A 121,896-nucleotide genomic window follows, 5' to 3' on the forward strand; every position below is an offset into this window, starting at 1 on the left:
TCTGCTTCCTGATTATCTGGGGCTTTCAAGTTGGTTTCTGCAGGCGCATGTCTGGCACCTGGGCTGGGATGGCTGGTGGATCAGCCAGAACATCTGTCTACACGTGGCCTCTCCATGTGGGTTAGGTTTCTCACAATGTGGTGGGAAGAGGCTTCCCAAGAGGGGGTCTCTGGAGAGAGAGCATTGTGAGAGGACCAGGTGGAAGACTCATGGGCTTTTCCAGCCCTCCCATCATATTCTATTGGCCAAGGTGGTCACAATCTGTCCAGAATCAACAGGAAGGGACACAGACCCCACCCCTTGATAGGAAGAGTGCCAAAGAAGTTTGGAGCCATGTTTTACAATCACCACACTGACCACATGAGCATGACTGCTCCCAAGCTTAGAGATAATACACAGAGCCACAAGTGGGTCAGACATGGGGTGGTCTCTCACCTGATGGGAGAAGAGGGGGGAGTGGGCCCAGCAAACCCCTCAAGGTTGTCTTGCCAGAATCTTGAGTCCACCCTGCCCCAAGACAGGCATCCCGGAGGAGTCTCACCTGCCAACAGTGCTTCACAAATGAAAATATCCCTCTGTCATCATCCTAACCCACCACCCCACCCTGATTGCCATTCTTCCTACACATCCTTAAACCTCCAAATAACCCTCCAGCAAAAAACCTGCTCCCATAAAGTGTGTTCTGCATGCTGGTGTGTCTCATTGGTCTTCTATTAATACACATCATTCACAAACACTACATTCCTTAAAAGATACCCTCAGCTGTCACTTACATAAGAGAACTTGGCAAAACAGATGGAGCACTCCAGTGGTGTCTTTGCCTGAGGCAGTATATATGCTAATATCTTGGCACAGACACCTTGAACTGCTTTGATTCCCAACTAAGTTCCATCAGCTGGGAAGTTCGAAGAGGTGAGCAAGATCTTAGAAGAGTGAATGAAGGAAGCTTTTCTCTCTCCCCAAGAAAATAGAACCACCTTCTCATTTGTCAAACAGCTGAAGAAGTCTACAGAGCTACTCCCCAAAATCAGCAGGAAGGGAGGAAGCTTGATGCTATCTAAAGAAAGGTCCTACACATAGAAAGAAGAGACATGGTACCTAGGACTTAGGCAAAAAGGGCATTTCAGAGAGAAAGAATGGCATGCACAAAGATGCAGAGGCAGGATTGTGCCAGGCTTCTTCCCAGAGCAACAAGATCGATGGCCTACCTGGAGAGGAGGGTTTGGGTTTGGGAGCTGGAGAGAACATGTATTATTTTGTCTGCCCAAAGCAGGACTCCCCCACCTTCTTGTTTTGTTTTTTTTGTTTTGTTTTTTGCGGTACGCGGGCCTCTCACTGCTGTGGTCTCTCCCGTTGCAGAGCGCAGGCTCCGGACGCACAGGCTCAGTGGCCATGGCTCACGGGCCCAGCTGCTCCGCGGCACGCGGGATCTTCCCGGACCGGGGCACGAACCCGTGTTCCCTGCATCGGCAGGCGGACTCTCAACCACTGCGCCACCAGGGAAGCCCTCCCCCACCTTCTCTGGGCAACAGCTCCTTCCCCATTTGGATCTCTGTAGCCCTGGAATGGGCATGTGACTCAGGCTGGACTAATTCTCGTAACTGGTCCTTTTGACATCAGTGATTGGCCCAGGGATAGGCAAATGACCCAGCAAGGCCAATCAGAGCCCAAGCCCAGGACTGTTTCCCCCTGGAGTTCGTGGGAAGAGCTCACCTTTTTCTCTGCTCTCGAGAGGAGAGAGAAGAGAGTATACAGACTTGAAGAGCCCAAGCTCTTCAGTAGGAATGACTCCAAATCCCAGGCCCACCTCTTTCCTGGCTCTGTGAGCTTGTGCAGGTCTTTCACCAAAGCTCAATTTCCTCATCTGTAAAATGGGGGTAACCACACCCACCTCATAGGGTTGTGCTGAGGATTAAATGAGAATGTATGTCACGTGCTTAGAATAGTGCCTGGACTTACTAAGAGCTCCATAGATGGTTGTTATTATGTTAAAGACAATATCTCCAAAGCTGCCTACACCAGCTTTAGGGGTAAATCAGTCCTTGAAGGAGGCAGGAATGAGCAACCTGTCCTCCCTGCAGCTTGTTTATAGGAATCAAGAAATTCTCTTTTTATTTAAGCTGATTTGATTTTGATTTCTGTCACTGGCACCCAAAAAGTGGCTGAGTGGTTAAAAAAAAAATTTAAGGGCAAAAATACTTAGAAATACATCCTTAATATGTTCCCCTAATTACACAATTCATTGAATTAATGCTAGTTTGGTTACTATTTCTTTTTTGTGGTTCCTTTCCCCTAAGGTTACTTGCTAAGCTCCTGAAATACGAGTCAAGCTGGAGGAAGTTCTAAAAAGAAGTTGGGAGGGGGACAGGGATACGTGTTGGAGACGTGGAGAAGATTAAGTGGTCCATCAGCCTTTTGGATTCCAAGCCCTGAGAAACTTCGGAGCCCCTAACACCTCTGACTCCCAACCAGGGAGAGCCCAGAGCGCTAGGTCAGAACTCAGGTTCAGTATCCCAGATCATAAATGGGAATCGGAGAGGCAGAATCCTCATGAGAAACCAAATAGAAAAGCCAAGCAAACAGGAGAAGAACGCCCGCTCTCACCACTATAACGTAACAGTGCTATGAGAGTCATAAACATAAATAAGAAAAATTATCATTATTTGCACCTACTTTGAATCTACACCTGGAATACCAAAGAGAATCAAGTAAAAAAACAACAACAAAGAAAGAACTATTAAAATCAATAGGAAAGGGGGCTTCCCTGGTGGCACAGTGGTTGAGAATCTGCCTGCCAATGCAGAGGACACGGGTTTGAGCCCTGGGCTGGGAGGATCCCACACGCCGCGGAGCAACTAGGCCCGTGAGCCACAACTGCTGAGCCTGCGCGTCTGGAGCCTGTGCTCCGCAACAAGAGAGGCCGCGATAGTGAGAGGCCCGCGCACTGCGATGAAGAGTGGCCCCCGCTTGCCACAACTAGAGAAAGCCCTCGCACAGAGACGAAGACCCAACACAGCAAAAAAATAAATTAATTAATAAACTCCTACCCCCAACATCTTCTTTTAAAAAAAAAAATAGGAAAATTCAATAAGGTGGCTAGCTATAAAAATTTATATGTGAAAATATAGCTTGTTATATACACATAACTAATTGAAAATATAATGAAAGAAAAAATCCCATTTTAAAAGGAGCCATCAAAAAAAGTCAAAACAGGGGCTTCCCTGGAGGCACAGTGGTTGAGAGTCCGCCTGCCGATGAAAGGGATGCGGGTTCGTGCCCCGGTCCGGGAAGATCCCACATGCCACAGAGCGACTGGGCCGGTGAGCCATGGCCGCTGAGCCTGCGCATCCGGAGCCTGTGCTCCGCAACGGGAGAGGCCACAGCAGTGAGAGGCCCGCGTTCCGCAAAAAAAAAAAAAAAAAAAAAAAAAAAAGTCAAAACAAAACTAAGGATAAACCTAATAAGGAATGTGCAGAACCTATATGAAAAATAACTTTAAAATGCTAATGAGGGCCTTCCATAAATTTTTTAAAGCTGGGTAGATGATTAGGTAGAGCGGGAGAATACACATATGGCACCAGAGAACAGAGATCAGAGAAACCAGATAAAAGAGAAAACAGAAGCAGAGGTGGGAAGGGAGAACCTGAAATTCTTCTCGGGCCAATGAGAGTGTGGTTACAGGTGGTTTCTGGGGATGCCCATGGCTCTGGGCATGCCTCGGGAGGAGCTGCCCATCATCCAGCTCTGAGTCACCACTCCCTCGCTGGGGACAGGTTGCATTCTAAGCCCCCAAGATTTAGGGGCAGGCCTGGGGGCTGACCAAGCCAGCAAAGGCGGACACTGGGCAGCAGAGGCATTGCTGCTAACAGAAGTGGCATCCCATTCCAGCTAAATGAAAATCAGACCCTCTGGTTTTTGTTTTTGTTTTGTTTTTGGCCTCACCGTTCAGCATGCAGGATCTTAGTTTCCCGACCAGGGATCGAACCCCCTGCATTGGGAGCACAGTCTTAATCACTGGACTGCCAGGGAGGTCCCTAGACCCTCCATTTCTAAATATATATTTTAGTATTATTTAAGTATGGTACAGCCAACAGACCAGGCGATGACTTCCACTGAAAATGATAGTTTGTGTTTTTTCAATAAATAGTGCCGGAACAATTGGGCATTCACAGGTAAAAAAAAAAATCTAGACACAGACCTTATACCCTTCACAAAAATTAGGTCAAAATGGATCACAGATCCAAATGTAAAACACAAAACTATAAAACTCCTAGAAGATAACATAGGAGAAAACCCAGATGACCTTGGGTATGATGATAACTTTTTAGATAAAACACCAAAAGCATGATCCATGAAAATAATAATTGATAAGCTGGACTTCATTAGAATTTAAAATGTCTGCTCTGCAAAAGACAATGTCAAGAAAATGAGAAGACAAGCCACAGACTGGGAGAAATTATTTGCAAAGGACACATCTGATAAAGGACTGTTATCCAAAATATACAAAGAACTGAAAACTCAACAATAAGAAAACAAACAACCTAATTTAAAAATGGGTCAAAGATCTCAACAGACACCCCACCAAAGAAGATATACTGATAGCAAATAGGCATATGAAAAGATGCTCCACATCATATGTTATCAGGGAAATGTAAATAAAAACAAAAAGATACTACTATCCACCTATTAGAAAGGCCAAAATCCAGAACACTGACAACACCAAATGCTGGAGAGTATGTGGAACAACTGGAACTCTCATTGGGAATGCAAAAGGTACAGCCAATGTGGAAGACACTTTAGTGGTTTCTCACAAAGCTAAACATACTCTTACCATATGATCCAGCAATTACAATCCTTGGTATTTACTCAAAGGAGTTGAAAACTTACATCCACACAAAAACCTGCACATGGATTTTTATAGCAGCTTTACTCATAATTGCCCAAACTTGGAAGCAACAAAAATATCTTTCAGTGGGTGAATGGATAAATAAACTGTCGTACATCGGAATGTCATTCAATGCTAAAAGAAATGAGTTATTAAGCCATGAAAAGACATGGAGGAACGCTAAATGAATGAAACCAATCTGAAAAGGCTCCATACTGTGAGATTCCAACTATATGACATTCTGGAAAAGGAAGAACTACAGAGACAATAAAAAGATCAGTGGTTACAAAGGGTTGGTGGTGGATGAATAGATTAAGCAACAAAGAAATTTTAGGGCAGTGAAAATGTGTGGTATCGTAATAGTGGATACTTATCATTATACATCTGTCCAAGCCTACAGAATGCACAACACTCGGAGTGAACACTAATGTAAACCATGGGCTTTGGGTCACTGTAGGTTCATCAGCTGTAACAAATGTACCACTCTGGGGTGGGGGGAATGTTGATAGTGGGGGAGGCTATAAATGTGCGGGGGCAGAGGGTACATGGGAAATCTGTGTACCTTTCCCTCAATTTTGCTGTGGACTTTGAACTGCTCGTAAAAAATAAAGTCTTAATTTTAATATAATCATTAGTTGATTAATTTTTAAAGATCGTCTGTTATACTCACAGGTCTCAAAAGAAAGGCGCCATGCCGTGACACCCCAGGACACACAAGGAAGCACCAGGGCCAGTCAGGAGGCAGAAGGAGCAAGGGGAAAAGGGGGTCAAGAGCCTTTATTGTGGTTTCCACGTGACGAAACAGGTGAGGCAGGGTAAGCCGCCTTAGCATTGGCTGATTTGAATGAGCCGCTGGGCGCTGGGGCAGAGGGGCTGTCCCTAGCTGGGGGGTACCTGGCCCACATGTGATTAAGGCAGGAGAATAGTGGCCCAGAGTGTACGAACTTGATGCGGGAAGTGGTTGAGGGTATGGGCTCTGGAGTGGTGGGCTTGCAGGTGAGTCATCTGCTATCTCTAGGAATTAGCTCTCCCTGGGAGGGGAAGTCTCTCCAGAGTCAGCAAGGCCCCAAGATACCAAAGCATCAAAAATACAAAACAAAAAGACATGATGAATACACCCTCCTGTCACATCTCCCAGCTCACAGAGCACTTTCACTTTCAGGAGTCAGTATCTTCTTCACTACTTCTCTGGGGCAAAATCCACATGCCTTGGGACTTCCCTGGTGGCGCAGTGGTTAAGAATCTGCCTGCCAATGCAGGGGACATCAGTTCGAGCCCCGGTCCAGGAAGATCCCACATGCCGCGAAGCAACTAAGCCCATATGCCACAGCTACTGAGCCTGCGCTCTAGAGCCCGCAAGCCACAACTACTGAGCCCACGTGCCACAACTACTGAAGCCCACATGCCTAGAGCCTGTGCTCCGCAACAAGAGAAGCCACCGCGATGAGAAGCCCGTGCACTGCAACAAAGAGTAGCCCCCACTTGCCATAACTAGAGAAAGCCTGCGCGCAGTAGTGAAGACCCAACACTGCCAAAAATAAATAAATAAATTTATTTTTTAAAAAAAAAATCCACGCACCCAGTTTTCTAAAGCTCATCTTGGATAAACCAACTACCCAGGGTTACATGTGGCTCTTTGGTGGCAGAGTCAGGACAAGAATTCGCATCTTCCAACTACCAGACCAACATAGCTTTTCCTCTATAACACTCAATAGAAAACTTCATGCGTACATATCTACTTGTTGATATAAAAGATGGGTGAGGGGTGCCTGAAAATCTCTGCCTTAGCAATGAGCTAAGGGTCAAAGGTATTGAAGCGCCCTTTTAAAATGCAAACAGCATCTAGGATCCTGGACACATAAACCACTATCTTTCGTTAATCCTACATCCCAGACCAGTTTAATCACTAGCTTTTCCCCATGCTGCTCAGAGAACACGAACCTGGGACGTGTCTGGACTAGATACTGAATAGGCTTGGGACGGGGTCTGGCAGGACACCTGTGTTCTGGCCTCAGTGTTTTCACCTGTAAAACAAGGAGGGCTGGATTATCTTATTCAACAGTAAAATGGTTGTGTTATTTTGATTACATTCTCATTCCTTGGCAACTGTCTCATTTTCCTTTTGTAAAAAGAATTCAGACACCTAACACAATTGTACGTTTATCTCTAAAATCCTGGGGTCAATGCTCCCCTTCCATCAGAGGGTAAACTCTAACTTGGACACATCTTGGGACTCCTGGCAAAACAGTGTCCCCCTGCTAGATCCCTCTCCATTTGGCCTTTTTATCCAAATCTCTTTGCTCTGTTAGGCAGCTGTTTAGGGCTTTTTACTCATTTAACAGGTAGATCTTTTTGAAGTTCTCATTTGAAATAATTTGATATTCAAGCAGTATGTGTGTGGTTGAAAGTCATAAAATTATTCATTTGAAAGACTTCTCCTTTTCTCTTGGATACCAATTGAAGTGTGTAGCAGTTCCCTGGAGCAAAGCTCGCTGCCTAGAAAAGCCTTTTTTCAGCAGTGCTTTGCCACCATCACTAAATTGAGTTATTCCAACAGCCTTTGATGCTCTGGGGTTTTTTTCCTACATGTGCATGTGAAAGCTGAACAACAGCATAATTTAATTCTTCAAGATTTACTTTTTAATCACTGGGGTGGTCCTTCTGGGGTAGAGAGAGTTGACCCTATTTTCTCAAGTTGAAATTGATTTAGGTCAAATAATTCTTGGAATTTGAATTAGGTATTTTTCTCCTTATCAGCATGAACTTCAAGCTTCATTTTCCAGCAGCTGGGAACATCTTTGCTACCTATGAATCACAGACGATTGGAGGAAACCAAATGTGGACAAAGAAGGTATTCACAACGCACTGAATTCTATCCACAAAATTCTTCATGGTGATCTGAATTGGTGTCAACGTACAATTGTGTTACATGTCTGAATTCCTTTTACAAAAGGAAAATGAGACAATTACCAAGGACTAAGAATGTAATCAAAATAACAAAACCATTTTACTGTTGAATAAGAAATCTTTCTTTATACACAACGACATATTATTCCAGAATAAGAAATATTTACCCCAAGGGGATTCTATTGAAAAATGTGTAATGAAATGTTAAGAACCATCTTCCTCTCAACTCCAACATGCACCCCCAGCATTAAAGTCTGATTATTTATTCAATGAGCAGGGGACAAATCTATCTATAATAAAGCACCCAGCTTATATCAAAAAGGTGTTTCTCCAAACAGGGATTGAGTTTAAGTATATAAATACTTCCATATGGTTTGTCAATTACCTTTAGTAATAAAAAGTGCTAACTTAGGTTCCCCCAGTGGGAAAAGATTCTCTTAAAACTAATTGGAAATGAAAGCAGAGGGTGGGTTAACTTAAAGTTCAAGGACCTAAGGCAGAGCATCTCTGGTGATGTCCACCTGCAGCTCCACCCCTCAGCTGCCTGCAGATTCATACCTTCATTTGTTTGACCATCTAGACACCCAGTGAATTAAGCTCCATGGATGTCCAGCTACCCTCTCATAAACCCGGGATAGGACTTTTAGGAGGACAAGGAAGGGTAGATCCCTAGACTTGGTCCCCAAGAGGACATCAGTGTCAGGGAAGTCCTAGAGATTCAGACTGGACCAGGGTATCATGAGAGCATTTTTCTCCCCATCAAGGCAACAAAAACATCCCCAGCAAAAGAGAGAAGGCTGAGACACCTTTATATTAATTAAATAAGTACCTCCTAAGCACCAATTATATACCCGGAACTGTAATCAAGAATTCAGGGCTTCCCTGGTGGCGCAGTGGTTGAGAGTCCACCTGCCGATGCAGGGGACACAGGTTCGTGCCCCGGTCTGGGAAGATCCCACATGCTGCGGAGCGGCTGGGCCCGTGAGCGGCCCATGGCCACTGAGCCTGCACTTCCGGAGCCTGTGCTCCGCAACGGGAGAGGCCGCAACAGTGAGAGGTCCACGTACCGCAAAAAAAAAAAAAAAAAAAAAGAATTCAGAGACAACCTATGGAATGGGAGAAAATATTTGCAAACGATGCAGCCGACAAGGGATTAATTGTCAAAATATACAAATAGCACATACAGGTCAATATCAAAAAAACCCAAATGGCCCAATAAAAAAGATGGGCAGAAAACCTAAATAGACATTTCTCCAAAGAAGACATACAGTTGGCCAACAAGCATATGTAAAGATGCTTAACATCACTAATTATTAGAGAAATGCAAATCAAAACTACAATGAGGTTTCACCTCACACCAGTCAGAATGGCCATCATCAAAAAGTCTACAAATAATAAATGCTGGAGAGGGTGTGGAGAAAAGGGAACCCTTCTACATTGTTTGTGGGAATGCAAATTGATGCAGCCACTATGGAGAACAGTATGGGGGTTCCTCAAAAAACTAAAAATAAAATTACCATATGATTCTGCAATCCCACTACTGGGCATACACCCAGAAAAGAAGAAACTCTAATTCAAAAAGATACATGCAGCCCAATGTTCATAGCAGCTCTATTTACAATAGCCAAGCAAGCCATGGAAGCAACCTAAATGTCCATCGACAGATAAATGGTTAAAGAAGATGAGATGATAGATAGATAGATAGATAGATAGATATAGACAGATATAGATATATAGACTCGGTTATATACATATAACTGAATCACTTTGCTGTATACCCAAAACATTGTAAATCAACTATACTTCAATTTTAAAATAAATAATTTTTTTTAAAACAAGGATTCAGGCATAAGACGACACAGGTCATGTTCCAGTACACATTAAGCATTTGGTGTTTATTGAATGAATCAACTGAGGAAGACGGCGGTATGAACCAGAAGAATGAACATAAAGACATTGAGCTCATAATAATCACATAATAATTACACAGAAAAATTTTTGAGGAATTAATGAGTGGTTGGATGGAGAAATAAAGGGGGAAATTGAACTCTGGCCCCAAAGGTTTTGAACCTTGGGGCCTATATAACAGGAATACCATGGATGCAAATACAGGATTTGGAGGGGAAAAGTCCAGGATACTTTAGTTTACAGTAACAGCAGGACATTCTAGTGGAAATATGTAGCCAACCTCTCCTCACATAAGGCCAGCCCAGAGCTGACACAAACTGCCCTAGGATGGAGCCCCAAGGGGAGGACTCTGAAAGTCCAAGTTATAGTTAAAGAAACAGAAATTCTCACAGTTGGGGGTTTCATTAAAGGCCTATATTTCAGCCATCCATATTATCCATTAATTTATGGTTTATGTTACCCAGATTTTCCTTAGATGAGCCCCCAATCTGCCTTTCTGTAATAACTCAGTTACATCATGTCATTTCCAAAATTTTACGTTTCCATCTTTTTAAATCAATTCGTCCATGGTATCTAAAAACACGTTCTTTGGGTCTTTCTGCCTCAGTTCAATTTTGCCCAGCCTCCTCCCTCAGTGGAAATAGCAGATGCTCATTCCTTTTGCTTTCCTGAGACTTGGCAGATCTGCTCTTTCTCACTTAGGAGGAGTGGGGAATCTGGTGTCTGGAGGGGGAAGCCATGGGTTCAGGCTCACCCAGGCCGTATCAGTTGTTCACGATTGATCAAAATGATCAGTTTTTCAAAATTTCACTTTCCCATGTAGTGTGACAGCCCCACTCCAGTGCCCTGCACTGAGGATCAGTCTGCCTGTTTCCCCTGGGAGCCCCCCTCCCAGAGGTTGGAGGGGATAGGGTCATGGGGAGGGCGTGGGCATAGGATGGGGCAGGTACTCGACTGACCCAGTGATTCATCTCTGTGGCCGTTCACAAGTGAAAGAAAAAAAGAAGCCAGAGGAAACTTCCTGCTAAGCACCCTCACCTGAATGTAAAAATGCCCAAAGATGTCACCAATCTCAATAGTTTTGTGCTGGAAATTCTTTTAGACAAAGTGACCTAGTCTACTACTTCCGTCAGTCATGTCCCACCGTAATCATTTTACCTTCTTCATTTTCCACTTATATCTACCATTTTCTTAATATTTTTGTTTAAATCAACTTACATTTTATTTAGGTAAAGTTATGTCACTAGAAAACAAACTTATGGTTACCAAAGGGGAAAAGGGGGGTGAGAGGGATAAATGAGGAGGAGTATGGGATTAACAGATACAAACTACTATACATAAAACAGATAAACAACAAGGATTTACTTTACAACAGAGAGAACTATAGTCAATATCTTATAATCACTTATAATGGAAAATAATCTGAAAAAATATATATATGCAACTGAATCACTCTGCTGTACACCTGAAACTAACACAATATTGTAAATCAACTATACTTCAATTTAATTTTTTTAATTTTTTTTAAAGTTATGTCACTGTTATAAAGAGAAAGCCAGTTTCACTCGCCATATAAATAGGAGGTAACCATAAAAATAAATATAATGAAAAACAGTACCATTACAGTCTAGCTAACTCTGAAACTAAGCCCTGCTCTCTATTAAAGAGAAATTAGCAAAAGCCTAGAGAGGGTGTTAAAGACATGTTAGCATCAAACTGAGACCTTCTCTTTAACCAGAATCATTGAAAATAAATTCATCGTCATAACACTAAATACTTATATAACTATGGACCAGACACAGTCCTCATGACATCCCCAAAAGGCAGATAATCAATCTTATCCCCTTGAGAAACGTGGAAAGTGAGACACAGAGAGATTAAGTAAATGGTAAACCTGGGATTCAAGCCAGTGTGACTCTAATCAGAATCCCTTTCTCATGATGTTACTTAATGCTGTACATCCATCACCTAAAATCCCCATCCCGTAGCAACCGCTGAGCAAGAGCAGCCTGAATCAGAAGGGAGACATCCCAGCCCGGGTCCACACATTTAGAGTCAGGACTAGTATTAGCTACACGGAGACCTTGATAAAAACAACTCCTGCTCTCAAGGTCAATCTGCCTTATTGACATGTTACCTTGAACAAGTATCTCTTTTACAACTCACTGGTCATTTCCGTTTCTAGGTGAGCTCTGCCTGTTGTTCTGCTTCTTGTTCAAATAATGTGGTCCTTCTTAAAAGTAATGGACACATTTCAAGACACTTGAACATTTAGCACTTAATTTTCAGTTTTACCATCTTCAGACTTCGGTTCTTATCACATGATTCCCCAAGGGATGGAAAAAAAAAAAAAAAAAAAGACATCCAATCCAGGCCTCTGTAATTCTTCCAGAGAAAACATGAAGGAGGCAGAAAACAGGAGTCTCTCAGCCTCCTCGGTCCTGAGACCTGATTAAAGAGGCAGCAGCAATTCCAGCCATTTTAGAATTACTGACGGATGAGGTGCTGCTGGAAATTGCTAAAGCCAGGGTTGGAGACTAAATATATGTGTGCTTGGATTAGTTAATAGTTCAATTCCACGAGGTTATGATTGTAAATCCCAGGACTGCTGGTTTAGCTTAATTTGCGGCTCAGGACTGTCTGTAAAGTTGCCATTTACAGTCAATTTCCTGAGAGAAAGAGAGAGGAGGAAATGAAAAAGGGGAATATTTAAATATCAAGTGAGCCCTTTCCATGGAGTCCCAGGAGAACCACAGTGAAGTTGACAGCACATAAGCTGAGACCACATGTTACCCCCTTTGGAGTGACACATTCTTTGATTAGAATCTCCCATGGTGGGTATTGATGGTGGAGAATGTTTGAGCCTGATCCCACATCTCCCAGATTCATCTCTCATCCCTCACCTCAAGCCAGGTCCCACACCACCCCCTGGCTTGTCTCACTGCCTCTCCTGGCTTGAATCCTGTCCAAACCCCTCAACTGACACTCCAAAAGCCACCTTGATCATGTCCCTGTTTTAAGAACACCCCAGAACCAGTTTCTGGCATAGCCCTGCCAGCCCCGATGGGGCCCAGGAAAAGGCTCTAGAAGCTACATATCTAGCTTTGCTACCTGCTAAATTACTTATACAAAAGGCCAGGTCCTTGATGAGGCTACAGCAAGACCACTCCCTGACTGGACAGTGTTTATCAAACATGTGCAGAAACAAGCTAAAATAAGTACGAAACAGGTGAAAGGGAAGGAACTAGGGTCATTTGTTGCAACCCATGGCAGCCTGTCCCTTGGAGCCCAGCCAGGAGAATGCCAGCTCCTTTTTCACAGCAGTGGGGTCTTAACTTTGGACTCAAACACTGCAGGGCCCTCCACCTACTGCCTTGCCCTCTTGATAAACCCCTATTCTCCTAAAGGTGGCAGGATGGGGTTTCCTTGCTCTCTCCCGAGCTAGGATGATAAAAGGCCACCCCAGGGCTTTGGTGAGGTGAGAAAAAGAGATTCCAGGAACGTATTCATGCGCTTGACTTTTGCTCTCAAAGGAGATGGACATTAGCAAGAGAAGGATGCTAGTCTTTCCACTCTGGGATGGCTGGAAAAAACGAGGCACAGAACCAGAAGCAGCTTTTCTGAGAAGCTAATGAGGCCTCCTTGGAGGCCCTGGATGGGGAGAGACGGGTTCTACAAGAACTCACAAGGTCAATGATTTTATAAAATTTGCAAAACAAGACATTTTTGTATTTTGTTTTCTTAAAGGAGACTCCCCAGATAGCATAAACTTCAGGCCCTATAAAACCCAACTCCACCCCTGCCCAGACCCGGGACCAGGCCCCCAGCCCCTCTTCCTAGTTGCACCATCCCACCCATCAACCACAGGAACCTGAAGGTAGAGGGGGGAGGAGTGGGACCAGGGACAGGACCACCAGACCACCAGGGGAGGAAGAAGGAGCTAGGAAAGAGGGGCTTTCTGAAGTGCCCCTCCCCCACCCCAAGATAGCCTCCAAGGGGACTGGTGAGCAGCAAGGCAGAGACGTTTCCCAAGGTCCTTTGGACTCAGAGTGTAGTCAGGCAGCAACGTACAGTGGAACCAGACCGCCTGGATTCAATACCGGCTCGAACACTTATGGGCTGGGTGACCTTGGGCAAGTTACTGAAATCTCTGTGCCACAGTCCCTTCATTGGTCAAATAAAAGAGTAGCTACCTCGCTGGATTGCAAGGATTGAACGCAGCATATGCATGTAAAAGGCTTAGAACAGTGTGTGGCATATAGAAAATGCTAGATGGTGGCAGTACCTTCCTGCTCTTCTAAGCACTAAATGCATAGCCAAGGTATTCTGTAAGTAATGCCAAGACCACTGTATGTTTTGTCACTCCAATCACCTTGCAAATGACAACACTACCTTCCTGAAACATCTGGAGGCCAGCTTCCCTCCTGTGTACTTGCTACCCCAGCAGTAAAGACCTGCCCATCTTCCAGCATCCTCCCCACTTCCTCTCACACAAACTGCCCTTTCCAGCCAGTGGCCTCCTCTCTGCCATGATCAAGTCATGCTCCTGTCAGCCTCAAACTTGTGCTCTCCCCTGTCAGGCACACCTTTCACCCTCCTCTCTAAATCCGAATCTCTGAGTTCCTCTGACACTCAGGTATTTCCTTCTTTTTCATTCTTGCACTTAATGATGGACCTTTGGCTCAATAAAGAAAGAATCTCTTTGTATTTCATGTTAATTATCATCTGAGCCTCAGCTTACACATATCCCCTCATCATCCTTTCATTCATTCATTCATCCATTCATTCCAATAATGGGTATGGATGCCCGCCATGTGCTTGGATTCTGTAAAGAGGCACAACATTAAAGAACAGTGAGAGGGGCTTCCCTGGTGGTGCAGTGGTTGAGAGTCCGCCTGCCGATGCACGGGACATGGGTTCGTGCTCCGGTCCGGGAAGATCCCACATGCCGCGGAGCGGCTGGGCCCGTGAGCCATGGCTGCTGAGCCTGCGCATCCGGAGCCTGTGCTCCACAACGGGAGAAGCCACAACAGTGAGAGGCCCGCGTACCGCAAAAAAAAAAAAAAAAAAAAAAAAAAAGAACAGTGAGAGTCAGGATCACCTGAAGGGCTTGTTAAAAACAGATTCCCAAGTGTGGGGTTGGTCTTGTGAATGCATTTCTAACAAGATCCCAGATGATTCGAGCACCGCTCATTCAAGATCACACTCTGAGTAGCGTTGCCACAGAAGGCAGGTCTATGATGACAGTGACTGACCTACGATTCCTAATTCACGGGCATCTTACATGCGCTATCCACGCACCTTTGCATGAATGTCTGCCTGCGTCAGGGCCTCTGCACATGCTCTTTCCTCTAAAATACTCTTCAACCCCTCCCTGCAGTGACCCCTCCCTCCACCCTTCATTACATAGCTGGCCTGTCCTCATCAAAAAGTCTCCCCACCGCAACACACACACCCAGACACACACACATACACACATACACACACACACACACACACACACTATAGTATCCATTTCTGCTCCCTCTTTGTCTCTTCTATAGAACTCCCAGAATTTGTTTTAGGTACGTGTTTGTTTACTTATCTCTCCCACTAGACTAGAAACTTCATGACAGCAGGAACAGGGTCTATTTCACTCTTCTATGTATCCCCAGTGCCTAGCACAGAGCCTGGGATACAGCAGGTGATCAAAAAATATGTTGATCCATTGACTAATTCCTTTGACAATAATTTCATGAGTGTTGACTCTGTGCCAGGCACTGTTCTAGATGCTGGGGATACAGCAGCGGACAAAAATGGCAAAAACCCCTATTCTTAGAGCATACATTTCATGGGGGGGACTGACAATAATCCATGAGTATAATAAATAACTAAACCATATAAAGTGCTATAAGGTGTTAAGTGCTATAGAAAAAATAGAGCAGAGTGAGGGGAGCAGGAATGATTGATAGGGAACTAGGTTGTGGGGTGAGATTCTAAATTGGGTGGTTTCAGCCGGGGACTTCTTAGAAAAGGTGGCGTTTGAGCAGAGTCAGGATTTGAGGGAGTTTGCCGTGGGGATGTCTTTGGAAAGAGCTTTCCAGCCAGGGTAAAGTCTTAGGGCAGCCCTGTCCAGTAGAACTGTCTGTGATGGTGGAAATACTCCATCTGGGCACTGTGCAATATGAGAGTCACTAGCCACATGGGGCTGGTGGGTACAGAATTGGGTGATGCAGCCCTCAAGTGTGGGCGTGCCAGGGACACTGAGGGAAGGCGCAGTGGAGAAAGTGGCGGAAATCAGGAGCAGATGAGGAGGTCAGGTAGGAGGACCCTGACGGTCATCACAAGGACTCCGACTTTTATGCTGAGTGAGATGAGAGCCATCAGACCGTTCTGAGAAGAACAGTGATATTATATGATTTATGTTTTAAACGATTCCTCTGGGGCTTCCCTGGTGGCGCAGTGGTTGAGAGTCTGCCTGCCGATGCAGGGGACACGGGTTCGTGCCCCGGTCCAGAGGATCCCACATGCTGCGGAGTGGCTGGGTCTGTGAGCCATGGCCGCTGCGCCTGCGCGTCCGGAGCCTGTGCTCCGCAACGGGAGAGGCCACAACAGTGAGAGGCCCGCGTACCGCAAAAAAAAAAAAAAAAAGATTCCTCTGGTTGCTGTGTTGAGAATAAACTGTAGGGGCTGAGGGTAGATGCAGCAAGACAAGTCGAGAGGCTGGTAGGGGCAGGCAGGTCAAAGAGGATGGCAGATCAGAGCCGGATAGCAGCAGTTTAAGTAGGTGCTAAGTGTCAGGGTCTAGATATATTTTGAAGATTGACCCCAGAGGATTTTCTGACAGGTGCTGATTAAAACATATATTAAGCTCCCAATATATGCCAGGCACTAGCTATGAACTTCTTCTAAGCCAGATTTGCCCAAGAAATATCACCCAGGTTTTGACTGGTACCAGCTTTTCCCAAGACAGATTGCGCTATGGGGCATTTCTCACTTCCAGTCTCGTACAATTTGGTCTTCAAACATTGCCTCTTCAGATCAGAGCCAATATAGCCTGCTGGCACTGGGAAATTTGTTGTTATTATTATTCACCCAGCATCACTCCATGATATGCACATTAAGAAAATAGATGACCCGGGCTTCCCTGGTGGCGCAGTGGTTAAGAATCCGCCTGCCAATGCAGGGGACATAGGTTCGAGCCTTGGTCTAGGAAGATCCCACATGCCGCGGAGCAACTAAGCCTGTGTGCCACAATTGCTGAGCCTGCGCTCTAGAGCCCGCGAGCCACAACTACTGAGCCCACGTGCCACAACTACTGAAGCCTGTGCACCTAGAGCTCATGCTTCACAACAAGAGAAGCCACCAGAGTGAGAAGCCCGTGCACCGCAACGAAGAGTAGCCCCCGCTCGCCACAACTGGAGAAAGCCCACGCACAGCAGCAAAGATCCAATGCAGCCAAAAATAAATAAATAAATTTATTAAAAAAAAAAAAAAAGAAAGAAAATAGATGACCCAAGTTCTCCATAAATCCTTCATTCTCCTGTTTTATTCCCCTGTCCATCACCTCCTCATCTCTTCTTGATATTCAGGTTTTGCATTCAAGGCCAGCAGCTCTCTGGAGGACTTACATCTTCCTCCTCTCACATCTGCCCAGTTCTCCTCCTGGGACTCACACAGTCTGAGGATGGGAAATTAAGTCATCCGTCTTCTGTAACCATATGGATAAGATGTAGTCATTACCATTGTCAGCATTGTTGTGCTTCAGAAGCTAATTAAGACAATTAGTACTAAATACCAAAAACAGCTAAGCTAATCGAAATAAAGTATGTGCAGTTTACACCCTTGCATAGACAAAAAAAATAGCATGTGGCTAGATGGTGGCACTTACAGACGTTCTGGTGTCAAAATAAATCAGGGAATATGGGAGCCAAAGATGGAGGTATCTTAGCACCCAATCAGTTTACCACCACAAAATGTTTCTCAAAACAATTTGGCTTGATTCTTGGAGGTTTCTTCTATATTGGGGAAAAAAAGTGTATTCCTACCCACATATTTCTTTCAGGCTATAAACCAGCAGATTCGTGCTGTTACCCTGCCTCTGACTCAACTCCATGGCTGGCTGAAGCAGCCAAAGACACTCAGAGGAGAGAAGCAGCCTACTCAGGGGCCCTCTGAAGATTATCTGTTAAGTTCACCAGATCCCTAGGTGGAAAAGTGTTTCCTGTGGTTTTAGGTTGTGACTGGCAGTTTTAGATCACATAAGTAAATTCCAAATCAAGAACAGGAAAAGGGAAGAGAAGCCATGGAGACCAGGGAAAACTCTGTAAGGAATATGTGTTCATCTGGAATTTTGGGCAGTGCACGTGCCAAAAAACTCTACTAGAATTTGCTTCTGCAAAAAGTGGAGTTACCTGGGAAGGATAAGCTGCAGGCAACAGAGCCTCAGGGGCTCCCCGGAACTCAGCCCAAATAGTACTCTGTCTGTCTGTCTGTCTCTCACCTCTGCCAACCTCTGTGCTGGCCACACTCGGGCTGCAGAGAGGTCCTCTCTGTGTGGCAGGGGGCATGGAGGCTGCAAGTGCCAATTTAGCAATCCTAGTGGATGAAAAGAACTCATACCAAATGTCCATGTATCCCCTTGTCCATGCGTGCCGACACTTTGGACCAGTCACTGTGGCCAAGGTATGGGATAGGTTGGTTGATTGGATCCCTATCCACAGGCCCACTGCCGCCTACTACCATGCCACATATAGCCAAATGGAGAAGCATGGGAAGGAAAAGTTTGCTGGAGGAGCAAGACCAATAGCTACATGGGTCCTAGACTTGGTGCTAAAGAAAGAATCAGAATATGATAGAGAGTAGAGAGGATATCACCTAGGGAAATGTACAAAGATATCTGAGCCTTTATACAGTTCCATTTTTTTGTAGTTCCACCATCTTGCCATTTCTTTGCTGAATATTCAAAGAACAAGATAATCAACAGTAACAATTTCATTCCCCCAGAGCCCTCCTCGCCTGCAGTCCACAATTGCCTGGTATAAAATGAGGGTGGCAATGAACTAGAGAGGAAGTAGCCTTAAGGAGAGCCCAGTTTCTTCTTCCTCTCATAAGTGATCTGAATCATTATTCTTTTTTTGATAGACATTTGTTATTTGGGGAGTGAGGTTGTCACCCAGTATCTAAACCCACTTTCTGTTTGGGAAATTCCTTACCTTACAAGCAGTGGTGTCCTGGTAAAAGTTTAACAACCTGCTATGAAGGGAGGGGAGACCTAACTTGCAGTGTTTGCCCATTTCTGTGGTGTAGATCCTCCTACTATGGCTGATTTTAGGCTTAGCAATGTGATGTCACCGAAAGCAGAATTGGGAAGAGAGGCACCATGGCACATTATTATAGAGTGTTTCCACCATCCAGATACAAAAGGCATAAAAAACTTCAGGAGCATCAATAATGGTAAAAGCAATAAAATAATTAGGAAGTGACAACTTCTGAGTATTTAATACCTTTGTTTTTAATATAATGTATTCAATTGAGTTTATATGATTTACTTTTTTTAATTGTTTTTTTATGCTGATATCAATATCACAGCAAGGATACTGACCTTGACACAGCCAATATATATAACACTGCCATCACCATGATGACCCTTCATGCTGTCCTTTATAGCAGCCCACTTCCTTCCTACCCACATCCCCTCCTTAACCCTTGCAAATCACTAACCTGTTCTTTATTTCTATAATTTTGTCACTTTAAGAATATTATATAAATGGAATCTGGGGACTGTGTAACCTCTGGGGACTGGCTCTTTTCACTCAACATTATGCTCTGGAGATACATACAGGTTGTGTGTGTATCAAAAGTTCATTCCTTTTCATTGTTGACTATTATTCCAGTTTGTTTAACCATTCACCCATTAAAGGATATCTGGGTTGTTCCCAGTTTTTGGCTATTATGAGTAAACTGCTAGAAACATTTGTGTACAAGTTTTTGTATGAACATAATTCTTCATTTCTCGGAGATAAATGCCCATGAGTTCAATTGTTAAGTCATATGATATTTACATGTCTAAGTTTTTAAGAAACTGCCAAACTGTTTTCCAGAGTGGCTTCTCCATTTTACCTTCCCACCAGTAATGTATGAGTGATCCAGTTTCTCCATATCTTCATCAGCCTTTGGTATGGTCACTATTTTTTATTTTAGCCATTCTGATAGGTATGTAGTGGTATCTTGCAATTTTAATTTGCATTTCCTTAAAGGCTAATAACACTGAACATCTTTTAATGTACTTATTTGTCATCAGTATATCTTCTTTAGTGCCATGTTTATGTGTTTTGCCTATTTTTTCAAATTGGATTGTTTGGGTTTTGCTGTTGAGTTTTGAGAATTCTTTATACATTCTAGATACTACTCCTTCATCAGATATGTAGTTTGCAAATATTTTCTCCTACTCTGTAACTTATCTTTTCATCTTCTTGGGGTCTATTGCAAAGCAAACTTTTAAAATTTTGATGAAGTCCAATTTATTAATTTTTCCTACTATGGATCATGCTTTTGTTCTCAAGTCCAAGAACTCTGCCTATCCTTAGATCTCAAAGATTTTCTCCTATATTTTTCTGAAATTTTTAGAGTTTTAAGTTTTACAATTAAGTCTGTGATCTATTTCAAGTTAATTTTTATATAAGGTGTGAGGTTTAGGTCAGGGTTCATCTTTTTGCCTATGGATGTCCAGTTACTCCATTCTCTTTTGTTGATAAGACTATCTTTCCTCTATTGAATTGTTTTTGCACTATTTGTCAAGACTCAGTTGGGCACATTTGTGTGGGTCTATATCTGAGGTCTCCATTCTGTTCCATTTATCTATGTGTCTGTCCCTATACCAATACCACACAGCCTTGCTTACTGTAGCAATGTAATAAGTCTTGAAATCAGGTAGACTGATTCATCCCACTTCATTCTTCTTTTTAAAAATTGTTTTAGCTATTAGTTCTTATATCTTTCCATATAAATATTAGGACAATCTTGTATATATCTTCAAAAAATATTGCTTAGATTTTAATAAAAATTGAATTAAAACTATATATCTGGATGAAATTAGAGATTATCATACTAAGTGAAGTAAGTCAGAAAGAAAAAGACAAATAGCTATGATATCACTTATATGTGGAATCTAAAATATGACACAAATGAACCCACCTATGAAACAGAAACAGAATTAGGGACATAGAGAATAGACTGGTGGTTGCCAAGGGGGAGGAGGGTGGGATAGGGTTGGATTGAGAGTTTGGGATTAGCATGTGCAAGCTGGTATATATAGAATGGATAAACAAGGTCCTACTGTATAGCACATGGAACTATATTCAATATCCTGTGATAAACCATAATGGAAAAGAATATGAAAAAGAATGTATAACTGAGTCACTTTGCTATACAGCAGTAATTAACACAACATTGTAATTCAACCTATACTTCAATAAAAAAATTTTTTAACTATATATCAATTTAGGGAGAATTGACATCTTTATGATGTTGAGTCTTCCAATCTGTGACCACAGTGTGTCTCTCAATTTATTTGGGTCTTGTTTGATTTCTTTCATAAAATTTATATAGTTTTTTAGCATATAGGTCCTGTACATTTTTGTTATATTTATGCCTAAGTATTTCATTTTTTTGCATGGCTATGGATAGTATTGTATTTTTAATTTTGGTGTCCACATGTTTTTTGCTAGGATATAGAAATATGATTGATTTCTATATGTATATCATGTATCCTCTGACCTTTTAACTCACTCATTAGTTCTAGGAGTTTTGTTTTGTTTTGTTTCTATAGATTCCTTAGGCTTTTCTATGTAGACAATCATGTCACCTGTGAACAAAGACTATTTTATTTCTTCCTTTCTGATCTGTATGCCTTTTATTTCTTTTTCCTGCCTATTGCACTGGCACAATGTTGACTAAGAGTGGTGGGAGAGGACATTCTACCTTGTTCCCAATCTTTGGGGGAGTGCATTCAATCTCTCACTATTAAGTATAGATTAGCTGTAGATTTTTTGTAGATGCCCTTTATTATGTTGAGGAAATTCCCCTCTATTTATATTTTTCTGAGAGTTTTGATCATGAATAAATGTTGAATTTTGCCAAATGATTTTTTCTGTATCAATTGATACAATCATGTGTTAACATAGTGGATTACGTTGATTGATTTCTGAATATTGAACCAGCTTTGCATCTCTGGAATAAACCCCACTTGGTCATAATGTATAATTCTCTTTTATATTTCTTTCTATTTTTTTTTTTTTTTTTTTTTTGGCAGCAATGCATAACTTGCGGGATCTCAGTTCCCCGGCCAGGGACTGAACTCAGACCACAGCAGTGAAAGCCTGGAATCCTAACCACTAGGCCCCTAGGGAACTCCCTCTTTTTTATATTTCTGATTCATATTTGTTAATTTTTAAAAATATTTCTTGCATCTGTAGTCATGAAAGATACTGGTCTTCAGCTTTCACTTTTTGTATTATCTTTGTCTGGCCTTGGTATCAGGGAAATAATTCATCAAATGAATTAGGAAGTGTCCCTTCCTCTTCTATTTTCTGGAAAAGATTGTGTAGAATTGGTGTTAATTCTTCTTTAAATATTTAGTAGAATCCTCCAGTGAAATGATCTGGGCTTGGAGATTTCTTATTCTGGAGTTGTTAAAGAATTCAATTTCCTTCATTGTTACAGGACTATTCAAATTATCTCTTTTATATTGAGTGAGTTATGATAGTTTGTGTTTTTTGAGAAACAGTACATTTCATCTAAGTTGTCAAGTTTATATGTACAGACTTCTTCACAGTATTCCCTTATCAGTCTTTTGATGTCTATAGGGTTGGTAATGATATCCCCTGTCATTCCTGATAGTGCTAACCTGTGCCTTCTCTTTTTTTCTTTGTCAATCTTGCTAGAGATTTGTCAATTTTTTTTTTACTTTTTCAAAGAACAAGCTCATTTCATTGATTTTCTCCTTTTTTTTTTTTTTTTTTTTGGTTTTCATTTCTATTGATTTCTGCTCGTTATTATTGGGTTAGCCAAAATGTTCGTTCTGGTTTTTCTGTAACATCTTATGGAAAACCCAAACGAATTTTTGGCCAACCCAATATTTCCTTCTGTTTGCTTTGGGTTTAGTTTTGCTCATCTTAATTCTGGATTCTTTAAGTGGGAACTTAGGTTATCAATTTGAGACTTTCCCTCTTTTCTAACGTATGCATTTAGCACTATAAATTTCCCTCTGAGCACTGCTGTATCTGTGTCCCACAAATTTTCATATGTTGTATTCTCATTTCATTCAGTTCAATATTTCTTTTATTTCCCCAAGACTTCTTTTTTGACACATGGATTATTTAAAAGTGTGTTATTTAATTTTCAAGTTTGAAGTTTTCCTGTTATTTTCCTGTTGTTGATTTTCTAGTTTAATTCCACTGTGGTCAGAAAATAAATTCTGTATGATTTTGATTCTTTTAAGTGTGTTGCAATTTGTTTTATGGACCAAGATATGGTCTATCTTGGTATGTGCTCCATGATCACTTGAAAAGAATGTGTATTCCGATGTTGTTGGGATACTGTTCTATAAGGCTCATTTGATCCTACTGGTTGATGGTGTGGTTGAGTTTTTCCACATCCTTGATGATTTTCTACCCATTGTTCTATCAATTGTTGAGAGAGGAGTGTTGAAATCTCCATCTAGAATTGTGATTTGTCTACTTCTCCTTTCAGTTCAGTGTCTGCTTCACATATTTCATTGCTTTGTTGTTTGGTGCATACACATTTGGGATTGTTAAGTCTTCTTGGTGGATTGACTCTTTTATCATTATATCATATTCTTCTCTGTCTCCTACTGCTGGGCAACAGTGAAAGTTCCAACTCCCCACTAGGTCTCTTCTGAAACCACCCTGATGGGAGGGAGAAGGGGCCTCATCACTGCTACGTGGGGTGGAAATCCAGGTCCCCTACTTGGCCTCTATGACACCACCCCAGCAGGGCTGCTGAAGTGCCTTGTCACAGTCTCTCAAGGTTGGAAATCAGGGCTCCCCACTTATCCTTTCTTGGCATGGGTGGGAATGGGGCCACAGTTTTCTATGGTGTTTGGTGGTTACTGTATGAAAGTTTTCTGTCTTGCTGTGTTGTTCCTTTCCTGGTCCTTTGGCTAGAAAAAGCAGACTTTGCTGGAGTTGCTTTTTTTTTCAAACTCATTGACTTTTCTGACTTGCCAGCTACTTCAGCTCCAAATTTGGGAAATATGAGGCAAAAAAACAAACAAACAAACAAACAAAAAACAATCCCAAGGAACTCATCGATGTGTTCTTCCTCAGGTCCCAAGGTCCCTCCTGGTCTGCCACCTTCTTTCCTTTCAGTTTCCTTGTGTTTCTTTTATATATAATATCCAGGGGGGTTAGTTGTCCTTTTCAGGAGGAGTAGGGGAGAGTATACCTACTGTCATTTATTTTTTAATAAAAGCTGTATTCAACAACCAGCTCACCAGTCCCTAAAATTTAACAACTGGCTCTTGTAAGCTGGCTCCAACATCACACTGCTATGAGTTTCAGAGGGAGTCAGAGACCATCTGCCACCACAGAAGCTAAAAATGCCACATGCTCTCATTCCCAGCCTTCCCTGAAGCTTGGGCACAGACACATGATGTCAGCTTAGCCAAGGAGATGCACCCACCTGGGACCGTGGATCAGGCACTAGTGATGCAGCAGGATAGCGGAGGATCCTTCTGGTGGCCATTCCAGGGGCAGCCATGACAGCAGAACCAGGGATGGCATCCACCACCAGGGGCTCAAACCGCGGCAACTCATGCTCAGTGGTGACAGCAGCGTTCTCACCAAACTTTTTCTATGACATGTCTTTGTGGTTCTGGCCAATGTCACTTCTGAGTTGGATTCTCCTACTTTCCCAGTGGTTCTATGAGTGGCTTTCAACAGCTATGTTTCTGCTTAAATTGGCTAGGTCTGGCTTCTATCGGGTGCCAATAAGCATTCTGACTGATTGCACATTGCACTGACTCTCAGCTGCAAACCCCTCTGGGAAACAAAAACCTCAGCCTCTACCACAAACAACTTTATTCTTACTTAGGGGAAATGATTTGGGGAGTAACTTACAGCTAACAGAGCAGTGGAACTCAACCTAGAAGGGGCTGCTGAGAGGGGCTGCTAGGACCCCAAAGCCACAACGATGCAACTCACTATCTTAGCTGCCAAATGCCTCCCTCGGCTATTCTGACCGCCCACACAGTGACTTAATTATAGTCTCTCCCTGTGAGATGAGCAAGTGGCCATTGGGTGGAATGCATTAACTAGCCTGACCTTGGGAACAAGACAATCCAGATGACACTAAAATCTTTTTCTCCCTTCTGCACTTCCAACTCACCCTCCCCCCTTCCACACTGCTGAAGACCTGATCACTGGTTTTTTATGTCCTTGAGGGTGGCTTTTGTGCATGAAAAAGACCACTTATAGCTTTACTCGGGTCTTGAAAATTAGAATTTGATTTACTAAATGTGTAGATTCAGAAATATATGGCTCTTCCTCAAGCTTTAAAAAATCAGCTTATTATCCTATGTATAAGTCTAGCAAATATTAACAATCACTTTGAGAGGGCTTTTGATTAATGTTTAGTCCCATTTATACACTTAGCTAATTAAACCTCTTTAACATTTTAAGCAGCTTTTATAAATGTAACATATTCAATTCCTTTTTAAGTACTTCATCTGACAAACCTTCCCGAGTACTAAAGTGACTCATAGATTTAATAAATTAAGCATACAAAAAACATTCAAGCTTAAATTCTCTTAAATTTCCAATCTATATGTAAACTTAGATTTCAACTTAAGATCACAAATCTCAATCAATTATTCAAGTGAAAGCACAAAAGAAGAATGTTAGTGGTCTATTATTCTAATAGCCAAATTCTCTTTAAAACTGTATGAACATTGGGGCTTTGCTGGTGGTGCAGTGGTTAATAACCCGCCTGCCAATGCAGGGGACATGGGTTTGATCCCTGGTCCGGGAAGATCCCACATGCTGCAGAGCAACTAAGCTCATGCGCCACAACTACTGAGCCTGCGTTCTAGAGCCTGTGAACCACAACTACTGAGCCTGCATGCCACAACTACTGAAGCCTGCATGCCTAGAGCCCGTGCTCCGCAACAAGAGAAGCCACTGCAATGAGAAGCCCGCACACCAAAATGAAGAATAGCCCCCGCTCGCCGCAACTAGAGAAAGCCCGCACACAGCAACAAAGACCCAACACAGCCAAAAATAAATTTTAAAAAAAATTGTATGGGGCTTCCCTGGTGGTGCAGTGGTTGAGAGTCCGCCTGCCGATGCAGGGGACGCGGGTTCGTGCCCCGGTCCGGGAAGATCCCACGTGCCGAGGAGCGGCTAGGCCCGTGAGCCATGGCCGCTGAGCCTGCGTGTCCGGAGCCTGTGCTCCGCAATGGGAGAGGCCACAACAGTGAGAGACCAGTGTACCGCAAAAAAAAAAAAAAATTGTATGAACATAAAGTATCATTGCTATTGACTGAATGCCTGTGTCCCCCACCAAAATTCATATGTTGAAATCCTAACCCCCAAAGTTATGATATTAGAAGGTGGGGCCTTTATGAGGTGATTATGTCATGAAGGTGGAGTCCCCATGAATGAAATTAGTGCCCTTATAGAAGACCCCAGAGATCTCCCTTGTCCCTTCTGCCATGCGAGGACACAGCAAGAAGACATATGGCCAACTGCAACAACATGGATGGACCTGGAGGGTATTATGCTTAGTGAAATAAATCAAACAGAGAAAAACAAATATTGTATGTTTTCCCTTATATGTGGAATCTAAAAAATAAAACAAATGATTGAATATAACAAAACAGAAACAGACAAACAGAACAGAGGACAAACTAGTGGTTACCTCTCCCCAGGGATAGGGGAGAGGTAAGATAGAGGAAAGGGATTAAGAGGTACAAACTACTAAGTATAAAATAAATAAGAGGGACCTCCCTGGTGGTCCAGTGGTTAAGACTCCACACTACCACTGCAAGGGGCATGGGTTTGACCCCTGGTCAGGGAAATAAGATCCTGCATTTTGTATGCCACATGGCGCAGCCAAAAAAAAAGAGAGAGTGATATATTTTATAAATAAATAGATAAAGATATCAGTATGCAATGCACAGCACAGGGAATATAGCCAATATTTTAGAGTAACTTTTAAGTGGAGTATAATCTATAAAAATATTGAATCATTATGTTGTACACCTGAAACTAATACGATATTGCAAATCAACTATACTTCAATTTTTTAAAAAAAGAAGACAACTGCTATCTATGAACCAGGAAGTGGGCCCTCACCAGACATCAGATCTTCAGCACCTTGATCTTGGACTTCCTAGCCTCTAGAAGTGTGAGAAATAATTTTCTGTTGTTTATAAGCTACCCAGTCCACAGTATTTTATTATAGCACCTTGAATGGGCTAAGATAATAATATATGCACAGGGCTTCCCTGGTGGTGCAGTGGTTGAGAATCTGCCTGCCAATGCAGGGGACACGGGTTCGAGCCCTGGTCTGGGAAGATCCCACATGCCGCGGAGCAACTAGGCCCGTGAGCCACAACTACTGAGCCTGCACGTCTGGAGCCTGTGCTCCGCAACAAGAGAGGCCGCGGCAGTGAGAGGCCTGCGCACTGTGATGAAGAGTGGCTCCCACTCGCTGCAACTAGAGAAAGCCCTCGCACAGAAAAGAAGACCCAACACAGAGAAAAATAAATAAATTAATTAATTTTAATAATAATATATGCACAAGTTCTTTGAACTTGAAAATATTAAAACTATAGCTTTGATTCCCTTAAACAGTTGTGTGCTGAATTTTTAAGTTTCCCTAGGCTACTGAAATGTCTATGCATAAGGGAGATAATTTCCTTTTCTCTGAAGTTGTTAATCCATGAGATTTTGGGTGAGATGCCGACTGCATCCTCACTGGTGACTCTGTGGACCAGTCAAGCCCTATCTGCAGTCTCTAATTTTCTGACTTAAAGATGGAGGTGGCCAAAGAGATCACTCCCTTAGAACAAGTGGTTGATTACTGGCTTTCGAACCAGAGCCCAGTCCATAACCCCCATCCAGGACCCATACCTGATTTTGTAATTATTTGACTCTTAAAGTATGTAGCTATGTTTTTTCCCGTATCACTTTAAAGAATCCTGCATTCTTTTCATATGATTCTTATCCCTCGGGGCTGCACAATTCTTATGGATGTTAAACTTCTATCTAATTTAATTCTGGTTATGTCTCAGAGCTTTGTCTGATTATTCAGTCATTAACTCCCAAGGTCATTCTCCAAGGTCATTGCTCAGCCCCACCTCTTACTTTACCCACTGTGGTCCCTGAGTTCTTAATTCCCCTGGGAATGGAAGAGCAGGCTCCCTCCAAGATCTGTGCTCCCTTCTACCTGGCAAGGCTAAGTAAGAAACTTCTTAAGCCTAGTACCTTCTCCCAGAGATTGTCTGGAGTTACCATGGCACTACAGCCTCCTGCTTCCCACCCTCCCAAAGCAGGCACTACAATGACCAAGGTCTCTTGGAAGAACAAGGTCCACATCAGAGGCACTGGAGCAAATCCCTAACCTCCCAGAAGGATGAGAGGACATAACCAAGTCACCAACCAGTTCCTGGACTAAGGTTACAACCCAGGAGTCCCAACTCCCAGCCCCGCACTGTGACCACTCAACCACAATGCCTTCAACAACAGCAAAGTGAGCAGAGCCAGGAAGGAGTTCACAGATCACAGCCCCAGCCATCCAGCCCAAACATTAGAGTGTGCTGCATACAGCCCTTTCAGTTGCTTGGTAAACAGCATAGAAATAGGCATGGTTCCTGCCCTCTCTAAAATAAATATACATACCGTGTATTTGTGCTTTCACACTAGGGAGAAGCGACAATAAGAAATGACTGTCAGCTATAGTGGGAAGAGCGGGTAGGGTTGGGCCCCACTGAGCAGAGGCTGGAGGAGAGAAAACAAGGCATGGGGTGGCCTCCAGGGGTCCCATCCTTGGGGAAAACTCTTACCAAAAAAACCCTGTACACAATGGGCCCTCCAAAAGCCAGACTGATGATGCTCTGGTCCCTCCATCATTAGCATTTTGAAGAACCACTGGTGGAGCAGGAACAGGACAGCTAAGATAGAACGCAAACCTTCCTGCCAGCTGGAACCCCAGGGCCATCTCCCAGGCACCTGTCCATGTCCCATCTTGTCTCCTATAGCTCCTGGGGCTTCTGATGGCGCTTCCTCTTTCCCACCGGCCACTGTCTACTCATCAGCCTGGTATGCAGCCTCGCCAGCATCTCTCCCTCCAGCTGGCTTGGAAAGAAACCCACGATGCCTCTTTGGGTTTTGAGGAGATTTTTACTAACAGACACAGAGAAAGTGACAGCTGTAATTGAAACTAACAAACATGAAAACCAAAACATTCTCAGAATTCTTTAAAAGTTCTATTGCTGGGCTTCCCTGGTGGCGCAGTGGTTGAGAGTCCGCCTGCCGATGCAGGGGACACGGGTTCATGCCCCGGTCCAGGAGAATCCCACATGCCGCAGAGCGGCTGGGCCCGTGAGCCATGGCCACTGAGTCTGCGCGTCCGTAGCCTGTGCCCCGCAACGGGAGAGGCCACAACAGTGAGAGGCCCGCGTACCGCAAAAAAAAAAAAAAAAAAGTTCTATTGCTGTCACCTTGGCTGTCACTGGATCCTCAGCAGGGCAGTGTCCTTGATTTCTTGGCCCTTCCTCGTCTGCCACCTGCTCAGCCGTAGGCCCTCAGCACCCTGTGACCAGGCATTTGTTTCCTTGTTGTTCAGGGTACAAAAAAGGCACAGGCTGGGTCTCTGCCCATCTTACGGCCGAGAAGGGAGATAGACAAGTACAAGTCACGGGGGTGCGGCAGGAGCGGCGCCTTGGCAGGCATGCCAAGAGAGTCTCTAAAGAAAGTCTTGTCAAATATCATATGATACTGCTTATATGTGGAATCTTAAAAAAGGCTACAAATCAACTTATCTACAAAACAGTAATAGAGTTACAGATGTAGAAAACAAACTTATGGTTACTGGGGGGTAAGGGAAGGGGAGGGATAAATTGGAAGATTGGGATTGACACAAACACACTACTATATATAAAATAGATAACTAATAAGGACCTATTGTATAGCACAGGGAACTCTACTCAATACTCTGTAATGACCTATATGGGAAACGAATCTAAAAAAGAGTGGATATATGTATAACAGATTCATTTTGCTGTACACCTGAAACCAGCACATTGTAAATCAACCATACTCTGATAAAATTTTTTTTTAAACTCTTGTTTCTCATGCTCCTCAGCGCTCCCATCCCCCTCCGTCATTCCAGCAGCATCCAGCCCCTGCTCCATCTCCAGCTGTGCCCCACCTGCTCTCTGTCCCTCCCCTCCCATGGTCCAGGCAGCCTTGTCCCCGGAGCTCCCTGCTCCTCCTCTCAGCCCCCAGATCCAAGTGGGACTCACCCACCACCCAGAGAACATCCCAACAGCTGTGTGCTTAGTCAGCACTTGATAAAGCGTTGTTCAAGAAAAACATTTCTAACTAAATTAAAAATAATCCAAGCAGAGGCTTCAAATATTAAATCTTCCTTCTAGAACATAAACCCTACAAATATTGAAGTTTGCTCTTGGCACAAGTGGTGAATCACACAACTGATCAAGTTCTCTCTCAGATAATTATCTCTTTTATTTATCTAGAACCCAAACTCCTCACTCTGAGTTTCCTATCTGCCACATTGGATTCAGTCCCCAGCTCGATGCTTGCCCGGAACCTGTTTGATTGTTATTTCCAGCAATGGCTTAAGCGCCAGCTGTACGGGCAGCATTTGGTGCAAGTGCCCTTGAGTTCTGTTTCGTCTTTCCACTTTCAGAATTCCCTTTGAGAGCTCTAAGTGTCAACAGGCACGATCATTATTTGAGTCACCTGATACAAGAAGAGATGTCACACTGGCTGCCAAACGGGACAGATTATTGCCAGGTTATGTGCCCTAAGGGAGAGGGCAGGGGCAATCCAAGCAGATGGTCTGTGAGCTTCGACAGCCAGAAGTTTTCACGAGGGCATCAGACCACGAGTGAGGTGAATCTTCAGCACAGAACAAGGGAACGCCAGCCGCTCTCTTTGCTCAAAGCAGAAGAATGAATTAGCACTTCTCTGGGCCTGAACTAGACCAAGGATACTGAAAGCTTGGGGCAGCTGCCCAGGATGCAGCCCTAACCCCACACAGAGAGCCACAAGGAGAAGGCTAAGATGGCAACGGGCCCACTATCCTCCTTATTGGAAGGGTCCTGTGCCACCTGGGATGTGCCCGCTCGCCAAGCTGCTTCCACTGTAAAGCAGACAGTAGCAGTACCTGTCACTCAAAAGTACCATGGCCTCTACCCTTCCTTAGTCCCCCAGAGCTGTGCCACCAGGGCCGGATGCGGCTCCTCTCCTTTGGCTCCCCTCCACACCTGGAAGAAGGCAGCCTCAGTCAAGCTGCAGCCCCCCAGGAAGATAAGGTTGAAGGGTCAGTGAAGAGAAAGTCAGACAAAACACCAAGGCTTCAGGACAAACTCTGAATATCCCCAAATGTGATGATCTCTGAAAGGCCAGGCCACTTGTCTTCCGGTGGGTTTGCCACTGTCCCATCACCCTTGTCTTTCCCTGGCCCCCACTGTCATTCTGTCCTCTGCCATCCTTCAAGAGACCCATCCCTGGCAAAAGTTTGGGTTGCTCAGCCCCCTAAGTGCTCTCAGAGCCTCCACAGGCCTCCACCCTGGGTGAGAAAGAATCCCCCCTAACCAGGCCCAGCCCAGTGCGTGTGTTGGTCAACTACAGCCTTGTACTGCACTAAACTGCAGTTGCCTTCCCTTGGGGAGCGGGGCCGGAGGAGGGTGGTTTAAAGGCCGTGGTCTTTAAGACTCCAAGCTCTTAGGACTTATTCATGTCCTTTCCCATTGGGGGGAGCGGAGGGGCATGTTGATAGCCCGAGGTTATGTCTGGCTCGATCTTTCACTGAAACTTGTTCATCTATTGTTCCAACTGGGGCCTCAGGGCCCAGTCATACTGGAGTCCGCCCTGACCCACTAGCCAGGGCCAAGACTCATTCAGTTTCAAAAGCCCCCGCCCTCTTGTTTCTCACTTTCCAGCTGAGCAACACCCATACTTCTCAGCTATTCGCTAAGCAGAGATGATTGACACAACCTGTGTCCAATGAAGAGCCGAGTCTTCAGGGCTCAGGTCACTACTTTCTCTCAGGGTCTCTGGAAGAAGCAGGTTCTTTCCCGTGGGGTCTCAGAATCCCACAGACCCAACAGGGAAGTCCGCCCACACCAAGGCCCCGATGGGGGGACCAGGCAACCTGGTTTAGTGCTCAGAAAAGGAACAGAGTCCTGCGTGCAAACCTTCTCAGCCAAGCCTATCTACACGTGTGGCCCCTGCCATCTCTGCGTTTGGAATCTGCTCTGCACACGTCTGTGTTCTAGTTTTTTGTGTTTGACCTTCACTTTGCTCCTTGGCGAAGTTCCTCTGAAATTCCACCTGGCCCAGGGCTTTCTAAGTCCACGGAACCTCTCTGCCCCACCCCCTTGCCTCCCAATGAGGAACTAAATGTGCTTGAATGGGATCTTTGATCATAGCGGGTCCACCAGGTGGCAGTGTTACCCGGGCCCAGTCCAGACAGAGCCTGCAGTGAGAGAGCGGCCACCAGAGGGCAACACAGGGACAGCCGCTCAACCACGCAGCTAGTTGCCTAGCAACTGTGACGAAATGGGCTCCCAGTTTGCACCCTCTTCAAGGCCTCCCAGGTTATTTCTGGCGTAACAAAGACTGTTGCACGCAAGGAGTGGCCTCAGGAATCCCAGAACTGACTCTCTTTTAAGCCTGGAGACTCTAAAATGGTCCAGGGACCCCAAAGGCAGCATGACCCTGGCGTCTAGGGGATTAGGCGGCTCCTGTCTCTGCTCTTTGGACTGCCAAGGATCAGGAAAAGAAAATAAACATTTTCCATTCCCCTCTGTAGCCCCACAGCCATTGGGACGCTCTGATTTCCCTAGTGGCTAAAGCAGAGCAACCTCCTCCCTCTCCCGTCCCCCAACCTCCCCCTTCTAAGCAGGGACTCGATTAACAGCATGTGACCTTGAGCCAGACCTTGAGCCTCCAGCTCCTCAACTGTACTTCGGGGGGGGGTCGAGGGGGTGCTGATAAGATCCAGCTCTGACCTTCTGTGGTCTTGATTCTCTCCCTTTCCCCCAAGAATTCTGTCCTTGCCTCAAAACTCTCCCTGATTTTGACGACCCTGAAAATAGAATTGTTCCAAGTCCAGATGGATAAGTATGACCCGAGAAACCAGAGATGGAACCAAGAAAGTGAGGCAGACACAAGACAAGGAGTGTGGTTATAATGAGCTCAAAGCCTGTGCCGGTCTGGTCTGTGAAAGGGCCTGGGTGAGACGAGGTCAGTGCCCAGGGCAGAGTCAGGGGGCCACTCTAGTCGTGGCAACAGTAGTGGTTCCAGGCACGTCTCTGGGTCATGAGGAGCCCGCTGGCCCTGGGGCTGGGCTCTGACTGGGGCCTGGTGTCAATCACTAAGGTGTCGGGGTCTCCAAGGGGCACCATGGTGGAGGATCACACGGGCATGTGCAGCTCATTGTACTCATCCTGGCCGTCCTCATCAAAGTTTGGTTCAGCATCTTCAGAGTCCAGCTGCAAAAGGGAGCAGACGGTTGGGGGAGGCAGGGAAGCAGACTCACTGCCTCCCGTTCCCCAGCTCCTCCTGGGCCGGCAGCCCTCACTGCCCCTAGACCTTTCCAAGCCTCACTGTCTACAGGGACTGTGGCCCCAGGTTGAAGCACTTCCCTCTGGCTGAAACCTTCAGGTCACCCCCCAGCGATACCTCCTAATAACGATGATAGCAGCTACCACACAGAAGTACTTTCCTGGGGCTCTGAGCTCCTGTGGTACCTTTGTACACCATGCGTGGGCGGAGGGTTTTCAAAAAGATGTCCCTTCCTCTAGCTGACAAAAACAGGGCTCAGAATGGATTTCAGCACCACCCCACGCCCGCTCATCCCTCAGCTGTGTGCTTTTGCTCAGGACACAACCTGCACAGCTGTCTACAGCAGCCCTGTGCTTCTTTCACACCAAAGCACCGTTCTCACTGCTTTACCTGAATTTCTGTTTAATCCTCACCACGATCCTATAAGGGAGAATCTATTAGTAGCCCCGTCATACGGATGAAAATGAGATTTCAGAACGTTAGGTAATTTGTCTGTGGTCACACAACAGCAGAGACTGGCACCCGGGGCCCGAGCCCCTAAGACTGCCCCAAGCACCTTCCCTTACCGCCTGTAGCTCCCTGTCCTGGAAGAGCCGGGGCAGGAGGCAACGCCTCAGGGGCACCGTGAGCAGCAGCAGGAAGGGAAAGGCGAGCGAGGCCGCCGTGGACTTGACCACCCAGAGCAGCGCGATGCAGCCCAGCTGGATGCACGTAAACAGATGCATCCGCCAGGTCTTCACCTGGGGAACAGGCGTCAGGTCTCACCACATCTTTAGGAACTCGGGTCCCCAGGTCCCAGCTTATCCTTCAGGGTCCATCTCCAGCCCAGAGATCCCTCGGCACCCCCGCCACTCCCCATCACCCCGTTGCCCCCCTCTGTGCCTCCTGGCCCTACCTTGGTCACATAGGGCTGTTCGGGATGGTGTTTTGCTGGCATGAGTATGAGCAACAGACGCTGGGACAGCTGGATGCCAGACAGCGATGTGACCCCCATGTACAGGAAAATTCCAAAGAGTACAGCCAGTGGGATCCGGCGCAGCACAGCCCCCATGACAATGGACAGGCCTGGAGGAGGTGACACACACCTACATGACCCCTCAGGCAGCCCCCGTGAGGATGGAAGGGCCTGGTGGGGAGGGGATGAGGAGGGCCTCATCACTGTGACCAAGAGAAGATGCAACAGGATAGAGAACCAAGAAAGGGCTCAAGCAAAAAGGCACATGGAGTGTCAAGAAGCAGGTCTGGGGGTCAGAGCAGGGGCCAGTCATGATGCGTTTGGAAACTCAGAAGGGATCTGGGTCAAGCCTGGGATGGAGAAAGGATTTAAGGTCCAAGAACGCAAGTCTGTGGGGTGGGGACCAGGGCCGTGCAAGGTGGGCACTCTCACCCACGAGGCTGGCGATGAGCACTCCAGTGACCCGCTGCTCCCGCACCTCCTGGATCTGGGGCTTGTCGCCGGGAGCAATGGCAGTGCGCATAACAGTCAGCGCATTCACATGGGTGACCGAGCGGACGGTGGCGGCCGTGAGCCAGGGCAACCCAAACAAGCCACAGAGCCCACCCAGGGAGCCGATGAGAAGCAGGTCCAGGTGGAAGCCGGAGCCTTTGAGCAGCCTCCGCGCTTTCTGGCTGACAATGAGCCTGCGGGGAGAGGATGGAAAGTGGGGGTGAGTGGTGGGGGGTGGCCAGCGACAGGGCCAGGCACACACAGCAGGGACGGTGTGGAGGGCGAAGGACATGCAGAGCAGAACTCTCCCAGGACCTGCCCGCTTCCTCTTTCAAGTTCTCACATTGAAGTTCTCATATTTAGGCAAATCTGAGGCAAATTCCCATACTGTGGATATTTAAAACACCACAAAAGCCAGATGCCAGCTCTCACCACGTCATTGTGGTTTAACCAAAATGAGATACATGTGAGCATCACTGGCTGAGAGAAAATGCTGCCAGGGTTTTCTGAGGACTGTCAAGTGCCACCCTGCAAGTGGTGGTGGTAACAGACAGATATCATGTCAAAGCACCACGGCGGGGGGCTTCCCTGGTGGTGCAGTGGTTGAGAGTCCGCCCGCTAATGCAGGGGACACGGGTTCATGCCCCAGTCCGGGAGGATCCCACATGCCGCGGAGCGGCTGGGCCCGTGAGCCATGGCTGCTGAGCCTGCGCGTCCGGAGAAAGGCCACAACAGTGAGAGGCCCGCATACCGGGGGGGGGAAAAAAAAAAAAAAAAAAGCACCCTGGGGAAACCATGCCCCAGGCCCAAAGACACCCTCCGGCCGCCAATCCCACGGCTCCCCGCTCCTCCCCCCAGCCCTCTCACGCAGTGATCTGTGTCTCCATGAAGATCAGGATGAGGACCAGGAGGGCGGGCACAGCGGCTGCCACCATCATCCAGGGCGGGAAAGGACGGGCGCTACCCAGGGGCGGGATGAACCACGTGCGCTTATGGGGGGAGGTCACTGAGAGCCCCGTGGGCACCGTCAGCTTCTGCATGACCAGAAGGAAGACCGGGTTCAGGGCCGCTAGCAACTCCACGTAGCAGCTGCTCCCACCCAGCTCTGTGTCCCCAGTACCAGGGCTCCAGGGAATGTGGGTGTGAACAGGTTTGAGGAAAATCAGTTTTGTATCCTCCAAAGTCACTGTTCCTCCAAGGGGTCTTGGCAGCGAATAAGGAAATGATATACCTTCTCCCTGCGCCCCGGAGCTGCCAGGAGACCTGCTGCGGGGGCACCTGTCATTCTGCCCCCAGTCCCACACCTGCTCCTCCAGGAGTCCTGACTAAGGGTCACACACAGCCCCAGACCCCCGGGCCGGCCTCCTCAGCTGGACCACACAGCTGCTTCTGAAACCCCCAGCCTACCCACCCCTGTGCAGCCCCAGCACGTAGCCATTCCACTAGGAAAGTTGGGTTCCAGCCCTGACTGGCTGCTGGCGCAATGGGGACATGTCATGGCCTGCCTCTCAAGGCCCTGGGGTGAGAACCAGCTGCCAGAGGAGGTCGGGACTCACTCACCTGTGTGTAGGTGTCTGTAATGGAGTAATCCACCAGGACCATCACCAGAATGGAGATGGGGATGCCGAAGTCCCCGATGATACGGCGAGCCTTGAGAGGGGCCAATGAGGGGAAGGGAGCAAAAGGTGGATGGAGGGGAGGGTCAGGAGACTAATATGGGGGTTTTTTACCCGGACCCTTCTTGGGCCTCAGCAGGAGCCAGAAGTCCCCTGACCTGTCCCTTTAAACCCCACAGGTGCCAGCCCAGCCCAGGAGGGAATTCCTCTCCTGATTACATTTCTCTGAGGCTTCAGACAGGGGCAGAGGCTGCACAGACTTGGTTGAGGTCTCCCATGACCGGGAGAAGGGGACAGCCCCTCTCTCGAGCGGAGCCTGGCAGTGACAGCAGGAAGTGAAGGACAGACACAGGGGGTCCACAGGCCCTACTCCCGCCGGCCACGCACCTTGCCACCCAGGAAGCGGCTGTTTCTGAACTTGCGCAGGAAGAAGGCAATGAGGAAGGTCCCGAGCATGAGGATGAGGGACAGCAGAGCCGTGTTGGGTTGGTTCCTGGGGCCCGGCGGCCCCTCGGTGGTGGGCAGGGCACTCCCATTCAGGTCCAGCTTAGCTGCCAGGGCTCCCTCAGGGGGGTAGAATGGCAGCAGTGGGTGCTCCGTGAACACCTGTGTGGGTTACAAGGTTGCCCTAGTGCTCACCTGGGCAGGTGCCTGATTTCGTACACCTGTGAGGGAGAGGGCTGGCCCCTCCCACACCTGACCGGGCAACGTTAACACAGGACATGCAGCTCCATCTCACACACAGACGCCCTTCCTCTACATACAGTGACCCAAGGCCCCCAGACCCGTAGCCCTGACAACGCCCCCTTTCCGTCCCGTATCTGTTCAGGTGAATCCTGGACTTCAAACCTCTGGGTCTGACTCCCTGCCCTTCAGCTCAGACCTAGCCCTAGGGCGTCCTCAACCCCCATGCCCACAGCCTACAGAGCCTTCCTCCTCGGCCCTCCTCCCCCAGTGCTCCACACACACATCCCCAGGCTCTCTTTCCCAGGGTGCTGTCCAGCCCCCACCTACACCCACCCCCCAAGACCTCTCAGGGCCTCCACCTTGTAGAGCTTGTGGAAGGTCTCATAGATGAAAATGAGCGAGATGAGGAAGGCGAAGATCTCCTGGGTGAAAGGTGAGATGTAGCGGACCAGGAAGCTGCCTTCCGCGGCCACCAGGGCAAGGACGAAGACCACCAGCCAGAGGCCAACCCACACACGGCCTGTGAGGTACTCCAGGCCCTGGGCTCGGCAGAACTAGAGGTCGGGAGAGAGAGGTGATCACCCACAGCCACCTGACCTGGCCCTCAGGGCCCCACGGGACGGGCAGGAGGTGAACCCCGAGGGAGAGGAGGGGGAAAGACCGCAGGGGCCCATCACCTGGGCCAGGGGCACAGGGTGGAGCAGGTGACCCCTGGGGAGGGGCGGGGTGGCTGTCACCTTGAAGAAGGCTTCTTCGAAGACGAGCAGTGGCCCCGAGAAGCCGACCACGAGCAGCGGCTGGGCCCCCAGCAGAGAGAAGAGGACGCCAAGCACAGCCGTGGACACGATCAGCTCAGACACACCCATCAGTCCTTCTGTCTTCTCCCCTGGGGCGGGCAAGGGTCAGCGGGACGGCCCTGGCCTGGCTCCTTCTACCTGGCCCCTCTTTCTTGTCTAGTTTCCCCTAACCTGGGGACCCAAGAAAAATGGAGCAGCCCCCCAGAGTGGTAGATAGGGACCCTCACCACTCAGCCCTCCTGCCTCTCACCACCAGCGCCCCAACCCGGATCCCCCACCCCTTGCACCCACCCCCTCTCACTTCACTGTCATCCCAGAAGTGACCACTGGGACACCCTGACCCAGCAACCCTGCAGATGACAGTGAGCCCCCTCACCTCTCCTCCCGCCCCTCACCTAGCAGCCCCCCGAAGGTGATGGCGGGACTGAGGGCAGCGAAGTAGATGAAGAGCACGGCGGCCACGCACTGGGAGTGCAGGGCGTCCCGCAGGTCGCTGGGGTAGTGCGGGTACCGGCGCTTCACGTCCCGGACGAGCCCCCCAAACACCGAGCCAGTGCGCAGCAGGGGGTCGTCGTCAGGGGGCACCTCGGAGCCCCCCAATTCCATCGCCAGCTCTGGGGGAACAAGAGGCTGCTGGAACCTCGTGCTTGGAGCAGGCCCTGGGCCCAATCCTTCCCAGCCTGGGACGCAGTGCAGAGACCTGGGTCAGGGATTGGAAGCTGACGTGCAGGGCTCAAGAGTCGGGATGGGGCTGGGGTCAGAGCTGTGGGAGCCGTGGAGGGGGCATGTGTTCAGGGGGCTCCGGGCCCCAAAGGGTCTGACCTTTCCCAGGGGCCACGTAGCCGCCCTGGGTGGTCATCTCAACTTTGGTCTGCTCCCGCTCCCGCCGCTTCCTGAGCAGCTCGCGCTGGAAGGCAGCCACGGAGCGCAGCAGGTCTCGGCCCTCCACCTCGGACGGGGGGATCACGATGCTGCCGTCCAGGAACTCGCTGATGGCGCTCAGGAGGTCCTGCCGGTCGTCCGCCTGATAGGCAGCGTCGTGGAATAGCTGGAGGCACGAAAGCCAGGGGCTGAGCCCACAGCCCAGGGAGGCCCTGGGACGGGGGGCTTCGGGGAGGAGGTGTTGGGCCATCAGAGAGCCAGAGGCAAGGTGGACGTTCAGCCACATACACAGGTCCAGTCCACTTGTCCAAACTCTGACTCATGTCCCTGCTGGCCGGCAGGCAGCCACGGCCCTGAGCACCTCCCAAACGCCCACGAGTGCCCGCGCTCTTCCCCTGGGAGCCTCCAGACTTTTCCACAATGCAACAACTGAAGGGACAACGCCTGGCATAGCGTTACCAATCCAATCTCCATCCTCACTGGAGAGTGCCCACATGCTGTTGCTTGGGAAATATTTCGAACATCACCCCTGGCTAGAGGACCCTCCTGTCCAAGCCCAGCTTCCCTTTCGAGTCTCATGTCACATCCAAAGCTTCAGCGTCTGGGCTTCTTCGTTCCTGCATCCACCTCACTGTCCCCTCCCATAGCCCCAGCCCAAGGCTCCCTTTTCCCTCTCTGCTCACCCCTCCCTCCACCACTCCAGAGCGCTGCCTCCACCCCGAAGGGCCACTAGCACCCCTGTACCCATGGATACCACTGGGGGCAGCGAGAGGGACAGAGAACAAGCAGGGCTCAGGGGAACAGGCCTAGAACGCCCAGCCTGGGGGCTGCCGGACCCACCTTGTCAGACATGAGGGTGGCAATGGAGCGCCCAAGCTCGTGATAGTCAGTGCTGGTGTGGCCGGGCCCCAGCATCACAAAGAGAAAGCGAACCGGCACGGGGACCTCAAGCACAGACTCCAAGAGTACAGCTTCGTTCAGGCGCACAAAGGCTGCTGCTGGCTGCTCCAAGAAAGGCACACAGCCTGGGGGGACAGTAAGGCACAGGGTGCTGGGCAAAGGGGAGCAGTCAAGGCAGGCCCTGGGGGGATATCTGGGGCCATCATGTACAGTTGAGCAGGTTGTGCACTGCACAAAGAAACCCCAATCTAAAGAAGCCCTATTTGCTTATATGTCTGTACATTTATTACAATTTACCAGCAGATGGAAATCAAGGGTATTAAGGAAGGAGTGCTTTCTTCTAATTCTCACAACGGTGTTATATGGACTAGAAGCAATCCAAGATAGCAGAAAACTGGATGGGAAGCAGGCAGAGGATTAGGGAAGATGGGTTGAGAGGAAGACCAGGCGCAAGGTGGGGGCCTGGTTGGGGATGGACGAGGCAGCCTGCAGGCCAGAGGTCAAGACAAGCAGACATGGTGGGGGCATCCAGGCCCTGTAGCCCATGCCCCCAGGGCCCAGCCCTCCTTACCCACGAGCACAACAGTAGCCTCGGCATCTTCAGGGATCTTCTCCAGCAGCTTCAGGCTTTTCCCCCGGTGACCATCTCCCCCAGGCATGTGGAGGGGCTTCTGAGGACGCAGAACTGGAATAGGGCTGGGACCCAGACCGGAGGCCATGGCAGGCCCTCCCATCCCTTGTTCCAGGCCTGGACTCTGCCCACCAACCCCTGGATCTGGGCCCTGCTTTCTCCCTCCCCAGCCAGGGTGGAGACTATCGGTGAAGTGCCCCACAGCAGGAGCTGGACCCCTCCTCCAAGCCCCCTCCTACATCTCAGCCTTACCTTGTTTAAATGGCTCCCCTGGGTCTGCCCCGTCATCCCATTTAAAATTTCTGTTTCTCCGGGGCAGGGGTCCCTCCTGAATGTAGGTCCCCCACATCCCTAGTATGGTGCCCGGCATCCAACCTTCCTGACCCACTCAGTGAAGCCATCCGTGGCCTCCACTGAAACCGGAAGCCCTCCTCATCCCCCAGCCCAGGTCAGAGCAAGGCGACTGACCTCCTTGGCCTCAGGGTCATGAGGCCAGAGTGGGGCTGGCTCCCCCAGGTCATCAGCCACGGTAGGCACTGCACCATCGGGGCCATGGCTGGGGGTTGGGTGATGATTCCCTAGGACCGAGTTCACGCTGGAACTGGACGCATTTCGGGGAAAGAAGCCACTGTCCTTGTCATCATTGGGATGGCTGGGGAGAGGGCAGAGGGGGCAAGGCAGGTTAGGAAGACAGCCCCTTGGTGGGCTGAGGTCACGAGGAAATGAGAAACGGAGGGTCAGGGCCTCCATCCTTTTCGCCTCAATGTCAGAAGGAACTTTCTAACGGTTGGTACTGTCCAAAGATAAAGAAGGAATGAGCTCCCCATCATTGGGGGTATTCAAGCAGAAGCTCGAGAGCCGCTCAGTAGAGTCTGTGCTCCTGGAAGGCAGCTGAACCTGAAGGCGCCCTCCCAGGCGCCCCACCCTGGCACCTGTGTTTCAGCAGCAGGGTGCGAAGGACACTGGCCCTGTCCTCCGGCCGGATCTGGTCAGACACAATCATGGTCTCCACCACGAGGTGTGCGATGCCTGGCAGAGTGGTCTGCTCCAGGTCCAGGAGGGCAGCTCCTGGGGGCACAGTCAGGGGAGGGAGCACGGTCCCGTCAGGTAGAAAAACAACCACCCCCCAGCGGCTTGCTCCCCAAGGGCCGGCAGACATGCTGGGTGAGCCAAGCACCTGATGTGCCCAGGTGCATACACAGCTCCGTGTGGCCACAGCCCAGCCCGAGAGGGATGCAAAAAGAGAGCACAGGGTGAGGGCGCAGCCCATCCTTGCCCAGAGAGGGGGTCATCTGTTGACTTACTGCATGTGGACAGATACCTACTGTGCCCCAGGTACAGTGCCAGGTACCTGGGCACAGCCCCACCCCTCAGAGCTCATGGCTGGTGCAGGCAGATGGACCCCATGTCCCCAAAGTGGCAGCCTGACCTCACCTGGCCCCAGGGCTCCAGGGAGCAGTCCCTGGAGCTGGGCAGCCCAGCACAGGCCGAGCTCTGTGGTTTGTGAAGAGGGCCTGCAGCTCTAGGGCCAGGCCTGCAGGGCCCCTACCGTGGGCGATGGTCCTCCTGAGCTCCAGCAGGCTGCGGAAGGAGAGCGAGGCCACATGCGGCTTCCCCCAGCGCTCCGTCTCTTCCTCCACGTCCTCCTCAAACTTGATCCAGCGAGCCGTCTCCCGCCAGTGGGGCTCCTGGCTGCGGTCCAGCATCAGCTCATTCAGCTCCACAAACACCTGGGGTGGGCGCCAAGGGTGAAGGCCTGGGGGCCGCCAGGTGGGACCGGCTGTCCTGGGGACATGGCGATGGGCCAGGCAGGGAGGGAGGGAGAAGGCGGGGAGGAGAGGCGAGAAGAATCCTAAGGCCCACTTCCTCGGGCTCCGGTACCTCATGAGGCCTCCGGTCCAGCTGCTGCTTCTTCTTCTTCCTGCGCAGGATGGGGGCCAGGCCACTGGGGCTGCCCCTCCCGCCCTGCGTCCGAGACGGCTTCTTTACCAGGTGCCGGCGCACGCCAGGGTTGTCCTCCAGCCGGTGACCTGCGGAGAAGATGGGCTTGGCGGTCCCAGAGTTCCAGCTCAGGGCCTCGGGGTCATTGCCAGCCCCTCCAGCTCTGCCCAGCCATTGTACTCAGGGAGGGGGGCGCCACAGTCACCCAGGGACCATGCCGACAAAACCATATCATCCAGCTGGGCCATTTCATACATAAGGAGACTGAGGCCCAGAGAGGGGAAAGGACTAGTCCAAAGTCACACGGGGACACTGGCTCAGCCACAGTAAAAAGGCAGACCCCCAACTCAGTCCACAGCCCCGGTCATGGCCACTGCCTCTTACTCGGCAGTGCCAGGACCCACATTAAGTCACCAGGCCCCGCGCCCTCAGCACCCTCCCTGTGCCCGTCGGCACCCATGTGTACTCCCCCGTGGGTACACACCCAGAAGGACTCAGGCACAGCTCCTCTCCCTTCCTTCCCACCTGCCCCTTCCAGGCCCGCAGCTGGGGGAAGGCCAGCAGCCCAGTTACTCACAAGCTGGTCCGCCCACCATGGGGCTCAGCTGGCCCCTGATGGATTCCCACAGGTCATAGTCCTCAAGGTCCAGCACAAACATCTCTAAGTCCTCTGAGGCCAGCGACTCTCGAGGGCTGGGGGCTGGAGCCCTCTGAGGGCTCTGACCCTCAGCGTCCCCGGGCCCAGGGCTCAGTGCCCCATTGGGCTCTGTGACCTCCTCCAGCGGGCTCATCATTCCCCAGATGGCCAAGGCCTCAGCCCCTGCTCCTTCCTAGAGCCCCGGCTCTCCTGAGAGGTAGGAGCCTGGACAGCAGTGGTCTTGGTCCAACCAGAGCTTGAAAGTAGCCGGGCCTCCTGACCCCGACTCCCCAGGTCCCCAAGCCTGCTCACTGCTGCTTCCAGCCCGCACCCTAGGTCTGTAAACACGCCCTCCCCCTGACCCCCCCCATCCCACCGCTGCTGCCGCCGCCGCTGCTGCTGCTGCTGCCATCGGATTGTTCTTGTCCCTGTCTTCAGGCCCTGGCAACTTTCCATGACGTATTGCGCTCAGAGCCCTCCCCCCTCCCACCCCACCCCCACCCCCCCACCCACCCCACCCCTGCACACACACTGTGGTTCCAAGGGGGAGGAGGGCGGGGTCGGTGATGCCCCTGGCTGGGCACAGAGCCCCATGGGTGCAGACAGGTGGCACAGAAACCAGGGCACTGATAAGACGGAAGGAATGTGCCGAGATCACAGCCAGGCCCGGCCGAGGGTGGTGTGATGGGAATAGGAGGCTCCTGACACAGGGAGAGGCAAGGCCTGGCGGAGTGGCTGGGACTCAGGGCACTGGTTCGAAGCGGGTAAAAAGAGTTTGCCCCGAGAAGAGGAGCCTCGGGGGAGGGGGGTACAATGATGTCTCCAAACGTCATGTGGAAGAAGGGCTGCCTTATTCCGGGGGTGACTCAGAGGACACAACCAGGACGGAAGGGCAAAGGCATCGTGAGGGGAAATCTCAGCTCTGGCACCCGAGGCATGGCTTGGTGAGGTAGTGAGTTCCCCATCACTGGCCACATTCCAGCAGACAGGGATACCGCAGAGGAGCTCAGCCCTGGGTGGGGGAGAACACAGAGCCTCTCCAAGGTCCCTCACAGGCTGGGCACCCCTGGAAGTGGGTGTCACTCACTCTTCATGTCGTCCAGGTCCGCGGAGCCCAGCATCTGGGCCTCCGCCTCATCAGTGGGCACCTGCTGCTCCGGGCCACCCGGGCTGCCCAGGGCACTGCCTGGGCATAGCCGTTCCCGCAGGTCATAGCTGGTTGAGGGGCTCCGTGGCCGGCTCTTCTCTCCGGCGACTCGGGAGACCCGGGCCCGGGGACTAGGGGAGCTGAGGAGGCAACACGGCAGCCTTGAAATTGGCAGGGACCCTCGGTGGAGGTGGGTCAGGGGAGGGGGTTCCTCTGCCCTCCCCAGCTTGGGGCAGGGCCTGGAGAGGCCCCCTGGGGACTACACACAGCCTCCTCCTGGGCAGAGAGAAAAGCTTACCTCCACCTTCCTGCCCCCGTCGCACTGGTCCCCAGTTCCTCTTTGGCCCCATCCTCCTCTTCACCCAGACACCCTCTCTCTCCTGGAGGCCTCTCCCTGCCGGCCCTCTGCCAATCATGCAGAGCAGGGGCACGCCCTCCCCGGCTCCTCCGCCCCGCCCCTTTCCTCCTAGCTTCTTCACTGGGGTCAGGAAGGAGCCTGGGACCTGCTCTGGGCTGGGCTGGAGGCCAGTACCTGACCGAGTGCTGGGGGCTCTTGTCGGAGCGCGGGCCCACCGGGGGCAGGGGCTTGGCGAAGGCGGCCCTCCCCGAGAGGCCGGGACTGTCGTCCTCGTCACTTCCAATGGAGAACTGTGGATAAACCCCGTGCGCCCTGGGTCCCTGCCCTGACTCAGCCCCAATCCCCCCGCTCAGCCCCGCCTCCCCCTACCCCTGCCGGGCCTCCCCTCCACCCCCCCCACCCCACCCCCCGCCAGGCCTCCCCTCCTCTCCCTGAGCAGCCAGCCCTCCCTGGGGACAGACCTTACCTTTGCTTTGGGTGGGGACCCTGCGGGTGGAGGTTCTACAGGTTCTGCCTCAGACTCCCCTTCCTCTTCCTCCTCCTCTTCCTCCTCCTCATCCACTCCGGCTCCCCCCTCCTCCTGGATGGGAGGGGTCCCCTCAGAGGGGGGAGCCGAGGTTCTCTCCTTCCTCTTCCTCCTGGTCTGCCGGGCAGAGGTGGCGGGCAGTCGCCGCAGCTTGTGGGGTGGAGGCAGGCGCACCGAGAGCGGGTGGTGGGTGTGGTGGGATGTGTGCCGGTGAACTGGGGGTGCAGGAGAGCTGGTTGGGGCCCCCACAGCAGAAGGGGGCCCCTCACCACCCTGGGGACGCACGCCTTATTCTAGCTCAAGGCCTCAGACAAGGGCACACTAGTCCTTCCTCCAGAGTCAGGCTCCCCCCAACACCTGTATCCATAGCCTGTCATTGGGAAGGCCTGGTAGAGTCGCGGGATGGAGTGATGGAGAGGGGAGGTTGTGACAGGGAGGATGCGGGGATGAGAGGACAGGACACAGCAAGGAAGGGAAAGGTGGAGTCAGCAGAGCTCAGGAGGGGAGGAGAGGTGGGAGAGAGACGAGAGCAGGGCCAGAGGTATGACAGAGCCTTGAGGAAGATGAAGGTCACCAAGGGAGGCCTCAGGCCCATCTCCCTACATCTCCCCTGTGTCTGGGGCTCAGCTCCCCTAGCAGGCAGACAGGTGATGGGTAAGTGAGGCAGGATGACTTAACATGGCATGGTGGCCCAGCACAGCATCCAGCACAGCATCCAGCATAAGATGACACCGGGTGACCAAGCCAGTGGTGAGCACGGTGATGGTGGCAATGAAGGTGATGGCGGTGAGGGCGGCCACACTAGGGGTCCCCAGGCTACCCACACTCAAAGTCCCGCTCGCTGTAGCTGCGGCTGGGCTTCTCGGGGTCCCAGGCCGGGGGCTTGTTGATGAGGTCCCCAAACCTGCTCACAGCCAAGGTCTTGCCCAAGTCATCATCCTCCTCCTCCATGTCTGGACTCAGAGGGGGCTCCTCCAAGGGCACCCGGACCTGCAAACCCAACAGCCTCTTCTAAGGAACCCTGACCCATGAACGCCACACACCCACCCCAACTCCAAGCCCTAGGTGGAGCTGGGGGAGACCAGCAGACCTGTCTTCTACTCCCTGTGGCCCAGGCTGGGGTCAACCTCCCAGGCTTCCAGGGCTTGGGAGGACAGGGGGCAACAGATCCGAGAAATACCAAAATACCCCCTCTTTCTCCATATCTCCCGCCCAGCTCTATCCCTGGATCTGGGGGTCCCAGGGTCGACCAGAAGACCCCCGTCTCCTCCTTGAGGTCCCTCCCCCTCCTCTTCTCCCACCCCCGCGAGTGTCAGTCACCTGGGGTAGGGGGGAGGCGCCCCCGGGCGGCGGAATCACTCCATTGGCCATGTCCGGAGAGGCGGCTTGGGGGGGCTCTGACTCACTGAGGGACCCGTGACCCGGGTGAGAAGAAGAGGGCGCTGCGCGGACCTAATGGGGAGCCCTGGGGGAGGAGGGCGGGGTCAGAAGCCTCGCGCGGCCGCCCCCCCTCCCCCTCCCCGGAGCTGGATCCCCCGCCCGCTCGAGCGCCCATCGAGGCCCCGCCGTGCCCGGGATGCCCCGGGGCCCGGCCCGCCGCTTCCCGCCCCGCCCTGCGGTACCTCGGGGCTCCGGAGCGTGCGGGGCTCGGGCCGGCCGCCGCGCCCCATCTCCTTCCCGCGCTCGCCCCAGGGCCTGTCGCTGCGCAGGGCCGGGCGGCCTGGGGGCGCCCGCGGCGGCAGCGAGCCTGGCGGGATGGGCGGACGCAGGCGCCGGAGCCCGCAGCCCGCGGCTCCACCTCCTCTCGCTCGGCTCCGCAGCTCCGCCGCCGCCGCCGCCGCCGCCGCCGCCGCCGCCGCCGCCGGGCCGCACAATGGGAGCGGGCGGGCGGTGACTCACCCCGCCCCGGCCGGCCCGGCCCCCACGCGCGAGCCCCCGCAGGACCCCACCTGCTCCCCAACCCCTTCTCCGGCGCCCCACGCGTTACCGAGGGCGGGTGCGCCGCCCTCCACTCCCACAATCCCCAGATGCACGCACCACCTTGCTTTTAGCTTCCTCTCCCCGCAAGAGCCGTGAAGGCTACCCCTCCGCAGACGCCAGCCCCTCCAACCTTGGGAACTGAGCTCGCAGACCTACGGGAGCAGCCACCACCTGTCCCTTCGGTCCCGGTATAGCCTCAGATGCCTGGCTTCTGCCACGAGGCAGCGCCCAACATTTGACCTTGGCAGTTACCTCCCTGGGCCTCGGTTTCCCCAACGTAGCCAGAGGGGCCTGGAAACAGGATGTTCCGAAGCTCCATCCAGCTCTAAGATTCTGCGCCTCCGTTTCTACACCTTCTCTCCCCCTCCTCCAACCCCCGAGGTCACATCTCCTTTTCCAAGAGCAAAGGTCTTTGGAAGGAACGACTGGATCCCAATTGGACCCTCTGGGGGTCTCGCTGAAACTGAGCACCTAGCACAATGCCATGTCCCTAACAACCCCTCGTTAATAGCTGGTGGAGCCACGTCCCTGAATCCTGAGGAGAACTTAGGAGGATGCTGGGGGAGACCCCAGGGTGGAGCTGATGGGCAGGAGTGGGGCCAGGCCCAGGAGAGAGAAACCAACGCCTGCCCCGGTGGGGGCGGGGGAGGGGGAGGGGCGGGGGATGACAGGGTGCTGGACCTGATGGTCTCTGTGTGGGGAAGAGGTTTAACCCTGTGACCTTGGGCATGTAATTTACCCTTTCCCAGCCCTGTCCTCACCTGGGTCTCAGCTCAACCTGAGGGAAGATTCTCTACATTCAGAGCCGTCAGGGGGAAGAGGTTTAACCCTGTGACCTTGGGCATGTAATTTACCCTTTCCCAGCCCTGTCCTCACCTGGGTCTCAGCTCAACCTGAGGGAAGATTCTCTACATTCAGAGCCGTCAGGGGGAAGAGGTTTAACCCTGTGACCTTGGGCATGTAATTTACCCTTTCCCAGCCCTGTCCTCACCTGGGTCTCAGCTCAACCTGAGGGAAGATTCTCTACATTCAGAGCCGTCAGGGGGAAGAGGTTTAACCCTGTGACCTTGGGCATGTAATTTAACTTCTCCCAGCCCTGTCCTCACCTGGGTCTCAGCTCAACCTGAGGGAAGATTCTCTACATTCAGAGCCATCAGGCGGAAGAGGGGAAGTCAGCAAGTATCTGCTGAGCCCTTGGCTTTGCACCAGCAGCCCCGTGCTGGGCCCTCTCCATACTCATCTTGGCTTCACCACAACAGAGATTCAGGGAGCCTTGTTACCCTGCCATGGTCACAGCTGGGAAGCAGGCTGCTGACAGGGCATCATCGGTGTATGTCCCAGCCACAGCCGTTTACCGCTCCAAGCCTCTTTCAGGGAAAGAGATGTGCTCGGCCTTCCCGTCTCACAGGGTGTGCAGAGTGTGAACCAAAATGCCCACCTGAGAGCCAGCTGTGTGTAAGTAGAGCGTGTGAACTATGCCCCAAAACTCAGGATGTGAGACCCATCTGTTATGGGTTGAATTGTGTGTCCCCCTCCACCACACACATACGCGCGCACACACACACACACACACACACACGCCACCAATTCATAGGTTGAAATCCCAACCCCCAGTACCTCTGAAGGTGACCTTATTTGGAAATGAGGTCATACTGGGGTGGGGTGGGCTCCTTTCCCAATATGAATGGTGTCCTTCTAAAAAGGGGAAATATGGACACAGACATACTTGGAGAACGCCATGTTAGATTGGAGTTATGCTGCCACAAGCCCAGGAACTACCAGAAGCTGGGAGAGAGGCTTGGAACAGATCCTTCCCTTGGGCTTTCAGAGGGAACAGGGCCCTGCTGGCATCTTGATCTCAGACTTCCAGCCTCCAGAGCTGTGAGACAACAGATTTCTGTTGTTTAAGCTGCTCTGTTTGTGGAACTTTGTTACAGCAGCCCTAGCACACTAATACACGGCCCAATCCCTTATCACTCTGAGCTAGGTAATGCGGTTCCAAGTCTCTACCTAGAGTGTTTTGGCAGGGCCTGCCCTTGCTCAGAGACACACAGGAGACTTGGAGTTCCCCGATTGGGAACCTTTCCCAGGGCTCTCTGACCTTCAGTCTACCTTTGACTCCTTTGTCCTGCTCATGGCCTCCGTCCCTGTCTTCTAGCCTGTAAAGTCAGACAGCACCTGCTTTAATACCAAGGTAGCCTGGGGAGGGTCTTGCCAACCTGGGTCCTGGACACTGATACCTTACCACACGACTCATCCCTCTGAGGCCCCACCCTCCCCAGGAAACAGCCTGAGCACAAGCCTCATCTTCCTGGGGTCCTCAGATTCCCATTCTCTTCCCAGTTGGGGACTCCCCCCACCCCATGCCCAGTCAGCAGCTCTGGTCTCTAGCCTTGCAAGCCCCTTCCTCTATCCCCTAACCGCTGGGGAGTGAGATGGAGTGAAATCTCCCCTCAAAGGATCTCTAGACACCCATGCTCATCTCTCCTTCCAGGGTGGAGAAAGAGATGCTGATGGCCCCAGTTGTTTCATACCAACTCATCCTATTAGACAGCAGTGTGTGCTTTCGTTATTCCCACTCAGACCTGCTGGCATCCGGGAGGCTTTTTCACTGTGCATCTGTAATTGTCAGTCCCCTGTGGAAAGTGCCCGATGAGGTCTTCATTCCTATGACAAAAGAGTGCTCCTTGCATGCACAAAGGATGGCCACTCTGTATACATGTCGTGTGTGTGTGTGTGTGTGCGTGTGTGGTGTGTGTGTGGTGGAGGTTTTGTTGCCCAATGATAGAAGATAGAAGCGCTGGTGATGTGGCTGCTCATTATTCCCAGCTCTCTCTTCCTCCCCAAACTACCACCTAATATTCACTATTCCCTTTAATAAATTCCTTTCCAGCTTAGAGTAGCTGCTGTTTGCAGCTTGGCATCCTGACTGATAGAATCAGAGAAACGGGGTCTGAGTCCAGGGCACCAGGCATTAATGGTACCAATGTCAGGGAGCTGGGGGAGAGCAAGAGAGAGAATAATATCCTATTAGCAGGCCCAGGTAACCCCTGCCTCTCTTACTACAACGTCATTCCTCACCAACTCCATCCTTCAGTCCTAAAGATAACAACCATGATCATCTTATTACCTTAAATTTCAGTACAAGCCACTTTAATATTCATATTCTCATGAGCTCACAGCAACCCTCTAAGGTAGAGCATCTTAATCCCATTTGACAGGTGAGAAGAATGAGGCTCAGGAAGTTTAAGTGACTTGGCCAAGGTCCAAGGCTCATAGGCAGCATAACGGAGAATTGAACCCAAGGGCTTCTGGCTTCATGTCTCATGTTTATCCGCACACCCACAGTGCCCCGTGCCCACCGCCACCACGCTTTGGTGCCTTCCCACAAGTGTTAAACTTTCTGTGCCATGAGCACAAACTGAAATATACCACTCGCTCCCTGGATGAGTTTTTTAAGGAGACTTCATCTTCGCTACTAGAAGCCATATAGGGGGTTGATCAAGCAGCACAAGTTTGTAGCCCAGCTCTGCCATTGATACTTGCATGACCTGGAGCAAGTTATTTACCATCTACGGGCCTCAGATTCCCCATCTGCAAAATGGCAATAAGAACAGAGTTGAGAGGATGACATGAGTTCATCTGTGTGAAACACTCAGACCAGTGCCTGGCGCATAGTAAGTGCTCAATAAACGCTAAGCTAGTTTCAATATTACTACAAATCAAAGAGACACAAAAGCCCTCAGGTAACTTGCAATTTGAAAAATGATGAAATGTACACACCTGAAATAAGTAGAAGTTGGCTTATATCTCAAAGCACAGTAAGTCTTCCAGCCAAACTGAAGATACCAACCACGCCAATTCAAAGAAGACAGAAAGATCCGAGATCTAACTCCATCACGGTAGATTCTGACAGTCCTTGGCCAATGAACCAATCTTTGCAATTATAATCCTAACTTGGCAGGCTGAAGAGTTTCTGGAAGACGATCGGATGTGGGTTCAGGTAGCCCCAGGTTGTCACTGAGACTGGCCTGGAATTCCTTCTTGCCAACAGCGTCTCCTCCCTGTTTCCCAGAACAGAGTACCCAGTGCCGTATGCTGTTGACTGGCCTCGTGCTAAGACCTTATTTTATTTTTACTAGAGAAGTAACGTGGCTTTGATAAAAAGCCTAGACTCTGGAGTTAGAGATGCTGTATATAAATGCCAGTTCAATGCTTGGCACAGAATATGTGCTCAATAAATGTCATTCTTCTTATTTACTATTGTTGTTACTCTGCAGTGGTTTATCCTGTCATAATCCACGCGTCCATCAGTAAGCCTGGACTCAGCTTTGAAACAAACCCAATCCCAGGACAACACCACCTGCCCGTGAAGTTTCTCTCGCCCTGCGGAGCCCACCTTTCAGCTCCAGAGGAACGGATTCACCTGAGCTAGGGTGACATTTTGACATATGAGTCTAGGTCCTTTCTTCTCCCCCAACCCCACCCAAACAGTTAGCCTGCTTTGGATTTTGTCATTTTGGGGGAATGGGTGGGACGGGAAGCCAGCAAGCCTTTTTGCCTTTTGTTCACACAGGGCCAAAATCTCAGGAAACCGAGGGAGGCTTGCAGAGGAAGAAAAAGAAAAGGTTAGCAAGACCCTCAGTGTCTTGGCCAGAAACTGGGGAGGGGAGGGAGGGGCTGGAGGAGCCACCCTTTGCCCTCCCTGATCAGCAAAGCAGAAGGAGGTTACCCCCCGTTCCCCGAGATGGGGGGAGGTCAGTGAGTCCTGCCAACCCCATGGAATGGGGGCTTGAAACAAAAGGTTGTTTTGAAAATGTTGTAATGTTTCTTGCACTCCCAAGTGTGTACACTGAGACCCACACACTCACTCTACACTCTAGGCCAGGTGTTGGGTATACATCAGTGAAGAAAATCTGACATGGTCCCTGCCCTGGGGCAGCTTACAGACAACAAACAAGCAGATACATAAATTATCATTATGAAATGTGGCCGCCATGGGGGGAAGCACATTGACAGGGAACATTCAGGTAGCAGAGTTAAGAACGTGCTCTGTAAGGAGGAGACAATTAAACTAAGACCTGAAGGGTACGAAAGCATCAGCCATGCAAAGATGGGTGAGTTGGGGAAGCAGGAGAAGCATCCTGGGCAGAAGGAAGAGGTCAGGAAAGGCCCCGTGGCAGGAAAGAATGGCATCTGCACAGGTATCTGGGTGCTGAGGTTCTGGATGGTGGTAGGATGCGGTATCCCTGGAACCTGGTGCCACAAGGGGGCAGATTTAAAAGGACTAGAGGGTAGGCACCCTGCAAGGTCTAAGAGGCAATAAGGTTTCAGGGAAAGAGAAGAAGGGCCGGAGTTGGAGATCCAGCATCCCCTTGGTGAGAATCACCCTGCTTAACCTGAGTCTCAGCTTCCTGCCCTGTAAACTAGAGATCACACTTTTCCCTCAGGGTTGTACCGAGTGCAATGATGTCAGTGAAATGATTAGTACAAAGTAGATGCTCCAAAATGGCTGTCCTCATGACCCAGCTCCAGGGTACTTTTTCCCACTCCCTCCACGGGCGGTAAGCTCCTTGAGAGCCAGTGCATGTCTGGTTCATCCTCATATCCCACCCCCTCCACTCACAGAGAGCCTGGCACACTCTAGGAGCTCAGTAATGTCTGTGGCATTGAAGGCGAGTACACAAGTAGTTATAGTAACTAATAAACTGAAGAATGTTTTTGTGGACGGCGTAGAAGTCACTGAGCCCAAGATGATCAAATGACTGAGGACGGGCCAAGAAGAAAGCATGCCATGGTCTGCTCACGTCCCCAGCAGCGTCTGAGGTTCCCTCTGAAGCACACTGGAGAAATAGCCACTCATAAACACACAGGCAGGAAGATGCAGGCTTTCCCTCTCCGCTTCCAAAGGGCATTTCTAGGCAACATAGCAGCTTGTAATAACAAACAGGCAGGGCTTTTAAAAACAGCATTTATTTACTACTTTATGATTCACATAGTGCTTCCGTGTACATCACTGCACTCAACAATCTGGTGACCTGGATAAGATATTGATTAGTCTCCTCTCCTCACTGTAGATGAAGGAGCCACAGAGCAGCAAGGGCAAGTTGCTTGCTTGTGGTTAAATAGTGAGCTGCAAAACTAAACCATAATCCCGGATCTTTTGGGTCTAAATCCCCTGTGCCTTTTCCTATATGACCATCACACACACTGACTCTTGATTAGGTGGATGCAAACTGCGGCACGCACCCAGCGATGGGCAAAGCAGCCACACAGAACGGCGCGTGAAATTTCAGCCACAGCTAACCAATCTGGGCGGGGTCTTCTTAGAAGCTACCGCAGCATCTTGGCAACGGAGGAGAAGCACATCACCCCTCACTCCTCATGAAATGATTCATCAGCAAAGATGGACCCTCTCGGGGCTTCCCTGGTGGCACAGTGGTTGCAAGTCCGCCTGCCGATGCAGGGGACACGAGTTCGTGCCCCGGTCCGGGAAGATCCCACATGCCACGGAGCGGCTGGGCCCGTGAGCCATGGCCGCTGAGCCTGCGCGTCCGGAGCCTGTGCTCCGCAACGGGAGAGGCCACAACAGTGAGAGGCCCGCATACCCCCCAAAAAAAAAAAAAAAAAAAAAAAAAAAAGATGGACCCCCTCCCACTGAGAAAGAGGGATGGGTCTTCACGCTGACCGGCTCCCTTCTTCCAAAGTCTTAGGAATCCAAGCTTACACCACTCAGTTTGGCCACTGACCGCCCCCCAGGGCTTCATAAACATTTTTAATATAATTTTTGAATCATAACACATTGAGAGTTTTTTAAAATACTTTTCAGCTAAAAAGTAAAAAATAAATAAAAAATAAAAGTCAATTCCACCTCCCTCCCCCTTCTGCCTCGTTCTCATCTTCATCCCCTACCACAAATATCTGTTTATCCCCTCCAGAATTTATTTACACAAATAGAAGCAAACGTGAATGTATATTTTATCCCCTCCCACCTTATTTCTACATATGTTGTTATGTACAATTTCAGGGAGCGAATCCTTTCCCTCCACGGCCAGCAAGCCCAAGGCCAGACAGGCAGTCGATAGACACTCGTTGGAGGGGAAAGGCCAGACTGAGCGGACAAATCGATCTGCGGTGTCAGTCCAGGGTGTGTAAGGCAAGTCCTGCAGACTGACGTCTGTGCACAAGTGTCAGTGGCAAAGCAGCCCCAGTTTCTCAGAAGGTAGCAGGGTCTGAGGAGGAGGTGTGTCCCGGCAACTCCTCCAGGTGCGGTGCAGAGCTAAAGGTCAGACGCTCCCAGGAGCAGTAATGGCCTCGGCAGGCAACACCAGCACCTCTGTCCTCTGGCTCACCAAACAAAGAGCATCCTCAGGACAAAGGGCACAGAGGACTTCGTTGAATTGTTACAGAAAACAGAGATGTGCCCAGAGATTTTAAGCACAAGGAAATGGAAGAAGCTCCTCTTTCAAGTCCCCCAGCCTCACACGGCTTCCCAGATGACCCTAAAATGACTGGAGACCGGACCATGACCGGATGGGGCTTCTGGGAATGTGCTTGTTGAGGGGCCCGGCTTGCATGAAAGGTAGCTCTGGGCCAGAGGCTGGGGAAGGCTTTCGTCAGGACCAGCACGGGCTCTTGTTTGCAGATGGTGCAAAATCACTGATGGGGAAGGGGGGTGTGCACACTGCCGAGAAAGTGGACTAATATTTTTGGGAAGTTTTAATTTGCTTCAATTAAAAATTCAGGCCAGCTCCGCACAAAACAGAAGTAGGTGAACTTATTTCCTGAAACTCTGCACCATCCTTTCTGGGCCCCTCCAACCCTGCAGAAGGAGGCTTGTCGCCGAGAGAACCTCCACCCTGGCCAGCTTTTCCCAACTGGTCAGTTCCAAGATTCACACCATTTCCTCCCCATTCTCCAGCCAGATCAGACCTGGGCCCTGCTGGGGATGGGAGAGAGAAACCATCTGGCTCCAAGAGACAGGAAAAACCTGTATCTGGGGCCTCAGCACCGGCCTTCCAGGCCTGGGTCATGTCTATACACTCAGGGTTCTTTTCTTGAGCTTATTGGCTCTGTATCTTACAACCAGAGGAACAGGAGAAACACTTGAGAAGATCAGATGCTTTGAACAATGCATGGAACATAGTAAGGGCTCACTAAGCCACAGATGTTAGGTTGTTACCTTCATCATTATTTAGGGGTGTTCCTCTATAAATCTTTAACGGAGCCTCAAATACTGGCCCCACCACATCCTCCCTGCAGTCCTGGCCCAGAGAATGTAGTTGTTTCGAGGGAGTAGTTTATGAGCCACTGGGGAACACCTTTGGCCCTGACATATGCTCTAATGGGCTCTGCGCTAGAACCTGTGTCCTATTAATCTCTGTCAAGTGAAGGAATGAATAAATGCATCCATTCAGTGGATTTATGAATGAGTATGTAATGCACATGCTTCAGGAGAGGAACAATGCTGACCCACATGGAGGTCAGGAAAGGCACAGCTGCTCAGAGTGGCCCTAAACATCCTAACGCCTTCTCCCCCGCTGGGGCCCAGCCATTCTTTTCCCTCCCTGGAATCCAGGGACCTCAATAGGGGACTTTCAGTCCTTCATGAGGAGGGCCTGAGGCTGAGTAACTGTCCTCCAGTGGCACTGATTCTTTCCCACACGGTTCCATCCTGCCGGGGCCCAGGGTTTGCAGAAGGCTGGCTGGGTCAAGGGTGGAACAGGACCCCAGGAGGATTTAAGTCTTCTCCCCGCCCCCCAGTCCCAGGAGCCACCCCTGCCTTGGACTTCCCCAAAACAAAGCTTTACAGTGAGGCCTAAGTTATCAGAACACATCCCTCCCTGGGGAACCCTAAGTTGAATGCCTCGAGTCAGGGGTAGGGAGTCACCCCCTAGACCGCTGTGAAAGAACCACTTCCCTTGCCCTCTAGGGCCACACCCTCCAAACCCTCAGTGTTGACCTTTCCAAAGGTAACAGATAGGAATTCCAGAAACATAGTGGTCCCCCAAATTCAGGTGTGCAAAACTAGAACTTTTTCCTCTATAATTCAATTTTATCTTCGTGATGAGTCCCCATTTCTAACCGACAGAAAAGTCAGCCTGGTAACATTCTGGTAAACTCAGTCCAATCAGTGATTTAAACTCAATCCATTCAAGTCTAACTTGGTCACTTCCCCACACGGGGGCCAGGCCTATCCCGTTCTCCTGAAGTGACCCCTGCAGCACTCTCTCAGCTGACCTCCAGGCCCCACTGCAGGCCTGCAGGATCTTCTGGGCCACCTCCCTTCTCCAGTCAAGAGAAATCTGAGCAAATGTCACCAGCCCTATTCTTTTTTTTTTTTAATCTTGCTCAGTTTTTTTGGTTTTTTTTACTTTTTATTGGAGTATAGCTGATTTACAATGTTGTGTTAGCTTCAGGTGTACAGCAAAGTGAATCAGTGATACATATACATATATCCACCCTTTTTTAGATCCTTTTCCCATATAGGCCGTTACAGAGTATTGAGTTCCCTGTGTCATACAGTAGGTCCTCATTAGTTATCTATTTGACATATAGTGGTGTGTATATGTCAGTCCCAATCGCCCAATTTATCCCCCCTTGCTCCTTCCCCCCAGTAATCATGTTTGTTTTCTACACCTGTGACTCTCTTTGTTTTGTAAATAAGTTCCTTTGTACCAGTTTTTTAGATTCCACATTAAAGTGGTATGATATTTGTCTTCCTCTGACTTACTTCACTCAGTATGACAATCTCTAGGTCCATCCATGTTGCTGCAAATAGCATTATTTCATTCTATTTTATGGCTGAGTAATATTCCACTGTGTATATGTACCACATCTTCTTTATCCATTTATCTGTTGATGGACATGTAGGTTGCGTCCATGTCCTGGCTATTGTAAATAGTGCTGCAGTGAACATTGGTGTGCCTGTATCTTTTCGAATCATGGTCTTCTCTGGATATATGCCCAGGAGAGGGATTACTGGATCATATGTTAGCTCTACTTTTAGTTTCTTAAGGAACCTCTATATTGTTCTCCATAGTGTCTGTACCAATTTACATTCCCACCAACAGTGTAGGAGGGTTCCCTTTTCTCCACACCCTCTCCAGCATTTGTTGTTTGTAGATTTTTTTGATGATGGCCATTCTGACCAGTGTGAGGTGATACCTCATTGTAGTTTTGATTTGCATTTCTCTAATAACTAGTGACGTTGAGTTTTTGGGGTTTTTTTGCGGTACATGGGCCTCTCACTGTTGTGGCTTCTCCCGTTGCGGAGCACAGGCTCCAGACACGCAGGCTCAGCGGCCATGGCTCACGGGCCCAGCCGTTCCGCGGCATGTGGGATCTTCCCAGACCGGGGCACGAACCCGTGTCCCCTGCATCGGCAGGCGGACTCTCAACCACTGCGCCACCAGGGAAGCCCTGTTGAGCATCCTTTCATGTGTTTTTTGGCCAACTGTATGTCTTCTTTGGAGAAATGTCTATTTAGATTTTCTGCCCATTTTTTGATTGGGTTGTTTGTTTTTTGATATTGAGCTGCATGAACTGTTTGTGTATTTTGGAGATTAATCCCTTGTTGATTGTTTCGTTTGCAAGTATTTTCTCCCATTCTGAGAGTTATCTTTTCATTTTGTTTATGGTTCCCTTTGCTGTGCAAAAGCTTTTAAGTTTAATTAGGTCTCATTTATTTATTTTTGCTTTTATTCACCAGCCCTATTCTGCCAGGTCCTTCCCAACTGCCATATCTCCATCTGCCCTGGTGGCCTGGGGAACATCTGACAGGTTACTGTCCTTCCTAATTCCAAACAGGGAGCAAGGCACAGGGCCCTCCACCCTGAGAGCCCCCCAATGTCAGGGGAGTTGCACCGACACTGCCTCTCATGCTCTTCTCTAAAAACCCTCCCCTCTCCTGCTCCAGGCCTCTTATCTAGTTAAGGTCCCTTTCAAATCTCTTCTTACAGCTTCCCCCTTTCACTTAAAACTGCAAGATCCGGCATCTCGTTCTCTCCAGTCAGCTGGGAGGGGTGAAAACCACCCAAGAATTAATACTTCTCCTAACATCTCACCACACTCTGGAGGAAAGAAAAACTTCAAGTATGGTGCATCTTGGCCTCCCCGTCCTAGACAAGTGTACGGTTATTCAGAGATCCCCAGCCCACGATAAAGTGCGCAGTGATCCCTCTCTAAGCAGGGCTGGCACAGAGGCCCATGCGCTGCAGTGAAAGGGCAGGCAGTGCGCCCAGTGGTTTGCTGACAGCGCAGGTTTGAAGTCATACTAGCCTGGACTCATCAGGTCTCCTCTACTTACTGACGAGATCTTGGGCAAATCATCCACCTCCTCTAGGCCTCAGTTTCCTCACCTGTAACAAGATGCCACCACCTCCCAGGACCCCTGCGTGGAGCAGACTGTCAACACTGAACTCAGTGCCTGGCACGTACCTGCTCCCGAAATAAGGCCCACCCATTAGTTCTCAAAACCACACACACACTCAACCAGAGGCAGGCTTTGGGGCTCAACGGGAGTCCCCACACTCCCTTCCCAAGCCCTTTTACCAGGGCCTCTCCTCACAAACGTGTGGGAGCCACTCCTCCCCTTGTGTTCATTCTTGGATGCAGGAAACAGATCCCTACTCAGGCTGGATCAAGTAAGAATAGGGGTGTATGTAGTTAGGACCCTTCCAGCAGTTCATATTTGGCTCAAGTTAGCTTAAGCCGAACAGAAAAAAGGAGGGGGTCCCCTTTGGCTCACATAACCTAAAATTCCAGGGCTATCTGCCTGCGGTCACACTGGACCCAAGGACACCACCCAGACTTGGCCTTGCTCGTCCCACCTCTCAGCTCTGCCTGTCTCGGCATGGTTCCACCTCCCCTCAGGGCCAGCAGCTGCAGGCTCATCCTCTCAGCAGCCCTCCTGGGGGAAACTTGCCTCTTTCTCAGCTGTTCCAGCAAAAGGTCAGGACTGGGCCTCGGCAGGCCAAACCAGGCCACATGGGAATTCCTGAACCGATCACCACAGCCACAGAGACACAGGGAAAGGAGTGGGGTCAACCCAACCACACCCCTGGGCTGAGTGAGGCAGTACTGACAAGAAGGCAGGAACGGAAACCACCAGATGCCTGCCCTCCCTCCACAGCCCGGCTCCACGCACCCGCTCCCCAGTCATACTCGTATTCAGCTCCCACTGCCAATGGCCTAAGAGTCTCGTTAGTTCCCAGCTGAAACTCAGGAGAGTGACAATGTAACTGTCCCAGCTGTTAGGCAGTGATTTCCACACCAGGCCTCATGACAGGTGCTGCTGGCTGAGGACTGGTGCCCATGGGTAGGAGTCCTACTGGATCCCATCAGCGGGGGCAAAAAGCAGGGTTGGAAGATGGGGTCTCACAGTTCAAACAAGGCTGCTTGGCCTGTCCATTGGGGAAGAGCCATGGGCGGGGCAGTTTCTGTTAGAAGTAGCAGGGGAATAGCAGGCCTCACGAGTGACACATCCAACTGCACCCATGGCCTCCGGAATGGAAACAACTTTATTGATACCTGAGAAAAAGTGCAGGAGAAGCATTCCTTCTGACCACTCAGCCCGTTCCCTCGGGCCAGGTCATCTGGAGGCAGGACCAGTCCTCTCACCCTGCCCCTGAGCTGTGGGTCATTTGGGGCCTTGCTGACCAGTGCCCAAAGGCCAGAGAAGTCCGCAGCCAGAGTCTGGAGAGAGAACATCTGTAGCCGTGGCTCCTGAGGCCGGGGGCGGGGCCAGCATGGCAGCCTCACTGGACAAGGTCTAGAGCCTCTTGGGTCACAGTTCGGAGTCCGATGGAAAACAACTCCTCCCAGGGCTCCCGGATCCAGGCCAGCAGGGCCGTCAGCTGCTCCGGACACACAACATGGAGTGCCCAGAAGCTCTCCAGCCGGGACACCTGGCAGACAACCAGCAGTGAGGTGAGACTCACAAGGCCCACACCAGAGCAGCGGAGGCAGGGAAGGCCTCAGGAGGACCCACTGCTCCTCCCTGGTTCACGGCCTTTTCTCATCCCCAAGCCTGTGTCACTCCCCATAAAAGATCCTGACTCTGAGTTTTTTAAACGGAACCCAATCAGCCTTGACTGAAGGCCCCAAAAGGGCTTTCGCATTTACCACCTGGTTTCTTTAATCCTCCCTGTTTCCAGAATATCATCAGTTCTGGAGTCAATTCCAAGGAACTGCCTGGGCTTCAGTCCTGGCTCTGCCCCTTGTGACCTGGGCATGTTGGTTAACATCCCAGGACAAGCCTCAGTGTCCTCAACTGTAACTGGACTAATAATCGTAGTACCTCCTCACGTGGAGGCTGTAAAGATCACACGGCTGGCACACGGGCCCCATCAGACACGAACCCCAAGTAGCCGGGTGCTTCAGTAGGGCCTCCCAGCTAACACAAGGCTGGGCTTCAAGTCCTGGGTGTTTCCGCTGCCTACAACTGCCTCCCTCCCTATTGTCCAAACCCCCTGTGACAGCCTCCCGGTTCCCTGCACCCTAATCCTCTGTGTTCCCCCCTACCCTGACTGCCCGTGCTAAGTTCCATACAGCCCGACACACACACACACACACACACACACACACACTGCCCCTCTTCCTCTCACACGCTCCCACACCTCGTCGTAGAAGACCAGCCGCAGGTGCTCCGGGGCCACGCGGTAGAGCAGCACGGAGCTCAGGCTGCTGAGTGGCTGCTGCTCCCTGACGTGCACTGAAGGGCCTGGCCCGGGGGGTGGGGCCTTCTCAGAGGCTTCGCCTGATGACGCCGGAAGAGGGGGCTCTGCCTGGGACCCTATAGGGTCCTCCTCTAACAGGTACAGGGTGGACAGAGTCAGCAACAGGGACACAGGGCAGGTAGAAGGCCCTGGAAGGAAAGAGGCAGGGTGAGGCCCGGAGGAAAAGGCCATGGAAGAGCCCAGATCCCCCGGGCAGCGTCCCAGCGCTGCTCAGAAGAGGAGTGACCACACTGAGGCAGCTACAATGCGGCCTGTGCCTCTGGGGGCCAAGGCCACCCCTTTCCCAAACGCCAGGGATCTCCAGCCTCCAAGACCGCTGAGGCCCAAGGCAAAGGGGACCTGCCCGACCACCCCACCTCGCTGTTGGAAAGGACCGGCTCTCATCTTCACCACAAGGAAGAGGTGGAGCAGACCCCAGACGATCTGGGCCCAGAAGCAAAGGTCTCTGAGCCACGGACACCCCAGGGCACCTCCTGGCCCCTCCCAGAGGGGCCGGGAACACCGAGGCTGTTATTTGGGTGGGAAGTCCACATCCCAGCACTGAGAATTGCTACAAAGGCACGGAGAGGCACTGGGGGGCTGGGGGGCCGGGGCGGTGGCCTCACCTTCAACCAGGAATGCCCGAAGATAGAAGAACCGGAGAGGATCCAAGGAAGGGTCTGTCTCTAGCAACGGCCTGGGGAGAAGGTGGCAGGCCCAGGAAGGAGTGGTCAGCCAGGGGATGGGAAGTACCACAACGGGGTAGGGTGGGGAGAAGGCCAGGCTCGGGTCAGGAGGCATGGGCGCTCAGGGCCCAAGCGGGGGCTTGTGCAGAGAGGGCCTGCGCTCCAGGAGCGGCCATCTGGGCCTCAGCCTCCTTATCGACTCACCAGAGCCGATGCTTCGGGGTCACCTCCTCCTCCGTGGCGCTGACGCTGCTCCTCCGGGTTGGGGGAAGAGACTGCAAGACATCTGGACAGAGCCAGCCAGGGACAGGGAGCCCTCAAAGACTCCATCTCTTCCACCCCAACCTTGCATCACCTTCCCATCCTCCGCACTGCGGAACTTCCAAGAGGGATGGGTCCCGTTACCCGGCTGTCTCCGCTGCGGGCACCAGAGCTGGCGCTGTGGCCCTTGGCCCCCACCCCACCCTCCCTCCTCCCCCTTCCCTCTCTCACCCGTAAGCTCCTCCAGGAAGGCCCGGCAGTGCCTGGCATCTCGGGGCAGCAGGACACAGACACCTGCCCCGGCCGCCCACTCCAGCCGCAGGCTCTGTCCTGCCAGGCCCAGCTCTATGCTGCTCAGATCCTGCAGGGGAATGGCCAGGGTCGGCTGCAGCCAGCCAGCCGGAGGCCCGCTGTGGAGACAGTGAGGGCAGAGCGGCAGGAATGAGCGAGAGCAGACGGACGGACCCCTCCCTGGCCGTGGCCCCGCTCACTCACCGGATCTCCCCTGTCACCTTCAACACGTAGAGCCTGTGGTCAGACACAACCGCGAGACACAGAAACTCCCCAGGGTGCCCTGCCAACACCAGTGGCACCTAAGGGAAAGAGGAAGTTGATGTGAAACAGAGAGAACTAGAGAGGCGGCTGCCAGGCTGAGGGCTGAGCTACCTGTGACACTGCACTTCCATCCCAGGCTCTCCATCGGCCTTGCTCTCTATCCCACAGCCCCGCCTGCACTCAGACCCGCGGCAGGCTCTCAGCAGGCCTCCCTGTCTGTCATCTCGCCCCCCTCCAATCCACCCTCTGACAGGACAACTGCGCCCAAACAAAAAACCAATTGCCGCTCCCCTGTTTCCAAGGCCTGCAGTGGCTCCCGCAAGACTCAGGTTCAAGTCCAAACTCCGTGGCCGACACAGGACAATGCTCCTGAATGACCCCCGCCTGCCTGTTCAGACTCCTCAGGACCCCCACCCCGTGGCTGTCCCAATCACGGCCAGTTCTCCCCACTAGCTACTCTCTCAGGCCTCCATGCATTTGCTGCTTCCTCTTCCTAGGACATTCTTTTCCTCCCTCCTCTGTAACTCATCCTTCAAGACTTGGTTTAGCCATCACCAAAGGGGAAGCTTCCCTGGCCCACACAGGCTGGATCAGATGCCCCTCTATGGCCTGAGCCTGATTCCACACCGCGTCATGACTGGCTGTTCCTCGCACCAGAAGAGAAGATGGAGGGCAAGACCGATGTACTCCAGATCCTTAGTGTCCTGCAACTGCTCAGAGCTCCACAGAGAGGGTCTGATGGTGTGGCGGATATACAATAATGGCCGGAGACCCCATTTACTAAGCTCCAGGGGCTGCACCAGGCAGCCTGCAGACAACGGCTCTCACATGTGCTCCACACCCCGTGAGGGAGGCAGTATCCTCCCTGTGGTAGAGGGGAGACAACGGAGACTCAAATACCAAGAAACATGTTCGCAGCCACACTGAGAGCAGCTGCCGGAGTTTAAACCAGAAGCCAGACCTGGAGGCTCCAGCGCAACTGCCTGGACACACTTCACTGTGGTGGAAACAGGCGGGCACCCTGGTCAGTTGGGGGCACAGGGCAGAGCCAGGCTGGCACAGACCTTGAGGCAGCACTGGAACTCCTCTTGGGCATCGGTGAACACCTCAACGTCCAGGAAGAGCCGGAGTCGGTGGTCCACAGAGCGGAGTCCACAGCGCTCAGGGGCTGGGGGCAAGTGGTGGGCCGTCAGCCTGCCCCCGCCACCCTGGCTCCAGCGCCCCTCCCCTGAACACCCCCCTCCATCTCTGTTCGCCTAGACTCACGGGGGCTGAGGCTCCAACTGTGGCGGTCACGGGAGGCCGGTGCCTGAGATGGGGCACTGCCGGCCCTGGTGCTGTAGGCACTGCGGCCAGGAGGGCCATGGATGGGGCTCGGGGACTGCGAGGGGGCCGGCGATTGCTCTCCCTGTCTCCGTTTCCCACTGGGGGTTCCAGGGGACAGGAGAACCACGTGATCACTACCACAGTTTGGACACACAGCAGGCGATTCTGGAAGGAGGATGGGCACAGTCCCGTGAATCACACACACAGCACCACACCCCCTCGCTGGGCTCACAGCACTCCCTCCGCACTCCCCCATCTTCAGCTTCACACGCTAGCTCCGGCGCTCCCAACCCACCTGATGCCCTCTGCAGGAGCGGGTGCTGACCAATCTTTCCCCGCCCCAGCGAGGGATGAGCAAGCCCGGAGCCTCGGCCCACAACCTCAATACACCCTGCCTTCTCATCTCAGGCTGTCTCAGAGAGGGCCAAACTCAGCCAGGCCCTGCTCTGGGCCCCTCCCACAGCCTTGGGCTGGGCATGTACTTGATGTCTGAAAGCCCCAAATCAACAGATAAGGGTCCGATTCCAGGCTCCATTACTTGAAGGCTGTCATCTAAGCAACTCTGACAAGTCACCTAAGCACTCTGTGCCCGGTGCCTCATCTGTGAGATGGGGATGATGACGGTATCTATCTTAGAGGGTGGTCAGGACGAGGAATGGAATCGGGTCAAGATTCCAGGACACAGATCAGCGATGAGACAGGAAACATTCTTTGAGCAGCTACAACGCACTGGGGATGTGCTAGACCCTTTGACGTATCAAAACTCTCCTGAGCCCATTGTGCAAGTGAGGAAAGCAAAGATCAAATGACTGACGGACCCTGCCCAAGACCACATGGCTGGAGGGTCATAGCGGCAGCTACCATTTGTGGAGGTCCTTGGTTCTGTGCCAGGCAACTGTGCCTGGTGCCGTTTTGTCACTTTTAAACCTCCTAACGTCATGGGGCAAGTCCGTTCTCTTCTTTGCTCAGACGAGGTGACTGAGGCTCAAATCAAAGGAGAATGGAGCACACAGGAATGTTCATGACGAATGCCACCACCGAAAGGACCCCCAGGGCCACGTGACCCACGGTGTACAGACAGGTCGGGGACAGCGTGGGGCTCTTTCTGTTGCACACACTGTGCTGCCGGGCCTTGGGGGCCTGCGGCTGCCAGGGCAAATTCAGGGTGGGGGATGGAGAGGGCTCAATTTTCTGAATAAAATTTAAACCCCTGTTCCAGCTGCTGCCACGAAGGGAAAAGTGACTAATAAAAATCATACATTTCAACGCAGGTGTTACCAAGCATATTTCTTTCTTCTTCAGTGTCTTCAAAGACATGGCTTTTTGACCGGTCTGTAATGGAAAAACCTCTCGTCTTAGCGAACAGGATGTGAAGAGATGCCACGAGGCACTACTCGGTATCAAGTAGCTCACAAGGTCAGTCAGGGAAGGACCGTCTAGGCCAACTCCCACAGCATCCTACTCAGCAGCCAGGCAACCCAGCACTGCAGTGGGGACTCAGTAGGTTTTATGTAGTTTCTGACATTATTAGTCAAAAGAAGGAGGGAAAGGCTCCAAGTCATGAAAAATTAATGGGTATGTTTAAGCAGTTACAGAGACTGTATTTCCTGACTTTAAGGGAGAAAAAAGGATGTAATTTCTTCTTTTCTTTCTTTCTTTAGTTTGGTTTTAATTTTTCCTCCAGGCAGAAAAGTTGGTCCCCGCTCCTTTCTGCCCTAGGGCTCCCCCTTCCCACTCCCACCTCAAAACCATTTTCCCTGAAGCGGCAGGAGGCGCGTGGGTAGGGAGGTCAAGGGCAGGGCTGGTACCTGTCTTCTGGAACAGAGGCCTCCAGCCTTCCTCACCGTCCAGTCCCGACCTGGGCTCCTCTGGCTTGAACTCGTGGCCACAGCGCAGACACTGGAGCCTGCTGCCGGGTGGGTCCCTCGCCTCCCCAAGCTGATGTTTCCCCAAGGTGGCTGCTGGGGTCAACGCAGCCAGCAGCTCCTGAAACAGGGCGGGGGGCCAAACAGCGCTGTGAGCAGGACACCAGCCCTCGGGCTTCCAACTTCCCGCAGCCTCCTGGGCCCCACACCAGGCCCCGTCACCTGGACAGCGGCCTGGGCATCTGGCTCCAGCACCACATAGCGACGCAACTGCCGCTCGGGGCAGATGTAGGAGAAGCGGAGAACAAGGACGGGGCCCCCAGGGCGTGGATCTGAGCCCTGCGCGGGAAGAGGGGGTCGGAGGCATGAGGGTTATACTGAGAGCGTGGAGGAAAACAAAGCTCTGGACTCCGTCAGAATGCTTTTGCTGACCGCCGTGCTCCAGCCCAGAAGCTCCGCTCCTCAGCCCAGCCTCCCAAGCCGCCTGGCGCCCACCTTGCCCCGCTCAGCGCCCCTCCGAGGCTCTAAGCTCAGAGAGAGAGTGTGGGAAGCACGCCGCCCAGTGCCTGGCACCCGACGCCGTGCTGTCAGAGTCGGCTCCCGAGGAAGCCCAGCACCGCTTCCAGAAGCCCGGCTCCCATCGCTCACCTCGGGCACCGGCTCACTCTGGGTCTGGGTCTCAGCCTCTATCTCAGCTGCCTCCAGACTCTGGAGCTCAAGCCGTTCCAGGGTTCGAGCTGCTTGGAGCTCCACCTCAAACAGGTGGCCAGCAGTGACCCAGAGAAAGCATTCCCTGCCCCGCAAGCCCTCGGGCCCCTCCAGGGGACACACCAACATGGGGCGGCAGAGCTCCACTGAGGAGAGACCAAGAGAGGGACCCTGTAAGGAGAGACAGGCAGCCAAGACTCTGCGCCCTGTGGGGTGGCCGTCCATCCCAAAGGGGCCAGCCACCCCGCACCTGGGGTCTCCTACCTCCCAGACGCGCCGCACCACCGGCCCCAGCCTCCGCGCCCACCGAGCACTCACCCTCCACTCCGCTTGGCTGCCGCCCCTCCTCCTCGTCCTCTTCCCCTCCCTCCTCTTCCTCCCGCGGCTCCGGCTCCACCCCGACCTCCTCTGCCTCATCCTGTGCAGACTCTGTCTCAGGGGGCGGAGGGCTGCACACAGTCTCTGGGCTCGGGGCGCCCGGACGCAGGGTGCTGAGGGCAGGGGTCCCGGAGGCCTGCGGGTGATTCCTGTACTGCAGCCAGTCACGGCCAAAGCGGTCCCGGAAGTTGTTCATGAGCTCCAGCTCCCGGTGCTGCTGCACAAACCGCCCTGGGCAGGCGGGGGAGCGCAGCTTAGCGAGCCCAGACCGCCACAGTGCCCGGCGGCCCCGGCCTCTTCTGAGCGTGCCCCTCAGGGTGAAGTAAAAGGGGCTGCGACGGCAGGGGGAGAGCCAGGTCAGAGGGAGCACGTCCCAAAGGGCCTTCTGTGGGACACTGTGGTCACGTGCGACTCAGAAGCGCGCAGCACCTGCTGCTTTGGGAGACCGGACAGACCGAGCAGCACATTTAAGGTCCTGAGACGGCCTGAAGAAACTACTTAACTCTCGTTTAACACAGCTTTTCCCAGACTGATCAGGCCTCGGAATCCTTTCATCACCTGACTTCTGACATCCAACAAAAACAGTGTCCTTTGAAAAACCCTCTGGGAAGTGCTGCCCAGGAGCCGTCTCTTCTCCTTTCCCCAGACTAAAAGGAAAGAGGAAGGACCACGAGGCCTCTCACAGTGCTCCACCCCACCAAAAATACACGTCCTCCCGGCCAGAAGACTGGAGCGCACTGGACGGGGGCAGGGGGGCTGGCGGTGGGCTAACTCACCAGCCGGGGCGGGGTCCAGAGTCCGGGGCTCCGGGTCCGTATCACTGGGTTCCGAGATACTCGCCCGCCTCACACGGACTCGGCTCTGAGGTTGGGTAGAGGGAGCACATTCTATGAAAGCCAGGGGCCTGCCACCCAACCTGCCCCAAATACCCACCCACAGGCAAGGATAAGTCCTTAGTTACTCCCAGTGCATCGGCCAACCAGAGCCGCCATTGAGGCACCCAACCCCGGGCACGAGGCAGCCTAGGACACCATTTACCTTAACCTTACGAACCGGGGGCTGGGCCACAACGCCCCCCGACGAGGGGCTGTCACTCCAGTCAGGGCCGCCGGAGGTTTCCGTGGTACTCCCCACCGGCCAGGGCAGAGGTGGGGCCATGGGGCCAAGGCCTGAGGATGGGGAGGTCTGGCGTGGGGCAACAGGAAGGAGAAAGAAGTCGGAGCCAGGGAGCACCTCTGTCCCGCCCGAGCTCGCTGAGAGACGGGACCCGCTCGCCAGCTGAGCAGGCGGTCCCCTCCCGCACAGCCCTCTCTTTCCCTCAGCCAGTGCCCTCCCTTCACATCCCCCCAAATCGATCCGGCCATCATTCCCACCACACGAACCTGAAAATCAGTCAGTGACAAGGCCTTCCCGTCAAGAAGGAACTGAGTGAAGATAAAAGGGGAGGGTAGTGTCGGTGGGGAGCACACGCCCTGGGGAGCCCCAAGCCAGGGCTAGGGGTCCTCCCAGCCCTGTAAGCACCAGCAGGGTCGGCGAGGGGGAAGAGCATGATACGCAGGGGGTCCGAGGCCTTGGTCCCTGGCCTAGGGATGGGGGTGGGGAGGCAAGAGGGTGCAGGGGCTGGGGAGGCCTGGGCAGGAAAGGGAAGGCCACTCACCCCAGCAGCAGCGTCCCTGGCACGGGGTGACAAGCACCGGGCGGTGGCCGCTCGGTGCTCAGGGTGGAACCACAAAGGGTTCCCCTCCAGGCAGAGCTGGGGACAGGAAGAGGAGGCTGAGGCAGGCCTTGGGCGCCCCTGTGTGAGGAGGGATGCTGAGCGACTCAGCATGGGGGGGAGGGAGGGAAGGAAGGAGGGGTGCAAAGCTAGCTCCTGGGCCCTCACCTTGCGGAGCTCAGCCAGCAGCCACAGCGGCGACAGCTCCCTGTGTCTTTCCAGCAGGTTGTAGGCCACATCCAGGTGCCGCAGGTTCCGCAGCTGCTCCAGGCCTGGGGCAGGGGTGAGAGGGGAGGAGGGGCATGCAGGTGAGCAAGGGTGGAGGGGGTGGGGGGCAGGGGGCGGAGGCCTCGGCAGAAAGGCCTGCCCGAAGGCCGCATGAGAGGCTCTGGGGGCACACGGGTCCCAGGCCGCCCTGACTCTCACACTGCCGCCGCTCCCCTCCACGTGTGCCCCGCCCTCCCCTGCAGCCTGGCCCCTCCATCTCCCCCACTCACCGTGCAGGCTCTGGAGCTCATTGCCTCGCAGTATCAGGGTCCCCAGAGCAGCCCCCGAGGGTCCCATTCTCGGCACCAGACGCAGATGGTTATAGGAGATGTCCAGATGGCAGAGCTCAGACAAGTCCTGGGAAGGGGTCGGGGGGAGGAAGATTCTCTCCTTGACCCAACTCTGGTCAGGCTCCTCTGAACCCTCTTCTCGACTAGGCCTCAGCCTTGGCCTATAAAGACTGAAGACTGTCGGCACAAATGATTTCATCCCCCCACCTCCCCCCACATTAAGGCTTGCACAAATCTACCAGTTTCTGATAGCTCCAGAATGACAACTCCAGCCCCCTTACACTGCTGCCCAGAAAAACTCAAGGCTGCCAGAAGGATTTAGTTTGCTCCAGACAACGCCTGAAGATAGCGCCCAGGTCTCCCAGCCTCCATGGGACTTTGAAAAGTGCCAGTTAGCAAACCAGACAGGTTTCACACAGTCCAATGCCCGTTTCCTGCTTTTCGTAAATTTCCGCTTCCCTGACTCTAGGAACCCCCCTAGAGTTTGGTCAAGGAGAGAATCTGTTCAAGCCCCCCACCGTCCCGCTTCCCACTAGCTCACTCTCCGTGGAAAACGCCCACCGATGCACAAATCAAACTTGAGTTCAGTTCACGCTGAATAGCTTATTACTGATTAAAATAGTTTTACTACTAATTAAATATCACAAATAGTCTATTACCATTTTAACTAGTATCCAGCTTTATCTCTGACAGGGAGACATGGGAGAAGTGTTCTTCATCCTCACCACGAAAGCTACCCTTTTCTGAGCTAGGCACTGGGCTAAGTAACATCAGATACCGTTCACAATCATTTTAATACTATGAAAGTAGGTACTCCTAGGATGTGCACTTTACAGATAAAAAAACTGAGAGACTAACTAATTTGTCTAATTTGAGGGTTAGGAGTTGAGATCTGAACACTGCTTTGTCTTATGCTGGCATCTGTGCCTCTAAACAGCACCACCTCCCAGAATGTGGCTCCGAGGGGGTTAGGGGCCTGGGGGCGGGGGCAAGGTGGGAGCAAAAGGAGTCAGGAGAGAGGGTCAGAGCAGAACAATCAGCGGCCCCAGTGGCACCCGCTCAGCCAGGCTGTTCCTACTCACCATCAGGAAACCCTCACAGTCCTGGACCTGATTGTGGCTCAGGTTCAAGAAGCGCAGAGCTGACAAGAGACGCTGAGGGGGGATGGGAAAAGCAAGTGGAAAATGCGACGCCCCCAGGCAGCCAACTGGCCCTCCTCCCTAAGGACCCATCCCTGTCGTTCCCCGTTCCCCAAAGCCCCTTCTGAGGCTCACTCACCAGGGAGCTGTCTAAGGCAGTCAGAGTGTTGTAGCTGAAGTCGGCAGACAGCAGAGCCAGCCAGGGCAGGGCGGAGCAGAGGTCACCACCGCAGGCTGAAAGGAGCTCCTGCGCAGGCAGGCAGGTGCTGTTACCTCCACTCTCCCCTCCCTACCATGCCAAGACCACGCTCTATCAGCTGGCCGTTCATTCACTCTTTATACACTGAGCTTGGTCCGGAGATGAAGACTTAAAGAAAGCCCAGGGCCCTGTCCCCAAGGAGTTCACTGTGGGCAGAGCGGGGAGGCAGACATGAGGATATTGCATACAATATGCTAGGTGTGACTGTAAACATATGGACAGGCACAGGGTGCTGCGGGAACACAGCAGAGAGAGCAAGGACACTGGGTCCAGAGGGAGGTGGGAGGCAGGAGGCAGGGAAGGCTGCAGAGAAGGGGGAATCCCAGAGCTTGGTCCTCCACGTCCCTCAGGACAAGGCATCCACGTTCACCCCTCACCCTCCTCACCTCTAATGCCTGGAGGCTCCTGCTGCAAATCAGGGTCTCCAGCTGGGAATAGATGGCACGGAGGCCATGGAGGCAGTGGAGGGGGACACCTCGGAGCTGGGCCAAGGGAAGGGAGGGAGGGAGGAAGACTGAGCTTCACAGAAGACAAGAGGTCTCATCCCCGCCTCCCAACAGGGAGGCAGGAAAAGATGACGAAGCCACCTATGGTTCAGGGCAGCATTAAGTGGAAGAGAGTGGGTGGCACATCACTGCAGAGCAACCAGCACACTCAGGTCTGCCCCCCACACCCCACCAAAAGAGGCCACATCTCTTTCTCTGCCCCAAATGGCTGCTCAAGCTGGGTTTTGTGCACCGACATCCCCCAACACCCCATACCTCCAACTGCCGAAGGGACTTGAATGGAAAGATTTTGATGGGCCCTGGGAGGCCAAGACCTGGGACATGGACCAGCTAAAAAAAAAAAAAAAAACACTCAGGTCACTGAGGTCCAGCACATGTCCCTTTCCTTGGCCTCTCTTCCCTAGCACGGCCAAGCACAGCTCTCATCTCATCTGAATCTGGGCCCTGCAGACTTCGTGCACTCATGCCGTACCCCCAGCCCTGCCTCCACTGCTCTTTTGGGCTTTTTGTATATCCTACCCCATTCCCACCCCAGAACCTTGAGTGAAAGCGTTTTCTGCAGCACATCGAAGAGGAACTGAAGCTGGAGGATGACGGGGGTGTCAGCGGGGTGAGAAGGCAGAGCCACAAAGCCTGTCTGGCCAGGGCCCCATGGCCCCAGGTGCAGCTCAAATACGTGGTTCAGCTGCTGCAGTGTGGCAGTGAGCAGGCTCAGGGTGCTACAGCCAGACAGGACCACATCCCCTGCAGGGAGAGGGGCAGACAGGAGGAGCACATAAGAAAAGGCTCTTTCCTTTTATTCTAAGACTTGTGACCCCAGGATACACCCACTCCAACTCATACTGTCGATCCTCCACTACAGGATCAAATTTTTTACCTCTTCCTTGCTCAAAAGTCTTCAACGGCTCTCCTCTATCTTCAGAAACTCCTAACTTTTCAGCCTGATATAGCAGACTGCTTCGCTACAAGACTCCAACTTTTCTAAATTTTCCTTCATCTTCTGCTCAAAAGAGCCAGGCCTACTCACAGTGCTGGAAATACAGTCGACTTGGTTCCCAGCTTCCTCATTTTGTGACACACCCCCTTCCACTCCGCCCAGCTTGAGATGTACCTTCTCTCCAGGAAGCCTTCTCAACACACAACACTGCTGAACTTTTCCCCATAATCACTCATTTTACATTAAAGTTGATTGCTTTTATCTGTATTTTTTTTCTGATTGCAAAAGTAACATGTGCACTTACAGAAACTTTCAAACAACACTAAAATGCGTGTCATGGAAATAACCACTCTATAGCACTAAGGTTTTGTTATTGCTCTCCATGTTAAAACTGCTTTCTCCAATGAGACTCTCATCCTTGAGGGCATCTTTGGTATTCATTACTGCAACTAAAAAAGTACAACTACAAGATAGGCAAAGATAATTTTTTTTAAGTTTTTTGAAAAAATAAGGATTGACTAGAAGGATTTTGCAGAAATAGTACAGACAGGTCCCTCATACCTTTAAAGTGTAATCCCCAATGGTTATATTTTATATGGAGTACAATATTAAAACCAGGAAATTGGCATTGGTACAATGTGTATATATAGATCTATGCTATTTTGCTACATGTAGATTCCTGTAACCACCACTACAATCAAAATACAAATCTATTCCATCACTGCAACACTCTCCCTCCTGCTACCTCTTTAGTCACTTACGTCCCTGCATGTGCACGCGTGCACGCGCACACCCACACACACCATGAGCCCTAACCCCTGGAACCAAGTCAGATTTCTGCTGAATAAATTATCAAATCCTACAACCTTGTATGAAGGATTTTCTATGTACTAAACACTGAGGATAGATACAGACAAGGTTCAAGGACTCTCCCCACCCTCAAAGAGCCTCCCAGTCTACAAGCGAAGATAAGACATGTGCACAGTTAATACTACAAGCCAGAAAGTAAAAATGCTATAGAGATTCCACAGATACCATCAATAGGAGTGCAGAGTGATGGAAGGCAGCTAACGTTGAGTAATATGTGCCAGACATATGTTACTTCATTTAAATGTCATCAGAATCTCCTAAGAAGCACTGTTAACACTCTCTTACAAATAAGGAAATTGGACTTCAAAGAAGAATCTCGATTGAGATCATACAGCTGGTAGGAAGTTGCCCATCTGATCTCAAAGCCAGGACTTGTTCTACCACAACTAATGCCATCTATTACTGAACAACGACTATGGCTCCACGGTGCCCAGGCTCCGAGGAAAGAAATTATAATAATTACTACCAATTTTGAGCACTTACTATGTATGCAATCGTTGTTCTAAATGCTTTATGTGAATTAAAATTAATCCCCATAGCAACCTTTGAGATAAGTGCAATCATTATGTCGTTCTGCTGGTGAGGAAAACTAAGGCTCAGAAAACTTAAACAATTTGGTCAAGTTTGAAAGAGTTGGGATTCCAACCCAGGTGGGTCTGACTTCAAATCTCGTGCTTTTAATTATGCTAAACTTAGTGCTTTGCCACAGAACGATGATTATGACCAGTCCTTGGTCTCAAGGGGCTTACGGCCAAGTAACCAACACTTCCCTCTGAGAGTATCAGAGAACGCATGAAGGAAGTGGCACTGGAGTTTGGCCTCGAAGGATGGCTAAGGTCTAGACTGTCAAAGACAAAGGACAACAGAGCGAACAAACCCCAGAGGAGTAAAGGAATGAATTCTTCGACACCCAAACCCTCGTAACCCTAAAGAGCTGTAACCCCATGACTCTTACGGGGCGTGTCTCTGGAAGGTAGGAAGTACCCCATCTCGCCCCAGCCCAACCGGAAGTCTACTCACCAGACTCACGCAGCAGCCCAGCGAGCTTCCACACCAGGGAGTCCCGCGGGGCGGTAGTCATGGCCACAGGACGCTGGGGGCGGAGCCTGAGCAAAGAGGAAGCGGAAGAGCTTCAGGTGGGTGGTAGTGCCAAAAGTCCAAGACGTCCGCGCAAACCGAGGCCTCGCGGAGAGAAAAAAAACAAAAAAGAGGGCGAGTAAGAGCTCCTCCTTGGTGCCCTTTCAAGGAGCATAAGGGCTGGCCTGCCAGACTGACCTTCCTGTATAATCCTGCCACCAGCTCTGCAGCCCGACGTCTATCAATTATGAACAGGAAGTCCCGCCCCGGAAGAAAGGCGCGCGGGAGGGACGGCCGTAAAGCAGGCCTCCGCTGCCGGAAACCACGCCCTAAGTCGTGCGAACGTGTCGGATGGGGGCGGTGCCCGCTGGTTCTTTCGGGGGCGGGCCTTCTGCGGTGGCAGCTGCTTGAGCCCAGACCACTGCTGCAAGTTGGGCCTCCGTCGGCCGCGCCCAGTTATGGGCTCCGCACGTCCTGAGACGCCCGCTGGGCTCGGCGGTACTCCTCTGAGCCAGTGAGGAAAATCTGACTCCTTGTTTGCAGACTGGGCGGGGAAGCAAAGTTTAGAGAAAAGGAATTTTCTGTTAGTAAGAAAAAGACTCGTCCAAAATGAACACTCCTTTTTCAATTAAAGGAGAGCGTGTCCGCCATGGAGGGACTTTTTCTTACATCTGTGTGAAAGAGCTGGAGCTGGCGGAGGTGCCATTTCTGGGGTTTCTTTTGACAGTTTTTACTTAATCTCGCTCCAGACTCGCTTTTCTTTTTTCCTTCATCAATATCGGGCTCTCTCATCAGCGATTGTTAGCCCTCCACGTGCACCTCGTCCTTTGTTTTTTGTTGTTGTTGTTGTTGTTTTTACTTTGTTTTCTAACACCTGAATTTAAAAGTTGTTATTGTTTCGGGTTTGAAAATGAGAAAACGGATTCACAAAGCTTAGGTTACTTGGGAAGGTCGTTCAATTAGTAACCGATATTGCTGAGACTGCCAAGTTCCCGTTGTAGCTTTCACCTGGCTCCCGGTCAAATAACAGACATCGACTACAGTATTAGATTAAGAATAATGTCTCTTAACAGAATTTCTTGTTTTCAAGGAGGGTTTGTTTGGTTGGTTGGTTGGTTGGGTTTTTTTAATGTCGTGCCCAATTTTCTGATTTATTTTCAAAATGAATCGTAAGCCAGTTGAGAGTAGGAATAAGGAATAAGGTCATAGTCATCTTTATCCCAAGTTGCAAAATTTGAAGGATCTTCTTTTCTGAAGACAAATTATTTGAAATGGCAAGTTATGCCACTAAAGCACACAGTTTGGCGACTATGGCATACTTTGTGTGGTCTGAGCCCAGAGCCTAAAAGGCAGTGAAAGGGACTACGAGGAAGCACGTCATGATCAGCGAAGCAGTATACAAATATGAAGTAAAAGTAGGACCTCGATATATATATATATATATATTTTTTAATTGGAGTATAGTTGCTTTACAATATTGTGTTAGTTTACCCTGTACAGCAAAGTGAGTCAGCTATACCTGTACATATATCCCCTCTTTTTTGGATTTCCTTCTCATTTAGGTCACCACAGGGCATTGAGTAGAATTCCCTGTGCTCTACAGTAGGTTTCAATATATTTTTGTTGAATTATTAATCCCATAAGGGTGATGATTGTCAGTCCCTGTTTATCAATCCCCTGGAACCCGGGAGGGCGGGTTCTCCCATACTGTTCCTGCTAGTTCTATCCTTTTTAGACAAGAAGAGACAGATTCTTTTGATGTTTCTGACATTGTAGTGCTTTGAAATCAATTTCAGGGGTGCCTCTCCAGCCCACATCATTTTTCACCATTCATGTGGGTAGCTCCTATAGCCATATTTGTTCTGCATCCCCTTGAATGTAAAAGGGCAACAAAGAGCAGCAAAGAAAGCTGAACTACAGAGGAAGAGGAAACCATCTCCTGAGAGAAGCAACAAGAAGAGACCAAGCAGTTCTTTTTTCCAGCCCTGTGTGAGGCCCACTCCCCTTTCTGCCCTTGGCCTGCAGGGGAGGCCTTGGCCACCTTCCAAAGAATTCTCCCCACCCCACCCCTTTTTTTTTCCCCTAAGTTAGTTTGAGTGTATTTCTGTAAAGTGCTACCATAAGGACCTGGACTAAAACAAAACCTTTGCAAAAACTTAAAGTCTGAAAGGGAAAAAAATTATCCGTTCACCATAACAGAAAAAGAGAGAACCTAGAACATTTTGAGAAATATGCCATATATATATATGAAGAAAACTGGAGAACTTTAAGGACATTAGAAATGACCTAAGTAATTGAAAGATAACATGTTCCTGATGAGAAGATTCAGTATGATAATGATGTCAATTTAATGCAATTTCCATCAGAATTTCAATGGGAAGATTTTGGAACTTGACAAGTTGATTCTTAAATTCCTCTGGAAGACTAAACATATGAGCACTGCCAAGAAACTTGGAGGGAAAAAAAAGAATAAGAGGCACTTAGAGGGGACTTGCCCTACCAGATAACAAAATGTTCTATAAAGCCATTGTAACCAAAGCAGCATGATACTGACAAAGAGATAGACAAATATTGACAGAAACAACCAAGATTACATGGGGATTTTTTTTTTTTACTATCCATGATAAAATTTATTTTAATGGTATAAAAAAAAAGTGAGTTCAATAGTTTTGGGACAACTAGCTGTCCATCTGAAAAAAACTAAGTTCCTTCCCTTACACCACACACATTAAATTCCAGGAGGATTAAAGAGCTAAACATTGTTTTAAAAATTAAATCTAAGGACTCTTTAAAGTTCGAATTTCAAATTCACCTCTTAAAGAATTATTATCTTTATTAAAAAGGCATGCAATGCCATTTCAAAAAAAATTGGCCTTAGAAAGTAATATAATATGCAGGGCTTGCTACTGCATAATTTCATGTTACCATGAATGAAAATATGTTCCTCAAAGAAATGCCATGACATCATGCTCTTAATTTACAAGAACGCCTCTGAGTTTTATTCCGCAGGAATAACACTCCACCTAAAATCAGAAATATGCATCAGGTTTCAGCCCCATGTTATTGTGTGAGGAGGAAAATGAGTTGTAAGCGGCTGCCACTGGTAGCTTCCCTGCCACCCCTAAGTTCCCTGGGGTAGCATCTGCAAAATGCTTGTTACCAAAGGGGTAAGGGAAGGTGTGCTGGTTATAACTTAGGCAGCAGGAATGGAGAGAAGGAAAGAGAGGGTATCTTCATACAAGAATGACAAAATCAGCTACCGGAGAATACAAACTTCAGCATCCTGGTCCAAAGCTTGCTTGTTTCTGCTGCCTTGGAGCGTGCAATCCCCTGGACTGTTGCCCGTGGGGGAACAGAAGTTCATCTTTAGGACATGAGCCATTGTCTCTGATCTGGACCTCACCACTCTGGTGCTACAGACTCCTGCAGCAGATCGGATAACCGAAACCGAAGGATTCCTCCATAATGAAAATTTCACACTTGAAATTGCATTGTGGGTAGGGAGGGTGAAATTGGATGATTTCTTTGTTTCCTCAACTAGGTATCTTCATGGATCAGGAAGGCAGCAGGGGAGGGGGGCACAATGGAAGGGAATGAAGAGGTGCATATATTACCTCCAGAAATAGATTTTGGTAAAAGAGTTTGCACTAGTTTGTCTGTGCACCTGGCCCCCTCAGTCCCAGGACTGAGTGGTCAGAGGCCGTGCTTTCTATGTTAGTAACCACATACCATGTCTCTTGGCTCTGCTGCCAGACTGAGCCACAAAGGACTGGTCTAGGCATTGATCGAGTCACCAAAATCAAACATATGGGACAAATAAGCAGTACTGGAGGAGATCTGGCATGAGAACTCTGCTTTGGACCGTGACCAAGCATCCTGCCTGGTTCCAGGAGAGACTGAATGTGAGGCGCACAGAGGGAAAGCTGGAGAGTCAGAAGCCGAGTTCAGTGCGAAATCAGAGAAGGCAGAGCCTGAGAATGGCTGGCTGAAAAGCCACAAAATAACGATATTTCAGTGACCCAGCAGCAGCTATGGTCACCCAGCCCAAGAGGAATTTGCAGTTCTGCACAAAATACATTGAGGGATTCCCTGAGTGGCTTTTTAGAAAACCTGAGGTCACCTGAGGGTGCCTTTAATTCTTTTCATTATCCAGCCTGGAAACCCATGGAATCATCTGAGAAGGGGGTTAAGAAGAGCTATAAGAAAGATTGGCCTTGTGCTTAATTCAGAACACAGAAAGGAAAAGATGAGATGAAAACTACATTCCCCATTCAAGCTGGTGGGAAAACAGCAAAAGCCTGACTGGAAATGTGAATGGAGGCAGCTATGGAGAAGAGAAGAAAGCAGGCAGAATCTCGGAGAGGAAGAAAAACTCACTGTTTCAGGCATAACCCAGGGAAGGCCTGTCGGTAAAGTCAGGTACTTATGTGCCAAGTGTCTTCCATCTCAATTCTGCCTACACGCAGGGCTGAAGAGACGAGAGAAATGGTCCACAGCAAGGGAAGAAGCTGCAAATGGAATAGCAATAAAACCTGCTAAGTGAAAACAAGAGACAAGCGAGATCAGAGGGATTAGGGTCTCCAGAACCAGGGGAAGGGGAAAGGCAGAGCCCGCCTTGGAATCTCAGAGCCTCTGTAGAACCTCCAATTCAGAGCAGTCTTTCATTCTTTCATTCGTTCAACCAATATTTACTGAGCACTGACTACGTGCGAGATCCTGTGCTGGATTCCGGGTAAATACCGGCGACAACAGTATGGCTCTTGTTCTCAAGAGCTGGCAGTGTGGTGGAAGAGAGACTCCAGTAATCACATCTCAGCATTGTATTTGCTTCCTATTGCTTCTGTAACAAATTACACCAAACAGTTGCTTGAAACAACACGTATTTATTATCTTATAGTTCTGAAGATCAGAAGTCCAAACTAGATCTCACTGGGCTAAATATTAAGGTGTCGGCGGGGCTTTGTTACTTTCAGGAGGCTCCAGGGGAGAATCTGTTTTCTTGTCTTTTCCAGCTTCAAGAGGCTGCCTGCTTCTCTGGCTCATGGACCCTTCCATCTTCACAGCCAGCAGTGACTGACAGTCTTTCTCACATCACATCACTCTGACACTGACTCTGCCGCCATCTTCCCCATTTAAGTACCCTTGTTTTTTGTTTTTTTGTTTTGTTTTGTTTTTTTGCGGTACGCGGGCCTCTCACCGTTGTGGCCTCTCCCGTTGCGGAGCACAGGCTCCGGACGCGCAGGCTCAGCAGCCATGGCTCACGGGCCCAGCCGCTCCGCAGCATGTGGGATCTTCCCGGACCAGGGCACGAACCTGTGTCCCCTGCATCAGCAGGCGGACTCTCAACCACTGCGCCACCAGGGAAGCCCAAAGTACCCTTGTGATTACACTGGGCCCACCTGGATAATCCGAGGTAATCATCCTATTCTCAGGTCAGTTGATTAACAACTTTAATTCCATCCACAATCTCAATTCTCCCTTGCCATATAACATAACATTTTTAACTAAATAAATTTGACATATAACATTGTGTAAATTTAGAGTGTAGGTATAACATTTGCCCAGATTCTGGGGATTAGGACATAGACATCTTTGGGGGAAGGGGCCATTATGCTGTCTATCACAAACATGATGCATGTTATGGTAGAGACAGTGCTATGGGAGATGGTTCCTGTCCAAAACTGCAAACTGAATACATGCTGCAGCCTCTACCTCCCATCCCAAATGGTTAGAAATAACAGAAAACATATAAAAATAAGTAAATAAATTCATAATCATCCTGGACAACAAGGAGAGCCCGTGGTGGGCCAGAAATCATGAGGAATCCCTGAAAGAAGGATGGCAGGTGCAAATTGGTCAGAGAAGAAAACCACAGCTCAAAATGTGCATAGCAGTAGACTGCCATAGGAGTTGAAAACAGCCCCAGGAGCACTCCGTGCCCAGAGAGGGCGGATCCTGAGAGGCCCTGGGCTCAGGAGCCATCAACAGCACACTGATTTTTCAGCATGCCACAGCGTGTCAGCCATTCCACACACACTCCCCCTTCTTGTCTCCTGGGGCCAAGAAATTCCAGCAGGATTATCTGCCTTCAGGTAGGAGCAGTGGATATAAGATCATTAGATGGAGAGAAAGGACAGTGTTCCTGGTGACTGGTGACACATAGGAGGTAAAGGGAGCACCTGTTTGCAGAAGATGAGCTGCCAGAACACCCTACCTCACAGCATATCCCCCTGCCAACAGTAACTGACAAGCTTTTGATGCACACCATGACATTATCTCATACCCCTTTTGCCAAGGAGGATACAAACAATCAGACTGGAATCTGTGGTAAAGAATGAGCTTCCAACCAATAATTACCAAACATTGGAAGAAAGTCAACATCTTAAAAGAGATATCAATGCATAGAGGAGCTTTCATGCAGTGAAACAGATCACAGAGCAAGACTTTAGAATAACTGTAGAATTCTTGGGTGGAAAATGATATCACACTGATTTTTTTAAATCAACTGAAAAATTGAACATGATTCTGAAGCAACAAAATCCTCACAAGAATGATCAGAATAAGCACAGCTAAAGGGTACATGTGTGACCCGGAGTACTGAGTAAATATGTTTTTCTATCACATAGCACAACACCAAATATGCAAAGTATTTTATTTTTTTAAAAGCTAAGATACACAGAGGATCGATCTAACACTTTCAATATCAGCTAATAATAAAGTTCTGAAGAAGAAAATAGAAAGAATATGAGAGGAAGTTATACTCAAATAAAGAATGAAATATCCTAGAATTGAAGAAAAACATGAATCTTCAGTTTGAAAGGGCCCACCAAATGCCAGTTAGGATCCCTTTTTCAAACTAACATGAGATCTAGTGTGATGCAATTTCAGATGCCATGGTAAGGAGGAAATCTTGAAAACTTCCAATGAGGGAAAAAAAAAAAAAGATGAACTACAAAGGTATGAGAATCATATAGATGTTAAGTCTCATTGAAAAACTGGATACAAGAAGCAAAGGGAGAGAAATTTTCAAAATTCATAGGAAAAATTACTTTGACTCTAGAATTACATACACAGCCCAACCATCATTCAAGGCAAAAATAAAAGGACTTTTTCTGTAGTGGGAGACTCAAAGTTTATCACCTACAGACTTTCTCTGAAATAAATAATAAAAGAGGATAGATCAGTACCAAGGAAAAGGAGCCCAAGAAAAAGAAGTGAGGGCTTCTGTGCTGGTGCAGTGGTTGAAAGTCCGCCTGCCGATGCAGGGGACATGGGTTCGTGCCCCGGTCCAGGAGGATCCCACGTGCCGCGGAGCGGCTGGGCCTGTGAGCCATGGCCGCTGAGACTGCGCGTCCGGAGCCTGTGCTCCGCAACGGGAGAGGCCACAACAGTGAGAGGCCAGCGTACAGCAAAAAAGCCCACAAATGCCACCCCAAATGTTTTCCCACTATTGGGGAGATGTTCACTTGTTTGAGGTGCTGACCACCACTTCATTCCATAGTAAGGTTCTATTCAAGTGAACATGGGTACAGTGGATTACATATAATTCGACCTTCTACTGGGAAAATTGTGAATGAACTTTTCAAAGAGGCAAGGGAACATGCGACTGTCCCTCTGAATTAAGCCTCAGGAGCTTCGGGTGATGACAAATCTAAGTCATCTACAGGTGGAGGATACAGATTGGGTCATTCCTTTTGTAAGCGATCTGAATGCATCAGTGGAGAAAATCAGCTTCAAGATATCAGATTCTGCTTAAACTGTGAAGCAACAGTTTCAGTTTAGATGATGGAGAATTGAGACCTTACAACGAACCCAACAAATGCTCAGTTTCTTGAGTCTGTTAAGGGAAGGGTGACTCTCTTTGCATGTATACCTGAAATTCAGCAACTAATATTAGAAATCCTTTAAAGTGGCATTATTGCTGACAGAAGATTGGAAAAGAAATTCCTCTGGCGCTTCTGCAACTGGTTCAGAATGGCCAAGTGAATTTGGATATGGAGGATCATCAAGATCAAGAATACATACAACCTAAAATAAGGTTCAAGGCTTTTAGTAGAGAAAGCAAAAACTTGGAAGCCTTACACCTGAAACAGTCAATACACCTTCCTCCCCAGAAGAGAAGTCAGTACTTAATGCAGTTGTTCCTGTTGACGATTCCGTGCCAATGACAAAAATTCCAATCAGGTTAGCCAATGAGAGTCATTCAATACATTACACAAAGGATGCTGGATGTTCCAGACTTTATTGTACAGTCCCATCCTGAATTTGCAACTCTTGACTTTATTCTTGGACTTCATTTCCATAGAGCTCACTGATGAGAGCCTGAAACAGATATTCTTAAGAATGTCCAAGCAGTAGCAGATCAGAAAGATGATGTGCCGTATTAATAAGAAACATACTTCCAGCATAAAAACAATCAAATTATTTTTATTACTTTACAGATACATTTTGGTTTTATTCTTATTCTGTCTTCCAGCCTTAGTATAGATACATTTGGACTAGGAATAGATCTTGAGATAAATATGTTTTAGTTTTTTGTTTTTTGGGGTTTTTTTTTGCGGTTCATGGGCCTCTCACTGTCGTGGCCTCTCCCGTTGCGGAGCACAGGCTCCGGATGCGCGGGCTCAGCAGCCATGGCTCACAGGCCCTGCCGCTCCGCAGCACGTGGGATCTTCCCGGACCGTGGCACGAACCCATGTCCCCTGCATCGGCAGGCGGACTCTCAACCACTGCGCCACCAGGGAAGCCCAATATGTTTTAGTTTTATGTTGATAACGTTTAAACATCCAGGCAAACCAGTTTGTTACATGCTCAGTGTTAATGTAACCACATTTGTTTGCAGGGAAAAAAAATGAACAAAACCCCTTTATGATAAATCATTTGGTAGAATTTGCATTAAAGTTTCTTGATGCTGCCTTGACCAACAGCCATTAAGAAACTTTTTTGTCAAATAAGTTTTTTTTGATATATACTGAAAAGTATTTGTATTCTTAGTTTGAACTAGTTTGATCATTCAATAATGATTTCTCCTATTAAGATTTTATGCATTTTTTGACTTAGTGATTTAGCTATATCACTAGTAACAAAATATACAGCTTGGTATTGTTACCTATAGAGCTATGACCGTCATAAACTAGAAACAAAAAGACATTAAGGTCAGCAAGCCTTGGGAATATGTGTTAAACAGCACTTTAAAATCAAATGATTGCAATCCCCTTCAGAGCCTGTCTTGATCACATTCATTTTTTCATTCAACACATTTTTCTAGGGGACACACTACGTTAACACTATTCTAACTGCTCAACCCAGAATATATTCTACTCCAAGACAAAACTAGTGTAGAAACTCAGGAATGTATTTTTTGTCAAACATACTGGATCTAAAGAATGACCAGCATAAATATTCTAAATTGTACTGAAGCCAAGTATTTCCTGGATGAGGCAGACTACATCAGGAATGATAGAAAAGGGTTTTCTTCTTCCCAGACACCACCTCACCTTTGGTCACTGTTTCTGGTTAGTTTTCTGTTACTGCCGTAACAGATCACTACAAATTTAGTGGCTTAAAAGAACACAGATTAATGATTTTACGATTATGTAGAACTCTGGTATGGGTCTCACTGGGCTAAACTCAAGGTGACGGCAGGACTGCATTCCTTTCAAGAGGCTCTGAGGGAGAATCATTTCCTTGCCTTTCCAGCTTCCAGAGGCTGCTTGTATTCCTTGGCTTTGGGCCCCCCCTTCCTCCATCTTCAAAGCTAGCAGCATTGCATGTCTCTGATTCTTCCCTATCATCACAACTCTCTGACAGCAGCCAGGAAATATTCTCTGTCTTTAAGGGCTCATGGGATTAGATTGGGCTTACTGGATAATCCACAATTATCTCCCCCCACCTTAAGGTCTGTAGTAACCTTAATCACATCTGCAAAGTCCCCTTTGCCATGTAAAGTAACAAATCACAGGCTCCTTCTGGAGACTGCAGGAGAGAATCCGTTCTTTGCTTCTTCCAACCTGTAGAGGCTGCTGGCATCCCTTAGCTCATGACTGTATCACTCCAAGTCTGCAAGGATAGGTGTAGGGTCTGTTGTAAAGGGCTGTTATACCACACAAAGCAGGTTGAACTTCGGGTAGACAAGTTTTTCAATCACCTAAGGGACAAAATCACCAAAGAAGTTATCCTCTCGGCACCAGGTGTGACATGGACTGGAGAGGTAGGGAGTGACTGCTTAGAGACTGGTTAAGGAGGCTGCTGAATAGCTCAATCAAAGATCGCCCTTTAGAATATAAATTGGTGCAGCCACTATGGAAAACACTATGGAGGTTCCTTAAAAAACTAAAAATAGAGCTACCATATGATCCAGCAATCCCATTCCTGGGCATATATCCAGAAAAGACAAAAACTCTAATTCAAAAAGCTGCATGTACCCAGTGTTCGTAGCAGCACTATTTACAGTAGCCAAGACATGGGAACAACCCAAATGCCCATCAACAGGTGATTGGTTTAAGATGTAGTGTGTGTATATATATATATACACATATATATGTGTGTGTGTATATACATGAATATTATATATAATGGAATATTAGTCATAAAAAAGGATGAAATATTGCCATTTGCAGCAACATGGATGGACCTTGAGAATATCATACTAAAGTGAAGTAAGTCAGAGAAAGGCAAATATTATATGATATCACTTATATGTGGAATCTAAAAAGTAATACAAATTAATCTATATACAAAGCAGAAACAGACTCATAGACATAGAAAACAAACTTATGGTTACCAAAGGGGAAAGGGAGTTGGGGAGAGGGATAAATTAGGAGTATGGGATTAACAGATACAAATTGCTATACATAAATTAGATAAGCTACAGGGATTTACTGTATAACACAGGGAACTATATTCAATACCTTGCAATAACCTATAATGGAAAATAATCTGAAAAAATATGTATATAACTGAATCACTTTGCTGTATACCTGCAACTAACACAATTATTATAAATCAATTATACTTCAATTTCAAAAAAAAGAATTTCCTCTTAAATGGCAAAATAGTGTCTATGTAGAGAGAGAGAAAGGGCTTGATTTGAGAGATAATTAGGAGGAGGAACCAGCAGTACTTTTCTTTCAGCATCTATCCCATCTTTGTGTGGTAACTGCACTCTACTTTGGGGAAGCAGGTGATAACTTCACCTTGTGCTTTAGGCTCTGGACTCCAGGGGTAGGACACATGATCTAAGTCATTAACTCATTCTGTTCCCTCAGCCACCTTTCCTGGAGGAGCACATGACCCTAATCAGGACAGTCAGGCCACCAAGACCCATTCTGGGACTTCTATAAGCAAACTCCCTCCTGCTAGACCAAGTGGTGTGATGATGAGAGCCTGGAACTGCCCAGGCTGCCTTGGACCTGGGATGGAGCCCACTCAGGGGATGTAGAGCCTATAGCTGGATCCTGGTACAGTAGTGTCTTTTGATCCCAGAATCAAGCCATACCTTAGCCAGCTATGCTTGTGGACTTGTCATAAACCAGTGATTTTTTAAATTCTATTTTTTTTTTTTTGGTCTAAGCCAGTTTGAGTTGAATTTTCTGTTCAATTTGTCTCTGAATGAAGATTATTCAAAATGTCTCTAATGATTACCACTAGGAACAGGGAAAATCTCTGAAGTCTACTGCTTTTAGTCTCATGGCCAGGAGTGAAGACAGATTTTCTTAGCCACTGTTGGCCCCTCTTAGGGAGGGGTGGACATTTCTTCCTGACTTGCTAAGTTAGTGGAATCAAAGGCCTTAAAGACCCTGGAAGGGTGGCCCAGACCAGTGACTCCCAGACTTTAGGATTTCACAGATTTAGAGATTTCACATATTTCAGCAGCAAAATTACAAAGAAAAATCTTAGGATCCAAATTAGAATTGCCAAGTTTTAATTTTGTTAAGTAAAAACTTAAAAACAAACAAACAAACAAAACCCCTACCGTCTACCGTCACTAAAATATCATAAAAGAAATGATATATTGACACACATACACACACAGGAAGGATAGTTTTAGAATACAGGGCAGCCCTTTAGAAAGAATACCTTTGGCTTTGTGAAGGTTACTACATGGCACTCATTTCTCTCACTCTGTATCAGATATGTGAAAACACTTCCCTAGCAACACCCATCTGCTAACTGGCCTAGTAGAGAACCCTGTGGCCCTAGGTAGAGTGTCCCCAGCCCTCAGATGACATCCACATCCCTGGCACAGGGAAAGTCTGGACATCACAGGGTCCTAGATGGCCCCAGCAGGAAGAGGGAGCATCCTACACCTAGTAGGAGGATTGAAGATCCCAGGGACAAGCCTCACTCAGGGCAGGGGGGACCAGGCAAGGGAAGCCAGCCAGGGAGAGAGCGGTGCTTAGACGGCCTTGAGGAAAATCTCCCATTCCCACCACTGGCCCAGCCCAACCAGCCCTCTCCCCAGTCCCCTGCCTGAGTAGGGAGCCCAGGGGCCCTGAGCATACCAGTTGCAATGCTGGGTGTCGATGAAGGTGCTGGGAGAGACCCAGGCCTGTGAACAGGCGGGTTCCCAACTCCCTAGCAGCAGCATCAACCGAGACCCAGCCTCATGCAGTGGGAGTGGGCTGCCCTGGGGGCCCTGGTGCTGTGAGGAACAATAGCTCACCCAGCTCAGCTCAAGCAGCGAGAAGGCATTAGCCTAAGATGACAGGATGGGATTCTCCCCCCTCCACACCCCTTCCTGGGGCAGGAACTTTACCGGACCACTCCACACCCCTTCGAGTCTTGTGTTAGCATAACTACACATTGCAGTTGTGCAGTCAACATCAGAAAGTGCTCTAGAGTTTCAATCTGAGGGACCCGAACATCCCCAACCCTCCCCCTACACACACACACACACACACACACACACACACACACACACACACACACACCTTAAAGGGAGACTGGATGGAACCTACTGGCTGAGAGCCAGGACCTAGGGCAGGGCAGGAGGATACTGAGACCAAGGGGAGAAGGAGGAGAGTGAAAAAGAAAGCAGGAAGGCCAGGGAAGCGGGGCCCAGTCAAGGTGGGGCAGAATGGACTGAAAGGAGCTGCAACGTGAAAAGAAAAGAAGAGGACTCTGTGCACTCTGGGCTCTCAGTGTGGGCCCAAGTTCACACAAGAGCAAATGGTTTCTCTGCCTTTCCACCGCCTGACATTAAGGGCTGAGTTAAGGGATTATGTAAAGATACACAGGGGACATCTATAAATCACCTGACCTTGAGCTAGGCGTCCATCAGCTAGGGCAGAGCGTGGCAAGGAGGGGGCGGTTAGGCCACTTGGGCGTAGGGACTATGAGGTGTGCACAGCAGGCCACCCAACCCACACATCAGGTCCGGCCTGTATGAGGGCCAGTTCTGGCTCCAGAGTGGCTGTCCTGAGCTGGGAAGCACCTTTTTGTCATCCCCAAGCATTGTAGCTTCCTACCAGATACACATCCAATTACAGCTGGTGAACCCCACATCTCTGAGGTCAAGTGAGGCTGAGTGACCTGAGACCCCACAATCCCATGCTCCCGGGGCCCAGACCTCACCCCGACACACACAACGTGTCAGAGAAGCCTAAGAATACACACCGAGTCATATGCACTATGCTGTTTATTGTCACGTTACAGGGACGGCATAGGGAGGGGAGCCTCCAGGCAGAGAGGTGGAAGGAGCGGGGAGGTGGGAACCCTGCCCTTCCCCCAGGCTGGTAATGGTGGGGACTCGGCCACCAGCAGGACTCCCTTAGATGCAAGCACAGTGCTGCGTGAGCAGGTTGGGCACCGTCTCATACTTGAAAGAGTAACCTCCATCCGAGGTGGTGCGGACACGTAGGGGCCTCATGGTCCCTGGGAGAGCAGCGCAGCAGGGCTGGGGCCCTGGCACCAAAGAGAGGGGTTGCACAGGGGTAGGGGGTGCCCCGGGGACTGGCAGGGACAGGTCCGGCGGGGTGGACAGCCCACAGCCCCCATGACAATAGTGGAAGATGAAACTGGGAGGGTGCACGATCCACCGTTCCCAGCCCAGCTCCTGGAAGGAGATGTTGAGGGCCGCTCTGTGGCAGTCGGCATGCGCGCCGGGTTCCACCGGAGGCCTCTGCAGCAGGCGCAGCGCGGCGGGAGACCAAGGCCAGGGCAGCGGGGGCGTGGAGCGGCGGGCTCTCTCCCCTCCGCTGGGAGGCCTGGCCCGAGTGTGGGCCACCAGGAAGGGGGTGGCCTCGGGCCGCGCTGAGCAGGAACAGAGAGGACAGTGCAGGAGGAGCACCAGGACGGGATGGGTCAGCAGAGGGAAGGCAGAGGCGGCCAGGTGCAGCACAGCCCAGCGAGGGGGTGCCTGGCCCAGTGACATGGGCACAGCTGTGGGACCCCCGGATGACAGTGCCAGGAGGCCTAGCAGGGGCCCAGAGCTATTGGCGGCTGCTGTCTCCTGCCTGTCCAGTCCCGTGTGGAACCACAGCTGGGCCGACGTCACCTGGCGGCTGCGTGTGTGCTGGGATGGCCGGAACACATATGTAAAGAGGCCCTCCTTGGCCTCCTGGGCCAGCTCTCCGGCAGCTGGCTCGTCCCCGAGGCTGGCACCTGTAGGAGGCAGAGGGAAGGGAGAGAGCAGCCCTGACTGGCAGAACCCGGGACCCTCCTCCTCAGCAGGAGGGATGTGGCTGCCACTCATGAGCTTGCCAAGCGCTCTACTGAGTGCTTTGCCAGATGCGGGACCCTCCTCAGTCTCGGGGGGAACTGACAGAGGCTCCTCGTTTGTTATTTCATCATTAAAGGACTACAAAAATACCAGACGTTGCCAACTTCTCTCTGAAGTGGTTTTACCAATTAATATTCCCATCAGCGATGTGTAAGAGGCCGTGCACTTTCTCCCCTCATCGACGTCTAGAATTGATAGTTATATTTAAATTTTTGTTCATGTGATACTATGAAATGGTACCTTGAATGCTGTGTACACAAGCACTCATTAAATTACTCTTTATGTCTTTTTATGTGTCAGAAATATTGCATGAGAAAGTCTTTAAAATAATTCCACCTTAAAAAGGCAGGTTAACACCAAGAGGAAGGAGAAGGAGGAGGGGGGAGGAGAAAGGATGTAACTCAGAACGAGGACAGTGCTTTCTAAGAAGATGCAGTTGGCATCCTTCCCCTGACAGGTATATAGATGGCACCAAACGATCATGAACCAGCATGAGTTGAAGAACTGGCAACTGGGGCTGTACTGTTATGTGGGTTATCTCAATATAAACCTCACAATTGATCCATTTTGCAGATAAGAAAACGGAGGTTTAGAAAGATGAACTGTCATTTAACTACTAAGTAGCCAGGCTGGGATTCTGCCTGATCCCAAAGCCACACTCACTGTGCTGCACGGGGCCCGAAGCGCAGGGAGGCAAGGGATCCTCTCTGAGAGCAAAGCGGGCCAGATTACAAGAAAGTTTAGCCAGAGGAGGGCTTTACTCATTGAGTCAGTGCAACATGGGGAGATGAGGAGAGAACTCAAGAGAAGGTAGACTAGTTTCCCAGCTAATCTTTCTCCTGCATCCCTGATATCTTCTCAAGTCTCAGCTACCTGGGGCTAAAGAAACAGTGTTTGGAGCAGGGAACAAAAGCCAAGATAGAAGGAAAGACGGCAGGAAGGGGCCCATGCCCAGATACCTCTGTCCCTAGAGACCCTTGGCCTCCCAGATGACTATCTCCCAAATGCCTCCTGTGAACCATGCACGCTAGATACACCATCTCACTTAATCCTGAGAGGTAGGAATTATTGCCCTTTTTACAGATGAGGAGACAGAGGCTCAGGAAGGTTCAGTAACTGGTCCATTACTGCAAGGCCAGTTGAGTCGCAGGTCTGGGATTCAAACGCAGACCTGCCTGGCTCCCAAGCCCCTGCAGTACCACACTGTTTACCAAAGTCAAGGTGCCAGCTCCCCACCCTCGTTACCTGTAGCCGGGAAAAGGATGGCCTGGGAGACATCCTCTTCCTCGGGCTCAGAGCCCCTGCGCATGAAGCCCCTCACAGCATGTCTTCGGGACAGACGCCTGACTCCAGGACTCCCACCTTCCCCAGTCACTGCAGGGGCTCCCAAGGCATCCAGGAACAGGGCCCTCACCTTGGCCAGGACAAGTTCCCGGTCCAGCTCCGGCCCATGGCAGCCATGCCCACCCCGTGGGGCCAGCAGCAAGAGGAGCAGCTGAGGCCACATAGCTCACCTGGCCCTGCCAACGGTGAACTCGCACCCTGCCCCGTGCCCCTTCTGCCAGGGTGTGCCCAGGGCCTCCCCACTCTGCCCTCCCCATCCCACCACCCGCCCTCTTCTACCCTTCTCACCCCAGTCTTCCCCAGCCCTTCCCACGCCCCGCAGTCCAGTTGCCCCTGCCCATGGCATTGAGACCTCCTATCTCTGACGTAGATGTCTGTGGCCCTGAGCCTTATCTCCCACTCCCGCCAGGAATGTGGGGGAGGGGCTGGCGAGGGCTTTCACCCCAAGTGACCTGACCCACACGTACAACCCCTCCCCGCTACACACACACACACACACACACACACACACACACACACACACACACTGAGTCACAACCCAACACCCAGCGCAGAGGTGACACCAGGTGGGGCAGGAGCCTGGAAGCTGGGGTCTGCCAGCTCCTAAAGGCGTTCCTTGTCAGGGAGACAGAGCGCGCCAGCCCCTCAGAGCTTCTGGGGCCCCTTTCAACCACGTAGCTGCTGGGCCAGTCCTGGGGGGGAAGGGCTGGGGCGGGGGCTGGAACTGGGGCTAGGGCGGGGGGCAGGTGGTCCCGCCTGCTCTAAACTTGGCCTGGAGGAGCGAGTCTGGGCTCTTGTCCTCCAGCTGTGTCATCAGAGAATATTTTGGGGATTGGCAGCTGCAGGCGCCTCTGCCACTCAGGCCCAAGCCTGGCGGGCGGCTGGGGACCTGGCGGCTGGAGGTGGGAGGGAGGAGGGGAAAGAGGCCCTGGCTGTGGGAGGGGGCTGGGAAGACTGGCTCTCCAGAGCAGGAAGCCAGGCCGCAGGCAGGGGAGGCTGAGGGGCCCCTCGCTGGGGAGGCAAACAGGAAGGACTGCCCCCTGAACCCTGGGCCCCGGCCCGGGAATCGCCGCCGCCAGAGCCGCAGCTCCGGGCCGAGGGTAAGCAGGCGAACCGGGAGCGGGCGGCCAGGGGAAAGCTCCGCGGGTCCCGGCTCCCGGTCCCCAGACGCGCCCCGCCTCCCGGGCTCCCGCCGCCGCTCCCGGCCTTCCCCCGCCGCTCCCGGCCTTCCCCCGCCGCTCCCGGCCTTCCCCCGCGCCGCCGCGATGAAGGCGGGCTCGGGGGACCAGGGGAGCCCCCCGTGCTTCCTGCGCTTCCCGCGGCCCGTGCGGGTGGTAAGTGGCGCCGAGGCCGAGCTCAAGTGCGTGGTGCTGGGGGAGCCGCCGCCCATTGTCGTGTGGGAGAAGGGCGGGCAGCAGCTGGCGGCCTCGGAGCGCCTGAGCTTCCCGGCGGACGGCGCCGAGCACGGCCTACTGCTGAGCGGCGCGCTGCCCACCGACGCGGGGGTCTACGTGTGCCGCGCCCGCAATGCGGCCGGAGAGGCCTACGCGGCGGCCGCCGTCACCGTGCTGGAGCCGCCGGCCCCCGAGCGCGAGCCCCAGCCTGCCGAACGCCCGCGGCCGCCGCCCGGGGCCGGGGAGGGCGCCCCCGTGTTCCTGACGGGGCCCCGGTCCCAGTGGGTGCTTCGGGGGGCGGAGGTGGTGCTGGAGTGCCAGGTGGGGGGCCTCCCCGCGCCGACGCTGTACTGGGAGAAGGACGGGATGGCGCTGGACGAAGTGTGGGACAGTAGCCACTTCTCCCTCGAACCTGGCCGCGCCGAGGGTCGCCCGGGCGCGAGCCTGGCGCTGCGCATCCTGGCGGCGCGGCTGCCCGACTCCGGCGTCTACGTGTGCCACGCCCGCAACGCGCACGGCCACGCGCGGGCCGGCGCGCTGCTGCAGGTGCAGCAGCCCCCCGAGAGCCCGCCCGAGGACCCGGACGAGGCCCCCAACCCCGTGGTGGAGCCGCTCAAGTGCGCGCCCAAGACCTTCTGGGTGAACGAGGGCAAGCACGCCAAGTTCCGCTGCTACGTGATGGGCAAGCCCGAGCCCGAGATCGAATGGCACTGGGAGGGCCACCCGCTGCTCCCTGACCGCCGCCGCCTCATGTACCGCGACCGCGACGGCGGCTTCGTGCTCAAGGTGCTCTACTGCCAGGCCAAGGATCGCGGGCTCTACGTGTGTGCCGCGCGCAACTCGGCGGGCCAGACGCTCAGTGCCGTGCAGCTGCATGTCAAAGGTACTGCGGCGCCCCCGGGCGGCCGGGACCTTGGGGAGGGGCCTCCAGCGCCCTCCCAGACCCTCCTAACTCCAGCCCCACTCAGTGTCCAGAAGACGGTGGGGGGTAAGGGAGGCTGAGTATTAAAATGCCATTTCCCGCCCACCTCCCAACCCCCAGGGATTCGGATTTAGTAGGTCTGCAGGGTACCTACTCCAGGAACTTCTTAGCAAGCTCCCCAAATGATTCTGAGGCAGATGGTGGAAAATCACTCTTAGATAAAGGGCTTTAAGGAATGATTCATGTACAGACCCAGAGGGACCTACAACTCCTCTTTGTTGTTTCAACCTCTTTGTTATTTCACCAACCTGTCCCCGGATGGAAATCCCATCTGGGGCCTCAATAAATAAGACAGATAAAAGGATCATTTTGTGGGTGTGAACTTCTAAATCCAAATTTATAACATGTACTTATAAAGTCAATCAGTGAGAACAAGGGGTCTATTTTATTGAATATACACATTTTAACCATACGTAACTGGGTCTAGTCTGTGAGCCCTATGGGGAAGGCCTAGTTGCAGGTGTCACATTGAGAAACTCCTGATTCGCACCAAAGGGAGAAAACTTGAGGGAGAAAAAAAATGCCTCACAATTTTTGACTATTCTTTCATTAGACTGCTCTCAGGTTTGCAAGAAGAAGAAGGTGAAGGAGAGGAAATTTATATATCAAAGTTGAGTCCCCAACAGTATTTAATAAATGCTTACATTGCTCATAAATAGAAAATTCAGGGAGGGAAAACACCCCAAACTCACACTGGAAGTTAAAGTTCTCCATAATAGGAGTTCATCACAACTCATGACATTATACCTTCACTAGTTATTACCCAACCTTTTCCCCTCAGAGGAAAAAAAGTTGGCAAATCTCCTGAGCCCTGCCTGGCACGCAGTCAAGCATGTGGCACCTGTGCCACAGTGGTGGCCTCTTGGGTACAGTTTGATGTGCACAAACTGGCCGGGCAGGGCTGAACTCTAAACCCCCTGAGGAGAGAAAAGCCCAACATGATGGCAGAGCTTCCCAGAGCCGCATGACAAGACAGACGTGCTTCCCCAGCAGCCCAAGTGAACCCACTGGCCGTTTCCATCATCGTGCTTTCTTTTTGTAAAATGCAGTTTTGAAAGTGGTTAAAGTACTTTCAAAATGAAATTCAACTCAAACCTTTGCAGAATTGTGTGTGGTGCCTGTGAAGGACCCCAGGGAACAATTTGAAAATCACTGATGTGGTCCAAGCCCTTCCATCCCTTTTTCCACTTTACGAGTAAAGAAACTGAGACCCAGGATCATGAAAATGACCTTGGTCAAGGTGATGTGGCTAGCGAGTGTCAGGGTCAGATGAGAATATGGGTCCCCTGACTTCCCTTCTGGGGGTTTCTCTGATTCCACAATGCCTGCTGGCACTGGGAGAAGAGCAAATGGCTGGAGCTAATGTGGGTTTAGGCAGTAGATGATGGGAGGAGAGTCTTTCTCCTGGTCGGGCCCTCTCCAGAGCCTTCTCTGGTCTCTCCCTTCTTCACAGAGCCTCGCCTCCGCTTCACGAGGCCCCTGCAGGATGTGGAGGGCCGGGAGCATGGGATTGTGGTGCTGGAGTGTAAAGTCCCCAACTCCCGCATTCCCACGGCCTGGTTCCGCGAGGACCAGCGGCTGCTGCCCTGCCGCAAGTACGAGCAGATCGAGGAGGGCACGGTCCGGCGCCTCATCATCCACAGGCTGAAGGCAGATGACGATGGAGTTTACCTGTGCGAGATGCGCGGCCGGGTGCGCACCGTGGCCAACGTGACGGTCAAAGGTCGGCTGGCCAGTGGGAGGAGGCCGAGACCAAGGCAGGCAGATGCCCAGACCCTGGGCTGACGGACTCCCATCCGTGTCTCAGGGCCCATTCTGAAGCGGCTGCCCCGGAAGCTGGATGTTTTTGAGGGAGAGAACGCGGTGCTGCTGGTGGAGACCCGCGAGGCTGGGGTGGAAGGGCGCTGGAGTCGAGATGGGGAGGACCTGCCGGCCACCTGCCAGAGCAGCTCCGGCCACATGCATGCCCTGGTCCTGCCAGGGGTCACCCGAGAAGATGCTGGCGAGGTCACCTTCAGCCTGGGCAACTCCCGTACCACCACTCTGCTCAGAGTCAAATGTGAGGGCCTGAAAACCCCTAGGCAGCCTCCTCAAGGGCTGGACAGGAGGGTCAGGGCTGGAAGGTGATCAGATGCCACAGTCTGGGTTGGCAAAGTGGACTTAAGGTCAGAGGGCTGTGGGAGGCTGGGGCAGGGCTCGGACGCAAACCCTGCCTTTGTCTCAGGCGTCAAGCACAATCCCCCGGGACCCCCAGTGTTGGCAGAAATGTTCAAGGGCCACAAGAACACGGTCCTGCTGACCTGGAAGCCGCCTGAGCCAGCTCCCGAGACCCCCTTCATCTACCGGCTGGAACGGCAGGAGGTGGGCTCAGAAGACTGGATCCAGTGCTTCAGCATTGAGAAAGCTGGGGCCGTGGAGGTGCCGGGAGACTGTGTGCCCTCCGAGGGCGACTACCGCTTCCGCGTCTGCACCGTCAGCGAACACGGCCGCAGCTCCCATGTCGTGTTCCATGGGTCTGCTCACCTCGGTGAGTTGGTCCTGCCAGCCCAGGCTGACAACCGCTGTACCCCAAGTCGCACCCTCCCCATCACTTTCCTCCCTTCCCTGGCCCTCAGTCCCTGTCCTGTTATATGCCTTCTACCTGCCAGTCGCTGCCCTCTGCCACCCCCCTGGTTCTGATGGCCGAACCCTGTCCCATCTCAGTGCCCACAGCTCGCCTGGTGGCCGGTCTGGACGACGTGCAGGTATATGACGGGGAAGATGCCGTCTTCTCCCTCGATCTCTCCACCATCATCGAGGGCACCTGGTTCCTTAATGGGGAAGAGCTCAAGAGTAATGAGCCAGAGGGCCAGGTGGAGCCTGGGGCCCTGCGGTACCGGATGGAGCAGAAGGGCCTGCAGCACAGACTCATCCTGCAAGCTGTCAAGCACCAGGACAGCGGGGCCCTGGTTGGCTTCAGCTGCCCAGGTGTGCAGGACTCGGCTGCCCTCACCATCCAAGGTTCGTGCAGGTGGGGACCAGGGTGGGCAGATAGGGTCAAGACACAGAAGTCCCATTAGCAAAATGAGGCAGATGCTATTGCTGCTTCTCACATCTGGGCCAGGAGAGTAAGGATCATCCATGGTGAGCTAGCTCAGATAGAGGGCTCAGTGATCCAGAAGTCCAGTTTCAACTCATGCGCAACGTATAGGGGACCCCTGGTTATTTTCACCAGCATCATATCCAGATTCTCTGGGGTACTTTGTGGTTTGCAGGATTCTGTCATGTTTGTCATCTCAGAGACGCAGACCTTGGCTTCTAGCCCCTGACTGCTTCCTGCCCTGTCGCGCAATGGCTGACGCTATCGGAGCAACTTTCTGTGTGCCAGGCACAATCCTAAATCGCTTTATATATGTTAATTAGCACAGTCCTCTCAGCAGCCCTACAGGATGGGTTCTTTTGTCATCCCATTTTACAAATGGGGAAACTGAGGCACAGAGAAGTTCAGTGCCTTGCCCAAAGTCACAAAGCTAATAAGTGCTGGTGCTGGATTATGAACCCAGGCGGTCTGGCTTCAGAATCACACTCTGCCACCTGGGGAAAGAGGGAAGGAGAGGGCATGAGGCCTCCCCGAGGACGGCAGATCTTGGTAGGGGTCTGAAAGTGCAGGGAACATGCTGGCATTTGCCATTGCACCATGGCTGGAGTTTGGCCAGTCAAGGAATTCCTCAGTGCTCAAGTGCAGGGCCTCGAGGTGGTTAGCTGCCAGCATCCCAGGAGGAGGACAAAGTGAGAAATAACCAGCACCCAGAGCAGCGTTTCTAAAATGCAGCCCAGGTTCACCAACATCAGAGTCATCTGGAGGTTGGTCTATAATGCAGATTCCCGGGCCCCTGCACGCTTGTGGGGAGGGGCCTAAGAATCTGCATTTTCAGCAGGCTCCCTGGGAATTCTTATGCACACTAAAACCACTGCTCTTAAGAATTGGTGTGTAAGCCTAAAATTTTTTTTTTTTTTTTTGGCTGCGCCACGCGGCCTGCGGGATTTTAGTTCCCCGACCAGGGACTGAACCCGTGCCCCCTGCATTGGGAGCACGGAGTCTTAACCACTGGACCACCAGGGAAGTCCCAGCCCAAAACTAATTTTTAAAACCAACAAATGCATCGATGGCAATCATCCGGCCTGATGTGCCCACCCCCCTACCCTGAGCACATACCCTGGAGTGGGGTGTTTATTGGGGTAGCAGAGCACAACTAGGGTGCCGCACGTGACCACACCTCTCCCCAAGCAGAGAGCCCGGTGCACATCCTGAGCCCCCAGGACAAGGCGTCGTTGACCTTCACGACCTCGGAGCGGGTGGTACTGACCTGTGAGCTCTCCCGGGTGGACTTCCCAGCGAGCTGGTACAAGGACGGGCAGAAGGTGGAGGAGAGCGAGTCGCTGGTGGTGAAGATGGATGGGCGCAAACACCGCCTGATCCTGCCTGAGGCCCAGGTCCAGGACAGTGGCGAGTTTGAGTGCAGAACGGAAGGGGTCTCAGCCTTCTTCAACGTCTCCGTCCAAGGTCAGGGACCGTGGCGGCCTGGGCTTCCCCCAGCTGAGGCTGACCCTGGGGGCTGTGCGAACCCTGCCGCCCTGGTCTGCCTGCTTGGGGGTCCCTTCCGAGGGGCCCTAGGGGGCAAGGGGACATGTTTGCAGATCACACTGCCCATGCACCACCCTCCAGCACACTTGGCCCCCATGTAGCCTTTGCTGGTGGGAAAGTGAGGGGGCCTCAATTCAATTAAGGGAAGGGAGGTGGGAGCTAACATTTGTTAGACACCTACTAGCCAGTTCCTTTGCTGTATACTTCAAATGTACACTTGCATTCAGTGCTCACAACTACGTGAGGGGCAGTATATCTCCATTCACAGATGAAGCAGCTGAGGTTTAGAGAGGTTATGCAACTTGCTCACGATCACACAGCAGCAAATACCCCAGCTGGGTTCACACCCAGGACTGCTTATCCCACTGCCCCAGGCGGCCAGGGTCAAAAGGAAGTTTTAGGTGCAGTGGTCCAGAGGCTCTCAGAAGCCAGTACCTGTCTGGCTGCTTCAGAACCACCCTGGAAGCCATAAGTGCATAGGCTCCCCCAGGCCTCCGGAGCCAGAATATCCAGGACAGAGCCTGGAGATCCACTCTGGGAGAGCAACTCAGGAACCACTGATCCAGCTCCATCTTCTCACTTTGAGTGGCCCCATTGCCAGAAGGTCCTCTGGTCCCTGCCTGAATGTACCCAGTGACGGGGAACTCACTACCTGTAGGGAGAGCTGCCCCACGGTATCACCACTAACTTGTTCCCACCTCTTCCCCGTCCTGCAATCAGCCCTCCGGGGGCTTCCTTGAAAAAGCAGCAAGTACGGCCCTGGTGTGACCTGTGACAGTGACCTCCTCTCAGCCTAGACAAAGCCCTCTGTGTCCCCAGCCAAGCCCCTCTGATCCTCTGGGAACTCACAGAGCACTCCAGTGCCATGTGATCTGTCACACCTCACCTGCCACGCCCCCAGTAGTCCGTGTCATTGCCCCAGAGCACCCTACCCCAGCCAAGCGGCCAGTGTGCACTCATGTCTCCTGTTTTGGGGTGTCTGCATGACCCCATCTCTGCTCCCCCCAGACCCCCCCGTGCACATCCTGGATCCCCGGGAGCACGTGTTTGTGCACGCCATAACCTCCGAGTGCGTCATGCTGACCTGTGAGGTGGACCGGGAGGACGCCCCCGTGCACTGGTACAAGGACGGGCAGGAGGTAGAAGAGAGCGACTTCGTGGTGCTGGAGAACGAGGGGCCCCATCACCGCCTGGTGCTGCCCGCCGCCCAGCCTCCAGATGGGGGCGAGTTCCAGTGCATTGCTGGGGACGAGCGCGCCTACTTCACCGTGACCATCACAGGTGGGGCTCCAGGCGGCCCACAGGAGGGGGACGGTGTGCCCTGCCCCTGCCTGGGCGGCTGGCACACTCCTGGGCCACTGTTCCCAGCCCCTGCTTCCCTTCCCCTAGCTTTCTCCCCAACCCATGCCGTGCACCCTGGGGTTCAGTCACCCGCAGAAAGTGCATTGTCACAAACACACCAGTCACAGCTACATCAGTCAAAGGAAAGCCTGCCTTCTCTGTTCTGAAGATCCTCCAAGGGGAGCTTTAGGGGTGGCAGTGCTACCACAGGGCAGGGTTTAGGGTGGGTGCGCCCAGGCACTAGAGGGGTCAGAAGGTCTGAGGCCTGCAGGAGACCCCCGCTCCATCTGGGCACCCAACCCTCCTCTCCCCAGTCCTACCTTTCGTATTGTCCCTGTCCCAACCCAGAGAATGTAGAGAGTTTCTACAGCCGAGGCTGACACCACAGTCCCCACTGTGCCACCGTGCCCCAACCGTGAGTGACTGTCCGAGCAGCTGTGAGCCACGGTCCGAGGGAAGACCCTCTTCTTCAGCACACAGCCCACCTTCCAGGAGTAGGGAACAGGCGTGGATCAGGTGGGGCAGCCAGGCACCTCGGCCCCAGCCCCTGATGCCCGGCCACAGCTGTCCCTGTCCTCCAGATGTCTCCTCGTGGATCGTGTACCCCAGCGGCAAGGTGTATGTGGCAGCCGTGCGCCTGGAGCGTGTGGTGCTGACGTGCGAGCTCTGCCGGCCCTGGGCCGAGGTGCGCTGGACCAAGGATGGCGAAGAGGTGGTGGAGAGTCCCGCGCTGCTCCTGCAGAAGGAGGACACCGTCCGCCGCCTGGTGCTGCCCGCCGTCCAGCTGGAGGACTCGGGCGAGTACTTGTGTGAAATCGATGACGAGTCTGCCTCTTTCACCGTCACTGTCACAGGTGTGGGCCCACCCCAGCTGCCCGCGGTCACCAGAGGACAGTCCTGAGCTCTTGCGGGAGCTGGCCACATAGCCCCTAGCTAGCGTGGGGGGGAGGGGGAGGGGGGCTGCAGGTGCATGGACCGGGGGCCCCTGCCCGGAAGACCCCAGGATCTGTGTTCGAATAAGCAGGCTCCTCCCCGGCGCCCAAGGCCAGGAATAGCTATCCTCCGCCGGCTCGTTTACTGAGCACTTTCTGTGTCAGTCACTGGGCCAGGTGCTGCAGGTCACTGGTGCGTATTGCAGACATGGTCCCTGCTCCCAGCTGCCAGAGAGCTGGGGAGGCAGCCGTTAACCAGGGGTCGCAAACGGGCAGTCCCTAGGGCCCCATACAGCCCACAGATATGTTTTGTTTGGCCTGCAGAGTCTTACCAAAGTCAGGACAGTTCAAATAACAACCCGGAGTTATGCGTCCTCTTGAAAAAGCCGAAGACCCGGCGCCTCTGGTCCCGCTTCCCCCCTTGGCGACGAACAGCTGGTGCTGAGTAGCAGCTGCCCCTGTAACACGGGGCCCCCATTCCTCTGTCCCACCCTGCCCGCTGTTCCTTTTTGCTCCCCCCAGACCACTTCAGCCACTGACCTGACCTTACCTGGCCCCCGTGGGCATTTGAGTTTGCGACCCCTGTGTTTAACCAATAAACACGCAAATAAATGTACAGCGACACCTCGTGACAAATGCTGTGAGGGGTGAGGGCTCAAGAGAGCAGAGCTGGAGGTCAGGGAGGGCCTCGGGGAAAGTCGGTCGCCGTGCCACCCGGGGTGGGCTCCGGACGGCCACTCAGCAGCCCACAGACGCACGCGCACACGTCCCTCCGGGAGTGCACAGACTGGCAGGAGAGCCGGGCACATTAGAGGGTCTCAGAGTGAGGGTTGCCGGGTGTTGTGATAAGGTGCGGTGGGTACCCAAAGCTGGGGGCTGCTGACCTGGTTGGCAGGCAGGAAGTGCCTTCAAAGTGGCCATTTGGAGCAGCGGCTGAGTTAGCTAAGTGGGGGTCAGGGTTTGGGCTGAAGGTCGGGGGAGAATGTTCAAATCGGGAAAGCACAGGATGACTCTGGAAGTGACGGTTCAGTGCCAGAAACTTTGGGACTGCAGCCCACAGCGCCAATCCCAGTGTGTGTGTGTGAGGGGGATGGGGAGGGTGGGACCTAGGCAGCTCTGGGTGGCACAGAAGAACCCACTGGCTGCACTGGAGCGACCATCCTGATGCTGGCATCATCTGGTTACCCTTCCCTGCCCCTGCCCTGCCCTAGGAACAATGCTTCAGCCTAGGCTTGAGCTACTTAGGGCCCCCCGACTCCCTGCACCCCAGATAGTGCAGCCTGAAGCACACAAGTCACAAAGCCGAAGAGGCCTTTCTGCACATATTCTGTCCCTTAGTGAATCCCTTCAACCTCTCCCGCCCCAAGCCCTGGCCAGACATAATGGCCGCAGACACACACATTCCAGCTCATAACTGGCCTCCCCGCAAAACTCCACATTCTTCATAAGAGGCTCACACAACACACCTTGCATGGACCAGGAGAATCAAGTCTGATGCCAAGCTGAGGGCCGCAGCTGTGCAGGCCCCCCGGCCCCATGGCTGCACCTTATTCTCACTCCACTGCCTCCATCACCTCCCCCACCACTCAGGCAGCCGCACTCTGCAATCTACTGGTGCTGCTGGGCCTCAGAGAACCAGCCTGCATCCTGTAGACTCTTAGAATAAGCCCAGTTAGGGAGGAGGCGGAGGCAAGGGCTGAGTGTGCACTGATGGGCACATCTGCCCGTACACGCCTCTGCAAAGACCTAGACCAGGAAGCTAGCAGTTCCCCAGCCCAGCCACAAGGGGGCCAAATGCTAAAGGAACACAAAAGTGTCCTGGAGACATGATTCTGGGAGACCTCCAAGGTACGTGAAATCATGGGCAGGCCCGGGCTCAGTGCACTGGTCACCACCAATATTGACATGGCTCCTTTCTGTGAAAGACTGACCACTCCAGAGAAGCTGGAGATGAACTCCTAGAAACAGCATTTAATATCCCTGGGGAAATCTTAGGTGTTGACAACTCATGCACAGATGCAAAATTCATTACTGAGTTTGCTGCAAGCCTTGGCTTGGAGTCCTTACCACTGCTTGCAGAGTCTGACCCTCCCTTTATCAGATGGTAGTTCTTCCTCCTGCCCTCGAGTAGGTATAGCCAGCTGTGACCATAAGGAAGTTGCTTAATCACACCATGCCTCAGTTGCCTCATCTGGGAAATGGGTATAAAATAATACCTACTCCTTAGGATTGCTATGAGGGTGTAAAGTGCTTATGACTGTTCCTGGAACTCTAGCAAGCTGTATATAAGTACTTGCTATTACGAATCTGCCATCCCTTATCCACAATTCTGAAATTTTAAAAAAAACTGCTCAAAATCAAAAGGCTTTTTGTAAGTTTGGTATTAAAAGTCATTTCAGTAAAATCTGAACTTAACTCTGTGAAGCTATTTGTACTTTTTAATTGGCCTGCTTAGGGTGAATCTATCTGTATGTTACACTGCAGAAATGTTAATGTGATTGATTATGGGGGGACCACAGTGGGGGCTGAGGGCAGTAGGTGATGTATGATAAACGCACCATTTCTGGAATCGGAAGCATTGTGGATTCTGTAGCACTTCTGGCCCCAGGGGTTTCAGAGAACAGATTTTGGACCTATTATTACCCTTATTACTCTTACAATTGTGGGTGACCGGGACTTCATGCTGCCAGATGGCTCCAGGGAGGCTGACAGTGAGTTTGTGACAGGCTGTGGTTGTCCCCACTCTGCAGAACCCCCGGTGCGCATCATATACCCCCGGGACGAGGTGACCTTGGTCGCCGTGAGCTTGGAGTGTGTGGTGCTGATGTGTGAGCTGTCGCGGGAGGACGCCCCTGTGCGCTGGTACAAGGATGGGCTGGAGGTGGAGGAGAGCGAGGCCCTGGTGCTGGAGAGTGATGGGCCCCGCCGCCGCCTGGTGCTGCCTGCGGCCCAGCCCGAGGACGGGGGCGAGTTCGTGTGCGACGCTGGAGACGACTCAGCCTTCTTCACTGTCACCGTCACAGGTGGGCAGTCTCTGGGACACCCTGGGGAGGAAAAGAGGCAGGAGGCTGAGGGACAGACACCCGACCCTCCCAGTTCTTGCACCTTCAGGGTCCCTGACTGCTGTACACGGCTCTCCCCTTGTCCAGCCTTCCGCCTCCCCCAGTCTCCTCATTCTGAGCCATTAGAGAGCCCTGACTTGCCCAAATCATACCAGGACAATGACTAGAGACCTGGTGGAGAGCCCAGCAACCAGGAGCACTCATTCATTCACTTATTCAGCAAATACTGACGTGCTCAGCACTGTTCTGGATGCTGAGGGCTACCGTAGTGAACCAAGGAGAGAAAACCCGTCTTTATGGAGCTTGCCTTCTCGTGAGAGTGGACAGACAGCAAAATAAGGAAAATAGATGGTTTTTCAGGTGGTGATCGGAGGCAGGCAAAGGGGATAGGAAGTGCGGGTGGGGTAGGGAGGGATGTGCACTGGGGTCAGATGTGGCTGTGAGTGTGGGTCTACCTCTTTTTTTCCCATGTGACCTAGAGCAAGTCAGTTCTCTATAAAGAGGCTTCAGGTGCTCAGCTATAAAGTGAAGCCAACATAGGGAGTCAGGAGTAGCTGAGAAAAGAGCTGCAGTGCGCTTAGCACAACACCTGGCGCCCAGTGAGTGCCCGCGGATTGTAGGTGGCACCGTTCCCAAGAGGTGCACTGCAAAGGGCTGAGAATCTAGTGGGGAGGCAGGTAGAGGCCTGCTGGCCGAGCCCACTCTCCCCTCTCTATCCACCCACCAGCCACTCCAGAGAGGATTGTGCATCCGGCGGCCCGCTCCCTGGACCTGCAGTTCGGGGCTCCAGGGCACGTGGAGCTGCGCTGCGAGGTGGCCCCGGCTGGGTCCCAGGTGCGCTGGTACAAGGATGGGCTGGAGGTGGAAGCATCAGATGCCCTGCAGCTGGGTGCCAAGGGGCCCGCTCGCACCCTGACCCTGCCCCACGCCCAGCCTGAGGACGCCGGGGAGTATGTGTGTGAGACTCGTGATGAAGCCGTCACCTTCAACGTCAGCCTGGATGGTGGGTGCTCCCGGCCAGCCAAGGTGCGGGAGGTGGCAGCATCACCGAGCTGATACCTCTCCTCTCCGTCCAGAGCCCCCAGTCCAGTTCCTTGCCCCAGAGGCAGCCCCCAGCCCGCTCTGCGTGGCCCCCGGGGAGCCGCTGGTGCTGAGCTGTGAACTGTCCCGGGCTGGCGCCCTCGTCTTCTGGAGCCACAACGGGAGGCCGGTGCAGGAGGGTGAGGGCTTGGAGCTCCAAGCCGAGGGCCCCCGCCGTGTCCTCTGCATCCGGGCTGCAGACCCGGTCCACGCAGGCCTCTACACCTGCCAGTCAGGGGCAGCCCCGGGGGCGCCCAGCCTCAGCTTCACCGTCCACGTGGCTGGTGAGTATAGCCCGGGCAGGAAGCCTGAGAGTCGCACCCCGAGACCCATGAGTCTCCCCCTTCTCTAGCACACCTGGCCCACGCCCTGCCCCACCGCTCTCGGTCCCTTTCCCCGTCTTGCCTCCCACTGCCCTCCTCCCAGCCCACGAGCCACTCCCTCCCGGTGACCCTCGGCTCTGAGCCCACAGAGCCCCCCATACGGGTGGTGGACCCCGAGGCAGCCCAGACGAGGGTTCGCAGCACGCCAGGTGGGGACCTGGAGCTGGTGGTGCACCTCTCCGGGCCGGGGGCCCCTGTGCGCTGGTACAAGGACGGGGAGCGCCTGGTGAGCCAGGGGCGGGTGCAGCTGGAGCAGGATGGGGCGAGGCAGGTGCTGCGGGTGCAGGGGGCCCGGAGCAGGGACGCCGGGGAGTACCTGTGCGACACGCCCCAGGACAGCCGCATCTTCCTCGTCAGCGTGGAAGGTAACAGTGCACCCCTCACGCCCCAAGGGCCACACGCCCGAGCCACTCTGGGCCCCCGTGCCCTGACCCCACCTCGGTGCCTCTGGCTCCAACCCATACATGCGTGACTGTTCCTGGGATGAGGGCTCAGGACTCCCTTTTCCAGGAACCCTCAAATAATAGGAGGGGCATGGACCAGTGGTTAAAAGCAGGGCTCTGGAGTCAGCGCCGCCCACACCAGGTTCCCATCTGGATTCTGCTTCCCAGTAGTTGTGTGACACTGGCAACTTGCTTAAACTCTCTGAGCCCCAGCTCCAAAGTGGAGGGACAGTGCTTGTCCTATAGGGCCGTTGTGACAGTTAAATGAGACAAATTGGGTCCACAGTAAATGACCTACTATTACTAGGGCATCAGAGAGGTGGGTGCCAGGCCAGCATTGGGCAGAGGTGGCTAGGAGTAGCAGGGCGTTGACCTCTTGTCCTTTGAAACACCTCATGGCTGACACACAGTAGGTCCTCGGGAAGGTTCTGTTCAATAACTGGAGGATGAGGGCCTGTTACTGGAGATGAGGGGATGAAAAGGGGATGAGGAGGAGGGAGGCGGAAAGACCCAGCCCACCTCACTGCCTGACCCCACCCCCCAGAACCACCGCCAGTGAAGCTGGTCTCGGAGCTGACACCACTCACTGTCCACGAGGGTGATGATGCCACGTTCCGGTGTGAAGTCTCCCCACCAGACGCCGACGTCACTTGGCTGCACAATGGGGCCATTGTCACCCCAGGGCCCCAGCTAGAGATGGCCCAAAATGGGTCAAGCCGCATATTGACCATGCGAGGCTGCCAGCTCGAGGACGCGGGGACCGTGACTGCCCAGGCAGGGGGCACGTCCACAAGTGCCCGGCTCCATGTTCGAGGTTTGGTCCTGATGGAGACACAATAGTCTTGTTCCTGAACCTATTCTCGCAGCCCCGGCCATAACAGGGGACAGATCCCTGAGAGGGAGCAGGGGGCCAGCCCACCAGGCTCCAGGGCCCCCTCTCTCTTTCTCCCCAGAGACGGAGCTGCTGTTCCTGCGGCGGCTGCGGGACGTGCGGGCAGAGGAAGGCCAGGACGTGTGCCTCGAAGTAGAGACAGGCCGAGTGGGTGCGGCAGGGGCCGTGCGCTGGGTGCGAGGTGGGGCACCCCTACCACCCGACTCCCGCCTGTCCACGGCCCAGGATGGCCACGTCTACCGCCTCTTCATCCACGGCGTCGTACTGGCCGACCAGGGCACCTACGGCTGCGAGAGCCACCACGATCGCACCCTGGCCAGGCTCAGCGTGAAGCGTGAGTGCCCCGTCTTCTCCTAACACATCGCCCGCCCCGTGGCACAGTCTCTCCTCACTGGCCCAGGGCCCCTCAGACCCCCACCGAAGTGCCCCTCGCCACAAGGCAAGTCAGCCCTGGCTGACCCCCAGGAGTGTGACCTGAAGCGACCTGCCCAAAGCAAAACTCTTCTTTTTCTAATGTTTTCTATTTACCTTAGAAATCCATGTGGATTTTGCATTCCATTTCGTATGTCCAAGTTGGCTTTGCTATAAACGTAAACCTTATACTCCAGAAAGACTTGCCGTGTTTATCCTTCAGTCACCTGCCCCAGGATACATGGGCCCAGCTGAGAAGCAGGGATGGTTGGCAAATAGCACCCACACCCCCAAGAGGGAGCCCTCTATTAACTGTGTGACCTCATGCAAATTACTTAACCTCTCTGAGCCAAGTTTTCTTTAAAAAGGGTCTTTGGGAACATTGATTGGGATAATATGAGAAATACCCACAGAGAGCTTGGTAAATGGTTGTTGGTGATGTGTATTCTCTTCTAATTTATTTCATTCATTTGATCACAATAAACCCATGTCTCAATGCTATTAACCTTGTATAGCTGGGGAAAGTGAGGCCCAGAGAGGTCAAGCAATTTGCCAAAGGTTACACAGCACACAAACTAGGTGGCAGGGTCCAGTCCTGGTGTGTCTGACTTCACATTCTGTGCTTCGTCCAGTGTCACAGCACCCCTCACCCAAACCCCTCACCCCCTAACCACACATCACCCCTTCATGTATCGCCTCTCCTGACCCTAGTAAAGCTCCTCTCTCCACCCAAGTCTGAATGGTTCTGCTCCCTTCTTCCTGCACCCTGGTTCTGAACTTTGTTCTCTAGGGCCTTACGGGGTTGGGTGTTAGGGGTGGTGCAGGCAGAGCCAAGGTGTGTGTGTGGCAGGCGGGGGGGCGGGGGGTGGGGACCCGAAAGCCCCACCCAGATTTGGAGCCCTCATCCTCCCTCTTCCCCCATCTCCTCCCACTAGCAAGGCAGCTAAGGGTGCTGCGGCCTCTGGAGGATGTGACCGTCATCGAGGGGGGCAGCGCCACCTTCCAGCTGGAGCTGTCCCAGGAGGATGTGACCGGGGAGTGGGCCCGGGGTGGAGTCCGGCTGCAGCCAGGGACCACGTGCCATATTCACGCAGAGGGCCGTGCTCACTGCCTGGTACTCAGTGGCCTGGGCCTGGCCGACTCGGGCTGCATCTCCTTCACTGCGGATGCCCTGCGCTGTGCAGCCAGACTCACCGTGAGAGGTGCGGCCTCTGGAACCGCTGCCTGCCTGCTGACTGCTCTGGGTGTGATTCTACCGATCCCACTACCCGCGTGGCCCCCACTGACCCTGTCCCAGTGTGGCCCTCACTGACCTCCCTGCCAGAGTTTCACTCCCCTGACCCTTTGGCCATGTGTGGCCCCAGTGAGTGCCCTGCCTGAGTGTGTCTCCACCAACCCCCCGTCCCAATGGACCACTGACTGTGTGAGGTGCTTGTGCCGGTGTGGTGTCTGTCTGCCTGACCATGGCCCTGCTGGCCGCTCTGAGTGTGAGCCCACTGACCACGCCTGCCTGCTGCAGCCCCTTCTGCCTGTCTGAGTGTGCCCTCTCACCACCCAAGTCCCAGCAATCCACTGACTATGCCAAAGGGTGACTCCATTGGCAACTCTGCTACAGTGTCCCCCATTTTGCTTGCAGCCCTGGTGTGTTCCCCACCGACCACATCTGCTCTAGGGTCCCCCCATTGCTCCTGTGAACCCGTGGTGTCACCCACTGGGCAGTATCTCCTGTCCATTCCAGCCAGTGTGGCCCCCACTGACCACGCTTGCCTATGGGTAACTCCACTGGCATCTCTGCTCCAGTTTCCCCTATGCCCCTCTAGCCCCAGCATGTACCCCCCACTGACCATCTTAAATGTGACCGACCCCCAGCGGGCCATTCCTACCCTGTTGACCCCTCTGATATCGCTGTGTCCCCCACTGACCAGCATCCCTTTTGGACCACTTTGTCCCAGCATGCCCCCCACTCACTGGTGGCCTCTGTTGATCAGCTTGTCTAAATGTGCCCACCAGTGACCCCTTGTGCCCAATGTGTCTGCCTTCTCCCACTCCCAGAGGCCCCAGTGACCATTGTGCGGGGGCCACAGGACCTAGAAGTGACCGAGGGTGACACAGCTACTTTCGAGTGTGAACTTTCCCAGGCCTTGGCTGATGTCACCTGGGAGAAGGTCAGAGCCCAGCCCCAGCCCAGCCCACCACGGCATCATAACAGCAATAACAACCCCCAACAGAAATAACTAATACTGAGCCATGCGCCTGGCACTGTTGCTAAGATTTACTCTACATTTAATCCTCTAGACCTTACAGCAGCCCTGTGAGGCAGGTCTTATTATCTCCATGTTATCTATAAGGAGACTGATGCGCCGTGGGGTGAAGTATTGCCCAGGGGCAGACGTAGAGCCCATATTTGAATCCAGGTTTCCAGATTCCAGGATCCACACGCATGGCTGGTATGAGCAGTACATGACTCTAGGCTTCCCGCGCCCGTGGCTCCCTTCTCAGCCCTAACGTCCCCAAAGGGTGACACCTTCCCAGTGAGACTCCTGGCGAGGTCCCGGAAGGCGCGGTACGGCCCTGCTCCACAGCATAAACGTGCCTCGAAAACGCTTGGCATAAACAGAGGGCGCGGCCGCCTACGAGGAGGGCAGGGGCCGTCTGTGCCCAGACGAGCTTTCACCGCGACCCTTTGCAACTCCCGCCTCCAGGACGGGCAGCCGCTCACCCACAGCCCTCGGCTCAGACTCCAGGCCCTCGGCACCCGCCGCCTTCTCCAGCTGCGACGCTGCGGTCCCTTGGACGCCGGGACCTACAGCTGCGTGGTGGGGATGGCCCGAGCCGGGCCCGTCCACCTGGTGGTGCTTGGTGGGTACCGGGCGGTGCCCGGGCGGGGCACTGCTGTGGGTGCGGGGGCTGCGGACCGGACTTGCCCCGGGGTCCTGCTCTGGGGCGTCTAAGGAGGGGGCGGGGCGGGGGCCGGGCACCGCCCCCTCCGCTCCGCTCCGCCCACCTCACGGCCCCGGCTCCGCCCCAGAGCGCAAGGTGTCTCTCCTCTCGGAGCTTCGGTCGGTGCGCGCCCGCGAAGGCGACGGAGCCACGTTCGAGTGCACCGTGTCGGAGGTCGAGACCACCGGGAGCTGGGAGCTCGGAGGCCGACCGCTGAGACCCGGAGGCCGCGTCCGCATCCGACAGGAAGGTCTGACCGACTTTCTACCCGCTCTGGCCCCTCGCTGCCCCGCCCTACCAGGGTAGTCCCACCTCCAGGTCAAATGGACCCCGCGCCACGGCCCAAGGAGCAGCCCCTCGATCTCTCCCTGGCCCCCAGCTCTGAGCCCTCGGTCCCGGATCTCCCCTCTCACCCCTCGGCATCTCAATTCCGCCCCGCCCAGCGCACATTTACTGCGTCCGAACCGACCCGGGGACCTACTCAGGCCCCACCCTCATCCCCGAACCCTCCCCAGAGGCGGCTCCGGCCTCGCTAGCGCCCCCTTCACCCCCAGGGAAGAAACACATTCTGGTGCTGAGCGAGCTGCGCGCGGAGGACTCTGGTGAGGTCCGCTTCCAGGCGGGACCCGCCCAGTCCGTGGCTCAGCTGGAGGTGGAGGGTAAGCAACTGGGGCATGGACGACCTGGAGTGAACACTGTCTCCCCCTGGAACTGGCAAGCTGGCGGCTGGTCCGAGGAACCCTACCTTCCCCACCCCTTCCTCCCGCGGCTCTCCGGGGGCGGATCACAGAGAGCAGTGCATTTCCTGGGGAGCAGGAGACTTTGGGCTGAGGGTAGAGAGAAACGGGGGTGGTGACATAGAGGTCTAAGAGCAGGAGTAGAGGCCACAGCGGGAGGGAAGATGCGTCTCTCCTCCTGGGGCCCTGCGTGTCCCTATTAACCTAAGCCCTCGTCCTCCGCCCCCAGCATTGCCTCTCCGGATAGGCCGCCGCCCCCCTCGCGAGAAGACAGTTCTGGTCGGCCGCCGGGCGGTGCTGGAGGTGACCGTGTCCCGCTCGGGGGGCCAAGTGTGCTGGTTGCGGGAGGGGGTCGCGCTGTGCCCGGGAGACAAGTACGAGCTGCGCAGTCATGGCCACACCCACAGCTTGGTCATCCATGACGTGCGACCTGAGGACCAGGGCACCTACTGCTGCCAGGCCGGCCAGGACAGCGCCCACACGCGGCTGCTGGTAGAGGGTGAGTAAAGCTGACGGGGCAGAGGTCAGAAAGGCAGGCCGGCTGGCCAGGGGTCTCCTAGGAGCTGGTGGGCTGAGACACACCTCCTGCAGGTTTTCCAAGACTTGGGACGGCAAGCTGCTTCTGAGATGTGTTGGAGGTGGGGAATGGGGAGGCGGGAGATCACAGCCAGGGCTGAGGAGAGGAGGGAGTCCCGTGTTCTCAACAGGAACCACTTGGTTCAGGGCAGCTGTTTCCACCTTTCTACACCCCTTCCTGTCAGAGCTTCTTCTCCTTACTCCCTCCTGCCTCTGGACCATGTTCGTCTCTCCTGAATGCCCCGTTTGTGCCCAAGTTCCGATCCTTCCCACCTACCAGCCTCTGGTCTGTGCCCCGCCCCCCCGCCTGTCCCTCACCCTCTCCTGCTCTCTGCCTAGCTGGCTCCTGCCCATCTCAGCAAGCTGCGCTCCGCCTGGGCAGAGGGCTTCTGCTAGTCCCACTTCTTTCCTCTTCCACTTAGGAGGTGCCCCCCTCCCCACCTGATCTCCTGTGTTCCCTTCAGGTGCCCACCTTCCCCACCTCTGACTGGCCACCCTCACTTTCCTGCCCCCGCAGACAGCCCTGACAGAGGCCTAGAAAGGGTGGTTCAGAGGGTGAGGGCCCAGCTCTTCCTGTGTGGGTGCCCAGGCTCTGCCAGGGGAGAGGAGTGCGGTGCCCACTGTCTCCCCAGCCCCACTCGCAGTCATTCCTCCGCAGGGAGCTAGGAGGACCGACCCAGGCCAGGCGGGTGCCCTCGGACAGCTTGGAAGGCGCATGCCCTTACCCTGGGAAGGGGTGGGGAGGGAGGGGAACCAGAGGTGTTGGGAGACAATAAAAGTGGTACAGCCCCTTTCCTGGCTCTCTGTGTGACGTGGGAGGGCAGAACTTGCCTGGAGCCCCTGTGTAGTGAGTGACACAGGGGACCAAGGGCTGCAGTGCTTCCATCTTGGCCCATGGAAGTGCCAGCCACCAAAGACCATCACTCCTGGCAGAAGCCTTACAGTTTGGCACGTTTATAAAAGATGTCAAACAGGGTTGGGGGGGGAGGCAGAAGCATGAGGTGTCCAGGGTGGCATGACCGACACCAGACATGCACCGTGCATTTAAGCCCCTCCCCCAGCCCCCTTTCCTAACCCAGCCCAGAGCAGCACCCGCCCACCCCATTCCCTGCCACTGCCCTCAGGCTGGTGGCTTGCAGAGGACAGGGGACCAGGGTGAGGGCTGCTGCAGTTTGCCCATGGACAAGGACCAGAAGTCTTAGATGAGTCTGGCTCAGAGGTGGAGGCGATGGGGGAGGAAGGTAGACCTCCTCCACTTAGACATGCAGGAGAGTAGCCCATGGGACCCCAGGACTGGGAGAGGAGGCAGGGCCACCCTCGGAGAAGCCCTACCAGTCAGAAATCTAAGGCAGGGGTCCCAGTGTCCTCTCCGAGCCCACCCCTCCACGCACGCACACACAGGCGACACACTCACAACCCTGAGCACACCCCAGCGGGGCTCACACTCGCGTCCTTCAGGAGCCCCTCGGGAGCTTGGGAGGAGGCTCTCCCCTCAGGCCAGGCTGAGCCTGAGATAGGTCCTCCCTTCTGGCGGCCAGGCCATCCCTCTCCATGGTGGGGAAAGAGACAGCCAAAGGCCACAGGGCCAGGTGGGCTGAGTCATGGCCCAGCGGGCCTCCCCAAGCTGGCAGAGCTGGTGACCGATGAGTGTAGGCGGGCAGGAGCAGAGAGACTGCTATACCCGCATGGGGGGCCCAGAGCAGGCCGTCAGCGGTCCCCGGGACCCGTACTCATAGTCCGCGTCTGTGGACGAGGCCATGAAGGAGCTCAGCGAGCTCCCTGTCTGCCGGTCCCGGAAGCTCTGGATGTAGCTCTGTGGGAGAGTAAACACAGGTGTGAGAGTGCCACTGCAGACCCCTGCCCTGAAAGCCACCCAGGCAGACATGCTCAGCCTGCACTGTCACGAGCCTGAGACGCGTCATGGTCTGCTGTCGGCCTAGGACCTCACCACACCCAGAGTCCACGGCACTGAGACGCTACCCACTACGACACCTCATTAAAACTCACGCTCAGGACACCTCTCCCCCACCCATCAAGCTCCCAGTACAGGGGTTACGATGGGTGGACAAGCGCTAGGCCTTCTAGACAGTGACCAGCCCCTGGGGCAGGCCCAGTCCTGCTTGGACAGAGTCTACAACACTCCCTTCTCCCCACTCGGGGTGCTCACCGGGGAGAGGATGTCTCCGTTGAAGCGTTTGATGGGCACTGGCCTGCGCCGGTAAGCAGGGTCAGGGGGCCCAGGCCGTGGAGGAGCCCGGGGGCCTCTCGGGGGGGGCCTGGGGGGTCTCTTCTTGCGCCGCTTCTCCTTGCGCCCTTCCTGCTGCCGAATCCTCATCAGCTGCACACGACGGCGCTGCCGGCTGATGACCACTGTGAAGGGGTGGGCAGAGCAGGGTCTCAGAGGCCCACATGCCTCACCTCGCCCAAGCCTCCCTGTCCCTTCTAACCTGAGGGCTCCAGGCTCCCAGATTCCCCTCATCCGAAACCTCTCCTCCTCTACTTTCCTGGTGTCCCACCTCCCAGATGGGACTTCGCACAGTTCTTTTCTTCCAAAGGTCTTTACGGAAGATTCCTAGACTCTAGGTGCCTGCTTCCCAGCTGCTACCCCCCTCCCAGTCTGGAGCCATAGGTGACTCACCGAGACCAGCCATCATCATCTCTCGACTGGACAACTAAGCTGCCTCCTCCGTGGTTGCCCTTCTATGCTTGCCTTCCCGGATGCTTTCTACACTCAGCAGCCAGAATGAGCATCCCAAATGCTAAATTAGATGACATCCTCCCTCCTTTAAACCTCCAGTGGCATCTCAGCACCCATCTAATGAATTCCAGAGTCCTCCTCACGGCCCACGGCGCCCGCACGCACAGTCGGCATCCCCCACCCACCACTCCCGCCTGACTTCCTCAACAGGCCAAGCTTATCGCCTTCGCCCTCGCTCTTCCCTCTTCTCGAGCTCTCTGCATGGCTGGCCCCTTATCCTTCAGGTCTCTGCTTAAATATCACCTCTTCCAAGTGACCTTCCTTGGCCACCCTGTCTGTATTTCACATTACTCTGCACGTCTCTTTCATATCACTCCACACAATGGGAATTATCTTGTTAACTTGCGTGTCTAGTGTCCGTCTCCCCCACCCTGAATGCAACCCCATCAGGGCAGGGGCCTCTTCTGTTTTTTCTCTGTTGAATCCCCAGTGCCTGGAATGGGCTTGGCGCAGAGCCGCTGCTCCATCTGTTGTTGTGGCAGGAATGGTGGCACTGAAGTGCCCGTCCCGGCACTGAAGCTCCCACAGCCGGAGCCGGTCAGCTCTCTAACTCAGCTGAGGCCTTCCGCGGCTGGTGTGTACAGCTCCTTCCCCCATGCACGTCGCGCAGACCCACCCCCCTCAAGCACCCATTTCTCTCACGCCCACCCTGGCCTGTGCCTCCTCACCTTCTGTGTGGGAGTCCCGCTCTGTGGTCACCCGCCACTGCACCAGAACGCCCATCAGGCTGAGCAGGGGCCAAAGTGCCAGCAGGGCCCAGCTCCGCCAGCAGAGGGGGGGCACGGGGGCGGCCCGCAGACGCTCCACCGCGTAACGCCCCAGCAGCAGCAGCTCGGCAAAGTAGTCGGCAGCCGTGGCGATGAGCGCGGCACCCGTCACGGCGGTGGCCAGGGTGGTGAGCGGGCGGGGCCAGCGCAGCGTGAGCAGGGCGCAGAGCAGGCCGCCCCCCAGCAGCAGCCCCAGGGGGCCCCAAACAGAGCCTGGCTGGTAGTAGGGCGCGGAGCCCAGTAGGGCGGCAGCGGCGAGCAGTAGGCCGAGCAGCAGCCCTACCAGGAAGAGGCCCACGCTGCGCACCAGCATGGCCACCAGCCCGCAGAGCAGCCCGATGCCCAGCGCGATGCCTGCACTCGCCCCGGCACTCAGCTGCGTCTCCAGCACCCGTTCTCGGTAGCACAGCAGGAAGATGACCACCGAGCCAAACAGCAACCCAGTGAGGAAGAGTACTGCCTTGAAGCAGCGGTAACCTGGAAGGGAACAGCGGCTAGTGAGAGACCAAAACGAGGTCACTGGGCTGGAGGTAGGAGGTCAGAGGGGTCAAGGACAAGGAATCCCAGGGGAACCAGAGGCAGGACACTAAGATCAGAGAATTGGGGGTCATTGGGGTCCTGAGGGCGGCAGTGAAGGGACCACTGGGGTCAAGGAAGATCAGAGAAATAGGTCATCGGGAGTCACTGGGGAAACAGAGAGACAGTCATTGAGATGAGTGTTGGATTTTTGAGATAGAGATAGATCACTGGAGTCAACAGTGACTCAGTAATAGGGTCATTGGGGTCTTTGGGGTCAGAGAGAGAGGCCACTGGGGTCACAAGTGGATCAGCAGTAGAGTCACTGGGCTCCTTAGAGAGGGATTGTTCGGAGTGATGAGGTATTCGGAAGTCAGAAAGAACTTGAGAGGTAAGGTCACACGGGTTCAGAAAGATGAGGTCTTTCCAGGTCAGGGGAATTGACAGATGTGGAATCACTGAGAGTATGAAACGGTTTCTGAGCGAGGGTAGTACTGAAGCCAGAGAAATGGAATCACTGAAATCGTGGTGGGGGCAAACAGACAGTGGGGTCATAGGGATTCCCCTGTGTTAGGAGTAATAGAGGGAGTCAGAGGGATGGAAGGTAATGAGTTAGCTGGGGGGTAGTTAGGGGTCACTGGGCCTTACAAGGAGTCATAGGGGGTCAGAGAGGATTATCGGGGGAAATAGTGGTTGTGGTGTGTCAGAAAAATGGAGGTTATAGGGCCATTAGGCCCATTAAGGGTACCTGGAAGTGTGAGGGGCTTGTAGATCCTGAAAAGCTGAGAAGATGGAAGTCAGAGCTGGGGGTCAAAGGGTCAGGGAGAGCCAAAGAGAAAGGTCATAACGAGGAGAGTCCGTTCTAAGAATGAGGGGAAGCATTGGAGTCCAGGAGGTTCTGGGGTTGGAAAGAGGTGTAGGGCGTGCACAAGGGCTCAAAGAGTCCAAGAGCCCGAGAATGGGAGCCTCCAAGAAGGGTAGGGTGTCAGGGAAGCCCAGGAGAGGGAATGGCGGGCTGCACTGAGCAACTGTAGAGGGAGTGGGTAGGAATAGTGGAGGGGGCGAGGTGACACAGACTCCTTGGAGACCCAGAATGTGTCCTGAACCCTCAGAGGGGCTCTTCCCCCTGCCCACTCTGCAGTTGTTTGGTCCAGAGTCTGGGGGTGGAAGTGGAGGGACCATCTGGCTCCCATCCCTGCCTGCTATCCAGCCATTCTAGGGGGAGATGTAAAGGCTGCCGAGCACAAGTCCTGCCCCACTTCTGCTGAACCTGGAACTCAGACCTCCAAGCCTCCTTTTCACTTCATCCAGCCACCTATAATGCTCTGCCTGGAGGCGTTCCTTGGATGCCCAGCCCATAAAGCTCTCTTTTACCTGAAGTTCTGTACCTCTTGCTGTAGAGTCACTGGGCACTTACTCCACTAGACCATCTGGCACCTTGGTGCAAATTATAAAGAGTTGTGCCTTCCTCTAGGCAAAGCAGCCTTGTGCCAAGGTCTAGAGTTTGTTAAGTAGAGCATGGGCTGGATTTCAGCCCCCACTTGCCTTTCCAACTGAACTCCCTTGTGCATCCTGGACAACTATCCACAGCAGCCCCAATTACTGGAGGCTGACTTGTACGCACATCTCCATGTGTGACTCTGATATGTATCATTTAGCTTCCTCTAATATGTATCACAGGTGTGAATGTTCCAGAAGTGTCTTCTTCATCAGACAATATGCCCTGTGGTAAGGGACCACGTTAACTCACCCTCCTAAATGTTTTCAATGCCTACCTAGCACAGTGACCTAAACACATCTTCACCACAATAGCTATTATTTATTGAGTGCTTACTAATTCTCACAGTGCCCCCGCCCCCCGTGTGAGACAAATATCTTTGTTCCCACTGTTCAGATGAGAAAACTGAGGCTTAGAAAGTTTAATGTGCCCAAAGCATCATAATTAGTACAGTGCAGAACCCGGTTCAAATTCAAGCATGCCTAATTCAAAACCCTGTGTTCTCTAGGATCTAGAGTCTAAATTATCTACAAACGTGTGGGATGAAAAAAAGAGAAACGAAAGGTAGTTCATGATAGTGGTAAAGTTCTAAAGAAGGTTTGGGGTGCCTCAGGAAAATAACTTGAGGAAACAGTGGGGGGCCCGAGTGAAGAATGAGATGGGGTCTCACCGAAGAAGCAGTAGACGACTCCAAACAGACAGCACATGATGCAGACGAGGGCTGGCAGTGCCTGGTACCTGCGCTCCAGGGGCTGTTCGCAGGGTGCACCCCAGAAGGCATCATCTGGCTCGGGGGGCAGCAGCTGGAACCGAAGTGTCGCCGCAGTGCCTGGCATAGTGCTGGGAACAGTAGGCAGTCACCCTCCCACGTCAGCCTGACAGAGAGGAAGTTGGGGTCAAGGAGGAGTCCTGTGTCTCCACCAGGATGAGGGTGAGAACAGGAGTGGAGAACTAGTGGACAAAGGAGTGGCGCCCACATCACACAGCTCTGGAAGCATCCCTGAAGTAAGGGACAAAAGACAAAGCGGGGGGAAGTGCCTGGCTAGAGGGAGCTGGGATGAAGAAGTTAAAAGGGGGACTGGGTTGGGGGGAGATGAGGGCAGTGTGCTGCCGGTGAGGAGGCAGCCAGGAGACTGGTCTGTGGGCGGCTATATCTGGGATTGTCCAAGATCTACCTGGGCTGGAGGCGACCTGAGCTTCTGAGCGAAGGAGGCTCTCCGGCCGGGGCTGCCGGGCGCCAGAGGCTCCAGCTGACTGGTGTCCGGTAAAAGTCCGCGGTGAGGAGAAGGGGGCTGCTGGGCCGTAGGGACCGGTCCCTGCACGGCGGCGACGCCGCTCCGCCTCCAACACCGGCTGGCACTCCAGTCCCGCGACGTCCGGGCACTTAGGCTGGGCCTGGGGAAGGGAAAGGAGCGGGAGCAGGGGCTCGGGCTGCCCCAGAGCCGCGGCCCCATGCCCTGAGCCCGCCCGCGGCCTTTGGTGCTGATGGACAGCTCCGGCCTCTGCTCCTTACGTCACTCAGGACGCACCATCCAGGCAGGGGCGGGCTGCTTCTGACGTCACACGGGACGCACCAACCACGCCGGGGGGAGGTAGGGGACTCCGCCCCCGACGTCTGCCTCTCCCGCACTGAGGAGGGGGCACTTCCGGGGGTCCTTCCCCTTTAACCTCCCCCTTCTCCTCCCTCTCCGGTAGCCGGAGCCCGAGACCCCACCCCGGGGGCGGGGCCCTCCCAGTGACACGTCGGACAGCGGCGGCCTCGGCTGAGGCTCCCGCGCCCAGCGCCGGGACCCGCGCGGTACCGAGCGGCGGCTGGAGGGCGATCGGAACGAGGCGCAGGGGATTCGGCTCGGGCCGCGGGCTCTGCTCGGCGGGGAGGGAGGGGGCCCGCCCGCTTGGCTCGGGCCCTCCGGATCCGCCCCCTCCCCGGTCCCGCCCCCTCGAAGCCTCCTCTTGCTGCTCTGGGGCTGCTCCAGGGCCGGGGGCCCGCGGTCCGGGCGCCATGCGGGCATCGCTGCTGTTGTCGGTGCTGCGGCCCGCAGGGCCCGTGGCCGTGGGCATCTCCCTGGGCTTCACTCTGAGCCTGCTCAGCGTTACCTGGGTGGAGGAGCCTTGTGGCCCAGGGCCGCCCCAACCCGGAGATTCTGAGCTGCCGCCGCGCGGCAACACCAACGCGGCGCGCCGGCCCAACTCGGTGCAGCCCGGAGCGGAGCGCGAGAGGCCCGGGGCCGGTGCAGGCGCCGGGGAGAACTGGGAGCCGCGTGTCTTGCCCTACCACCCCGCACAGCCTGGCCAGGCCGCCAAAAAGGCCGTCAGGTAGGGATCAGACTCGCCAGTCCCACCCGCTGGGAACCGGCTGGGACAGACGCGCAGTGGAGGCCGCCAGGGGCTGGGTCAGGCCCCGGAAGGAAGGGTCTGACCGGCCAGGAAGTCTTTGGGCCCCGATAATTTCCGACGGCCCTGCTTCCCAGGGAGGTTTGGAACCCATCTGAGGCCTCTCTGGGCCCCATCCCGGCCCGGGCAGAACTTGCCCGTCTCTGCCCTAAACCTGCTTGACCCCATGGAGCCCCCGCAAAGGTCCTCATAGCTCCATGGCTCAGTGTTAGGTTTAGAGAAATGACTAGTATGTAGAGTGGGTGCATAGAGAGAGGGAAAGAGAAAAGAGAGAACTAGGATTACCTGTAGAACTAGGATTACCTGTATCTCTTGTTCCTGGGTCGGCACCGGGGGGGGGCGGAGGTTTGTGGGAAAAGGGTGATGTACCCATTCCATTAATGCCTCTCTGCCTATGAGTTGAAATAATTTCTCCGAAGTAACACCGAGTTCAAATTCCAGTTCTGCAACTTACCTTCTGTGTTACGGAAGGTAAGTTACTGGAACCCCTGACCCCCCCCAAACACATTCACTACATCTCTATGCCGTTTATTCTGTTACATCATTTATATGGTGTATTTGTGGTATAATGGCATATTATTTAGAAATAAGTGTATACATGATGTGTGGAGCACCTATGTGCCAAGCATTTGGCTAAGTGCTTTAAAGAGATACAATCAGCCCCATTTTACAGATTAGGCTACCAAAGGCTCGGATGGGTTTAATAACTAGCTCAAGGACTCAACCACTAAGTAATGAAACAGGGAATCAGACCCCAAATATATCTCTCATATCTGCATGGATAATGCCATCTCCCAAAAGCACTATGGTAAGGGCAGTATTTCACTTAAATACTCATGATCCCTGGGGGAGAGTTGTTATTCTATCATAAATGAAACAGGCCCAAAGAGGACATGACCTGCCAGAGCCTTGTATGCTGCCCTCTACCTGCCCTGTTGTCTTTTTAGTAACCTTGTGCCATCTTCTTCCCCCACCCCCAGGACCCGCTACATCAGCACAGAGCTGGGCATCAGGCAGAGGCTGCTCGTGGCGGTGCTGACCTCACAGGCCACGTTGCCCACACTGGGCGTGGCTGTGAACCGCACGCTGGGGCACCGGCTAGAGCGTGTGGTGTTCCTGACAGGCTCGCGCGGCCGCCGGGCACCACCGGGGATGGCCGTGGTGACGCTAGGCGAGGAGCGGCCCATCGGGCACCTGCACCTGGCACTGCGCCACCTGCTGGAGCAGCACGGCAACGACTTTGACTGGTTCTTCCTGGTGCCTGACGCCACCTACACCGAGGCGCACGGACTGGCTCGCCTAGCTGGCCACCTCAGCCTGGCAGCCGCTGCCCACCTCTATCTGGGCCGGCCCCAGGACTTCATCAGTGGGGAGCCCGCCCCAGGCCGCTACTGCCACGGTGGCTTTGGGGTGCTGCTGTCACGCACACTGCTGCAGCAGCTGCGCCCCCACCTGGAAGCCTGCCGCAACGACATCGTCAGTGCGCACCCGGATGAGTGGCTGGGCCGCTGCATCCTCGATGCCACCGGGGTGGGCTGCACCGGCGGCCACGAGGTAGGAAGATAAGCCACCCCACTGGTGCCTCCTGTCTGGGCGTGTGCACTTCCCCCTGAGCGGCAGAGGGGGTGGTTGGAGATATGGGCCTGGGTTTCCGTGCAGTTCTGTCATCTTCTATCCCTGTGACCTTGGGTAAATTACTGAATCTCCTGAGCCTCGGTATCCTCATCCATACCAATGGAAATAATTTTTTCTCAGGGTTGTTATAAGGATTAGAAAAAATAAGGGAGCCTTGCACATAGTAGGTGTTTGGTGTTGGCCATTATTATTTTATTTGAGCCCCTGGACAGCTCTGAGATAGGATGCATGCCCGTTTCACAGATGAGCTAGCAGAGGCTTGCTCAAGGTCACACAAGCTCACAACTGGTCAAGGTAGACTGAAGCCCACAGAATTCTGACCCCAAGTCCACAACAGGTCATAGGATGGAGGGATGAGACACAAGCTATGGGGGGGGGGGGGGGGGGCGACTGTCCCCTCATGTTTTCCACTTCCCTTCCTCTCCCGAGGGAGTCCACTATAGCTACCTGGAGCTGAGCCCTGGGGAGCCCGTGCAGGAGGGGGACCCTCGTTTCCGCAGTGCCCTGACAGCTCACCCTGTCCGTGACCCTGTGCACATGTACCAGCTGCACAAGGCTTTTGCCCGAGCTGAACTGGAACGCACATACCAGGAGATCCAGGAGTTACAGGTATGGTCTGGGCTGGAGGTGGGGGGATGAGGGCATCCTGAGAGGTCTCAGAGATCCCAGGGAAATACAAAACTAGCACAAGAATCACAGAACAAACCTGCTTCCCAGTCCCTGTCTGCTTCTACCTTTTCTCTGGAGCCTCTCCAGAGACCCCCATTTAACTCTTAGGCTGCCTCCATCTGGGGAAAGAATAAGGGGGGACCCTGGGCGGGCAGAGATTGGCAAGGGATTGGGAACCTGTCCTGAGTGGCACCTTCTGCCTGCCCAGCCCCCCAGCTGTGTGCTGGCCCCTGTGGTCTATGCCTCGCTCATGGCCTGTTCCTCCAACCCAGTGGGAGATCCAGAACACCAGCCGTCTGGCAGCGGATGGGGAGTGGGCAGCCACCTGGCCCGTGGGCATTCCAGCACCGTCCCGCCCGGCCTCCCGCTTTGAGGTGCTGCGCTGGGACTATTTCACAGAGCAGCATGCTTTCTCCTGCGCTGATGGCTCGCCCCGCTGCCCACTGCGTGGGGCTGACCAGGCTGATGTGGCCGACGTTCTGGGGGCAGCCCTGGAGGAGCTCAACCGCCGGTACCACCCGGCCCTGCGGCTCCAGAAGCAGCAGCTGGTTAATGGCTACCGACGCTTCGATCCTGCCCGGGGTATGGAGTACACGCTGGACTTGCAGCTGGAGGCATTGACCCCCCAGGGTGGCCGCCGGCCCCTCACCCGCCGAGTGCAGCTGCTACGGCCACTGAGTCGCGTGGAGATCTTGCCCGTGCCCTATGTCACCGAGGCCTCGCGTCTCACCGTGTTACTGCCACTGGCTGCAGCCGAGTGTGACCTGGCCCCTGGCTTCCTGGAGGCCTTCGCCGTGGCCGCACTGGAGCCTGGCGATTCTGCGGCAACCCTGACCCTGCTGCTACTGTATGAGCCACGACAGGCCCAGCGGGCGGCCCACGCCGATGTCTTTGCACCTGTCAAGGCCCGTGTGGCAGAGCTGGAGCGGCGTTTCCCCGGTGCCCGGGTGCCCTGGCTCAGCGTGCAGACAGCCACACCCTCACCGCTGCGCCTCATGGATCTGCTCTCCAAGAAGCACCCACTGGACACGCTGTTCCTGCTGGCCGGGCCAGACACGGTGCTCACCCCGGACTTCCTGAACCGCTGCCGCATGCATGCCATCTCTGGCTGGCAAGCCTTCTTTCCCATGCACTTCCAGGCCTTCCACCCGGCCGTGGCCCCACCCCAGGGCCCGGGACCCCCTGAATTAGGCCGAGACACAGGCCGCTTTGATCGCCAGGCGGCCAGTGAGGCCTGCTTCTACAACTCCGACTACGTGGCGGCCCGAGCGCGGCTGGCGGCGGCCTCGGAGCAGGAGGAGGAGCTGCTGGAGAGCCTGGATGTGTATGGGCTGTTCCTGCGCTTCTCCAGCCTGCACGTGCTGCGGGCGGTGGAGCCCGCGCTGCTGCAGCGCTATCGGGCCCAGACGTGCAGCGCGCGGCTTAGCGAGGACCTGTACCACCGCTGCCGCCAGAGTGCGCTCGAGAGCCTCGGCTCCCGCACCCAGCTGGCCATGCTGCTCTTCGAGCAGGAACAGGGCAACAGCACCTGACCCCGCCCTGCGCCCCTGAACCCTGGCAAGGCGGTGCCCCGCCCCGCTCTTCCCCAGCCACCCGCCAGCCTCGCAGGACAGGGCTGGCCGCAGCCTCAGACCCCAGGGCAGCCCGCTGGCCCCCTCTCTCTGGCTTGGGGGACCCTTGGGCTTAGAGTAAGCCCTGGAAGAGGTACCCTTGGAGCCACCCCTTTCTGCCCCAAACCCGGTCTCCCTGCCCTCTTGACGCTGCTGATTCAGGCTGTGGCCTCGAGTATTTATGCAGTGCAATCTGCCTGACGCCAGCCCCACCTCCTAGGGTCCCCTGGGGGGCTGGGCTGTAGATGAGTTGTTGGAGAAGCGGGGGGAGCTGAGAGAGAAGGGGCGGTGTCTCCCAACTTCTCTCCTCTGCAGTCCTGATGAAGCTCCCTGCCTTTAATAAACGGGCTGAGTGTGGACTGGTGGGGTTTTTTTTTTTTTTTTAATATTTATTTATTTAGCTGCACTAGGTCTTAGTTGCAGCACATGGTATCTTCATTGTGGCATGCGGGACTTTCGTCGCAGCGTGCGGGCTCTTTTAGTTGTGGCCTGTGGGATCTGGTTCCCTGAACAGGCATCGAATCTGGGCCCCCTGCATTGGGAGCACAGAGTGTTAACCACT

The 121,896-nt window shown here is 52.9% G+C and overlaps 6 protein-coding genes and 1 pseudogene across 9 annotated transcripts; 3 read left to right on the forward strand and 4 right to left on the reverse strand.

Moving 5' to 3' along the window:
• Positions 1-33,368: 33,368 nt before the first annotated feature.
• On the reverse strand, positions 33,369-46,459 carry SLC4A3 (solute carrier family 4 member 3; the record flags this gene model as incomplete). Of its 2 annotated transcripts, none has more annotated exons than XM_079710306.1 (22): positions 33,369-33,446; positions 34,086-34,259; positions 34,415-34,584; positions 34,907-35,160; positions 35,834-36,000; positions 36,527-36,616; positions 36,970-37,188; positions 37,629-37,823; positions 38,007-38,155; positions 38,462-38,680; positions 38,889-39,114; positions 39,789-39,973; positions 40,420-40,519; positions 40,948-41,131; positions 41,412-41,547; positions 42,029-42,209; positions 42,361-42,509; positions 44,145-44,344; positions 44,737-44,852; positions 45,029-45,303; positions 45,913-46,078; positions 46,409-46,459. In XM_079710306.1, 22 exons carry the CDS (start codon positions 46,457-46,459, stop codon positions 33,369-33,371), a joined length of 3,684 nt encoding a protein of 1,227 aa, XP_079566432.1. The 2 variants fall into 2 exon arrangements, with proteins under 2 accessions (XP_079566432.1, XP_079566431.1); XM_079710305.1 differs by having other exon boundaries at positions 44,145-44,443.
• A 13,111-nt stretch (positions 46,460-59,570) lies between these two features.
• STK11IP (serine/threonine kinase 11 interacting protein) lies at positions 59,571-73,628 on the reverse strand (the record flags this gene model as incomplete). The annotated part of the gene is made up of 24 exons (XM_079709968.1): positions 59,571-59,976; positions 60,688-60,935; positions 61,413-61,483; positions 61,677-61,758; positions 61,965-62,143; positions 62,229-62,326; positions 63,353-63,456; positions 63,555-63,779; positions 65,423-65,600; positions 65,702-65,818; positions 66,128-66,333; positions 66,506-66,796; positions 67,342-67,426; positions 67,604-67,750; positions 67,948-67,989; positions 68,223-68,318; positions 68,448-68,551; positions 68,777-68,903; positions 69,919-69,990; positions 70,115-70,222; positions 70,621-70,716; positions 70,996-71,070; positions 71,279-71,484; positions 73,568-73,628. 24 exons carry the CDS (start codon positions 73,626-73,628, stop codon positions 59,827-59,829), a joined length of 3,168 nt encoding a protein of 1,055 aa, XP_079566094.1. The 3' UTR covers positions 59,571-59,826.
• LOC307057457 (UBX domain-containing protein 2B-like) lies at positions 73,627-81,887 on the forward strand (annotated as a pseudogene). The gene is made up of 4 exons: positions 73,627-73,690; positions 73,880-74,122; positions 81,126-81,475; positions 81,565-81,887. The product of its transcript is annotated as a UBX domain-containing protein 2B-like (transcript).
• A 5,479-nt stretch (positions 81,888-87,366) lies between these two features.
• Positions 87,367-89,853, reverse strand: INHA (inhibin subunit alpha; the record flags this gene model as incomplete). Its single annotated transcript, XM_079709902.1, has 2 exons — positions 87,367-88,228; positions 89,592-89,853. The coding sequence occupies 2 exons, from the start codon at positions 89,851-89,853 to the stop codon at positions 87,396-87,398; spliced, it is 1,095 nt and encodes a 364-aa protein (XP_079566028.1). The 3' UTR covers positions 87,367-87,395.
• A 1,102-nt stretch (positions 89,854-90,955) lies between these two features.
• OBSL1 (obscurin like cytoskeletal adaptor 1) lies at positions 90,956-110,153 on the forward strand (the record flags this gene model as incomplete). 2 transcript variants are annotated; one of them, XM_079710533.1, is made up of 21 exons in its annotated part: positions 90,956-91,967; positions 93,520-93,789; positions 93,874-94,125; positions 94,291-94,593; positions 94,770-95,066; positions 96,337-96,609; positions 97,699-97,971; positions 98,613-98,885; positions 101,714-101,986; positions 102,753-103,028; positions 103,102-103,389; positions 103,578-103,853; positions 104,476-104,745; positions 104,885-105,157; positions 106,170-106,436; positions 107,287-107,399; positions 107,937-108,093; positions 108,263-108,424; positions 108,729-108,833; positions 109,141-109,410; positions 110,077-110,153. In XM_079710533.1, 21 exons carry the CDS (start codon positions 90,956-90,958, stop codon positions 110,151-110,153), a joined length of 5,760 nt encoding a protein of 1,919 aa, XP_079566659.1. The 2 variants fall into 2 exon arrangements, with proteins under 2 accessions (XP_079566659.1, XP_079566660.1); XM_079710534.1 differs by lacking the exons at positions 101,714-101,986; positions 102,753-103,028; positions 103,102-103,389; ... (8 more) ...; positions 109,141-109,410; positions 110,077-110,153 and adding an exon at positions 99,288-99,540.
• Positions 110,154-110,650: 497 nt separating this feature from the next.
• Positions 110,651-115,862, reverse strand: TMEM198 (transmembrane protein 198; the record flags this gene model as incomplete). Its single annotated transcript, XM_079710535.1, has 4 exons — positions 110,651-111,300; positions 111,655-111,857; positions 112,914-113,489; positions 115,697-115,862. The coding sequence occupies 4 exons, from the start codon at positions 115,860-115,862 to the stop codon at positions 111,163-111,165; spliced, it is 1,083 nt and encodes a 360-aa protein (XP_079566661.1). The 3' UTR covers positions 110,651-111,162.
• A 977-nt stretch (positions 115,863-116,839) lies between these two features.
• On the forward strand, positions 116,840-121,687 carry CHPF (chondroitin polymerizing factor). The gene is made up of 4 exons (XM_079710773.1): positions 116,840-117,342; positions 118,401-118,974; positions 119,485-119,664; positions 119,997-121,687. The coding sequence occupies exons 1-4, from the start codon at positions 117,029-117,031 to the stop codon at positions 121,254-121,256; spliced, it is 2,328 nt and encodes a 775-aa protein (XP_079566899.1). The 5' UTR covers positions 116,840-117,028; the 3' UTR covers positions 121,257-121,687.
• Positions 121,688-121,896: the final 209 nt, after the last annotated feature.

The sequence above is a fragment of the Hyperoodon ampullatus genome, assembly GCF_949752795.1.
Source record: "Hyperoodon ampullatus genome assembly, chromosome: 8".
Taxonomy (NCBI): Eukaryota; Metazoa; Chordata; class Mammalia; order Artiodactyla; family Ziphiidae; genus Hyperoodon; species Hyperoodon ampullatus.

What these genes read in the sequence shown, in the direction of transcription:
- CHPF (XM_079710773.1), top strand. Translation starts at nt 117,029, where the DNA reads ATGCGGGCATCGCTGCTGTTGTCGGTGCTGCGGCCCGCAGGGCCCGTG. An exon ending in GCCGCCAAAAAGGCCGTCAG is followed by an intron (nt 117,343 to 118,400) that starts GTAGGGATCAGA and finishes CCCCACCCCCAG; the next exon opens with GACCCGCTACATCAGCACAG. An exon ending in AGGAGATCCAGGAGTTACAG is followed by an intron (nt 119,665 to 119,996) that starts GTATGGTCTGGG and finishes CCTCCAACCCAG; the next exon opens with TGGGAGATCCAGAACACCAG.